General features: G+C 44.4%; 3 protein-coding genes across 4 annotated transcripts; 1 reads left to right on the plus strand and 2 right to left on the minus strand.

Moving 5' to 3' along the window:
- Positions 1-2,456: 2,456 nt before the first annotated feature.
- Positions 2,457-56,951, minus strand: RNF144A (ring finger protein 144A). 2 transcript variants are annotated; one of them, XM_081906551.1, is made up of 8 exons: positions 56,618-56,951; positions 17,515-17,660; positions 9,246-9,350; positions 8,987-9,047; positions 8,047-8,254; positions 6,490-6,637; positions 4,514-4,603; positions 2,457-3,066 (listed from the first exon to the last, which is right to left on the minus strand). In XM_081906551.1, the coding sequence occupies exons 2-8, from the start codon at positions 17,647-17,649 to the stop codon at positions 2,935-2,937; spliced, it is 879 nt and encodes a 292-aa protein (XP_081762677.1). In that variant the 5' UTR covers positions 17,650-17,660; positions 56,618-56,951; the 3' UTR covers positions 2,457-2,934. The 2 variants fall into 2 exon arrangements, with proteins under 2 accessions (XP_081762677.1, XP_081762676.1); XM_081906550.1 differs by lacking the exon at positions 56,618-56,951 and adding an exon at positions 20,327-20,344.
- A 3,031-nt stretch (positions 56,952-59,982) lies between these two features.
- RSAD2 (radical S-adenosyl methionine domain containing 2) lies at positions 59,983-72,310 on the minus strand. Its single transcript, XM_081906502.1, has 6 exons — positions 71,563-72,310; positions 70,110-70,271; positions 67,399-67,628; positions 65,268-65,417; positions 64,149-64,181; positions 59,983-61,845 (listed from the first exon to the last, which is right to left on the minus strand). The coding sequence occupies exons 1-6, from the start codon at positions 71,843-71,845 to the stop codon at positions 61,681-61,683; spliced, it is 1,023 nt and encodes a 340-aa protein (XP_081762628.1). The 5' UTR covers positions 71,846-72,310; the 3' UTR covers positions 59,983-61,680.
- Positions 72,311-72,717: 407 nt separating this feature from the next.
- On the plus strand, positions 72,718-81,685 carry CMPK2 (cytidine/uridine monophosphate kinase 2). The gene is made up of 5 exons (XM_081906404.1): positions 72,718-73,969; positions 75,524-75,638; positions 77,044-77,245; positions 78,344-78,577; positions 80,044-81,685. Exons 1-5 carry the CDS (start codon positions 73,322-73,324, stop codon positions 80,165-80,167), a joined length of 1,323 nt encoding a protein of 440 aa, XP_081762530.1. The 5' UTR covers positions 72,718-73,321; the 3' UTR covers positions 80,168-81,685.
- The last annotated feature ends 62,494 nt before the right edge of the window (positions 81,686-144,179 follow it).

The following is a 144,179-nucleotide window of genomic DNA, read 5'->3' on the forward strand; positions in this document are numbered from 1 at the left end:
AGCATTGTCCAAAAGAAAACACATGATGCCCATTAAAAAGGGATTTAAGGCAATGCACTAAAAGCAGCAACAGTACAGAAATAAAATACAAGTGATACCAGTAGATGAGGTCCACCCTTCATTAGAATGACAATAAAAATGCTAATATCTGATGTTCTTCTACAGAGGCTTGAAATTTAAAGTTTAAATAAGTTCATGTTATATCACGCGCCCCCCCCCCCATTTCAAAGAAATACTGATAGTCAAAATATGCGATTCCCAACAAATGGCAACTACGTGATTCAAAGCAAGGACCCAAACTTAAAATACAGTGTGATGTGTCTGATATGCAGGATGCAAAAGCGATTTCAGTGTCTGGTTTAATATTAAAGGAGGTTTTCCCCCCCCTCATTGAAGTATTCTTTGAGGACGTGATATGTTCGGAAGAGCATGGCTTCCAAAGATAAGACGGAGTCTGCAACCCAAAGGCAAGAAAAGAAGTGTGCCTCTAACGCCATTTTGCTTCTAGTGTGACGCAACTTTGGATTTTTTTGTCGTCTGACGGCGTCAGATGGACAGAACTCCTCTGGAGGTTCTGTACCACCCACAAGCAAGGACACACGAAACAAAGTCGCAGTCGGCAACCTGAGGTAACCAGACAGAACAAAAGCGAGTGCCCACCTTAGCGGGTCTCTTCCACTTTTCACCGATGCTCGCTGCCTCAGCTCCATCTTTATTTGAAAGGGTGAGAAATGGGAGAGCCAGGCAGTGAATTTGTTAACTTCGTAAGCGGAATAGCTGAAAACACAGCAGAGGACTAAGTATTTCCATATAAGACGGCCTGTGCAACTTGACAGGAGCAGGCAAACCATCCTCACTTTGATGTCTGAGGGGGTACCTCCACAGCAACATATGATGCTGTTGATTGGGCAAATGAGTATATAAAACAAGGTCCAAAGATAGACAGAACAGGTTCCTTTCCCTCCTGCAATCAATGGATCGATTATTTGGAATGTGGGGAACAGCATGAACCAGGTGTACATTAGATTCACAAGCTACCTGCCCAATCCCCACTGCTGTGTACTTAATGCCTGGAAATTTTTGGTTCTCACCTACCTGAGATGTAGGCCTAGCTCCTGTTCACTGTCACTGCACAGGCATCGAAAGATTTCCCATTGTCTTCATTCTTTGGGATCACGTTTCATTTTGATTATATACTACATTTTCAACTCATACTTTTTCCTACTATGGAAACCTACGTGCTTTTGAGAGAGTCTGTTTACAGTTCTCACCCAAAGCAGCATGAAAGACTCACATAGAGTAGCCTATCGATATAGTAAGTTGATGTCCACATCATTCTCCTTCAGGATAATGGCAGCACCTCAATTTAGGCAAGACCCGGGACAACAAACAGAGCAGCAAAATGATAAACAAAGAAAAACGAAGGTGAGGGGAGGGCTGCTTAAAAACAAACAGAACAAAATGTTTGTTGTCACAGTATCATACAGCACGAGATATAGCCATTTTAAAAATGGACTGAAAAACCTATTAATCTCAATGGACTCTTTATATTACAACAACTGTGGGTGCTTGCATTAATCAAAGAAAAGTGAAAACAAAGCAAACTCAAGAGAGCCTAAAAATCTGCATACTCTATAGGGTGGAGATGATTGTACAAATAAATTTACATCTCATGCACTGAGATGGATGTAAGGCTCAATACAACACTCTTTCCTTCTTCCTTCTATTCAGGAGAAGATCTATTTGGCTTAAAATGACATTTAGGTACATAAAAAGATACCTGACCAGAGGTAGCCCTATTTATGCAAAATGTAGCCACGTAATGGGTGAGAGAGATGTAGAAAAGAATGTCGGACAGACTTTCAAAGAAAAGGAATAGCAACATCTTTTTTTTTAAAAAAAGAGCCTTGATAATAATAGCAGGTCTGGGTTGTGTATCTCAGCCTCAATGGTTTGCAATTTCTTTTTCGGTTCCAAAGAACAAATGTGCATCCACACAAATAGTTCACGTTTCCCAAAATGTTAGGAGGCATCCTACTGAAAAGATATAGGCATAGGATGCCCTATGTCAGGGGTGGCTAACCTTTTTTAATAGATGCATTCACACTTTGCTAACCCTCCATGCCAGCGGCGGGTGCAACTCGCCCCCCCCCATACTCTCACATGCTCACAGACAACACACATACGCATGCAGATCAGCTGAGAAGCGGGGGCTACAGCCCAATCCTATCCAATTACCCACTATGGGGAAAAGGGCATCCCTAGCTGGTGCTGGGGTGGGCAGAAAGGTTTCAAACACCCCCCCCCCAGCTGTGTCTACTTTTTTAGTGATGAGGGATGCAGAAACATTTGCTTGGAGGGCTGCATCAGTCCCCACCCTCAAACATTCCTGGCCTATACGTACGTGGCCAGATTGTTCTTGTAATGTTGCATGGGAACAGCTTCAGGAATGTGTGGATGCTCAGTATTTTCCCAGGCCAAATATTAACAGATACTTCAGTTTCATTAGACAAGATATTTAAAGTCACACTTTAAAATGGGCTGATTTTTCTTTTTTCTTTTTTAATGGTAAGTGATTCTTAAAACACACATGTCTAACACCTCAATTTGATGCAAATAGATATGCTGAACGGGCTTTGTTTCGACACCATAGCGTCTCAGTTCCAAATCGGCCAACGTAGCCTTGCGTTACTGACACATGATGTTTCTGACGTCCCAGCTTGATTCACGCTGGCCCCCCTGAAACACACCAGGATATGCCTTGCACTCTGTACACCGACTTGTGGGCAAGGTCGCTGGGAATCGTGGCACCTCCTGTCTCCTGCAACGTCGGGAATCAGGGCGAGTAAGGCCAACGCAATGTCAAGTGCAAGAAGAGGGTGGGTGGGTAGGAAATGCACTGCGATGGTGAGCCAGTCCCACTTTCACTCCACCTTAAGTCGGGAGGGGGTCGTCGTCTCCTTTACTACACTTGCACTTGCAGCAAAGCACGAATGGGGTAGCAAGCAGAAGGAAAGGGGAGGCCACTAACAGTAACAGACCAAACCCTGCAAAGATCCCCACGACCTGGATAAAAAAGAAAAAGAAAGAAGATCACGTATGCCAGCGGTTGTTCTCAAATAATCTGCTTGAAGGGGGACTGGGGGAGAGTTCTCCCCACCCCCTTCCAAACTGTTCAGTGGCAAGGGGTTGCACACTGTTGCAACACACACACACACACAAACACTAAAGGGCTGGCAACTGCAATTTCAACTGTTTTGCATTCCTGTCACCTGTCTCATGAAAGGCCCTGAGCTTATCCATGGAATTACGCACTCCCCAGGGTAGCCAATGAGGAGGTATGGGATTCAGAAGGGTATTGTTCAATATGCATCTAAGGATTCAGTTTCATGGAGGATCAAAATCTCCAAATTGCTGACCTACTTGAAAAGTATGGTTCCAATGATTTATAAAATTGTCCAGCTAAAGGAAAGTACGACAGGTGCAGCCTGTGGACGTAATACATCCACTAACATAACTGTCTTAAAGTTAAACAGGGATGATTTGGGTGGAGGGTTTTTCTTATTTTTTTTAAAAAGCCACTTTATAATACTCTTTCTTTCTTTCCTTTTGCTTCAGATTCAGATTACTTAACTTTCTCTTTATTGGTCTTGAAAAAGTCAATTTGTTTTTGGCCAGCAGGTGGTACTGTTGAACAACATTCAAAATAAGGAATGGCATGCATTACTTACTGTATTATATAATAGTATATTTGGAGGTTTTCATTTCATTTCCCTTCCCACTCCCCCAATAATTCCTCAAATATTTATATTTTTGTGGAGCGGCGAATTTATTATTGTGCTTAACATGGACTTCCCCCGAATCCCCTGAAAAATATGTCTGCTTCCCTCTCTGCAATCTCCTGCTATACATCATCTCTGAAATGTAATTTTGGCATGAGCAACACATTGCCTGCTGTAGTAATAAAAGCTCAGTTGCTCTTTTAATATTATTCTTCCAAAGTTCTTCTATGTCAAAATAAACATGGTAGGTTTTAACGGCTATCAATCTGTCTTGTGGGCCACCTCGATCAAATTATGTCATCTTCATCTTGGGTTTGTGGACTAATGTCTGTGAATCCTGCAACACCTCTCAGGGGTGTTTTGTTTCTGCCCAGCAGAAATCTAGCAGCTACAGACCCACAGAAACTACAGAGAATAACTGGCTGAGACCCCAATTTTACCTTACTCTCCACCTCATTGCAAGTTGGGTAACTGCCTCTATTTTCCTGGAATGTGACTCTGTAGTCTCTCCACCTTGAAGAGGAACTATTGTTTCTGCGCCTCAGATCAGCTTTCATCAGCAATACTTGTATGCGAGGCAAGCCAGCTAACATTGTTTTTTAAAAACTTCCCATTTTCCTCATGCCATTTTCCCTCTAACTCACAATTCCCCACATTCACTTTTTTCATGAATAAGGCGAAAATTGGGGGAGGGGGGACCAGCAGATATGCAAAGTCACATCGACACCTACCTGCGTTCTGTGCCAAATAACTGATGCCCTGGAATGACCGAGCTTATTTCGGCAAGGTCCCTTGTCATAATGTATAAGAAGGAAGTCATCCTGTAAAGTGTCAATAAAAGGAGAGGGGGAAATATGCATATATATTATTTCAGCCGTGGTTGAGAACTTGACTCTTGACAAGCAGTCAAAAGGTTACCAAACCTTTTGGTTACAAAACCTTTTCACTTAGCAGGTATGGTTGCAATTTCAGCTGAATTTTCGGAAACTACTTGAAGCACCCGTTGGGTTGAGCTATTTCAATTGCTTCTTGTTTTCAGCAAACAGCTGAAAGTCTGCAAATTTTGATAATAAACCTGATTTGCGATGAGGGCTGAATAATTTCGATTGGGAGTCCAATTGCGTACTCAGAAATAAGTCCTACTGGGTTTAGCAAGCAGAGCTTACTCCCAAGTAAATGTGCAGAGGACTGCAGTTCTAGGATCCTGCCACAGGCGAGAGAGAGAGAGAGAGAGAGAGAGAGAGAGAGAGAGAGAGAGAGAGAGGAGTGAATGGTACTTCTCCCTGTTTTTCCGCCTCACCCCCAAAGGTCAATTTTCATTTTTTCCCTATCTACTTTTGGCACATCAGTCACATTTCACAATGCAATGGCAACGTCACAAGCTATGGATTCCGCTGCTGTGCCAAGTGGAATGACATCACTGAGTTGGCTCCTTTGGAACAGAGAGCAGCTAACAGCCAGCATAAATGAGTCAGACCACTCACCTCTATGGCACGGAGCGCAAAGTCAATATTAACTGCAGAATGGGCCCCGTGGAACCCAATAACGCATATTTCACAGGTTTAGGCCGAAGTGGGCCACTGTGCAATCTACAAAATTGGCAGCAGCCCTTTCAGCGCTGCGAGTTAATGCCAGGAGGAGTGTAAAAGGCAAAAACAAAAAAACTTAAAGACAAAAGAAGGAAAAGGTAATACAGTGGTACCTCGAGCTACAAACACCTCAGGTTACAAATGCTCCAGGTTACAAACTCCGCTAACCTGGAAGAGTTACCTCGAGTTGAGAACTTTGACCCAGGATGAGAACGGAAATTGTGTGCTGGCAGCACAGCAGCAAGAGGCCCCATTAGCAAAAGCATGCCTCTAGTTAAGAACAGTTTCAGGTTGAAAATGGACCTCCGGAACGAATTAAGTTCGTAACTAGAGGTACCACTGTATGCCTGACCTGAGATAGTACTTATAAGACCCCTTCCCCAGTTCATCCCATTTCAGGGTTTGTTCTTGTGCTCTTTTTCTGCAGTTAAACCATGCCCAAGGTGCCATCATCGGTATAAGAGTAAAACAATATTATGTAACAAAAAATGTAACCCTAACTTTTCAAAACAGTTCATTGCTTAAAAACACAAAAACCATACCAACAAGTTTACAGCAGCAGAGAATCAACATTTAACAGGCCGATTCAAACACATCCCACATCGAAACATTCAGTACCAAAACTTAAAGATTAAACAGCCCATCACATTGAGAAGAATTCACAAAACCACCACCACCCAGAAACAGCTCTAAATTTAGCAACAAAAAATGTATCTATAAAACAAAGCTACATTTGCTTTCAACAACAGCTAAGCCAAAGCCTAAACCCTGATATGGCCAAAGTAACTCCAACCTAAATTTTCACTTCTGTCCCAGATGATGGCGCTTTTTATGCCATAAATATCTATGAACTCTAACTTTTTGTAACAATGTTAGTTCTTGTAATGATATCTTGCTAATTGTTTGCTGCAGTACAGCTAAATGTATGCCACAATCTGTATTTATGTCTACAGAGGCAACCTAATTTTCTGGGACTTTTAACATTTCAATGCTTCCCTTTACAGTTTTTGAATATTATATCAATGGACATTTTGAATGCCTTATTAAAAGGAATTTATTGCAGGGATAGCATCAAGGAATTTCATCTTCCAATCTTAAATTCAACTACGTATACTTACGTCAAGTGATTCCAAACAGTACCAGCAAAAGGCATGTTTACAGTTTTTGCACATCATTTGGGCACAGCCTTCATCCCGTTCAATGTAAACTTTGCATTTTGGGCAGCGTTTGATGGGTGCATCATCTTCTTCCATTTTATAAGCAGAGCTAGAAGAGATGTTTTGGAAATTTTATGGGAGAAATGTGTCGTGAGTCCAGGTTCCCGGCTTGGTAACACGGTAAGCGTTGTTAATTAAAAAGGAGGATTTATTGCAAAAACAAACAGATAGCTCTGGATGGCTCTAACAAAGCATCATCAATCAAGATGACGCTTCTGAAGACACCTTCCGGTTTATACAGAAGATATTGAACTTTCATACCTTGTCTCGTTTTGTTTCCTGTCTAGCAGCCCTCCCATTTGACGACTTTTAGGAGATATTGGATCAGCTCCAACCTCTTCCCGTTCTGACAGACTGTTTGCGGCTGTTTGAGCTTTCTGAGAGCTTTGACTGTGTTCCAGCCCATTCTGTTGTTCCCTTGGCAACCGACATTCCAATGTCCGGAAGAGTTACCCTTGTCTGCTGTGGTCTTTGCCCAGCCTAAGTACAATCAAAGCCAGTGGTGGCCAAACTCAGTCCCTCCAGCTGTTGGGCTACAACTCCCATCACCCCTTGCTAATAGGACCAGCGGTCAGGGATGATGGGAACTGTATCCCACAAACAGCTGGAGAGCCGTATTTGGCCACCACTGATCTAAGCCTCTCTGTTCCTGGCTGCTTTCTGCAGTTGGCTGCAAATCTTCGCTTGGAACTGGCTCATTCTTGACAAAATGCTCTTGGTTTTTAAAAGGTGCATTTCTTAAAACACTCTGACTCTTTCGCAGACTGAAGCTATTCCTATGTCTGCATGGATTTGTCACACAGCCACAAGATCAAAGGCGGGTTTTCATTTCCACTGAAACTACACATCCTTCATCTTTATCATTCAGTTTTAATAGCTTCTACAAACCTCAAATAAGTCAGGTTGACTAGCAATATGTCTGCCCGTCAATACCAGATCTGATTTGTATAAACCCAGGAATTAGGGGCGGGGAGCTAAGTTGTGCACAAAATTATGGGCTCCTTCCAATGTTACTTGCGATGGAGGACTGCTCCATGACTTTTTTTCATGCTGATCAGCAGCATTAGAATTCCATAGGGAAACTGAGTAACACAGGTGTGCCATGGTGTGGAATATTTCCATCAGAACATGGACTTCTTACCAAACAGCAGGGCAAAGAGCCGCAGTCCAAAAGGTAACCCACATTGACAAGGTGACTTCCTATAACTTCCAGAACCTTGAGGAATTCCTAGCATATACCTGGTTTCAGAAGTAGGGCAATCTATCTGCCAGAGTTGGCTTTTTCTGTTTTAGTCTTGTGATGGGAGGGAGAAACGGCTTCAAATAACAGGTGAATAAGGAGACACCTGAGGCTATCACAATGAAAATCAGTCTTTTAAAAAACAAAACAACTTCTGAGCGAAGCTGTTATGTGTTAAGAACTATGCCAACATCAATTGGTAATGTACAGTTCTATACCTTGTTTCCCCTGGAAGGTAGCTGATTGGCATATTTTCTTGACAGCCTTGTCCTGGATGCCAATTCGATTTGCACGCCGAGCAAAATTCTATGTCGCAAGATTTGCATTGTACCAGCTGGGGGTTCTGGGGGCCTGATTCCTGAAGCTGACAAACCGCTTGGCAGGAAGAGGATGGGCACCAAGTCCGACAAGGATCCAAAAGCACTTCTGTAGGGGAAACAAACTACAATTGGGAAAAGGCCACAGCTCAGTGAAGGAGCATGGGTTCAATTCCACAGCATCTCAAGGTAGGGTTGGAAAATCCCTGTCCTTGGAAGATAATGGTCTGACTCAAGCACAAGGCAAACGTTTTTAAGATGCAGAATTGATCTTGAATCAAGCCACACACAGTGGAATGCCAATTCCTGATCATATCCAATATCTTATTCTTTGGTATGGCTGTGGAATATCAACGGGAAGCAGGAAATTTAATAAATAAATAAATTTAAATACCATTTGTTTATAAAATGTTCCAAGTGATGTACAACTGTGTAACGAAGACATAAGAAAAATAAATAAGAACCTTGTTAAATAGTATCTGTAGCCTCATTAAAACAGAGTCTACAATAGGTGGTAATACATGTAATCAAAATCAATAAATGCCTGGATGAACAGGTAAGTTTTTAACATCTGCTGGATATACAATATTGACAGCACATTTCGAATGTCCGTGGGGAGACTATCCCACATGGTTAAAAAAAATAAAAATAAAGCACCTTTTCCTCATGGTTTGGAAATGTATTTTCCACACACGAGATTGAATCCAATGTTAGTCATGCTCAGAGATGACCCTTTGAAGTTAATGAACATGGGCACATTAATTTCAGTGGGTCTACTGTGAGTGGAATTTAGTTGGCTACAACCCCCAGTTTGGGGCCACCTGGGATGTCTGCTGTATACCTCTTTCAAACTGTAGCTTCTTATACTTCTGCATGATTTCTGATGCAACCATACACTCAATCTGTTTTAAAGAGAGAGAGGGAACGAGAGAGAGAGAGATACAAGCATCCGATTAATGATAGCGATAACTAAAGGGATAACAGGCAAAGATAGACAATGAGCTTGGAGCAGAAGTTACATAACGGCAACACGCACAAATATCTGCAATAACAACTGAGCTGAACTTTTACGTAAGACAAAATCGTGTCAGGAAACGTACTTCATTTTCTTGAAGATGACCTCGCTTCGGGCAGGAGGCATCAGGGCAGCTAATGGCTGTTTCTAAGCCTTCCTTGATCAAAATCTCCACATACTGTTTCAGGCACTGTAAGAAAGTCAGACCCAGTGGCTGTCAATATTATTCACCATTGAAATATATGCTTCAACAATAACAGTTGTTCTGTCATCCAAAAGGTGCAAATCCCGATGGGTCTACTCATGTGAGCAGTGTTATTTCAGATCTTCCTCGAGCATTTTCCACGCTATTAATCTTCCTTCTCCAATACCTGGCTGCTCACCAAAGAAGACCCCTGCCTCTGCTCCCCAGTTTGAATGTCTATTTGCACTCATCGGACGGCTCCTACAAAATCTGACCTGCCCATGGCCCAGTTGAGATGTTATGGCTGACCCACAGTTTTGATACCAAGCATGCAGTGGGGAAATCATGCGCCTTTCCTCTGCACATGTCCATTCCTTTTTTAACCAGGCTGGTAATATATTGGGTGTAAACAGTCATGTGGTTGGTTAGACTCCCAACTTCCTGGACACCAGCTGGGAAACTATGAATAGTTTATTTAGAGCTTGGTTTGCCATGTGAGGATTGGTGAACCCTTCATCTTAAAAGGAAAGCCAACCTTCATTTCGTGAACAAGTCACTCCCCTACTAGAGTAAGCATCATTCTGTCATAATGCCCTCCTGCACATCCTTGGTTCAGGGTAAACCACAGTTTGCTGTTACCTTCATGACAGACCAGTAACTGTGGTTGTAACTGGCTATAGTTGGCTTCCAAACCAGGATCAGAACCATGGTTTGAAGTGCTTTCCATTTCTGGTTTGGGGGAAAACAATGGTGATTGGTTACCCGATTCAGACCTCATGTCAAACTATATTCATTTATGAAGCAGAAAGTGCATGAGCGTCTTTCCTCCCCCACCCCCAGGATGCAAGTCTATACAACATGTTCCTGATGACCAAGCTTGACAGGAATGACTGAACCAGACTCAGACTTGACCAGACTCAAGAGAAGGTTGATGAGTTACAGAATCAGACACCAGGGATCCAAAGGGCTATTTTGGGATAGCCTAAGGGCTACAGCTCAGCTCGCCCAGTGGGATGTGTTGAACTCTTTCCCTTTCAACAGCAGCCTCTCACATGACCAGAAACAACTGTGGCATGGGGGCTGCTATGGACTAAGTTCATTCGTACAATCCTTGGAACTCTTTGTACACTTCTATGGTCCCTTCCCAGCACACAGGGCCTATTGACAGTTACATTTAAAACCAAGTTTGCGGCAGCTTCATTTTCTAAGACCGGTAACATGTTTTCAACCTTCATGGTGTGAACTGTGGATTCCCACAGCTCTATTCACAATGCTCTTAGCAACTACCAAGCTGTTCCCATCTTCAAGGATACAATACTAGAGCATTTTGCTATAATCGTTTTCTTTATATAGCTGTTTCCATAACATTTACATAAACGAACCCATGCTTTTTAAAACACACACACACATATATGCATGCTCAGGCAGCCTCCGTTCACACCAGCAGATACCCGCCCACCCCCCAGTTGCCATAGCTTTCTTTCATATGATGTTTAATAGGTTTTAGGTGAGAATCCAGGTTTTGGGAGATTAACGGTTGCAGAAAAAATGGAAAGCATATAGGTTTATGTTCTGCTCACACTCAGCTTCTCTTGATGGGAGGGAATGGGTGTGCTGAATGGGACTGTAGGCAAAACTTGTACACATGTGGCAAACTGGTGCTATGCTCTCTTTTTCCTTTTTATAGTACCTCTGAGGCCAACTTCCTTTTCTTTCTCCCATGTTCCCAATGGCTAAGAACTGCAGACTCTAAAAGGAATGGAGTGGTGGGAATAAGAGGCACAGCTAGGCAGGAGACGAACAGGTGGTCATTTCAATTTCACTTTGGCTTCAGGGGATGGAACTAAGGCAGTGTCTCCCAAACGTGCGCCTCTAGGTGTTTCTGGACTACAGTTCCCAACTTCCCTGACCACGGGTTCTGTTAGATAGGGATGATGGAAGTTGTAGATATCTTTCCTTCCCAAGACACTCTAAAGCAGAACGGGCCTATTTCATGGTCCGTTCAGGTGACTGGATCTGCTCTGAGGGGTTCTAGTCCTATTACAAATTACTCAAATGAGACTAGGCTCTCCCATCCGCTTTCACAGAAAGCGCTGTTCATTTGATGGTCTCTCTTCTTCCTCCAATGAGACAGTGACAAGGGAAAAGGTATTCCCAGGCACCTCAACTTCCCTCTTAAACCCAAACAATGCCAACACTTAAGTTGCTGCCATCAATTAAACACTTATTTATTTGCACAGCCCTGTGGGTTATTTATTGGCCTCTATACCTGCTGCTGTGTAATTTATTTATCTTGCTGCTATTTTATATTTTTAGAGTTTGTTGATGTGTTCCCTGCGGGTTGGGTTGTTGGGTTAGGTATTTTACTGGCAACCCACTGTGGGATCATCTTGCATGCTGAACAGCGGGATATAAATATTCGGAACGAACAAAGAAATATATATACACACAAATTGCCTTGTGTAAGCAGAGCAGCCTTCTGCAGCGAAAGTAATATGGTCAGGGGACCTTTGTGCACATCACAGCTCTGTGCGCTCACAGATCACAGAAAGAAGCACATCTTTCTCCAACAGGGGCATCATTAATGATCATCAGCCACATATCACACAGTACTGGGACCCGGCTGGGCAGGGACAGTGAGACTTCCGACAGTGCGCTGTGAGAGCGATCAAGAATGTTACCCCACTTGCACATAAGAAATGTGCATTAAAATGAGACTGCGTGCATATCTGATGACAACATTTAGCCCTCAGAGAGCCACATTTAGAGATGAGTATACTTTGTGAATGATTCATTTAAAACAAAAGGGCTTCTTCCCACCAAGGTTAGCTGGAATTTTATTTTCCCAACATCTTCCAAACAAGAGAGGATACAGAATATCCCCCTGCGATACATGGCAGGCAGTCCAGTTGTGTTAATACAGGTCTACCCATGCATAACCCTGAGATCTACACGTACAGGTAGGTATACAAATTTAACAAATAAATAACAACAACAGCTCAGGTTCATTCCCACTATTACCAGGTTGTTGTTTTTAGTGCAGAGGTAAACTGCTAGGTGGGCAAGGATGGCAGCTGTGTCACAACGCATAACACAATGAGCTGTTGCTACACATAAATAGCCAGAGGTAGCATGCTTGTACGCCGGCGTACAACATATCCATGCATCAAAGCTAGCAATATATAGTACAAGAAAGGCAAAACCCATGCTTTGCACTGATGAAACACACTGCTCATGAGCTCTCATAATCAGAATAATTACTTGATAACTCATTCGGGCTAAAGCATTTTTATATAAAGATGATAGATGTCGCTGAGGGCTGTTTTATCTCTGTCACAAATAACATCTCTTTTAGTGTTGTTGCACGGAATAATGCACAGCAGATGTTCACATTGCTTAGCACCCTTTTAACACTTTTTTTTGGAGGGGTGTGCACTTAGTGCCGATGTTTTTCCAATCCTCTCTGCTTGGGGCAGGGAAAGAGGGCACCCTTCTCTCTATTGCCAAAGTAACTAGGACATCATTTGAGCATGTAACTCCAATCCCAGTGCAACTGCTGATTAGTTTCCAGCCCCACTGGTGTTGACCTATAAAACCTCAATACCTTAAGGATCACCTCTCCCCATACAAACCCAGCCTGCTTGTCATCTGAGGCCCTTCTCTATGTCCCCCATCCCAGAGAGGTTCGGAGAGTGGCAACAAGAGAGCGGGCCTTCTCTGTGGTGGCTCCCCGATTGTGGAATGCTCTCTCCAGAGAGGCTCGCCTGGCTGGCCATCATTACATGTTTTTAGGTGCCAGGCAAAAACATTCCTCTTTACCCAGGCCTATGGCTATTAAATAATCTATGGCCTGTGAAAGTAGGGGGGTAAGGGGAGATGGCTGTTATTATGATGATTATTTTATTATTAGGCTATCTGTCAGTATGTTTTTTATTATGTTTTTATCACTGATGTTCTGTAATGTGTTTTTAATGTTGTACACTGCCAGGGATCTTTTGATAAAGGGTGGTGTATAAACTGCTGCAGCAGCAGCAACAACAACGATAATAATTCCCTTGCATGAGGATGTGTATACAATTGAGTACAGAGGAACAACATCCATACATGGGTGTCACTGCTCATTCCACTTCCAAATGCAAGGGAGCAGGGGACCAGTTCATTCAAGGAGCCAGTGTGGTGTAGTGGTTAAGAACGGTGGACTCGTAATCTGGTGAACCGGGTTCGCTTCCCCGCTCCTCCACATGCAGCTGCTGGGTGACCTTGGGCTAGTCACACTTCTCTGAAATCTCTCAGCCCCACTCACCTCACAGAATGTTTGTTGTGGGGGAGGAAGGGAAAGGAGATTGTGAGCCGCTTTGAGACTCCTTAGGGTAGTGATAAAGCGGGATATCAAATCCAAATCTCTTCTTCTTCTTCATGGGAAGCTGCCTTGTACTCCATATTGTCTACATTGACCGGCAGTGGTTCTCTAGCCCTTCTTGGAGATGCCAGGGATTGAATCTAGGGTCTTCTGTATGCAAAGCAGGTGTTCTACTGCTGAGCTACAGCCCTTCTGTGAACAGGAGCTCCTGCCCTCTTCTACCTGCCTCTTTGCAAACTCGTTTCAACTGCATTTCTTCTACAAGCAAGGCTGCTCAACTATGCCAGGGCCAGCACTATGTGTGTGGTTTTTTTCCTCTGCACCAGAAGATAACAGGCAGCTTGACAACCTTGGAAAGCTCTTCCCGCCCACACAGCAGTGAAACGTGGGCTGAGGAAACGGGTCCTTTTCTGCAACCTTCGTACCGCGCTAATCCTGCTCGGCTGGCAAGTAATTCCCCTGCAAAGCATCAGTGCATTTTTAATCACGGCTGTGGCTTATACAAGGCCTCAGATGGAGCTGAGAGGGATGCTTCCTTAAAAAAGGACACAGGGCTACATGTTTGCTGGAGAACATGTCAAAGGGCACTGGCAGCAGATGCTCTCGCAAAGCTGCCCCGAGAGAGAGCACAGCGCTGGCTACCCATTAAAAGAAGCTGGGATAAGCATGACTAGGGGAAGTGACTGGCTGCGGATGGTGAGATTAATAGCCGAGAAACTGGAATATATTCTGGGAAAGCAGTTTCAGAAATTGTTGCCGAAAGGATTAATTAGCAGTACTCTTAGGTGCTTCTCAACTCGTGAACTGTGTTTTAATTTAAAGATGGTTTGATTCCCCAACAGCTGCACACCCTCACATAATTAGCAATCAGGGAAAGGCATGGGTGCGGGACACAACAAGGAAACACAAACCCTGGTTAAGTACTGAAACACACACGCACACCGGGAATCTCTTGCTATTGCTTAGCGGCGATTGGGGTGGTTTGTAATAGAAACTGCTCCAAAACATAACATAGTGAATTAAGCTGACCAATCTATTTCCTCCCCCCACCACCAAAAAACGACAACATTATGCTAATGTGTCAAGGAGATTATCCTTTATGAGCTCCTTTCCAGCAACACTTCAGGGGTTGCCAATGTAGTGAGGGCTATTCAGTGATATAATGATCCTTTACTAGTGCAGACTAAAACGTTGGCGTAGGATGTGTACTTCGTTCCGACTCTGTAGTTCTGAAAGATCTCTGTGTGGCTCTTTTTCCATTCATTTTTCCACCCACAAAAATGAAAGAGATCTTCCAGCAGTTCCTACCAACCTACTGAACTGTAATAAATGGCAGTTCTCTTAACAGCTGCATTTAGTCCTCCCCAGTTTAAGGGAGCTGCAATTCTATAAAAAAAAGTTTGAAGTAAAGCCAAACCCAGTGATTTCAACAACAACAATAACAACAACAAAGAGTCTAGAACAGTCAGGTTTGTACCTAGGCTCACTCGCTCCTAGAAACCCTGCCTTAAAGGGCCCTTGCTATCATTCCTTTTATTTACAACATTCAGGCTTTCAGTACCATTGTTTATGTAGCCAAAATGCTCCCATGCACACACAAAAGGGAGATGTCAGCCAGTTTGGGGCAACCCAGAGGTTTATGGAAGTACAATGCAAGCTTCAGAGAAAGTGGGAGGGAAGAGAACCTCAAAAACAACCAAATGTGGAATGAGTGTAGCCGCAGAATTGTTGACTATCCGGATAGTTAAAAATCAGGCAATGGGAAACCTGAGCAGGGCAGTGCTCCAGGCCTCTCTGACTGGCTTTCAGAACTGTCCGCAGCCACCTCCAGGCCACACCACTCAACATCCCTGCTTCGCCTCCTCCTGGAGCTAGAATGTGTCCCGTGAACTGAGAATAGGCCTTGCTTGCTAAGGGAGCGCTGTCTGAGTCAATTAACAGTTGCTGCTCTGCTCTCGTTTGCTCCCTCCCCTGCCCCTTGGAAGGTTACTCAGAATGGAACATGGCACCAAAAAAGATCCCCCAACCTTGCTTTAGCAAAAGGACTGTGTGGACAGTGCTGTCTTTCTGCCTGAAAACCGAAGTGTGGGGCATGTCAGTCGTGGATTTGAAAAGCTTGGAACAGGTACCTTGAGCAGCCACAACCAAGTGGGTAAGGAGGGAAAGGCGCACCGCGGGGAGGTCCAGAAAATAGTTAAACTTTTCCAGTTACCTGCTCTATAAGGGATGATTGCTGCTTGTCACCAGCAATTTGTATGCGTGCACAAATTCCTGCTGCAACTAGCAGTAGAGAGCACAAAACTGCAAGCTAAGGATTTTGTTGCTGTTGTGAAACTGCATAATTGAGCTAAATGCTCTGGTGCTAAAATGTTGCTTTTTGGTGAATGAAATACTGGACAGTGGTACCTTGGATTACAGATGCTTCAGGTTACAGACTCTGCTAACCCAGAAATAGTACCTCGGGTTAAGAACTTTGCTTCAGGATGAGAACAGAAATCGCATGGCAGCAGCGGGAGGCCCCATTAGCTAAAGTGGTACTTCAGGTTAAGAACAGTTTCAGGTTAAGAATGGACCTCCAGAACAAATTGACTTCTTAACCTGAGGTACCACTGTATATGCAAGTGTGGGGGAACTACCTCACTGCCCAGGGAACATGGAGTTGCCCTTAAGCCTTCCTGTGCTGCAAAGTGCAGCGCCTGAGGAAATAGAGTCCGCATCACCTGGGCAAGAAGAATGAAGCTGCAGAAGAATGAAGCTGAAAGTCATTTAGGGTTGCATTTTTTGTTTAAGCCAAGGGAGGAGTTTTGCACCCTCTAACCACCCCCAGAATCTCCAAAGAATTTTCTGCTTGGCTGTTGCTTAGACTCAGTCCTATTAATTTCTTTTTTAAGGGGGGAAAAACCTGTAGAAGTGGGTGGTGTTCTTTGACTGAAACTAGTCTTGTTCCTTACTACCCTTCTAGACCCAACCCGGCCAAGTTCTCCTTGTGTAAATACATACTGAAGCTACTTTAGGCTTTTGTTTTTAACTGGAGATTGATGAAGCTCGACGCCCACTCGCTTCCCGCCCATGCCATTCTCAATACACTTATGACCTTAACCAGATGGCTCTTTCTTTTCTGTGGCACGCTGCTTTTCAAAACCCAGACGTCAAAAGCTCCACACAGCCGTTTAGGAGATTGCTCTTTGGCTTCTCTGTTTGAAATGTCGCTGATGTAGCACAAAGGCACCCTCCTCACACACACACATTCCGTTCCCCTCTTTCTTTCAGATGTGCTTTTTTATGAAGAAAGGCACACAACTTAATAAACACAACCTCACAATCCGGTAACGGATCATAACAATATGGGTCTGAATAAGCCCCAGGTGCCCGCTCATCCATAAATGGGCACATAATTATCATTATAATATTTTCATCCCTTTGCAAAAGCGGCACCTATAAGGATTACCTCCATTTTATCCTCTCACAGGCACTGCAAGTGAGATTAGGCCAAACGCCAGCGACTGAACCAGCAAGGTGCATCTTGGGAGCTTCTGTCCAATAAACCTCACCACTCCCATCTTCCCTGAAGCAGCCCAGAATTTCCCCACAGGTCTGTATGTGTGGTATTAAGTACCAGGGTAATACAATAGGAGGTGTAAAAGCACCACAACAACCCTGGGACTATGCCCGCAAGCCTGCATTAACTATGTACAACCCACAAATCCTCAAGCATAACTTTCGTTGGCTTTGCACAGATCTTGGCGGGTGTGGTGTGGACAACAGAACCGATTCCAGCCGAGGCGCATACATTGTTTGAAGCTTACTAACCAAAGTACAGAAGATGCACTGGCATTGTGCGATTGTTGTCATCTGCTCCACTGGAAATTCCCCAAGGCAGAGTTTGCACGACACAAGAGGATCGAGAACCAAGTCCCAAGTAGGTCTGTATCTTGCTGTAGTCATTGCAGAATAACCTGAAATGAGAGAGAAGAGATGCATAAGTGAAAGAAAGAAAGAAAGAAAGAAAGAAAGAAAGAAAGAAAGAAAGAAAGAAAGAAAGAAAGAGAACTTTATCAGACACCTGGTCCATCTTCTGCTGCCTGGCCTCGATGCAAAGCTGAGTGTCAGGGAACTGCCATCGGTTCAGGAGGGAGAGAGGAAAAGCCGAACTGATTATAGAGAGCCTCCAAGGATCGTGGGAAGCAGCTCCTCCTCCGCGGAGGAGAGTAACCATGCCTCCAGTGGAGAGGAACTGCAGGGCTCGGAGGAGGCGAGGCGGTGCCAGACACCTTGCCTGGGCAAAGCGGGGAGGAGAGAGGTCCTCCGTTACCCACGCCTTCCCTGCGCAGTAGGCTTCCATGCTGAGAGGGGAGGCGCAGATTGGACATCAAGAAAGTACTCTGCTGGGGAAGGTTTAAGGACCGCCCACTCACAGATTCTGCCGGTGAATGAGCCAGCCACGGGGGAGTGGCGCTCTGCACAGAGAAAGTTTATTTTGGCATCAAAAGCAAGGCTTCACAGCCGAGCAGGGACGCATTTGCCTACTTGCTCTCGAGCAACCCCTTGGTACCCTAACACTGAGCATAGCCTTATTTTCCCCTCCCAAATGGGAAATGTGCATAGAAAGGGGACAGGCATGGCCACCCTACTTGACTGGGTGTTCTGCCCACAGTGTTCGCGCCACAGGTCAGTTTATCACATCAGGCTATTCGTCAGTTCCATCACAGCGCTAATGGGCTCAATCACTATTCCCGTTTCATACTGCAGAGTGTAATGATGCATAGAGTGGACACTTAAGACGTAATCTTGTTGAGGAGAAATGGTTTTATGTTATCACATAACTCATATGCACAGGCCAAAGAGGATGTTTATATTCAGCAATGGCCAGCATTGCTGGCAAATATACTGTAAACTGAGTCCAAGCTTCGGACTGTGCCATGCTAGTGAATCCTGAGCCTTGGTGTGTTTTTAGTTCTGTTCTACTGAGGTGGGGAGCATGAGCTTTCTGCCACAGGCTACATAATCCATAACATACAGCTCCCCCATTCTTTTAAATGCCCAAACACACACCTGCACCTTAATACTAAAAGGGATAAAAGCCCATGCACTCCTACCAGTCTAACGAACAATGATTCATCCCTATATCGAGCTACAGTTTTATCTTTTTTCGTAATTCATACCTCAGCTCAAAAGGCTGTGTTTTCCTGTAACTATCGATTTGTGGACTTGAAGCCCTCCAACGGTTACGAAAAATCGCTTTACAGTTTGGCCTTCAGGTCTCCAAGGAAACAAACAAACAAAATATTTCAGTTCTTCGCCACAAAGCAGTACCACGCAAAGCTAACACTGAACTGGCAAGAATTGGATGAGAGAGAGAAAAGCAAGAAAAGATCAAGCAATCATATATTGGGGTGGGCGTCCCAGATCATTTCTTCTGAAAATCCACGGCATGAACTTTGCTCGCGGAGAAGGGATAGAAAAAGGTACTGAACCGGATATTAGCTCTAAATCATGTTGTTACAGAGATACAGTGGACCTCAGAACAAACTATTTTCCTTGTGTGAAGTTCTAAGGGTGTGCAAGAGTGTGTGAACCAGGCAGAAGGAGGAGGGTAGAGATATTTGTGTGTATATTAAACCACACTTTTTGTTGGTTTTGGTTTACTGGGGTTCACTCCCCTCCCCCCCCCCCACCAATCAACCCAGGGCTGGTTTTGATAAATGTTCATACAAATGTGTCTCTACAGATTTCCTGGAATATGTAGAAACCACTTTATTTTTAGATGGTTCCATTTTTTGCTTCCAAACTGAGAGACACTGAACTACCTGAGTTTATGCGGGAATGAAATTTGCTTACCAGTACATTTTTAAGCATTGCGATGCATTGGGTGTACCACTTACTGCTGCATTACAAAAACAAAAACAACACCGAAAATGGGAACATCAAGAGTTGCCATTTCATCTATGACTACTCAAGGCGCTGCTCTGTTTTGAATATGCCAGGGTGGCTCAACTGTACTATTTTCCTCTCAAGATACACACAAGTAGCAGAGAAGAGCCTTCCCCAGTTGCCAAGTCTGTGGATTTTAAAGGAGAAAGTGGTTGTTTATACATATGTGCACTCTCACAAGTGATGTGGAGGCAAGTGTGTTTTCTACTTGCTGTGCTCCTTATCCAATTACAAAACACAACACAACAAGCTGCCCTTAGAGAGGAAGTCTGTTGTCTGTGGGTGAGAAAAACGCAGGCACTTGGTTGGTGCGAAGCAGAGAACAAAGAGGCCTGTTTACTTGTCGGGAGCCAAGTGGGAGTAGAACACTTAATATTTTGAAATCCAGGGTTGTGTTATTTCCTGTTGGGAAGTGCTATAGGGCCAGGCTGTGTGCAGGCCACAGAAACGTTAAAGGCGCAGAGTCCGTCCAGGGAAGAAAAGGGTGTCCATCTCTTCTGTTATTGTCAGGGATGGTACACAGGAGAGACATCATCTCTGAGAGAAGCTTTCGAAGAGGCTGGGCCTCATGCAGAAGCAAGCAAGACAACATTGATTTGTACCATTAACTAATTGTATATATATATTTTTTAAAAAAATCCCATCAGTATAATATCCACCATCCCATAAAATCTCTTCTGTCTCTGCTGACCTCATCCCTCTTGCAGCCTCATCCTCCAACTCTGCCCTCGCTAACTGCTCTCTTGGTACACCGGAAGATCTACTCTGATGTCACCTGCGGCTGCAAAGCAGCATGACATCACAAACACTCTGGCTGCCATTAGCTCAGCTGCAAATAACTCACACGCTGAGCAAAACTACACATCATGAGTAATGCCAGTCCAGTAAATGTTTCTCCCTTGTAAAGGAACCCTCGTTAAATATGAGTCGGGAACCTGCAGGGCGGGGAGTGGGGAGGCAGCTTAGGACGGTGTCAAGAGAAAATAGTCCACTAATGAAAGACCCTAGCCTCTTCCCATTCTGCCCCCTTTTTTGCTACAAGCTTCCCCTTCCCAAATATGTTTCAAAAGGGGCAAGCAGCATAGCTCCACTGTAATGATTTTTTTAACTGGACCCGAGTGCCTTAGAACAGCCCTCAATCTGGTGCCCTCCAGATGTTTTGGACTATACAACTATAAAGTCTCACTGGATAGCTCAGTTAGCTTAATCTCAGGGTACGAGCCCCACGTGGGGCAAAAGATTCCTACATTGCAGGGGGTTGGACCAGATGACCCAAGTCCAACTAGGGTCCAGTTCTATTCTTCTAACTCCTATTGGCTATGCTGGCTAAGCCAATAGGAGTTGGAGTTCAAAACATCTGGAGGGGCACCGGATTGCCTTTGAGCGAGTGTGGGGAAGCGCTAGCCCTTCGGATGTGGTTGTAATAACACTCCCAACATCCCTGGCCACTGGCTACGTCTGCTGTGGCTGATGGGAGCTGTAGTTCAGTAACATCTGGAAGGCCAAAGGGTTCTTGGACCTGCCTTAAAGTGTCTTAGGTCCAAAAGCAATGGACTACCCTTACCCAGACATGATGCTGTTTGGCCGAGTAGTTTCAGAGCCTTATGCTGTTGAAGAGTCCCATCATATGCAGCTGCCGCTTGTAGTAATTAATCCCCAAGCCAGGTGATCAACAGAGGCCTGCATATATATTATTTGGGAGGATGAATGAGGAAACGTTGTTCCTAAGGGGAAAGATTATGAAGTGTGTGTGTATGTGTTGAATCAAGTCAACCTAGGCTGCTCCAATGAGGGTGCATGTGGGAGAGCTGGACAAACTTAACTGGGAGCGAGTCCCATTCAGCAAAGTGTTAACCTGTGTTAAGAACAGGAGCACCATCCCAGAGAAACAATGAAAATAATATCATGAGGCACAGCTTACAAAAGATGGAAGCAACATAAACATCCCACAGGCTTCCTGAGGGCTATTTCACTGTGGTAAATTATTGATCCCAGTATGCACAAGTCCACCTATAATAGCAATGAATCATGGTAGAGCCTTAGATGCTACATTTTACAGTGTGACAGACAATGTGAGGGAGCCACTGAAAAAAAATATATACCGTATTTTTCACTCTATAAGATGCACTTTTCCCCCTCCAAAAATTAAGGGGAAATGTGTGTGCGTCTTATGGAGCGAATGCAGGCTCCATGGCTTCAGCGATAGCAACACGAAGCCTCCGCAGCGCAGTGGGAGTGCTCCCGTCGCGCTCTGGAGGCTTCGCATTGCTTTCGCTAAGCCTGGAGAGCAAGAGGGGTTGGTGCGCACCGGCCCCTCTCGCTCTCCAGGCTTCAGGGATAGCTGAGTCAGGAGAGCACTCAGGAGGCTTCGACCCCTCTCGCTCTCCAGGCTTCAGGTTCCTTTCGCTGAAGCCAGGAGAGCAAGACACTCTCGGTTTCAGCGAAAGGAACCCGAAGCCTCCGGAGAGTGGCGGGAACTCCAACTGCGCTCCGGAGGCTTTGCGTTGCTTTCGCTGAAGCCTGGAGAGCGAGAGGGGTCGTGTGCACTGATCCCTCTTGCTCTCCTGGCTTTGCTTTGCTGGAGAAGCCCTGCGCAGCTTTCCCTCTCTGCTCAGCGCCCCTTCAGCTAAGCGGGAGGAGAAATGGAAGGGGCTCCATTTCTCCTGCCACTTCGCTGAAGGGGCGCTGCGCAGAGAGGGAGAGAATTTTTTTTTCTTGTTCTACCCTTCTAAAACAAGGTGTGTCCTATTGTCAGGTGTGTCCTATAGAGCGAAAAATACGGTGCTCCCAGCGTAAGAGTCTTCCTTCTTCAGGACAAAAGGCATATGCGTTGGACCTTCCTTCCAGGTGGAAGGTTGCTGATACCACAGGTGTGAATTGCAAGGCAAACCCTAATTCTGGTCAGGCAATTTCTGCCCCCCTTTGGCAATTACTTGAAAAATATGAAAATGCATCTGTTACTAATAAACCAATGAAAATCACAACGTACTTTGTAATTGAGGAAGCATTTTGTGAATTTTTTATGGTCCGCTTATTTAAAACTAAATGTTAAAAAATGGGGGCAGGGGTGAAGGAAGCATCTTAACTAGAAGATAGTTATTGTTGCCATGTCCGTCTCAAGCAGAAACCGAAAATTAACTTCTGAGTTAGTAAACTGATTAATTCCCTCCATGTTTCAGCTGCTTCTCTGAAAGTGGTTTAGCAATTCTAGCGAGCTAAGCAAATTAAGGAAGAGGAATGCCAGATTTAGAAATTAACTTTCCGTTTCAGTTGGAGCTAAAACAAATTTGTGTTCCCCTTACAGATGGTTCTGCGCTTCTTAAGTAAGCAACACCACTTAAAAGTTTCTCTGGTCACCATCCACCCACCTTCAGAGGGCAACAGGATACAGAACAGGGCCTCTGATGAGGATTGTACCGCCTGGGGACAAGTTCTCTAAGTACCAGGGTCCAAAGGCATTAAGAGTTTTCAAAGGTAATTAGTGGCCCTTGGACCAAGAGTGGGCGGACAGCAAGCAAGAAATACACAAAAAGACACCAAACATTTGTACTTTTACACAAATGAGATCCTCCAAGTGTCCCTATTTTCCAGAGACAGTCCCAGATTTACAGAAGCTGTCCTGATTTCTGATTTGATCCCAGAATGTCCCGCTTTTCCTATTTTCATCGCAGAAATGTTCGAGGGCGTGGTAGGATGTCCCTATATTCATCAGAGAAGTGTTGGCAGGTATGGAATAGGACACCCCTATTTTGATCAGAGAAATGTTGGGTGGTGTGCATAAACATGTACTATAACTCATAACCTTGATAGCTTGAACATAAAAACTGAATGAAGAATTGAATGTATCTCAAGATACTAGAGCCAGCAATACTTTCCACACTTCCCAACATAAGCCACTGCTCCCAATGAAATTGCACTAATTGAAGAGGGGTGATTTATGCGCAGCCTGCTTGTCTATGCAACCGTGTACCATATGGCCATTGCATAAACCAACTAAGTAGATACTACAATGCCACCTCAAGCTCTGCACGCAGGGATCCATAATGGTCTGGCTCTCCCAACTTGTCAAGTACCTGATGGCTGGCATGGACAGCAATGAGGCCACAAATAACTTGTGTAGCGGAACACAGCACAGAGAAGCAAAGAAGCTAAGTGGACTGCAGGGGTCAGGACAAGCTTCCTTCGTCCTATCAGATTTCAGAAAGAGAAATAATAATAATATACTTCTCTTATACCATGCTAAACATTCTTCTGAAAACACCAGTCCTATTGATTTCGAGGGAATTGATTTTCAAGTAAGCATGCTCAGAACTTCAAGTTTTATTTTTAACTTCCAGATTGCGACTAAGTTATAAGGTGCATTGGGGGGAGGGGATTGGGTTGTCTCCAACAGACATCCAACCATAGGAGGTTAAGGGGGAAGAGGGGGCACCTCTCCCTTGGTGGGGAAGAGTTAAACAAGTGGTGCTTATTGTTAGAGCCTATGGTCTAAACCACTGAGCCTCGATCAGAAGGTCGGCGGTTCGAATCCCTGCAACGGAGTGAGCTCCCGTTTCTCTGTCCCAGCTCCTGCCAACCTAGCAGTCTGAAAGCATACCAGTGCAAGTACGGTATATAAACAGGTGGCAGGAAGGTAAACGGTGTTTCCGTGCGCTTTGGTTTCTGTCACAGTGTTCTGTTGCGCCAGAAGCGGTTTAGTCATGCTGGCCACATGACCCAGAAAGCTGTTTGTGGACAAACACCGGCTCCCTCGTGAGTGAGATGAGCGCCGCAACCCCATAGTTGCCTTTGACTGGACTTAACCGTCCAGGTGTCCTTTACCTTTTACCTTACCTACAGGTGAATGGGCAGAAGCTATGAAAATGCTATTACAGACTTTCACTTTACCCAGAAATAATGTCTGCCATCTTTTTGCCCGCCGTGGAATCTTGTACAGCTTCCATTCACTACAATGGGGCTCTTGCTGGAAAACCTCCCAATGGATTGTGTGCCCGCTGGCATCTGTGACTGCATGCACCAGGCAGTAGACAACACATGCCATATTGTGCTGACCATACTCCACGAAGGAGTACGGGTTGTCCTGCCAGGAAACTATTCTGGGAGGAATTTTCCTTTTGGGCTATTTTACCTTTGCGAGCCTACCTATGTCGGTGTTAATAATATCCAGGGCTCCGTGAAGGGCTCAAACATAGAGACGTCTTGAATAAATCCTAGTGCTCATTACAAAGCATTTGCTTGTGCGTCTCAGAACTGCACATTCCAAGCAGTGAAGTGGTTTTGGTAGAACATCAAACAAAATCCTCCTTCAGCCATGTCCTGATGTGACACCCAACATGTCCCTGCTTGAGGAGAAGCTGCTGGCCGTGAGTGGTTATCAGAAGAGAGAAACTGCTTTATTCCTTTTACCTTGTGTGGATTCCATCATGCAAGAAAGAAACGGGGAATTAAGGGCTGAAAGAAACAAACACCACAGAAAGAAAACCTTTCGAAGCTGAGGATTTCAATACTTTTTCCTGCTCTGTAAAAAGCTTAGGGCCTACAAATTCCAGCCAATTCTGTCCACATTTACATAGCAGGGATGCAGGTGGCGCTGTGGGTTAAACCACAGAGCCTAGGACTTGCCAATCAGAAGGTCGGCGGTTTGAATCCCCGCGACCGGGTGAGCTCCTGTTGCTCGGTCCCTGCTCCTGCCAACCTAGCAGTTCAAATGCACGTCAAAGTGCAAGTAGATAAATAGGTACTGCTCTGGCAGGAAGGTGAACGGCGTTTCCGTGTGCTGCTCTGGTTCGCCAGAAGCGGCTTACTCATGCTGGCCACATGACCCGGAAGCTGTACACCGGGTCCCTCGGCCAATACCTTACCTTTTTAAGTCCCGTTCAGCTCAACAGGGGGGCTTATCCACACTTAGCTTTTCTCTGCTCTTTCCTGGGATGGTTTGTGATTTAAAGCTCTCATGTCTAAGTGCCTGGGGTTGTTGTTTTGCGTTTCCTGCAAAAACCTGCTCTTTAAAGCTCAATTGGAGCAAACGTCAATCCACGGAGAAACTCGAGCTGACATTTGCACCGATTCAGCTTTAAAGAGCAGGTTTTTGCGAGGAAAGCTAGGGGCAAAAAAAAGAGCGGGGCGGGGCAAAAAGTCAGTGTGGATAAGCTTTACCTGTGAGTAACCATGCATGGGACTCCTCCATAAGGCTGCAATCCTCCTAAACACACTTATCAAGGTGCAAGCTGCACTAAAGACTTATTTAAAGCTTTTTAAAAGAAATCTCAACCTTCAGCTAAAGAGGGTTCTGGAGCAGCTTACAAACGTAGTTCCTGCCCTTAGGCTTACAATCTAAAAGACACGACACAAAAAGGATTGTGGGGGAGGAGGTACAGTACTTCAGAGTCGACCTGCACAGAACCACACAATGCAACCGGGAAGGAAAGGCTTTAGCTTTAGCTTCCTCGCAGGATTAAGGGACCCATTCTAACAAATCCATTTGTGTTCAACACCTGCACTGTTCATTCTGCTTGGATTGGCTTTGCCTGCACGGAGAAGGGTTGTGTGAATATGTGCACACTGCAGCAAACCCTTTAGAAACTTCTGTTGTGGGAGGGTCCTAAAAGTCTAGCTGGGCAATTTCAGTGTGTGGCAGTTACGTGACCCTTCTGGTATAGAGCAGTGTGGATTGAAATTAGCTTGAATTGGCCAAAAGGAAGGAAGGAAGGAAGAAAGGAAATGACAACCACCAGCACATGCCATGTGCACAAAGGCTCATGTGATTTAGCTCTGAAACTGGCAAGGAAAGGAGAAGAAAGTAAGAGAAAGGCACATCATTGCTACTGAAGTACAGTGGTACCTCGGGTTACATACGCTTCAAGTTACATACGCTTCAGGTTACACACTCCACTAACCCAGAAATAGTGCTTCAGGTTAAGAACTTTGCTTCAGGATGAGAACAGAAATTGTGCTCCGGCAGCGCGGCAGCAGCAGGAGGCCCCATTAGCTGAAGTGGTGCTTCAGGTTAAGAACAGTTTCAGGTTAAGAACGGGCCTCCAGAACGAATTAAGTACTTAACCCGAGGTACCAATGTATACCCAAAGCAGGACTTGGGTAAAATTTGGGGGATTTGCCAATTCAGAATACTGCCCTGCAGAATACTAAATAAATCTAATGCATACTCATTTATCAATTGAAAAACTGCCTTGTGTACAGCGATGATGAAAAACGTATATTAATTTAAAATTAAATGAAAAGTGCAGACACCCCCTTTCCCTTGACACCCTTTTTATAAATAAGCATTTTGTATTCTTGCAATAATCTTTATCCTTGCAGTAATATGATCCATTTAACTATGGTGGTTACAAACAGCAAAAGGAATACTTGAATCGGGCTTTGCTCTGCAAACCGTTCTCTCAAAGAGTTCTTGGGATACGCTTAGAAGACCTGCTTTTTCCTCATGCCCAAAAAGTAAACGCTTCAAATAAATTCTTATAAAAAGCTTCGCTGGAAAAATCAAGTTATTATTAAAGAGACTGTGATTAAAGAGGAAGAAGCCTGTTCTAAAGTTTCCAAAAGAGAGTGTTTGCTGAATATTTTAGAAGGTAGGAATCTCAAAACTGAACTTCTGCTGACAGAGATCAAACCAGTCCAAAACCCACAGGGCCCTGCCCTCTGTTCAAGCTTCTGGGACGATCATAGATGAAGATCCCTCCACAGTAGCCCAGTTGAGTCATGTGGTAAAAGAAAATCAGCTCCTGGGACATACATGTCTATTTAAAGCAATACCACTGTTCCAACAGTGAATCTTTTTCTGGGTCAGTCTCTTTCATTATTGTCCTTTCCTATTTACTTTAATGACCGCTCTTTCCTTAAGGGCAGCCTTATAGTCCAGAATTACCATCTCAGATACAAAAATAGGATCTGGGTTCTAAGAGGGCACTACCTCGGGTTTTCCTATTTTAAAACTGTACACCCTAAATTACATCGGAATGCTTAAATTAGGACTTCCAAGCTGTTTTTGGACATTTCCAGTAACAGATTAAATCTTAATAAGTCATAAACTTTTTTCAGGGGAGGTTGTTTATGTTGTTGTTTCACATGCTACTGCAAATGCGTACCAAAGAGGTCTGCGCTGGAGCAGAATGTATATTTCCAGAGCTTGGATAGCTCAGTTGGTAAGAGATCGGTGCCGATAACACCAAGGTTGCAGGTTCAATCCCCTACATTGCAGGAGGTTGGACTGGTTAGATAATCCTCCCAACTCTACAGTCCTATGATTCTATGACAACACTTGTACTAACCAAACACAGTCCTCAGATGGTAAGAAAATGAAAGCAGAAAATACTTAAGAGGGCAATCCATGCCTTTGGTGGAGGTTGAGGTGGGGAGAATATAGTGGTACCCTGGGTTACATACGCTTCAGGTTACATATGCTTCAGGTTACAGACTCTGCTAACCCAGAAATATTACCTCGGGTTAAGAACTTTGCTTCAGGATGAGAACAGAAATCATGCTCCGGCAACGCAGCGGCAGCAGGAGCCCCATTAGCTAAAGTAGTGCTTCAGGTTAAGAACAGTTTCAGGTTAAGTACGGACCTCCGGAACGAATTAAGTACTTAACCCGAGGTACCACTGTAACTGCAAATAGTGAACTGAAATGTAGGCCTCCGAAGGAACAGCCCCACACCCTTGGTCTGTTATACCAGGGGTAGGCAACCTAAGGCCCGTGGGCCGGATGCGGCCCAATTGCCTTCTAAATCCGGCCCACAAATGGTCTGGGAATCAGCATGTTTTTTACATTAGTAGAATGTGTCCCTTTATTTAAAATGCCTCTCTGGGTTATTTGTGGGGCATAGGAATTCGTTCATTTTTTCTCTCTCTTCAAAATATAGTCTGGCCTACCACATGGTCTGAGGGACCGGCCCATGGCTGAAAAAGGTTGCTGACCCCTGTGTTATACTATCTAGCTGGGCTGGGCTGGTTGCTCGCTGGGATCAAACATTTTGGAATAGTACATCTCAGCCTTGAAGAGGAGCCTTGTGGAAAAATGCTCTTAAAAGTGGTTCTGGGTGGAATTCAACATTGCGCTTTTCCGACGGTTCTACTTGTGCAAGCATTCCAGCTTGTCAGATGTAAAAAAATAATAATAAATACCCCCTCCCCCTGCTGTTCTGGGGTTCTCCTGACAGCCCCTTGAGCCAATATGGGGGGAGTCCTTGCTATGCAAGCAGAAGTACTTGCACAGGGTTTCTTGAGGCAAAAACGTGAGTGTGAGTCACCAACACATCAAAAGTCATCAGTCATGACTAAGGCTGCAGTTCTAACCCTACTGACCTGGGAGTAAGTCCAAATGAATTCAATAGGACTTATGTCCGCTGTGCAAACATGGCTGGCAATGAGCTATAAAGTCTCACCAAAATCAATGGAACCAATCTCAGTTGCAAGTTGGCTTAAGTCCCATTGGTGAGATTCAGATGTCCTGGTTTGGGCAATCTGGAACAAGCCCTGCGGCTGCACATTCCCCCTCTGCTTTCAGCTTTGTATACCGTATTACGCATTGAAAGTATTTCTGTTACCATCCTTCAGTTGTATTCCCAGGACAGTTTACACAAAGAATAAAACAACGGAAAGGCCTTTACGTCTAAACCTGTGAGCCGTGACTTGACGAAACCTTCCAAATGAGGATCAAATCAGCAATGTGATCCATTCTTCTCAATGCAATGTTTAGGGTTTTACAGGTCAGGACTTTCAAAGCCATGAGTAGCAACGTCCCACGTTAGTATTTGCTTGACACCCAAACAGAATTAATTACTAGAAATTAAGTCCATACTACTCCTGCCTACCTAACAGTTCGAAAGCACGTCAAAGTGCAAGTAGATAAATAGGTACCGCTCCGACGGGAAGGTAAACGGTGTTTCTGTGCGCTGCTCTGGTTCGCCAGAAGCGGCTTAGTCATGCTGGCCACATGACCCGGAAGCTGTATGCCGGCTCCCTCGGCCAATAAAGCGAGATGAACTCCCCAACCCCAGAGTCGGTCACGACTGGACCTAATGGTCAGGGGTCCCTTTACCTTTACCTTTAAGTCCATACTATTTCAATACAACTTCCAGGAAGTGATTTTGGCTGCGCACCATGCCACCATGATTAGTCAAGCTTCCTAACAAAGAAAACCAAAGGACTGATGGTTCTCAAAAGACCTTGCATAATTGGAAATGAAGTTAGCTGTGCATTGTTCCGATACCACCCATCCAAGTCCCGGGGTTTTTTATCAGTGGGAGACCTGCTGCGTACAGTTCTAAATTTGCCCATTCCCGACCACAGAACACAATTAAAATGTACTTTAGCCTTCACCACATTCCTATGATAGAGCTCTTCCTTCCCTTTAGAGGCAGTTTAAAGAAAACAAACAACCACTTGACCTGTGTAGGCAAGGTTACGCTCACCCTCGTAGAAAACTATTGTTATAGCGGCCTTCTCTGTGTTAAAAGAAATGGCTCCGTCTAACTACCACCAAGTAGCAATAAGTGGCACATTCATCACAACTGCACCAGAAATGTGAGCAGAAAAGGGAGAGCACGTGAAACGGCCAGGATCCAAGAAGCTACTGTTCAGTTGTCAGACATACTTAGAGCAACCTCCGTCTGGGCTATATCATAAATTGCTTTTGATGCTTCGCTCATTTTAAAAAGCCATTTGGCACAGTCATGGGATGGCGGGGAAGGCTGCGGTTTTGGAAGCGCAAGTCCATTTGGGTGGAAGGAATGAGTTATGCGGTTGCTTCCGACACTGGCCAAATCTAACTATGAAGGAAAACTCAAAAGGGGAAACAAGAGGGAGTTGTGGCCAATTCATGTGACCCTAAGTGGGGTTGGTCACAAGTGTTTAGGTCAAGGGCATCTGAGTTTTGGCACCGGGCGATTTGATTAGGTCTCTACAGGCGTTACAGTCCGCTACACGAGTACCATCTTGAGAGGGAGAAAGTTCCCCTCTGCCACCACCCTGCTCCGCAAACTGGGTAGTGAACTTCTGAAGTTAGGAGCACCCTGTACTCACAGAGTCTCCTTTTGTGATTCAGAATCCAGGAAATTAGCTTTCTAAGCTGCTCTAAGGGATTGTAACACTTGGCTACTGATTTAGCACGTGCCCCTTAATAACTCAACCCGTGTTTATCTGTCCATGTTCAATGTACTTGCAGCCATTTTGTGTGGTGCAGTGCTTTTGAGAGTACTCTGCAATACCATCTTTTGAACTCAGTTGATCTACTGAACTTAACAGACAAATCTGCTCAGGGGACTCAATAGGGTCAGAAAAGGTAGGCAGCAATTGGGCACCTGTAATCTGGCCATGGGCAAATTCAGACAAGAACAGACCCTAGGCTTGATGTTAGAACCCTAGTCTACACAATATACAATATGATAATCTTTATGGTCATTGTCCCATACAGAACAACGAAACTGAAAAAAATCTACATCAGACATTCAAAAACCAACAAGCCTGCTATCCCAGCTATCCCAGCCTGGTTAACCCCCTAAAAACTCTGATACCCCATAATTAAATACCATATATTCCCATAGAAACTACCTTACACTGTGTTTAAAACCAGAACTGCATTTGGATAGAAACTGTTTCTCAGGCGGCTAGTCCTAGTCTTTATAACCCTGTACCTTCTTCCAGAAGGCAGAAGCTGAAAGAGATCATTTCCAGGGTGCGCACTATCCTGCACTATATCTGCAGCTTTCTTATGACACCCGGAAGCATAGATTTGATCCAAGGTGGGAAGAGTGCACCCAATTATTCTCTCCACAGTCTTTACAACCCTGGACAGCATTGTTTCTTCCCTTAACAGACCTAAAACATACTGTGGCTAAATATGAAGCTCCCAGAAAGGACATATACTTATCTCTGGCACAGCAGCACAACTAAGGTCTACTTTGTATGTAGAACGAAGGAGCATACTAGTTGACCCTACAGATTTATTCTCTTGCTCAAAGTATACAGTACAGTTGAACTGGAGTGCTGAAGGAGTTGAGTTTTAATCTGGAAGCGGTTTAAGACTCATCCCAAGTGGTGGCCGTACCGCCAGAAAAAAAATAGCAGTTCACAAAAGCCATGTTGCTCTAAGTCATAAACATACCAGCAGTGGTTCCCAACTGGTGGTCCACAGACCCCAGAGGCTCCAAGTAACCCACCCAGGGTGTCTGTGGCACCATTCAAATAACAAGAATTACCACAGAGACAGAAATTTTTCCAAAGTAGGAGGTCCATGCTTTGGTTTTTGAAAAACAGGGGGGTCTGCCTTCCTTAGCTAACCGGGAATCACTGCAATATAGGATTCTCTTTTAATGATATAATGCACAGAGCTTCTCCAGTATGAAAGGAAATTTGGCATTTTGCTTCACTAATTCATTATTTGGATAGCAGCCATTCTAGCTGTATTTAAAACTGAAAATGCATTTCTCATGCAACACTAAAATAATATATTAAACTGATAAAGTACATCAAGCTAAGTATTTTACACAGGGGAGGGGAGGGATTCCAGCTAAAATGACAAAAAGCCACCCAAAATCACTTTAAAAAGCAATTTACCCTGGTCCTGTTTAGCACACTGCCAAAAATCTTGTCAACTCTGTCCTTTCCTTTGCGCTGAAATTTGTTGCCAAGTTCAGTAATGAGCACTCATTTTATCATATATATCTTTCCGGTTCTTTTTTTAAAAAAGCAATTGAATTATTTTCATGGTTGGTATGGGAGGAATATATAAATAGAAAGTTGTACCGTATCTCAGATTCGTTCAAAGGAACTTGCCGTAATATTTTTTTATTTTTAAGCACAGTAAAACCCATGTTCTTCTTGGCACCGGACGGCAATAAAAGGATAAAAAGCGAAAACTGTGTGCAGAGGCCAACTGTTGTCAAGACAGCTAATGCAAAGTCCAGCACAACAATGTCTCTTTTGTCTGCACGGCCTATCCCACGAGAAGGGCAGCAGGGGGAACGTTAGAATACTGTGAGCCAAATATCTAACAGAAGAACTAGTTGGAGGACCAAACCTTATCTAGATTACTAAACTAAAACAGAGGCACAAAAAGCGCCGAGTCATGGAACCACCATTATTCGTGTCTGAAGGGTCACTCTTTTATACCTTGGGCTTTATGAGGCTGGTAACTGAAGAGCTAAATGAGCTGTCGCAGGTTTTCTGAATAGCGAGCTTCTTTTGAATGGGAAGAAAGGGCAACTGTCCGCTGCCACTGAATACATTAGGTGGAAATGGAACTAGGCTGTGCACGCTGCTTTCAGGAAAGACCCAAATTTAACTCTTAACACTTGAAACCTCAAGGCTCTGGATCTGTCCCCCTGGGCATAATCTGAACTTCAGAAGCAATCGCGGTTCTCTGCCCACCTCAGCCCTCAATTCATACCTTTGAGGATTGAGGAAATAGCTCAGCTGGTTAGAGTGTGGTACTCATAATGCAAAGATCACAGGTTTGATCCCTGTATGGGACAGCTGCATGTTCTTGCACTGAAGGGTTGGACTAAATCAGGGCTTCCAAAAATTGGTCCTCCAGCTGTTTTTGGACTACAACTCCCATCATCCCTAGCCAGCAAGACTAGTGATGGTTAAGGGTGATGGGAATTGAACCAGATGATCCTCAGGGTCTATGATTCAATGACTTGTTTCCTATTGCTGGTGATGGCAAACGGTGTAACATTTTTCCGTGTTGCTGGTTACGTACACCGTCTCTGTTGCCATAGGTCATAGGTAGGCAAACTAAGGCCTGGAGGCTGGATCCGGCCCAATCGCCTTCTAAATCCAGCCCGTGGACGGTCCGGGAATCAGCATGTTTTTACATGAGTAGAATGTGTCTTTTTATTGAACATGCATCTCTGGGTTATTTGTGGGGCCTGCCTGGTGTTTTTACATGAGTAGAATGTGTGTTTTTATTTAAAATGCATATCTGGGTTAGTTGTGGGGCATAGGAATTCATTCATTATTATTTTTTCAAAATATAGTCCGCCCCCCCCCCACAAGGTCTGAGGGACAGTGGACCGGCCCCCTGCTGAAAAGGCTTGCTGACCCACTGCTGTTCTTGGACGCATTTGCCTAAGAGCTTTCCATTGCACAGCTCAAGTAAAGGAGGGGGAAAACTGAGTCTGGGTAGATGAACTGCCACCTTCAGCGGTCTCTGCCTACGTAACACTTTTGCTTTTAAAAACCATATTCCCTCCACCCCTTTATATGCAGTTTGGGCAAATCCAGGCTTTAAAACATCTGGATATGCTGCAGCTACATCTCGGTTTGGTCCTAACTGGCGAATACAGTGCTGATGACAGGTCACGTGGGCAAAGAGCAAATTACATGGACGGCACATTCTCCACAGATAACAGAATCATAAGAGTTGGAAGGGACCACAAGGGTCATTTTGTCCAACCCCAGCAACGCAGGAATCTTTTGCCCAATGAACACACAACTCTGAGATGAAGAATCTCACGCTCTACCAACAGAGCTATCATAAGACTGCAGGTGGCGAGAGGGACCAGCAGCATGATTGAATCTTCCTGTATTTAAAGAAACTCTCTACTCCGCCTGGCCTTTGGCTTGGAGCCAATTTGATTCCCTCCCTCTCTTTCTTTTTTCTTTTCCTTCTCCTTCTGCGATAAGGCTACATTTTAATATTTTAATGTTTCAGTATTTTAATGTTGTATTTTTAAATTTTGTTTTTAAGTTGTAATCATTTAACTTGTTTTTATTATTGCTTGTAAGCCGTTCTGAGCCCAGCCTTGGCTGGGGAGGGCGGGGTATAAATAAAAATTATTATTATTATTATTATTACTCATAAAGAACTGGACGTTGAGGAACAGGGTTCCAGCCTAGCATTCACTCTGACACGCTATTTCACCCCCCACAAACATTCAAACATGCAAATCCTTTGCTGCTGGTCCAAATAACAGAGCCAGGAACAGCTTTTATCGCATGATCTGAGGCTTGTCGAAACCAGGCCGAAGTTATCAGATGCCCCTCTGGACAAAATGTGGCTTACTGTGTTGTTATCTCCATTTTCTTAACGTACCACCACTTTTTTCCCATTGGGAGAAGAGCTTCATTTCTTAAAGAGCTGAATTTTTACATCACTATGCAAGTACAGTGGAACCATGGGTAAAGTACTTAATTCGTTCCGGAGGTCAGTACTTAACCTGAAACTGTTCTTAACCTGAAGCACCACTTTAGCTAATGGGGCCTCCTGCTGCTGCCGCGCCGCTGGAGCCCGATTTCTGTTCTTATCCTGAAGCAAAGTTCTTAACCTGAAGCACTATTTCTGGGTTAGCGGAGTGTGTAACCTGAAGCGTATGTAACCTGAAGTACCACTGTATACTTAGAAAAAGAGACACACACACTTCCCTTCTCCCCATAACGGAACAATGTACCACCGTTTAACTATTAGTGAATATACTTTCAATATTTAAATTTAAAAAAAACAGAGGTATTTTGTATTACCGAAGAAATTCAAGAAACACATGCCTTCACCAGGAATGCTAGTAGTGTCCATTCAAGCTGATATGGTTGAACACATTGATGTCTTCTCCCACATACCTCCTGGATTTGCCAAAGCAGGTTATGCTGAGTTCTAGCATATAAACAAAGCATCTAGAAGCAATTTTGTAGGAATAGGCTCTTACCATAAGCAGTGCTGGATGCCCTCTGGTGCCATGCATTGAGAGAGAGAAAGATTACCTATCAAAAGTCACAGCCTGCCTGTCATTCAGCATTTTTTGCTTTCTGCAACTCTTTTTGTTTTTTAAAGGGGGTTTCTATTTATATGTCTGTCAAATCCTTGTGACTTTGATAAGGAACATGGGTTCTCTGCATGCATGGCTTGCCATCATTCCTCTGTGCCTTGAGAGAGATTACCCTGAAGCCCTTCCTTTTCGCATTTATGCCCCCTGCATATGTGATGCATTTTCAGAAAAGACAAACTCTGCTACATCACAAGTTCTGGCTGAGCTGACCTAAGCCTGGCAAAGGGGAGGAAAGCCTTTAAAATAGAGTTCGGCTTGGCCCATTACCACTAAATATGAGTCTATTTGGCAACATTCATGAATATTTGGTACAAATATAAACTGTGTACAGTGGTACCTCAAGTTACATGCACTTCAGGTTACACACGCTTCAGGTTACAGACTCCGCTAACCCAGAAATAGTGCTTCAGGTTAAGAACTTTGCTTCAGGATGAGAACAGAAATCATGCTCTGGCGGCGCGGCAGCAGCAGGAGGCCCCATTAGCTAAAATGGTGCTTCAGGTTAAGAATGAACCTCCGGAAGGAATTAAGTACTTAACCTGAGGTACCACTGTATTTCAATATGGAATATATTTTACGTCACTCATTCTTTTTAAAACTTTCTATGATTATTCATTTATTATCTTGTAATTGTATTCTTCCTTTGGAATTTGCTGGATCCAGAGGTTAGAAGGATCTCAAATACATCTTGCTTCCTCCCCACTCTCAAACTCATAACAATCCTTAGGGTTATCTCTCAGCAATAATAGGAGCTAAAACATATTGGAACACTTTGCGAAATCGAAGTGAATTGTTCAGCACAAACAGCCTTAGCAAAGAACAGGGCAGATGAATGCAAGGAAGAGCAGCCTGTGCTATTTCAAAAGAGCAACTGTCTGGTAGTTAGAGAGACAGGCAATTAAAAAACAGCAGCAACACCGGGTGAAAACTTTGCGTGACAATACAACCAGGGCTAATACATGATCAAAAGTAAGGAACAAGAGGGAAGTGTTAGGCTTTATGTACAACTGTGAACTGGAGCTGTTTGATGATTTAAATGAAATGTGAAATGGCTGGTGAAAATATTTTAGCACCAGCTGACAGTCTGAAAAGAGACATCCAAGTGCTTTGATTCTGCAAGTCTTTGAGGTATTTTGTCAAAGCCTCGTTTCAAGATAAACCTCTAACACAAACTGCAGTTAAAATTAATTTTCCTCTTCCCTGTGAAATCTGTCTTCCACATTGGGAGTTCTAAAATGGAGCTCCCATCTTGAAACAAAAGACGGAGGTTAAACGGGAAGAAACTGCGCCAAGCAGCCTGATTTTGCTGACAGACTTTGAGTACTAGTAAGTATTGCGCTGCCTCCCTTTTTTTCATAGAGGCAATGACAGATTTATGCACGTCCAACTGACGCCCCCACAGGCATTGTGGTGACTCGGAAGTGGCCTTCACACACGATGACCAGACTCGTGACCCCAACACAAATCAGGGGTTGCCTGTACACACAGATGAGGCAACGGAGACATAATTTGTGTGGAACTGCCAATTTATTTACTTATTTATTTACAAATAAGGCATTAAATGTGAGTGTGTATGTATAGGGAGGCGGGATGTTAAACATTTCTATATTAGAAGTGTTACAACACAGGTAGAGAAAACCCATAACAACATATAGGACAGGAATCCCCAACCTTTGGCCCTCCAGATGTTTCAGACTACAATTCCCACCATCCCTGACCACTGGTCCTCTTAGCTAGGGATCATGGGAGTTGTAGGCCAAAACATCTGGAGGACCACAGGTTAGGGGTGCCTGGTATAGGATATGGAGACAAGCAAACTGCAAGTGCTCCCACCAATCAATGCAACAAAGGCCCTGCTTGCAACCATGTTTTCTGAAAGCACTCCAATGCCTGCAGCCGCATGGTTGGCATGTGTGCAGGAAGCAAAACTTTCTGCTATCGCTGCTCCTCTAATCTGGAAAAGCTGCATTAGCTGAAACCTTGCTTGCCACGCATTTCTCAAGGCACCTGACACCTGCAAGGAAAGCAACAAATATGTTTTTTTGATATCTGACGAAAACAAAGAAAGAAATACAATAACTTGGAACTGTGTGTGAAAAAACTGTAGAAATAATAATACAATGAGTCTAATTGGAAGCCAAATGTGTTTCTTTTGCTTTGTTTTCTTTCCCCCCCCCTTCCCTTCACTCCTCCCCTCCTTCTTCTTTCTCTTCTCTTTTCCTTTTTGTGTCTCCTTTCTTAATCTTTCTCCTTTTGATATGTGAAGAAAAAGATAAAGAGATAAAAGTGTAATAGGAAAACCTCAGTATGTTAAAAGTGATCTCGTGTAATTGGTTAATTGTAATGATTTGATGTACCATATTTTTTGCGCCATAAGACGCACCAGACCATAAGGCGTACCTAGTTTTGGGAGGAGGAAAACAAGAAAAAATTATTCTGAATCCCAGAAGCCAGAACAGCAAGAGGGATCTGACTTCTGGGATACCGTGTGGCTGTTCTGGCTTCTGGGATAACCACGCCAAGCCTCTTCAGGGCAGTGGGATGAAGTCCAGAATCAAGCCTTGTCAGAGGAATGTGCCACTTTGCTAGGCTCCGGCTGATTTCCTTGTTGACCTCCCCGCTGCGACTCCCGGCAGGAAAACAGGCGAGGTCTCTTATCGGTGATCCTTCTCAGACGTGAGAAGAACACACCACTCCTTTCCCCCTCCTCCCTGCTATCCCCAGGGAGGGGAAAGAGACAGACAGAAATATATTTACATGCTTTTATTTCTGTCTTTTGCAGCAGTACAGAGAAACATGTCTGCACACTCTTTTACATCAACAGCAGAGCGAATGTGGCTCCTCCCATGTACTTCCAGTACAGGTCAGATGACACACTGAGCTAACATCCGGTGCTCAGTACAGTGAATGGACTGCCCCTTTATTCCCATGGTAACAGTCATAAACATCCTGTTTGGCTTTCCAGCCAGCTGCTCGCTGCTGCATTGCTCCTTTTTGGTAACAGAAACCAGGACAGGCGCATTGCTGAAGGGGCGCTGCGCAGTCCTCCCTCTCTGAGCGAGGACTCCTCTCCCTTCAGCGAAGTGGGAGGAGGAACAGAAGGAGTCTCTTCTGTTCCTCCTCCGGCTTCGCAGGACAGGCGCTGCGCAGAGAGGGAGAACTGCACAGCGCCCCTTCAGTGAAGCGGGAGGAGGAACAGAAGGGGCTCCATTTCTCCTCCCGCTTCGCTGAAGGGGCACTGCACAGCTCTACCTCTCAGCGCTGCGCCATTCGCTCCATAAGACGCACTCACATTTCCCCTTACTTTTTAGGAGGAAAAAAGTGTGTCTTATAGAGCGAAAAATATGGTAACAACTACTGTTTTCCCTTTGTTATTGTTGAATTCTAAATAAATTATTGTTCTGTTGTTGTTTCTTTAAAAAAGACACCTGCAAGGAAAAGAAGGCAATCCTAGGAATAAATCTATGGCATTTGTTTGGGCAGGAAAGAGGGAGGGAGCACCAAGTTCTACATGGGTGGCAGTGATCCTCTGCCTTTAAGGGAGAACTGCCTGATGTGCAGCATTTCCGCAGAGGAAACTTTTCTAGGCCTGGAGAAGAAGTCATGGGAAAAAGCTTCCCCTGCTAAATTTCTAAAAGCCAAAGAGCTATTTAAAGGCACGGAATGTCTGCCAGGAAAGGGCTGGCAACTCTAGCAGAGGAGTGTGTGTGTCTGTGTGTGGGTGTGTAAAAACAGCGAAGATTCCTTGGTTTTAAGGAACAATTAGCAGTGCATGAAAATAGCCAACAAAAATGACAAACGACCCTGTTTGTGCAACCTGGTGCATGTAGTTAAAAATTAGATCAAACAAGTTGAAGTAACATAAAGGCAAGAGAGCCCCATCCCAAGACTGCAAGTCAGTCTCTTCTCCTCTGTCCTTCCCTGCCCAACATCCATGTTCGAGATCCCTGGAATAATAATAATAATAATCTCTGCAAACCTCAGTATCCTGCTTCTCAATGGCAAAAAATAAATAAATAAAATCCTAACCCAGCAAAGGGCAGCAATTATGAGCCCGTTATAAACCTGGATAAATAAAAAAGCCTCAATTTTTATAAAGTGGCTGCAAATCATCACTTACAGTCACGAAACCCAGCTGTAGGGTTGCCAGATCCTGTCGTCTAAGGCTGCCAACTTTGCAACTCACACCTATAACGATGTCTTTAAAAAACAAAGCACCAACAGTGTGATCTATTGCAATTTGCATGTGATAATGTTCATCTCTGTACAGGAGAAATGTTTTGCTGGCTAATTCTTGCCTTTTGTGCAGCTATTAAAAGGCAGGGGCAGACTGAAAAACTGGCCCTCAATGACAGTCCCCTTTTGCTTGTTGAAGCAGGCAGGACTCTGGGTTTTACCCCATAGCAGCCAGGGTATGAGGGACCTGCTGGAGAAAAGTTGAAGGGGGCACAAAAATCTCTGCCTGAAATATAAGCTGCAAATGTATACCTACTGGCCTGAGTAAAGGGATCCCTGACCATTAGGTCCATTTGCGGATGACTCTGGGGTTGCGGCGCTCATCTCGCTTTACTGGCCAAGGGAGCCAGCGTACAGTTTGCGGGTTATGTGGCCAGCATGACTTAGCCACTTCTGGTGAACCAGAGCAGCGCACAGAAACGCCGTTTACCTTCCTGCTGGAGCGGTACCTATTTATCTACTTGCGCTTTGACGTGCTTTCGAACTTCTAGGTTGGCAGGAGCAGGGACCGAGCAACGGGAGCTCACCCCGTCGCAGGGATTCAAAACGCCAACCTTCCGATCGGCAAGCCCAAGGCTCAGTGGTTTAGACCACAGCGCCACCCTCGCCCCTGATTTCTGAGTAGGGACTGGCAATTTGGTCAAACTCAGTTTCCCATTTTTCTAATGTTTAGTTCAGTTCTCCACAATCCCACGTAAGTTTGTGATTATTATTTTTAAGTCCTCGTGGAAATTCATCAGCAAATTTACACTACTACTTAGGCTTTTTATGCAGTTTTGCATAATCTACACATTTTTGTAAAGCAATTTTCCCTAATTCAATGCCTTTCCAATGTTGCTTCCACTAATAAATATATTTGCATGAGCACTTGGACCTAGCCTATGTGTGTTAGTGAACACTGCTTGGCTAGAGAACTGCAAAGAAAAATCTGAAGTGTGAATTCAAACAATGCCTGAATTTCAGTTCGTGTAATGCTTTGTAGTTAGGTAGGCTTGCCCTTCAATGTGAATTAAATCTAATTTGTCCGCCATCCCTACCTCTGAGTTGACACAGTTTTAAAAATCTTTATCTGTTGTATTTTATCAGCTAGGCTGTTGTTTTATTGGACCTGAGATGATAACAACATCATCAATAAACAACAACAGCAACGTTATTATTTGTACCTATTTGTACTTGTATTATTTGTAACTCTATTCTCTCAACCCAGAAACACTTGTGTGTTGCAGGTGCAAGGTTAAAATAAATGACAAAAATACCAAGCTCTATCTTTGCATTACTGCTGAATGAACTTCTGCATATATAGCTCTTCTTTCCAAACTTGGCAAACAGCTGGCGTCAACTTGCCAGCTAGCACTTTTTAAGCTGTTAGCAATTTATTCATTTTTAGCCATTTATTTTTCTTAAAGCTATTTCAACTTCAAAAAAAAATACACATCAGAAGAATTTATATGAAATGAAGACTTTTGAGGCATGAGGTCCATCCACTAACAGCACAATCCCATGTCTACTCAGAAGTAAGTCACACTTGAGTTCAAGGTGAATTACAGGTAAAGGTGTGCAGGATTCAGCCTAAGCCTGTGAAGGAGTGTTGCTAGATCCTGTTCTGCAGCCCTTTTATAATACCTATGGTTGTCTGTAAAACTAAAACTAAGTGGGTTCCAGTACCTTTAACAGTTAAATTCTCATTAAAAATAACTTCAACGTAATGGGGAGTTTCTCTATCACTGTACCTTGGTTGTTGAACACCTTGGTACTTGGGACGTTTTGGTTCCTGAACACTGCAAACCCGGAAGTGAGTGTTCTGGTTTGAGAAATTTTTTTGGAAGCCAAATATCCAATGAGGCACCTGCAGCTTCCGGCTGAGTGCAGAAAGCTCCTGCAGCCAATTGGAAGCGGCACCTTGGTTTTCGAACCATTTCGGGAGTCGAACAGATTAAGTTCGACAACCAAGGTACGACTGTATGTGTGCCTGTTGGATTTCAGACTGTTACACCGAAATTAAAAGCACAAGAACCACGCTGGAACAAAACGTGGCAGTCCTAAGAGGACCCCCATTGTTACTAAGAATAAGGAAAACCTTTACAAAAATGTAGCTAGTTGCAATAAAGAATTGTATAAAGTTTATGGAATAAATTAACAAATAAATAACTTCAAAAACAACAAAAATGTAGCTAGTCTAACACGAACAAAGGGCAGGAAGCACAACGTTAACTTTCCAAGGGAGGAACTGCCTTCTGTTTCACCCTAGTCTAGTCAATATGTTTTGGCCATTGCTTCCCCTCTGCAATGGGGCACGGTTGGCACCATGGGTTAAACCACAGAGCCTAGGACTTGCTGATCAGAAGGTCGGTGGTTCGAATCCCTGCAACGGGGTGAACTCCCATTGCTCAGTCCCTGCTCCTGCCAACCTAGCAGTTCAGAAGAACGTCAAAGTGCAAGTAGATAAATAGGTACCGCTCCAGCAGGAAGGTAAACGGCATTTCTGTGCGCTGCTCTGGTTCGCCATGAACCAGACACATGACCCGGAAGCTGTCTGTGGTCAAACGCTGGCTCCCTCAGCCAATAAAGCAAGATGAGCACCGCAACCCCAGAGTTGGTCACGACTGGACCTAATGGTCAGGGCTCCCTTTACCTTTACCTTCCCCTCTGCAAGAAGGGCTTAATTTGCATTGGGGGGGGGGAGCAATAAGTGGGAGAAATATTTAACTCTTCTCCTGCTCACTGGTTTTCTTCCAAGGGGGCCCTCCACCATTTTTCCTTCCAAAATTAAAACTGCCCTGGGGAAGGGGCAGTTTGGAAGTTGGAAGTTGGGAAGGGCCATGAAGGCACATTCATGTCTTCCACACTCAGCTCCCATTCTCATCTGAAAGTAGGAGCGGGGTGTGGGGGAATTCAGAAGGTGTGATACGTCTTCCTAGAGGAGGTGGGCAGGCAAGCAAAGAGTTTAATCCTGCCGCAACCTGCCTTTGACACAGAAACATGGGCCTGTAATCTGGGCTGCAGAAGGAAGCAGCTGGGGGTGGGTAGGTGGGTTAAGCCCCCTTTGCCCACTTCTCCGCCACCTCAATAAATGTATCAACACCTTCTGGAACCCCCACCCCAACTTGCAGAGGAGAAACGGTAGCAGGGTGTTGAAGACATGAGGCTGAGGCAGAACGTGCCGTCCGTCCCCAAGATGGCAGTTTTAGTTTTGGCAAGAAAGATGTGGTGACTCAGGCAAGTAAACTATATCCCAAGATTATTTTTTTAAAAAAATGCAGAATCTCTTGCCAAAACCTATCTACAGAAGGCAGAAACCCTGCTGATGACTTAATATGGTGAGAAGTTAAAAATGTGAGAGAAAGGCTTTGAACACTGGTAGTTTCCTTATCCAATTGACAGCTACTTCAGGAAAATGTAATACATGCCAGAAAGAAAGATAGAAAGAACGAAAGTCTATTTTAGAGGCTAAGAGGGGAAATATACCTTCTGTGAAACTTTAAAGCAGATTAGAACTGAGCAGTTTGAAAATGTGTTGTTATTAGGTAGCCCACCAGACTGGATGTCAAGTGAGAAAACACAGATCTTAAGCCAAACAGATCACCACCTCGAGATACCACTGTCCTAAACTTGCCCTGGCTGGTTTTAGATTTGTCAACTTCTGAAATCAGAAACTATCTCACTTGATAGCCACTTGTTATCACAGTAATGGCAAAACAACAACTAAACAACCCCCTGCCAGGAAACAACATCTCCTGGACAAATGGACCCCATCATGGGGTGTCGAGGCTTTAAAATTCCTTGCCTCTTTTCTGCAATAGTAAAAGATAAAAGGACCCCTGACTGTTAGGTCCAGTTGCGGACGACTCTGGGGTTGCGACACTCATCTCACTTTACTGGCCGAGGGAGCCAGCATACAACTTCCGGGTCATGTGGCCAGCATGACTAAGCTGCTTCTGGAGAACCAGAGCAGTGCACGGAAACACCGTTTACCTTCCCGCCGGAGCGGTACCTATTGATCTACTTGCACTTTGATGAGCTTTCGAACTGCTAGGTTGGCAGGAGTCTGCAATAGTATTCCATATCAAAATCCACTTCTCTCTTCAGGCTTATTAAGAGCTACTATTCTGGTTGTATGTGATGAGTAAAAACAGTTTCCCCTCCCTTTCAAGTTATCAATGTGCCACAGGTAATTAGCTAACCTAAGTGGGCGAGGATCTGCTCACTGGGTGACCCTGGGCAAGTCACCATCTCTCAGCTTCATAGGGGCTGCTTTGAACTATGTACCTGACCTTAATCTCCTCAGAGGAAAAGTGAGGTATAACTCTGTTGTAGATGTCTTGTGGGCTAGTAAAAACATACCTGCAAGCCTGTCTCACCTTTAAATGCTGGGAAATTGTCAGGCTGAAGGGAGGGGACGTTACAAGATGGAAGGCCTAACACTCCAATGTTCAGCAGTGCTGCATGTTCATTGTTCCTCAGTCAACAAAGATACAATGACATTCCAGACTAGGTAGAAGACTCGGCCATTCTTCCTACTATCTCTACTGAAAACTAAGCAGATCCTATACCACCATACTATTCTGCTGCACAGCTTTTATTATAATCAATAAAAGGTTTGCTAGAAACCAAAGAGGGAAGCTGAGGTTCTGTTGTAGCAGGATTAATCTAAGGAAATGCCTTGTGCACTGTTGGTGGCGATGGAGGAATTGTGCCAAATTTAGCCAGTTGTTTTCCTTAGTAATAAAAAAATAAATAAATGATTCCGGGGAACAGCAGGACAGAGAAGATTAGCTGGCTGTAGCAAATGCCGATTTCCTTGAGCTGCTGAGGCAACAGTTGCATGTATATTAGTCTAACCTCAATTCAAGGCTTCAGATTCAAGATCTGATTTAAAACACTAGTGACGGATACAAGTCCTAAACAGCTTGGGACCCAAATCTCTGCAACATCAGACAACTAAATCTGCTTGCAGAAGCCAATGTATATACAGCTGTATACACACAGAAAACCCCCTTGCCATGTTTGCACTGAACACAAAATGTTTGGAAGACAGAGCTATTGGGCATGATCCGTCCTCCTCAAATGTATCCAGCATACATGGAAATGGGGAGAGAAATCAAATGACTGAATTGGGCTATGGATTTCAAACAGAACGAAACGAGAGAAAAACGAAATTATACTGGAATGGATAATTATATATAGAAGTCAGACGAAGAATCAAAAGTTCTTCAGCTTCTTTACTTCTCTCTCTGAAATCTTTTTCTATTCCTTTTTTTCTATCTCTTCCTCTTTCTTTCTTTTTTCCTTTACCCTCTTTCCTTTCTCTCCCCCCCCCCCTTTAGATTATTGTTTTAGTTTAGGGGGAAAGCTATTTGATAATAATCTTTGTATTTTTCTTTATAAATCCTAATTTTAAAAATATTTAAAGAAATCACCTTTAGATAACACAAAGATTCAGGGTGATCAATCTCCCCACAGAATAGAAAGGAATCTTCTTGAGCATCTTAGTGTGGGGAAAGATGAAAAAGTTCCAGTTTGGATGCACTGAGGAAGTGCAGGATCAGAAAGTGCAAGTCACTTTTGTAGCATTTCTCAGCATCTCCAAACATATCGAGTCCCTCTAAATAATAAACGATGCTTTCTTTTTCTAGGCTGATGTGTTTGTTTCCTTTGCCTCCTGCTCCCTCCCCTACCGAATCACTGGAGGAGACGGTGACTAGTTCACACCATCCCAACGGGATTGTTGTTTTGCTCTCAGCTTGAAGAACATTCAGTTGTCAGCAGCACTGGGAGTACCCAAAGTGGGCCCTAATGGCTAGGATTAGGTGCCCATGAACAAAGGTTTAGAGATCCAGGGGTAAGGATCACCCTGCCATCACATCTCATGGTGCCTCGAAGGGCACAGATGCAGTCTAGTAGAAGCTACCAGGAGCCACAGTTCTCTCCAGTTGGGAAGAAGCTTTTTGGTGGTACTTCACCTCTGCTTCAACCACAGAGCCTAGGACTTGCTGATCAGAAGGTTGGCAGTTCGAATCCCCGCGACAGAGTTAATTCCCGTTGCTCGGTCCCTGCTCCTGCCAACCTAGCAGTTCGGAAGCACGTCAAAGTGCAAGTAGATAAATAGGTACCGCTCCGGCGGGAAGGTAAACGACGTTTCCATGCGCTGCTCTGGTTCGCCAGAAGCGGCTTAGTCATGCTGGCCACATGACCCGGAAGCTGTAAGCCGGCTCCCTCAGCCAATAAAGCGAGATGAGCACCACAACCCCAGAGTTGTCCGCAACTGGACCTAATGGTCAGGGGTCCCTTTACCTTTACTAACTTCTGCTTCTTCCAAGGCAGCTACTTTGGCTTGGATGTACCTCTCACAAGTGCTTCTTGGGTGGGGAGTTCAATGGCTTCGCTGGGAGGCTGGCACCTCAAATGGGCTACAAATAACTTCCTGCCTGTCCAGCCCAGGGAAGAAGAAGTGTTTGGATTTGATATCCCACTTTATCACTACCCAAAGGAGTCTCAAAGCGGCTAACATTCTCCTTTCCCTTCCTCCCCCACAACAAACACTCTGTGAGGTGAGTGGGGCTGAGAGACTTCAGAGAAGTGTGACTAGCCCAAGGTCACCCAGCAGCTGCATGTGGAGGAGCGGAGATGCGAACCCGGTTCACCAGATTACGAGTCCACCGCTCTTAACCACTACACCACACTGGCTCTCCACACTGGAAAGCCTTTAATGGTAGGAAAAGCACATGCCAGGACACCTGCACATCACTTGCAAGCTGCTGTACACAGGTTGCCCAAGAGCCCCTTGCTATGTGTGGTACCCAATTCAATGTTCATCTGTGCTGCCAGCTTATCCAAGGTCAAGTAAGGCTCTGGAAATACAGTGGTACCTCAGGTTAAGTACTTAATATTTTCCGGAGGTCCGTTCTTAACCTGAAACTGCTCTTAACCTGAAGCACCACTTTAGCTAATGGGGCCTCCTGCTGCTGCCGTGCCGCCGGAGCCTGATTTCTGTTCTCATCCTGAAGCAAAGTTCTTAACCTAAAGCACTATTTCTGGGTTAACAGAGTCTGTAACCTGAAGCGTATGTAACCCGAGGTACAGAAGTACTCGGTTCTCAGTGTGTGTGTTAGGAACCACCACACTCTACCCAGCTCTGTATCAGAACTAAGCCACAACCAGCTGTCAGAGGGAAATCAGGAGATGGGAACCAAAGGTCAGTAGTTGGGTCATGGAGTGAGACAGTGGTCAGCTGGGGGGTGTTTTTTAGTGGGGCGAGGGAGACACCTAAGCCAGAAGTCAAAGCCAGGAGTCCAAACCTATGAGCAAACAAAAATGTACTAGAGCAGTACAACCACGGCTGTGGGAAGATACTCCAAGCCACGGTTCGAGTTGCTCCTGACACAGAGTCACTGTGCACAGAGAACCAGATTGAGTCTAACCCATAGATATATGTGACAGCCTGGAGCTAAGTAGCTGAGACGGAAGTATTTTCTAAAAGTTGGATATCTAGCTGGAGTCACACCTATCTCCAGGCTGATCCATCCATCCATACATACATACATGCTCTTCCCTACTTCATGACTGTCAGACTTCATAATGGACCATCACCACAGGCAGCAAAGAGTTGCCATCACAGAGGACTTTTAGTAGCTGACACATTTAACTGTCAATCAAATAAGAGCTGACAGAAAGATCAAGGGATGCATGTGACTCATGTGTGAAACACGCCTCAGATGAGAGTTTTGCACCTCAGGTTCAAAGAATTCCCACGTGAGCGGCAGAAAGCTATCTAGAAATTGGAGCAGAATTTAAAGGATATTATTTTGAGTGCTGTTTTCTGTTGAAAGCTCATACCTCCAAAAGCTACCCTTTCAAAATATTAGCTAAATGTCTACCAGGGCTGGAGTTCCTATTTCTCAAAAGTCTGGACCCAAAAAGACCTAGTGTTCTGCTTTAGTGTACTGGAGCTTAATGAGACATTATCTAGAGGCTTTCGAGGGAGCAACTGAGCCAATTATGGTTGCAATTGTTTTTTAAATGTCTGGAACATAATGCGCCGAAAGACCTAAATAGATAAAAAGAACTCTGACTGTGGCTTCCTTTTACCTCCCTATAAAAATCTAGGAATGATACTGTACTGTAAGTTCTAGTAAACAGATAGAATTTTCAAACCAATTAATTTTGGAAAATCCAAGAATAGTCCTATTTAATTGGTGGCACTTGAACATTTCCCCCCAAAGTACTGCAAAGCAGAAATGCCACATACCTTCAATAAAAAGCAGTTTACTTCAGCTCATGCAATAAAGCAGCATTTCTGAAACACTACTCAGGTATTCTCAGAGGTGTAGGTCAGTCTTTTTCCTGAACCAAACTATGCTGGAGAAGCTGGCCTCTGCATTTAACGGGCAGTCCAGAGGTACGAGCAGCCAAAACAAAGATGGATGGATGTTCTATATTACACAGGATGGCAATCTGCTCGTAAAATAACCTGAGGCGTGTCGGCGAGTGACGGCATCGAAGGACAACTCAGTTAGGCTGAAACAACTTTCCACCTTCCTTAAATTGAGGATGGGGGCACAGGCCATTGGTGCTGAGTGGAACTCTGAACAAACAGCCCTTTAAACGCACTGCCGAAACATTTCCACAAACTGTGCCTCAGAGCTATGCGGGGGGGGAAATGAATTGCACTGAGAGTTCAAGACATTCTGCAACACCAACAGACACCAACAGCAAGAAGTCATCATCTGCACCAACTGGGGAAAGGTGTCAGACGACGGTCCCCTAAAACATTTCCCTAAAATATTTGGAGGGATAGCCACACAACCGATATCATCGCTGACACCTCTGCTGTTGGAGTTACCCTGGACAGAAACATGTGGCCAAGCATTCTCAAAACATTTAACTTCCAGGTATTTTAAAGAATGGATAGATCCCTGAGGCCCAGATCTCCTGAGTTCAAAAGCTTACAAATTTAGTGCCAAGCAACCTAGAAAATCTAAGATTATTTAGTTTGCACTAGCTACTGTTGTTGTGAATCCCTCCCTTAACTTACTCTACATAATTAAATTGCCTTTCACTATCCATTCCGCTGCCATCTGACCCCCACTGTTTCTTCCACCCATGTATAAATGCGCCTCTTAAGATAACCCTTTCACCTATCTGATGACTGAAGAAGTGTGCATGCACACGAAAGCTCATACCAAGAACTATCTTAGTTGGTCTTTAAGGTGCTACTGGAAGAAAAAAAAATTTTTGTTTTGACCTATCTGATGAAATAGACTTCAGTCCATGAAAGCTAATGACACAGTAAAGTTGCTATTTGTTAAAATGTCACATAGATTCTTTGCTTTCTTTAATCGATTCCTGAACCACACGAGAATCCACCCTCCCACCCCCCCTCCCCGGCTGCTAAATTTACCCAAGAGCTAAAGAAGAGAAATGTTGAAACCTTTTTGGAAGTCCAATGTTTGACTTCCTCCATGTGTTCTGACAGTGTCAAAGAATTCTGAAAAATTGTTGAGGCAGGGATACCAGCAGCCTTTTCTATAAAGCCATGCCCATGCTGTGCTTTATGCTAGCTACTTATCTGCATGGCGGGTGGTGTTAGATAACGTAGTCCTTAAAACAGAACAAAGTAACTACTGCTCAACAGATGCACACTTGGGTGTTGGAGGGCCTTCCCAACCAGTGTTCAAAATCAGCCAGGTGCCAGGCGCTTTTTGCACCTGGCTATTGGCCACTTAAGGGACGCGGGTGGTGCTGTGGGTTAAACCATGGAGCCTAGGACTTGCCAATCAGAAGGTTGGCGGTTCGAATCCCCGCGATGAGGTGAGCTCCCGTTGCTCAGTCCCAGCTCCTGCCAACCTAGCAGTTCGAAAGCATGACAAAGTGTAAGTAGATAAATAGGTACCACTCTGGCGGGAGGGTAAACAGCGTTTCCATGTGCTGCTCTGGTTCACCAGAAGCAGCTTAGTCATGCTGGCCACATGACCCGGAAGCTGTACGCCTGCTCCCTCGGCCAATAAAGCGAGATGAGCACCGCAACCCCTGAGTCGGCCACAACTGGACCTAATGGTCAGGGGTCCCTTTACCTTTATTGGCCACTTGGGACCAAGTGAAGATTCCTGGGTGCCAAGATGGCGCCTGACATCTACACTATCTGGTGGTGCATGCCTGGGGATCATTGGATCTTGACTGTTTCCACACACTAATTTCACATCCTGCAGAATTCTATCAGTTATAGAATTCTACCTTCAGAATCAGAACGAATTTCAGGAACCAAACTTGGCTTTTTCTGTGCAGGGAACAACGTTATAGTTAATTGTTGTAGCTTGTCTCCACTTACCCTTCCCCACTGCCCTGCTCACAGTTGTGCAGAATATTCTTATGTTAGGAATGGTCCGTGTCACCATGAAGAAAAAGAGGCAGGAATAGGCCAATATCTATGTGGACCGTCCCTGGATCAAGTGACTTTTCTTCTCAAAGTTCGTAACCAAGCTCCAGGTTGTCTTCTGCACTAGCCACATGTTTAACTGATAATCAGAGTCAGTACATCATTTGAAAAATAAGACTTTAGAGCTGTCTTGCCCCAAAATGGCAAATGGACGTTCTGTTTTGGCGACTGCAACCCTGGTTTAAGGAGCCATTTGGCGCCTAGCTTATATATCCGAGTTTCTAACACTATTCCCAACCCCCTCAAAATAGCCAGTTTCTCCTTTGTGATTCAGACGTACAGCGTGAAGTTGAGGGCTGCTGATGAAATGGACACTATACCTAAGGCATGGGTAGGCAAACTAAGGCCCGGGGGCCAGATCCGGCCCAATCGCCTTCTCAATCCGGCCCAGGGACGGTCCGGGAATCAGCGTGATTTTACATGAGTAGAATGTGTGCTTTTATTTAAAATGCATCTCTGGGTTATTTGTGGGGCACAGGAATTCATTCCTCCCCCCCCCCCCCAAAAAAAATATAATCCGGCTCCCCACAAGGTCTGAGGGACATTGGACCTGCCCCCTGCTTAAAAAGTTTGCTGACCCCTGACCTAAGGGTACAATTAACCAAACACTGGTGCCCCATTAAAAGGATGAAAAAAAAAGACATTGAGATCATACCACCATAAGCGATTAGCGAGTCAGCAGCACAGTTAGTACTATTCCCACCCCCACCCCAGCTAAGGTTGCCAAATGTTTCCTGGCAGGACTCCTGGGTCTTTAACACCTACCTGGCGTGCAGAAATGTAGCAGGTGCAGCTTTAGCCATCCATTCGTCTTCATGGCAGGAAAAGCTTCATCTGCTATATTTCTGCCTGTCAGGCAGCTGTAAAAAAGGCAAAGGAACTTGCCATGGCAAAAGAAGAAGAAGAGAAAGTTGTTAGCCTTTATTTCTAATCAGCTTACACTGCAGGATGCTTTCTCTCTCATTATTTTTCCTCTCTATAAAAGAGCTGTTTCGACCCCTGTGCTGGAAGGTATAGCTATTCCACCGTTGTGCTGAGAAACTGCAGATAATTTTGCACAATGGGGCAAGAGCAAGCCTTTGTAAGGGTTCCTTCTTTTGCAGATTTAACTCCATGGTGCTGTAAATATTTACAGCAATGTTCCTTCCCACCCGCCTTCTGTTTCTGGGGAAACCCAGCCAGATAGGTGGGGGTATTATTATTATTATTAATAATAATAATAATAATTTCCCCTCTTATAGATAATAAGGAAACCCTCAGTAAATATTCATGTTTAAACTGACAAGCAAAAAAGGTAAGAGGATGGAGAGATCTCTTGAAGAGAAACCATATATCTCCCCATAAAGGCTTGGTGTGCTGCTACAGAGAAGAAATGGCCAGGGAGCAGAAGAGAACAAGAATTCTGAAGGATGTGAAGAGGTCAAAGGTCAGCGAGGGAGGCTCATATAATTAGACCGGAAGATCTGCTGGAATAAAATAAGATGCCTATGATGTAACTAGATTCGAAATAGCCTGGGGTGACTCATGACATTAATGAAATCTGCCCCAAAATATAAGCCAAGATGGGAAGGACGCAGAGAACTCCAATGAATTATGGAAAATGCGAAACAGCAACAACTGAGAAGTTTTCATGCTGTCAGTCTTTAGTTAGCAAAGGATGGAATCCCTCGTGATAAGCCACCCAGTTAATTCATCCGTTACGGTTACTCAAAAATTAAAATTCCAGATTTCATCCCCAACAGCAGATGGCTTCAACTTTGCAAATTTTAAAATCTACAGGCTTAAAAAAAAACACACACCAGTTTTTCAATTTAGGCCTTAATTTTAGGAGCTAAAATTAAATAGCTGTTTTGGAATGCATAGCTTTTTTAGCTTCTGGAATTCATGCTGCTGTTCCATTTATTTTTAACTGGTCTATATTTCGGGTAATTTTGTGCTGCTAGCATTTAAAACGGTCTAGTTTGGCTTTAAATGGTATTGTGTTTTTATGATAGGTAAGCCGCCTTGTAAGGACTTTGCCCATAAAGACAGCTTATAAATAAGTTTATAAGTAAATAAGTACAGCCCAGACACGATGCAACACATACACATATATTCCTAAATTTTGATTTACACAGGGATGAAACCTGCGTCACCTGAAAGCTTGCATACAGCAATTCTGAACGACGACTCGGCCAAACAATACTTATTGCCTTTCTTTCTACGTGTTCTATTTCTTACACTTCGATCTCACTCTGAGCCTCTTTATTGTGAAGCAAGGTTATGGATAAATGCCCAGCGACGCTGCGTTGACAGCATACTTGAGGGTACTATTCCCCCTCCCTGCCCCCATCTATCTCCTTTATGTTTCCCTGCAGCAAATGATGAGTATCCTGAGTCAATTTGTGTGGGTTTCCTGCCAGCGGCTTTAGCAAGGCTCGCTTTAAAAAACATACCAAGAATAGCACATGAGCCTCTCCAGGCAGCAGAGTTGGAAGGAGTGGAATATTCGCCAGCCAGCCTATAGATGAGATGACCGGAGCTCCTTTAGAAAACATGTAAGGAGGCCTCTGTGCAGTTCTGCGGTCTCGAAGTGGCGGAATGCAACATATAGTTCCTCCTACACTTGGTATTTTTAAGATTAAGATTGCCGGAAGAAATATCAACAACCTCAGATATGCAGATGACACAACATTGATGGCAGAAAGTGAGGAGGAATTAAAGAACCTTTTAATGAGGGTGAAAGAGGAGAGCGCAAAATATGGTCAGAAGCTCAACATCAAAAAAACAAAGATCATGGCCACTGGTTCCGTCACCTCCTGGCAAATAGAAGGGGAAGAAATGGAGGCAGTGAGAGATTTTACTTTCTTGGGCTCCATGATCACTGCAGATGGTGACAGCAGTCATGAAATTAAAAGACGCCTGCTTCTTCGGAAAGAAAAGCAATGACAAACCTAGACAGCATCTTAAAAAGCAGAGACATCACCTTGCCGACAAAGGTCCGTATAGTTAAAGCTATGGTTTGCCCAGTAGTGATGTATGGAAGTGAGAGCTGGACCATAAAGGCGGCTGATTGCCAAAGAATTGATGCTTTTGAATTATGGTGCTGGAGGAGATTCTTGAGAGTCCCATGGACTGCAAGAAGATCAAACCTCTCCATTCTTAAGGAAATCAGCCCTGAGTGCTCACTCCAATACTTTGGTCACCTCATGAGAAGAGAAGACTCCCTGGAAAGGACCCTCATGTTGGGAAAGATGGAGGGCACAAGGAGAAGGGGGCGACAGAAGACAAGATGGTTGGACAGTGTTCTCAAAGCTACCAGCATGAGTTTGACCAAACTGCGGGAGGCAGTGGAAGACAGGAGTGCCTGGCATGCTCTGGTCCATGGGGTCATGAAGAGTTGGACATGACTAAACAACTAAACAACAACAACACTTGTATTTGCACAATTCTGCTGCTTCTTCTGAGGCTAACTTTAGGAACTCACCATCTTTCAGCCATTTTAGCAGATCTGAACTTCCAAGAGCAAGGCATCAGCCAGTAGCAACACAAGAGAGAGAGACAGATTTGACATTCATGCAACTCTGGCTCCTCCAGCGGACAGAGGGAATGGGAGAAAGGCGCTTGCACTCTTAAGCCTCAACACTTCCACACTTGCATTTTGAAAAACCCACTTGTGAAGTGCCCAAAGAATGTGTTGCAAAAGAATTATTTTTATTATTATCATCAGGACGTTTGCTAAACATGTGAACAGGAGGTACAAAGCGTTCCCGGATTGTGAACCAGGTACTCCATAAACCAGATTGCCCCCTTATGTAGTCCATGAATTGGTCCAGGCAAGCTCCACCATCTGGTTCCTTATGATCACAAGGAACTGGTTCACACATGCGAGCCGGCCACTTTCTCTCCCCCACCCATCTCTCAAGCAACCTTGCCCAAGGCCTTCCTGGTTATAGGGTTGCACAGACAACCACAATGACTTCAGGTGGCAATAGCCAGCAGCAATGCCAGTGCTTTTCTAGCTGGAGTGATTGCAGTGATTTCACACAGAAGATCTCCATAACAAGAAGTGGCGAGCCCAATGGGTTCAGGAAAGCGGTGGAAGCACCTCACCAGTGTATGCAAACCAGTGCTTCCCAAACTTGGGTGTCTCCAGCTGCTTTTGGACTACCACTCCCATCATCCCTAGCTAGCAGGACCACTGGTCAGGTATAATGGGAAGTGTAGTCCAAAAGCAGGTGGAGAGCCAAGTGTGGGAAACCCTGCTCTAATGGAAGCCTCCACTGGATGAAATGGCTTTCCAGCAGGGGATGGACATGGCTGGATAGCACTCTTGCAACTCAAGGCAGAACCAATAAGCGTGAGATGGATGAAGTGACTACAGGTGCAGCTGCTCCCAACAATGTATCCTGAAGAGACAGCTCATCTGAAAATACCCACAGGTATAAGAATAAAGTCAATTACCCAACAGCAGGGATGGAGAACCTACCACCTTCCAGATGCTGTTGGAATTCAACTCCCATCAGCCCCAGGCAGAATGGCCAATGCTCTCGAATGATGGGAATTAGGAGTCCTAAAAAACCCATCTGGGGGACCCACAGGTTCCCCATCGCAGCCTTACAGCCTTGACCTTCCCGGGGGACATAATAGGTAAAGGAAAAGGGACCCCTGACCATTAGGTCCACTCGTGACCGACTTTGGGGTTGCGGCGCACAATCTTGCTTTATTGGCCGAGGGAGCCAGCATACAGCTTCTGGGTCATGTGGCCAGCATGACTAAGCCACTTCTGGCAAACCAGAGCAGCACATGCAAACGCCGGTTACCTTCCCACCGGAGCAGTGCCTATTTATCTACTTGCTCACTGATGTTCTTTCGAACTGCTAGCTTGGCAGGAGCAGGGACCGAGCAACAGCAGCTCACCCCGTCACGGGGATTCGAACCGCTGACCTTCTGATCGGCAAGTCCTAGGCTCTGTGGTTTAACCCACAGCGCCACCCGTGTCCCTTCGGGGGATATAATATGTCTCAACAAATCAGAGAACCAGCAAAGGGGAATCTGGGTGTTATAATCACATCCATCCATCCATACACACATAGCACCATCCCAGGCCTAAATCCTCTGAAAGCTTCTTAAATACTCTCCCAACGCTTTCCCCTCTGTTCTGGCAGCCCTCCCCACATACTCAGACCTTCAAGTGCGGCCAAAGGTTGTCAGATCTCACCCTTTTTCCCCCTGCAGAAAATCTGCCAGTGGAAAGGATTAAGTTGGGAGATTGCTCTCCCTGCTGCTGCTTCTCCAGGCGAAGGGATTCCAAGGCTGCCTGAGTATTAATGTCAGTGGAGACTGTGGATGCTGGCTGCATCTCTCTGCCTTTTTGTACTGTCTCTACAAACCTGCTTTTACCCTGGCTCGGGCAGGGTGGGGGAAACTAAACAAAAAAACCCAAAAAGTGTCCCATGGGCGCAGAGGGTTTTATAAATGGAGGGTGACGTCAGGATGGATGCCAAATGCAGCAGGAGGACAGCAGGAGAGAAGCCCATGATTATATTAAATTGTGTGCGTACAAAGAATCGTAGAGTTGGAAGGGACCCCAAGGGTCATCTAGTCCAACCCCTTGCAATCCTGCCCACAGCTGTGCCTTGGTGGGCTCAGACCACCAGGCTTTGGGGTCAACAGACAGATGCCACAAGATGCCCCATAGCTATGCAATAAAGTACTTCCACAGCCATCTGTACCTGCCACGGGTGGCAATCAAGAAGGTCTTTCCCCATACACCCTCATTTATTGGCCAGCATGCAGGCCAGCTAAGGGAAATAAATAACCGACGTGAAAACCAATTCCAAGAGAGATAAATAACCAACACAAAATCAATTTGCGCCTCTTGGCGAACAACGACTTGCGTGGATATATTTTTTTGTTTCAGGGAGATGCTACCTATATAGCACTTTATAAATCAAGAAGCGTTAAGAGGCGGCCCGATCCAACTTCCTACGCTCATTTGCCTGGTGGAGAAGAATGAGGAGAATAGACAAGGATGCCCACCACCCAAGAGGCACACCCACCGACCCAGCCAGAGGGACAGGCGAGAACCTGGAATCCGCATTCCCAGCCGCCCTGGGGGGCAAAGTGAACTTCTCCAAGGCGCCGCCTCAGCCTCTTGGGGAGGGAGGCTAAAATCTAACCCTGCACAGGGGTACCAACTTGAACAAAATATTGGGGATGGGGGACCAGGTAAGCTCCGCCCCGCGTAATCCATCACAAGACGTGGCGGTGCGCACAAGCCATTTGAACGGCAATGTCCATAAACTGTGAGGGGGGGGGAGTCCCCTCCAATATTTCATTTGGGGGAGGGGGGCGAAGGGAGACCTCGGCGCTAGGAAGGGGCTCCTATGCCCGCATCTTCGTCCCCGGGAAGGAAACCCAAAGGCGCGCGTCGGTGCGGACGCCTCGGAGAAGGAGCCGCCTCGCCAATCCCCGAGCGAGCGAGCGGCCTAGCGAGCGCGCCATCCCCGTCGGATGCAAGCAGACACAAAGCCGAGCGCGCCGCGCCGCCTTACCCTCCTGCCGCCGCCGCCGCGCGGGAAGAAGGGGGGACTGGGGCCGCTGCTCTGCTGCTGCGGCTGCTTCTCCTCCTCCTCCCGCTCGCCTGGACCGCCGCGCCTCAGTCTCCCGCGCTGCCTTGCCCGGGTGTTGCCTCTTGGCGCATTGTGTGCGGCTGCCTTCCCGGCGAAGTCTTGCCCGCGCGCCTGGGCGCTTCTGCCTCTCCCTCTCCCGCCGCTCCTTTTCTTCTCCTCCTCCTGCCCGCTGCCCGCCTCCCCGAAGGAAGGGGAGGAGGAGGAGGAGGAAGGAAGGAAGGAAAAGGGAGCAGCTAAGCTGAGCGCAAGGACGCCATTAAGCTCCGGCGGCTTTGCAGCCGCGGCGGCTGGGCTTTGAAGCGCGCCGCTCAAGTCGGGGCGCGGCGCGCGCGCGGGGAGGACGCGCCCCCTGCCGGACTCCCCAGTTCGCGCCTCGCTCAGACGGGGCGGAGGCTTGGCGTGGTGGGGGGTCTCCTTTCTCCGGCTTGGGAAGGAGAAGCGCCCCCGGGGAAGAGGGCTGGCTGGGGGGTAGCAGCCCCTCACAGCGCCCCGTGGTCGGGATAGGCCTCCGGGTGGCGCTCCAGGAGCTGGAGGGCGGCTTCTTCACCCGTTGCGAAAAAGCGCCTCTGGGTGGGTTGTGCGGCAGTGCGAATGCGAGGAGGGAATTGTGTCCTCCCTGGCCAATATAGGTAGGATGAGTGTGAGTAGAAACTAGCCTGCTGTAAGTACACAGGTGGGGTTGGACTACAACTCCCGTCATCTCTGAGTGCTGGTCCCTGCTGGCTAGGGATGGTTGGGGTTTGTAGTACAAGAACATCTGGAAACCTGAGATGGAGAAAAGTAATAGGCACATTCTTTGTTTCCCCTGGGCAGTGTGTATGGAGCACCTGGGCTGCCCGGATGACAAGCCTCGCTGATGTGGTCCGAAGGAAAGCAGAGCAATACGGTTTGGCACCAGTTTGGCTGCTGGAGTTGCCGGAAGGAGGTGCCATCCAACCGCCTTAGGGATTTGTGTAGACTTTTCTTCTCCTGAAGATATCCCACAAGGCAGTTCAGGTTTAGGGTCGTTTCTTCTAGATGGGCTACCTTCCCAAGTTGATGACCCATATGTGCTCCTCACTTCCCTCTACAGCAGGCATCCCCAACCTTTGGCCCTCCAGATGTTTTGTACTACAATTCCCATCACCCCAATCTTAGCTAGGAATCATGGGAGTTGTAGACCAAAACATCTGGAGGGCCGCAGGTTGGGGATGCCAGCTCTACAGCATGTGCAGAAACTGCCTTCTCAGCTGTCGGACCCACTATTGTTCTGTCTGCTCAATCCTCCAGAGCCTGCCTTCACTCATTAAGGTTTGGGTACCTATCGGCTGCCCTTGCTTGGTTTAGCCAGCCAATTGAAGCCATTCCCTGGGTATGGCTTCTGTCACATTCTGACAGCTTACAGGAGCCACAGGTGAGAGCTGAGTGCAAGGGGGGAGGAGGAGCAAACTACTCCAGGAGGACCACAACATGTCTCCCCCACCAGAGGTACTAACTCTCCCCTCACACTCCCATCAAGTACAATCAAGTGGGCAGCATTTTTGAACTGTCTGGTGATGATCTGAATGGGTTATCTGTTCATAAGAATGAATGCCAGTTGCAAATGGAAGCCTGGCAATTTCAAAGCTTATAGCATTTTTTTAAAAAAAAAATTTTACTAATTATGAGCAAGATCAACACACTAATTAGATCGTTCTCTGGGGCATCAGGAATAATCTCCGTGCAGAATTGCCCAGGAAAACTACATTGCTGGCTAACTGAACTAGGAGATTCGGTTCTACAGGCTGTAATACATTCAGCTGTGGTACCTCGGGTTACAGATGCTTCAGGTTACAGACTCCGCTAACACAGAAATGGTACCTCGGGTTAAGAACTTTGCTTCAGGATGAGAACAGAAATCGCATGGCAGCAGCAGGAGGCCCCATTAGCTAAAGTGGTGCTTCAGGTTAAGAACAGTTTCAGGTTAAGAACAGACCTCTGGAATGAATTAAGTTCTTAACCCGAGGTACCACTGTATTCTGGATGAACAGCAGGCAGCGGTTGTAATGGTAGAGTAGCACTGCTAGTAAGGCTGGAACAGACACCATCACGCTTCTTGCAACATGTGTGCTGGTGGCTTTGAGGTTTTAAGGCTCAATGCAATCCATAATGAAATATATGTGGTTTGGGTGTAGACTTGCAAACTTTATTTAGGCAAGATTCCATCTGAAGAGAGGGCAGATTTGGCTAAACTGCTGTGGAATCAAGCCCCATAATTTCTTCTTACATATTTTGAAGGCGGGGAGGGGGAAAACTAATGTCAAAGGCTTACATAAAAGAAATAATAAGGATGGGAGAATTTCTGGACATACTTTGTTGTATATGATTATGGTTATGGCAATAAAAATAGTGATTCAGAGAATTACCATTCAAGAAGTTCTTTTTTTACATATTTATTTTGTCCCGGCAGCAAACGATACATCTTTATATAGAGCCTGTGGCTTCGGTCTAAATTGGTGTCTTGCCGATGTAACGCGGGTCATCGTAACCAGCTTAAAATTCATCTTTCAAAATATGACTAGGCTGTGTGGTTAAAGGGACAAAATAAAATCCCTCTCAAATGGAAAGGATTGTAGCGTAATGGAGCATTACAGTACCTGCCCAGGTTCATTGTCGTTCGGAATATTCATTAAATTTTAAGTTGCTGTTATTTTTTACCTATGTCATTTTAAACTGCGATATTAATGCTGTATTCTTAGTTTTAGATTTTGATTTATGTGGAAATTGTTTTCCATTTGGTTGTGTATTTTTTTGATGTGGTTTATTTATTGTTTATGACTTTTTAAATTATGTAAATCTTGTCATGTTGTAAGCTGCCTTGAGCATTTTTTTAACTGTGGAAAAGTGGCATACAAATAAAAAATGATGATTTTTTTTTTGAGGATTTTAGACTTGTCTTTGAAATGCAGTTATTCTCAGGCCAGCTTACAAGTTGTTGACAGCACAAAAACAAGCTCAAAACTCACATGCAGGCCAACAGCCCTGTTGATGGTAAGAGCATGCTCCGTGCTTGGGGCCTGCAATCTCACGGTCTCTGGCAGTTGCTATCCATAGAATCATAGACTTGTAGAATGGGAAGGGACCTCTGAGGGTCATCTAGTCCAGCCCCCTGCAATGCAGGAATCTCAAGGAAGGAGAGTCCAGTGTTCTTTCTGGTGGTGGGAGAGGAGGGGAGCAAGCTCCCTACAGCGGCTCCTTCACTGACTAACACACAAGCGCATGTAATCCCCCATCTTATTAAAAAAACAAAACACTGTTTGTTTGTTTTTTATTTATTAAATTTTTATACTTCCCTATACCCACAGTTCTCAGGGTGGCTTCAACATAAAATCACAATATAAAAACACAAAAAATACATAATCACTAGAAACAAGCAACGGTTTTTCCAGTTTTATGACCGTTCACCTGTATTAGTTTACAAAAGTATTTATATGTCACATCAGAAACATCAGGGTGGTGTACGGCAATATATACAGAACGAAACAATACAAAACAATATTCAAGATGCTGCCTAATCTTAATAAAACTTAAACCAAATAGGCACGTCTTTTCCATAGCATTTATTCTTGTTATTTATTGAATCTATATACCGCCCTATACCCGGGGGTCTCAGGGCGGTACACAGAATAAAATCAAGATATAAAACCACAAAATACATAATAAAAATAAAAACAACAACCCAATAGCCCCCCCCCCCAAAAAAAAAACACATTTAGCATCGCTAAACACCTGACTTCTAGCCGAGGCCAGTTGGACCTCTGAAACACGGGGGACAAATCCTGCTCCTCCACATGATCTCATTGATGGAGCTGGGATATAAGGACTCAGGCAGCCTTTAAGGTATCCTGGGCACAAGTAATTCAAAGGCTTTGTATATTAATACAAGACACTTGAACCTAGGCAGCCAGTGCAGGTGATCTAGCAGAGTGGTCACACACTGCCAGCCCTCTCTGCCCCCATCAGTAGTCTAGCTGCTGCACTCTCAACAGCTGAAGCAACTGGATCAGGTGCAACACAGCACAGTATCTAGAAGTCACCAGATAGCTCAGTAGGGCGGTGATAACACCAACACGGCAGGTTCAATCCCTGCATGGGACAGCTGCCTATTCCTGCAGTTGCAGAGTGTTGAACTAGACAATCCTCAAGGTCCTTTCCAACTCTGCAATTCTATGAATTATAGTTTCCTTTTACAAAATAATAATGCTACGTGTGTCCAGCCAGAGTTAACGGATCATTGCTGGTGTATGGAATAAATGGCGATCACACCTATATATATTTTCTTAAAAGCTTGTGCCATTTTATTTCTTCTGTTGTGTTCCAATGCCACATTAGCCACTGCTGGGCCATTAGTCTGTTTGAGAGTTCCCCTGGTTTTTTGGCGGTAGCATATTTAGTTTTCTATGTATTGCCAAAGTCTTTGCCAAAGACACTCTTGGTAATTTAGTAATGCTCCAGTGATGTCTGTGTCTGCTTGATGCCCGGCTATATCTTCGACTTAACAGCATTTATCTGAAAGTGTTGATGACAGCTGCCTCCGTGCATACAAATAAGTATCTGAGAGCTTGTGTCCTTGACACCGTGGGCCTTCCTCTTTATACATTTAAGCCTCACTGGCGTTAGGTATTGCTGGTTAATATGTAGTCGTCCTCTACAAACCCAAAGACGACTTGGTGTGGCAGTTCAAATCTTCTTCTGTGTTTGAGTCTTTGGGGAGATGTTTTATCCAAGCCGATGTATAAACCGTGCTGCTTTTGTTGCTGGTGCAAACCATTATTTAAATATACAGTGACTGAAAGCTAATTCCCACGTGGGGAAATGTACAACTATTTTGCTTGCAACAGTCCACAGTCATGAAAATCCTACCGCACACCCAAAGAAGCTAAAATACATATCGTTCTCTCTCCAGGGTGGAAGAAATGGATACTGTTCATGGTTTCAGTGCGCATGTGATAAACAGACAAGTTTGGTCACCATTCTAGTGCCATATCTGCTTTGCTCCAGACGTATTTTCCTCCTCGCTTGAAAAACATATTTTCATCAAATCCACTGAATTTTATTGCGTCTTCTACACCTACATCCAGGATAGATCGGGAAGGCTCTTTCCGGCCATTTGCACAATTTAGAAAACGCATCTGGGTGGAGGGGGGCGGACAGAGAGGAGAATTAAGAACATATATAGCAGATCCCACAAAACAAATACCCACATCCCAGTCACTTGAGATTAAAGTTGCTGGGACACCCCTGGTGCCTTACTCCAAATGTATGTAAAGTATGCAGTGAAGATCCACAGAGGAACTTTTTAAATAAATGCATTTCCTACCCTTAAACCACAGAGCCTAGGACTTGCAGATCAGAAGGTTGGCGGTTCGAATCCCCACAACGGGGTGAGCTCCCATTGCTCGGTCCCTGCTCCTGCCAACCTAGCAGTTTGAAAGCCCCTCAAAGTGCAAGTAGATAAATAGCTGCCACTCCAGTGGGAAGGTAAACGGCATTTCCGTGCGCTTCTCTGGTTTGCCAGAAGCGGCTTAGTCATGCTGGCCACATGACCCGGATACTGTACGCCGGCTCCCTCGGCCAATAAAGCGAGATGAGTGGGTCCCTTTACCCTTTACCTTTACCCTGCCACACTGAATTTTTACACAACCCTTTGAGACCGCCTTGCACTACTTGTGTATGCAGGTGAAATAGAACAGGCAATAGAAATGTACATTCCAGCCAATAACAGAATTTGCTGTCACATTACAACCATGCACTTTTAATGAGATGTGCAAGTGTCCCCCCCCCCAAAAAAAAACACTTTCAGAAAGCATTTATGGTTGAGCAGTTTGGGCTGTAGGTTTCTTAGGTAGGTATATGATGATGATGATGATGATGATGATGATGAATTGATACATTGGTGTGGTCAGGAATTAAAACCTCAGGATGCTGACAGCACAAATCTTAACCACTAGACTAAGGTTACCAGATGTCCCCGTTTTCTGGGGACATTCCCCCGGATTTACAAATCAGTCCCCATACAAAATCCTTTGAAGTTGAAAAGTGTCCCTGGATTCATTGAAAAAAAATCTGGCAACCTTACACTAGACACACACCGGGAAATGTTCAGGGACAGGGGCTCTACCCATCCTCTCAGGTATAGGTGTTGTATTCCATCAAAATACAGGAAGGCTCAAGCTGAATCAATTTATATTCCAGAGCTGCACAGCCAAGCACAGTCATCTATTCACGAGCCCCATCTAAAAGCTGGTGGTGCAATGGTTAGAATATTGGACTAGGAGCTGGGAGACTCCAGGGTTTGATTCCCAACCATGAAGCTCGCTGGGTGACCTTGGGCCAGTCACTCCCTCTAAACCTAACCTACCTCACAGGGTTCTTGTGGGGATTAAATGAGGAGTGGAGGAACTATATAAGCCATCTTGAACTCCACAGAGAAAAAGGTGGGATATAAATTCAATAAATGAATAAAGACTTCCGGTATCCAAGTGTGAAAAAAAAACATGGAAGGTATCTGTGCAGTATCCCAATATTGTTTTGTTTGTTCTGTGTATCTGAAGAAGTGTGCATGCACACGAAAGCTCATACCAAGAACTAACTTAGTTGGTCTTTAAGGTGCTACTGGATGGAATTTGTTTTGTTTTGTTTTGTTTTGTTGCACTGGGGCGCAGCACTTCCTTGGGTTTCTCCACAGGGTGTACCATTCCCTCTTTTTACTTAAATTTTATCATAATGAAATATAAACTAGAATTGTAAATATTGCATCGTGCCATTCACACATTACAGGGATAAGCTTCAGTAGATCTCCACCAGCACAGTCACAAGAAGATCAAAAACTATCACTTCTGTTTTGGATTAACCACAGTTTACTGTGGCTTACCAGATTTTTTTCAATGAATCCGGGGACATACCCTTTTATTATTATTATTATTATTTTTGAAGCTGAGTTGGGAGTAGGGAGTCAGTAGTTGGGATGCTGAGGCAAAAGACCCTAGATCCAAGCATACATGTATATTGTATAAAGGTGCAAAGCCCTTCTTTCGCACCCTGTGAAACATAAATGCACTGAGTTTTTTAAAAAAACTGGGCAACAGCCACCTGCCCACGACTCCCGAGCTTCCCCTGATCAGTCAAAACAAAGGGGGAAGGGGGCAGGAGATTGCACAAGACACATCACATGGGGACTTCCGGTGAGGAAAAATGGCGAGCGAGAAGCTCCTGAAGCCAGCCAGAGCCAACTGTGCTACCAGGCTGGCTCTGGGCTGCTGAGGCTGCCGTTTCCCCAGATCAAGTCTACCGCTCTTAACCACTACACCACACTGGTTTAAGTAAGACTTGTCCAACCAAGTAAGTGTAGGGCAAAGGCTGATATTTTGCCCCATAGATGGAATGAACACTTCAAGTTGGGGTTGTGTGGGGCGGGGTAAATAAAACAACTTACATATTCATCCAGAATTAGGTATGAATCTCTCATCTGTTAAATAAAAAGGGGGATGGATTAAAAAAATAATAATATTAAAATATATCTGTAGGTTTGAAGATTGGTGAACAGTAATAATGACAGATTTTACCTAAGTTTTAGGATTGTTGTTTTTCTAATAACTTAAACCTGTATATAAATTACATGGAACCGATCCATGCTTTAAGACAAAAACAACTTCATTGGGTATAAGAGGACAGCTCTCTGTATTAAAGTGCTTTCAATCAAAAATTCAACAGAAAGGAAACATAAAGGGGATGGCTTATCTCCAAACATTAAGTGAGGGGTGAACCCCCTAAGATTTTCAGAATGCTGAATTCTATACCCAATCCCAGTTACTTCTCTTACACCTCACAGTTATAAAATAATACATGGCCCTGGTGAAAGCATTCATCAGCAACAGCTCTATTACTACCGCAATTTTGTCTTCTTAACTATTTTGAACAAAATGAGCTAACATTTAGGAAGTGAGTAAACCAACAAAGTTATCCTCTCTGCCAACCCAGCGCAAGCACACCAGCGCAAGTAGAAAAATAGGTACCGCTGCAGCAGGAAGTTAAATGGTGTTTCTGTGTGCTCTGGCACTCGTCACAGGGCTCCGTGCGCCAGAAGCAGTTTAGTCATGCTGGCCATATGACCTGGAAAAGCTGTCTGTGGACAAATGCCGGCTCCCTGAAAGCCAAGATGAGCACCGCACCCCATCGTCGAATTCAACTGGATTTAACCGTCCAGGGTTCCTTTACCTTTTACCCTCCCTGATGAAACAGACTGCATCAGAAGCTGCTTTAACACTGCTGCAATGCCCACATATTGTTAAGGCTTAATGTTTTCCACTGATAGACCTATCCGTCCAAGCCCTACCCATCTGGAGTGCTTATCATACAGCGCTGCAAGCTTACAAGAATTCTAGCCGACGTGGCCCCCATTTCTAACCGGGGAAAGCAAGAAACTTTGTGCCTGTGTTTTTCTGCTAGCAAGCTCCTTTCAAAATACAAAACCAAACCATTAGCATTTCTAGTTTTCAAGATAAAAAGGTCTTTTCTCAGAGATGATGAATAGTCTGCATTAGAAGAACTTTACCTTTTGATTAGATTCAGGCACCAAGCACGAGACATCTTTATGGCGATGCAGGAATCGTTCAAAATCTTCGTCACTGATAACAAATCTCTCTGCTTCTCTCAGAGCCTCTTCCCCTGTATTTTCTCCTTCGATGAGCAGGCACTGAAATACCTGAGAGACAGCCGAGTGTATGATTAAGAGAGGATGTTTGTCGGTCACACAACCACCGCGGCAAAACAATGATCTGATGGAGAGACTCTCGATAGTCTCTTTTTACACAGTAATAGACTACGGTAGACTATATGATAAGGGACGCGGGTGGTGCTGTGGGTTAAACCACGGAGCCTAGGGCTTGCTGATCAGAAGGTCAGCGGTTCAACCCCCCCCCCCGACGGGGTGGGCTCCCGATGCTCGGTCCCTGCTCCTGCCAACCTAGCAGTTCGAAAGCACATCAAAATGCAAGTAGATAAATAGGTACCGCTCCGGCGGGAAGCTAAACGGCGTTTCCATGCGCTGCTCTGGTTTGCCAGAAGCGGCTTAGTCATGCTGGCCACATGACCCGGAAGCTGTACGATGGCTCCCTCGGCCAGTAATGCGAGATGAGCGCCGCAACCCCAGAGTCGGTCACAACTGGACCTAATGGTCAGGGGTCCCTTTACCTTTACCTTTAAACTATACGATAGTGACTGGAGGCTCACTTACTGTCACCTATGAGAAAACACACCCACAGCATTTTGCCACCCACCCCAGCCAGTAGGTCCATGATCCTCCTAGAGCAGCAAGAGAATCACTAGTCTCTTCAGGGGTTACGCATGTGAAGAGGATGAATGTGGCGAAAGGGGCTGTGCAGCTGTATGTCTAGCCTCATCCTCACCACTGTGTCGGGTGTAAATTCTGAAGCAACGAGTTTGCTTTATCAATGGAAACTCCTGGCCCAATTGAGAACTGGGAGGAGCCACACAACCAGTGCTCTTTTTCTAGGGCCAAACCTTCATTTAGTCCAAAACTCTGTTCTCAGTCGTCAACCAGATGCTCATAGGAAGCTTGTAAGCAGAACCTGAGTGCAATCCTCTGTCAGTTTTATTGGTGAAGAATCTTCCTGGATTCACGAGAACATTATTGTACTTTCTAGTCAAACATGCGCAAAATATGGTCTGAAGCTCAACATCAAAAAAACGAAGATCATGGCCACTGGGCACATCACCTCCTGGCAAATAGAAGGGGAAGAAACGGAGGCAGTGAGAGATTTTACTTTCTTGGGCTCCATTATCACTGCAGATGGTGACAGCAGTCACGAAATTAAAAGACACCTGCTCCTTGGGAGAAAGGCGATGGCAAACCTAGACAGCATCTTAAAAAGCAGAGACATCACCTTGCCAACAAAGGTCCGCATAGTGAAAGCCATGGTTTTCCCAGTAGTTATGTATGGAAGTGAGAGCTGGACCATAAAGAAGGTTAATCGCTGAAGAATTGATGCTTTTGAATTATGGTGCTGGAGGAGACTCTTGAGAGTCCCATGGACTGCAAGAAGATCAAACACATCCATTCTTAAGGAAATTAGCCCTGAGTGCTCACTGGAAGGACAGATCATGAAGCTGAGGCTCCAATACTTTGGCCACCTCATGAGTAGAGAAGACTCCCTGGAAAAGACCCTGATGTTGGGAAAGATGGAGGGCACAAGGAGAAGGGGACGACAGAGGACGAGATGGTTGGACAGTGTTCTCGAAGCTACCAGCATGAGTCTGACCAAACTGCGGGAGGCAGTGGAAGACAGAAGTGCCTGGCGTGCTCTGGTCCATGGGGTCATGAAGAGTTGGACACGACTAAACGACTAAACAACAACAAGTCAAACATGACTGCAGCTGGTGTTTTTCTCCTATGAGCCATGTGAAAACTCAAGGGACAGGGAGATATAAACCTGCCGCTGAGCACATTATCCTTTCTTCTTACTTTACTTTTGGTCTGTATATACCATGTATTTTTTGCTTCTGCTGGATTCACAGCAGCTGGTATTTAGGGATATGCTGCCCCAGACAGTGGAGGCAGAACACAGCCGTTATGTTCTAATGTGCCCTGGGACGTCATGGTGAAGGGCAAGTAAGAAATCTTATAGTGAAATGAAAGTATTTTGCTGAAAAGAAGATGTTCTTACCTTCCAACGGACAGGATTTAGAGCTTTAATGTGCTCGTTCATATCCTCTTCCATGTTGAATCTGTTAATCACGGAGTTTATTTTGAAAGCGACGCCGTAATCTTGACACCACTTCTTCAGTTTTTGTAGATTCTCAACATGGCTTTTCCTCCCTTGCCCACGGCCAATCAAAACATTGACTTCCTCGCAGAAGCTGTCACACGACACTGCAAGTATGTCTAGGTATTTCCCTGAAAGAGACAACTTTCACCCATGAACACCATGAGGCAAGGTGAGGCAAGAGCCCAGGTAGCAAGAGCCCCAGGGGCAGCAGGTCCCAATGCAGATCTTTCTTCAGGGCCAGCCCACCCATGAGGCAAGGTGAGGTGACTGCCTCAGGCAGCAGGATCCACCAGGGCAGAAGTTATTGATATTGATCTATCTTCCCTCCTTGTTCATGACATAGATCTTTCCCTCACCCCTTGTTTTCTGGGGCTACTTTGGAGTCCGCCTCAGGTGGCAAAATGTCTTGGGGCAGCCCTGATCCACACTATGGGTCAATGACTCACATCCTATTCAATCCCAAGTATGGGGTTATTTTCACAGGCCAGACCAGAAAATAACACACAATGTGCTTCTGGATTGTAATTAACTGTTCTTCCATTTACCTATAAATTCCTTACCAAAGCGTCAATCGAGCTCAACATTATCGTGCAACCATGAATTAATTCATTCAACATTACTGCCCCCTCTTGCTGGTTGCCCTGGAACAGGCAAAATGATGGGAGTTTTACTAAAATACTAATAAACTCAGATGTTTTTAATTAATTAATTGAACAGGTATCCAATTGTCCAAACAGAGCAACTTATAGCTGAGGCCAAAAACAAGCAGAAATAAATTAGGGATCATCCATACTGCTGGGTAATGCAGACAACAAGCTTTGGTGCCTCCATTAATTCTCCACTGTTCACACATCCTCCTCATACTTCCTTGTTCCTCAATCCAGATTTTCTCATGCCTTCCCCTTTTCAGAGTATCCCCGGTATGAGAAAACCTGGGAAATCTCACCGGAGCAGAAAAACACCCCCCAAATCAACAATGTGATTTTTTTTTTTTGCCCCCCAGCCAGTAGATGAACGTTAAGCAGGATAAAGGACTAATAACACATTTTCAAACAGATGAAAAAGAATGGGCCTTGAAACAAAACGTCATGTATCTCTGCTCCCTAGAGAAAGATTCCTGTTCAAGGTTTCAGAATGTCTGGAGCAGCAGCCTTGAGCTGTTCACACCTCTTGAGGAATGGCTGTCCTGATCCACCAGCTCATTGGAGTGGTTTGGTGCAGGGATACCAAAGGTGGATGTCAAAAACACCAGTGTGGTCAATTCTAGTGCTCTATTATAGGAAAGAGTGAACTTACAGCCCAACCTTTGGAGCTCTACTGCCTTTGGAGAAACGGGACAAACACCACAAATGTGGGAGGTCACCATGACTTGTCCGTACCCAAGCAAACTTTTACACATTCCTTATACACAAAGCAGCATGCCAGACCCTCCCACCCATTCACCTGCCTAGTGAGGCCATAGGTGGCAACTATCCAGAGCTTACAGATAAGTTTCTCTCTCTGGGCCAAGAGCCCAGCAACCCAAGGTCCGCAGATAAGCACAGCATCAAAGCAAGTGAATAAACGGGCTCATTCTTCCAGCAACTACCAATTAATGTCTTGACTACCAAAATGCACACAAAAAAACCAAAACGCACATGAAAAGGCTGCACTAAAAATTCAATTTATGTGAGTAGTCGTGCATTCAGCATCAAATGCTATTGAGCAAAAGCAAACAAGAGTAAAAGGTAAAGGGACCCCTGACCATTAGGTCCAGTCGTGCCCGACTCTGGGGTTGCGGCGCTCATCTTGCTTTATTGGCCAAGGGAGCCGGCGTACAGCTTCCAGGTCATGTGGCCAGCATGACTAAGCCGCTTCTGGCAAACCAGAGCAGTGCACGGAAATGCCGTTTACCTTCCCGCTGGAGCGGTACCTATTTATCTACTTGCTCTTTGACGTGCTTTTGAACTGCTAGGTTGGCAGGAACAGGGACCGAGCAACGGGAGCTCACCCCGTCGTAGGGATTCGAACCACCAACCTTCTGATCAGCAAGTCCTAGGCTCTGTGGTTAAACCCACAGCACCACCCGCGTCCCAAAGCTGTTGTAGGGATATAGTCATTGTCCTGTTGTGCATGGATAGACTGCCTCCGTTGGCTCCATTTACATTCAGAGAACAGGGTCCCTATTAGTACAGTGGTACCTCGGGTTAAGAACTTAATTTGTTCCAGAGGTCCATTATTAACCTGAAACTGTTCTTAACCCGAGGTACCACCTTAGCTAATGGGGCCTCCTGCTGCCACCGTGCGATTTCTGTTCTCATCCTGAGGCAAAGTTCTTAACCCGAGGTACCATTTCTGGGTTAGCGGAGTCTGTAACCTGAAGCGTCTGTAACCTGAGGTACCACTGTATTAGTGTTTATCATTTTGTGGTAAATGGGAGATTATTTCTTTTACTTGTAAAGTAAAGCACCTATGCCCAGATAGCTCAGGTACAGCACAAGACTCTTGATCTCAGGGTCGTGGGTTTGAGCCCTACATTAGGAGGAAGACTCCTGCCCAGCAGGGAGGGTTGGTCTAGATGACCCTCACAGCCCCTTCCAACTCTATGATTCTCCTGCGCTCTCTCTTACCATAGCATCTGAACCATCTTTCCTTGATCATACTTCCGTTGCTCACGATGCTAACGCTCGGCAGCTGAAGGTCTTCCTTGCAGAACTGGACCAGCTTCCCAACAAATTCTCCTCTCTCGTGCAGAAACGGCTCCCCTCCTGAAAAGTTTATTTTCTCCATGCCTAGGATGCAGAAGTAGGTGGGGGGGGGGAGAGAGAGTAAGTCGAAAGCATATTCTGACAATTGCACATGCAGCATGTATGTGCTTGTGTGTATTGTCACGAGGGCTGACAGGAAAGTGCTGGGCCCCTGCAGGTCAAGAAGAGGCCAGAGTCGTGCTTATGCCACAACTCACAGACTTAACATATAGAATAAGAGAACAAGAAGAACATATGTTTAAAGTTTATTGAATATATGGAAAATAATTGTGTACAGCTGAACATGCCAGCAGCATTAAGACAAATTCATCAGGATAAAATGGTTTTGATGGATGCAATAATGGAAGACTGTACTCAATGGTACAGGGGTGTGTTTTTTTGGTAAAATATGCAGGGATTTATGATATGTAAAATGAACCACGGAAAGAGAAGAATGGAAGTCAGTGATATCTTAAGGATGTAAAATGAGTATTGTAAACAGTAAGCTTAATAAAATTATATACTGTACAAAAGAAGAGTTTGGAGTCTTGGAATGCAATTGTTTTGTCTTGATTATTGAAAACGAAAGGCCGTGTGCAATTAATCTAGGCTGCAATCTTATACATATTCACACCAGGATAAATCCACTTGAACTTGCGAGGGAGACAAACATCAAGAGGTCCCATCACCGCTGCCCCTTTGCACGGTTGAACTACTGTGTGCCTAAACAACAAACAGCAGGACTCCCTCCTGGAGGAAAAGCACCAGCTATCTAGCTAGTACAGGAGCCAACTCCTAGGGGCCGAGGTCCCTTCCAGTCCCCCATAAAATATTTGAGATGTTGGCTCACCCACCCACCCTGCCCAAAGTTGATGGGCATTACTATTCAAATAGCATCTTGTGATCGATTACTTGGGTGCCCCCAATGCTTTATGCAGGTGGGCAGCCCTGCTAGCTAGCCAGACACAGTGGCATAGCATGGCGGGTGCAGGGGGGGCCGGCCACACCGGGCGCAACATCTGGGGGGGGCATGCTCGCACTCGAGTGCTAAAATCCACGGGTTAGGGGGCGCAAATTACTTGCCTTGCCCCGGGTGCTGACAACCCACCAGTGGCGTAGCGTGGGGGGGTGCAGGGGGGCCGGCCGCACCGGGCGCAACATCTGGGGGGCGCGCTCGCACTCGCAGCTCTCTGCCCCTACTAAAATCCATGGGTTAGGGGGCGCAAATTACTAGCCTTGTCCCGGGTGCTGACAACTCACTCTACGCCACTGCAACCCACGCTACGCCACTGGCCAGACAGCCCCTGGTCACCCACCCACCCACCCACTCACTCACCCGCCTGCTTGAGCAAGCTGAGCCCTCTCTTGGCTTCCTGCAGGGGCAACACGAAGGAGGTCTTGGCTGTGTGGAAGCAGAAGCCGCACTTGTAGTTGCACTGCCGGGTGAAGTGGTAGTTGACGCTGAGCGGCACCGGCGTCCCGGAGGGGCTCCCTTTCTCCGGGGCGGGCAGGCGGCGCCCGGGAGCCCCCCAGAGCCAGAGGGGCGCCAGGCTGCTCCAGAGCGCGGCCAGAGCGCGGAGCAGGAGGCCGAGCAGGTGGCGGGGAGGCGAGAGCATCATCCTCGTTACGCACACAGGCGCTCCTCTCCGAGGCTTCAGTGCGCGGCGGGGAGCGAGCCGGCGGCTTTTTAGCTAGCAGATAACGGGACGGCGGGGCTGCGAGGAGGAGGAGGAGAGTTTCGGTTTCCATTTCCCGAGAAACTAAAATTGGCTCGGGGTTGCCAAGGGCGCGAGGACTCGCTCGGCTGCCTATGCAAAGGCGCACCCACTAGCAGCCCCCACGCGCACACAACACACACAGAGAACACACCGAGCAGGAGTCTTTCCTTTTTAGTTAGTATACAGCCGTGATTCATTCATGACTCTACTTCTGTGCAAAAGGGAGCCTAACTTTTCATGCGGAATCTTACCTGTCCCGACTGCGCAAGTGAAGCTGGTGCTTAATATGATTTGGAAGTCTAGAAATGGAGCACATTCCACCCTCAAATAATTTGTGCCCCTGCTGATACTGTCTGTCATTTGAATGCTCAATCTCTCTCCCCCCCCCCCATTTTTAAAACTGCGCATTACAGTATCCTCTTTCCATGCGCACATTCCCCCACACCAAGTCCATGTTTTGTCACCAACTGCACGCTTAAAAAAAAACACAAAAAAACTTGGATCAAGTCATGATATTAGGAAGTTGGTAAAGAAGTGATTACAGAAATGTGATAAATATGTTAAAATAGTAGGAAAGTCAGAAAGAGTGACGGAAGGAAGTCGTTACTCGTTTGGAGTAGTGATGTAAGCTCGAGATATGTATGATAAAATGAAATGAAATATGGAAAACTCAATAAAAATCATGATTAAAACTAAAATAAACATCATTAACCAACGCAGGGAACGGCCGCTCCGTTCATAGTGTGCACGTTTGAGCTCTGTATTAGAAACGTCCCAGGCTTCTCTCCTAGCTTTTGGGGGTCTTTGTGGGGTCCTCGTTTCCGTTTCCCTATACCCGCGAATGTGAGCTGATGAAAGCTTATTCCAAAACATATCTGCGAAAGCGCCGTGGTTTTCGTTACGAGACCAATGCGGCTGTCCCATCATCATCATCATCATCATCATTAGCCCTCTGGCTGCGTTGCCCCAGCAATCGAGAATGCCCAGGGGAAGGGTCGGCTTCACTTTCCCTTCGCGTCAGTTTCCATTTCGTTTTCTGGATCCGATTCTTGCTCTGCTTGGCAAAGAAGCGCCTGCACACACCCCCGCCCCCTTTCCTCAGCTCCCGCCTAATCAGGACATGCAAAACGCTCCCTGCCAAAGTTCAGGTTCGTTTCTCCCTCTGCAGGAGCGGCTGGTGATGAAGCGAACCTGCTTTTAAAAAGAAGCCCAATGAAAAGTTGCAGAAAGCAACTCGTCCCCCCGGAGCCAAGGCACTATGGAGAGAGCGCGCATGCGCCGCCTGGCGGAAACCGCCCCCACTCCTCCTCGATCACTTTCGCGTCCATGCCTGTTGCGCGCCCCGCTCGGTAAGTTTCGATTCTCTGCGGCGAAGCGATGCTGCGACGGGGCGCCCTCGCTCTGCTGGTGCCGCTCAGACGCCGCTCCGCCATGGCGACGCCTCCCGATCGCCGCTTCGTGGTGGAACTCGCGAGCTCGGAGCTGGTCCATTTCTACCTAAGCAACGACGACGACAACAACCACCGTGCGCCTCCCCGGTGCTTCCTGCCCCGTCCGGGGAGATGCTACTCCTTCTGCCTCCCGGCGGCGGGGAGCCCCCGGGAGCGAGTCCGGGCTGCCCGGCTGCACCGGCTTCTGCAGCGGAGGCTGAGCCAGGAGCAGCCCTTCGGGGCCGGGAGCGCAGCGCTGGCGCTCCTCTCCTACAGCCCCAGCCGCGAGGCTGCGCTGGAAAGAGGGTTCCTGGTGCAGGATGAGCGGCGGGCGCCCGAGACCGAGCGCTCCCTCGAAGAGCTGCTTCGCCACCTGCTGCCGGCGCCCGTCCACCTCGCGGTATACGAGGTGTTGGAAGGCGGCGAGGTGCGCTGCGCACTGTGGCGCCTTGACGGGGCAGCGCAGGGCAGGCAGCTGGTGCGCAGGGCGCGCGTGGTCGCCGAGGAGGAGCCGGCGCTGCATCCTGCCTGCGCGCACCTCCTGGACAACGCCGTGTTCCGCTCTCGGGGAGCTGCCCGGCGGGTCCTGGAGGAGGTGAGTGTTGCTTCTCATGTGCATCTCTTGTTGTTGTTGTTTAGGCGTGTCCGACTCTTCGTGACCCCATGGACCAGAACACGCCAGGCACACCTGTCTTCCACTGCCTCCCGCAGTTTGGTCAAACTCATGCTGGTAGCTAAGAGAACACTGAACAACCATCTCGTCCTCTGTCGTCCCCTTCTCCTTGTGCCCTCCATCTTCCCCAACATCAGGGTCTTCTCTTCTCATGAGGTGGCCAAAGTATTGGAGCCTCAGCATCAGGTTCTGTCCTTCCAGTGTCCACTCAGGGCTGATTTCCTTAAGAATGGGTAGGTTTGCTCTTCTTGCAGTCCATGAGACTCTCAAGAGTCTCCTCCAGCACCATAATTCAAAAGCATCAATTCTTTGGTGATCAGCCTTCCAGTGGCGTAGCGTGGGGGGTGCAAGGGGGGGCCAGCCACACCGGGCGCAACATCTGGGGGTTAGGGTTAGGGGGTGCAAATCCACGGGTTAGGGGGCGCAAATCCATGGGTTAGGGGGCGCAAATTACTTGCCTTGCCCCTGGTGCTGACAACCCACGCTACGCCACTGCAGCCTTCTTTATGGTCTCTTGCTTAGGTAAATGAAATAACTCCCAGGATTGGCAGAATGGGCAGCCTTCAGGTGCCGGTACTCGCCATCAAGCTGTTACAATAAATGCCACAATTTTGAACAACAAAAAAGAGGTTCCTGTTATTTCCCCCCATGAAAGGGGTACAAGGCAGCTTACAGCTAAAAACAGCTCAAAAGCGAAAAAGAAACCAATCATTTTTTTAAAAAAATGATTTAATAAAATTGAACCCCCCTCTCTTTCTCTATTGAAAACGTACAATCACAACAAAAGCAGCATGGCACCACCTCCCTTGTTAAAAGCAGTCAGTTCCAAAATGCCTGTTGGAACATGGTCTTCTTCAACTGCTGGAAAAGTATAGAATCAAAGAGGTACCCCAAGGGTCATCTAGTCCAACCCCCTGCAATGGAGGAATACTTTTGCCCAACGTGAGGCTCAAACCCACAACCCTGAGATTATTAAGAGTCTCATGCTTTACTGAGGGAGCTATCCAGCAGCTGCTATAGTAGCATTTTTTCTTCCCTCTCTGTTTCCTTTAATGACCAAATGAATCTTTCTCTGCAGTGTCCCTGTTTCAGGGAATTCAAACATATCTTGGCCTCCCAGCAAGGGGACTGGGCAGGCTGTCATTGGGGCATTTCAAAGAACCCCAGGAAACAAAGGCTACTTCTCAGAGTTCTTCAAGGCTTTTGTGACAACCCTTTAAATGTTCCCCCATAGGCATGGCTGAGGCTTCAGTCCCTGCAGTGGCGTAGCGTGGGTTGTCAGCACCCGGGGCAATGCAAGTAATTTGCGCCCCCTAACCCATGGATTTGCGCCCCCTAACCCGTGGATTTGCGCCCCCTAACCCTAACCCCCAGATGTTGCGGCTGGCCGCCCCTGCACCCCCCACGCTACGCCACTGAGTCCCTGAGTTATTGATAAGCAACTGCTTCTTTAGTAAATACATGCTTTCCTTACAGTGCACTTCTCTCATTCCTGAGGCCAAAGCAGTCCTTGATCTGGTGGATCAGTGCCCTCAGCATCCAAAGAAGGGCGATTTCCCGGTGATAGTTATCGAGGGTCTGGATGCAACAGGTAAGAGTTTAAGGCAAAACTCAAAAGGTGTGAATAAACCTGTGAGCTCTGCAACAGAATGTTGCAGTGAGAAGGGATTCAGGGCTTCAGCTGCTTCACCCAGGTCTCTGTCCATCCCCAACAGTCAACTTTCAGTGGCCACTGAGCACATTTGGTCTTCATTGGATGGTTCTTGAGGCTGCCCCTTGATAGGGCTGCTCCAAGAAGGTTGGGTCTCTCTGGTGATGATGCTAAAACCTGCAGTCCTATTCACACACTCAAGATGACCCTAGCTCGTCAGGCGTGGGAGAAGAGCAGCAAGAGCACTGGCCACAAAACATGTCTTGAGGGTGAAGGAATGAATCAGAGTAGGGTGGAAGACAACTGGTGTCTCCATATCATCAAAAGAACCATCAGTGTCAGGAAGGAGGGAAAAACAGGCTGTTAAATTCACTCAGGCACATTTACATTTACATTGTGTGCCTCCTGCATGAGAAGTTCTGGAGGGTGGCAACACAAGAATGGGCCTTTTCTGCAGTGGTTCCACATCTGTAGAGGTAAAAAGGTCAAGGGTCTTGGACAGTTAAGTCCAGTCAAAGGTGAGTGTGGGGTTGCGGCACTCATCTCGCTTTCAGGCTGAGAGAGCCGGTGTTTGTCCACAGATAGCTTTCTGGGTCATGTGGCCAGCATGACTAAACTGCTTCTGGCACAGCAGAACATTGTGACAAGTGCCAGAGTACATGGAAACACAGTTTACTTTCCCGCTGCAGTGGTACCTATTTATCTACTTGAACTGGCATGCTTTCAAACTGCTAGGTTGACAGGAGCTGGGACAGAGCAACGGGAGCTCACTCCGTCGCAGGGATTCGAACCGCCAACCTTTTGATTGGCAAGCCCAAGAGGCTCAGTGGTTTAGTCCACAGCACCACCCACGTCCCTTTGCCATCTGTGGAATGGCAAAACCCAGGGAAGCTCACCTGGCATCTTCTTTACATAGTCTTACGCACCACGCAAAAACGTTTCTCTCCAACCAGGCATTCTGTGGGTTTTTAAATGTGTCTGTGGGAGGGGACTTATCGGTTGGTTTTGTTTTATTATGTATTTTGTGTCCCCATTTTGTATTTTTCTGTTGTGAACCACCCTGGAATCTTTGGATAAAGGGTGGTATACAAATTTAATCAATCAATCAACCAACCAACCAATCAAACAAACAAACAAACAAACAAATAAATAAATAAATAAATAAATAAAACATTACATCCTGCAATTTCTGGCTTAACAGTATGCATTTTTAAAAAGTACTTATGCAGATGCTACAACATTCAAGAGGCTTTCAGAGGATGCTTTTGTCTCTGTTGAACTTCTTAGATCAACTCTTGCACTGTGCCGTGAATAAAGGACATGCTCTTCCTTGTGTCATATATAGGCAAAACAACATTGACGCAAGCTGTGAAGGATTCGCTGAATGCTGTTCTCTTGAGATCTCCTCTGCCTAGCGTCAGCCAGTGGAGAAAGATATTTGATGATGAACCAACGCTCATACGGAGGGCATTTTATGCTCTGACCAACTACATCCTTGCTTCCGAAATAGCGAAAGCATCGTCTAAGTCACCCGTGATCGTAGACAGGTTGGTAAAAACATTGCACATTATCAAAAAGAACTTGGGAGCCCTTTTCCTGTCTGTATATACTGTATTTTTCACTCTGTAAGATGGACCAGACATCTTATGGAGTGAAAAATACAGTAATTACATTACCTGTTTCCTGTATGGTGCCACTATTGGCATTACTTTTGCCCTACTTGCCATTGTTCTGCTTTAGAGTCTTAGAAACCAAAAGCATGTATAATATAACCAGCCAATCACCCCTTGTTTTGATTGGCTGGATCTTACTCTTACCTGAAGTTAACAGGCCTGAATCCAGAGAACTTGTTGCTTGTACTCAAGGAAGATTGAACGTGTGTTTGTCCAACAGCAGCTACCCTTTCCAGGATTCTCTGGAGGAAGCCATGACTGTCAAAGTGGTACAGGCGTATTTTAAATGCACATAGCATAGATGTGACCAGTGTCACCATCCCTTAAACCAGGGGTGGCCAACTTCTGAGAGACTGCAATCTACTTTCCAAATTAAAATCTGAACAATGATCTACCCCTGCTTTTTGGGGTTCAGGGCAAAGTTGTTGACCTTTTTTTAAGGGAGGATGAAAGCCCCATTTCTTAGGACGGAAGTTCCATTTGGGGGGGGGGGTTAAAGGCAAGGGTCTAAGGAAAAAAGCCGCTCACAGTAATATCGCTTTTAATGAAAACAGCCACAGGGAGAAAGCTCCGTCTTCCCTTCCACTGATCAGACAACAATGGAGGGCAGGGCGAGGAAGCGGGGCAGGAGTCAGTTTCAACGCCTTTGAGGAAAGGGAGCCACAGATCGACCCACAATCTACCAAAACCTCGCAGGGATCTACCAGTAGATTGCGATTGACTTGTTGGACATCCCTGCAGGCTTAAACTAACCTACCTCACACATGGTTCTTGTGAGGCTAGCCCTTCATATAAACTGCTTTAAATGCCTCTTGAGAAGAGATGGGGTCCAAAATGAGAATGAAGGCCACATAACGGATTTTAGTTAGATGCAGAGTTGCCTATTTGCACAGCTCATTTTATGCACCTAGTGTTGAATTTTCTTGAAACCTTCAAATGCCTCAAGTTTCACTCACACCCGTGATTTGATAGGTATTGGCACAGCACTGCCGCGTATGCAGTTGCCACCAAAATAAGCGGGAAAGTGCAGAATCTCCCTCCTCTGCATCACGAAGTATACCACTGGCCCGAAGACCTCCTAAAACCAGATGTTGTTCTACTGCTAACTGTTAGTCCTGAGGAAAGAATCCGGAGACTGAAGGGACGAGGGATGGAGAAAACAGAGGAGGAGACTGAGCTAGAAGCTAATATTTGTTTCCGTCAAAAGTATGTATTAAACCCATAATGTTGTAAGCTTGGCCAGAGAATTGGAGCGGATGAACTCAAGGGCCCCTTTCAACTCTTGATTCTATGATTGTAAGGTACTGCTAAAATGGACAGACCAGTCAGTCAGCGCTATCCCGGCATATTGCTTTGTTAGGTCAACAACCTGATGATGTGTTGCCTGGGAACCAAGATGGCTGAAAAAGGTTTAGGTGTTGGTTATGGAGAAATGTCTGTATAGAGAAAGCAGAGCTGTCAGAGGGGAGCCACACCCTGTACAGAGAAGGCAAAAGAGAAGAATTGAGCTGGACATTTTTTTAAAGAGTTGTTTTAATTGTGGCTCTCCAGAAGTTGTTGGGCTGCAATTCCCTTCAGCCCCAGCCAGTGCGGCAAATATTCAGGGATGATGAGAGTTGTAGTCCAACAACATCTGGAGGTCATAGGGTCCCACTTCATGGCTTACACCAGAGGTCAGCAAGCTTTTTCAGTAGGGGGCCAGTCCACTGTCCCTCAGACCTTGTGGGGGGGCAGACTATATTGGGGGGGAAATGAATGAATTCCTGTGCCCCACAAATAACCCAGAGATGCATTCTAAATAAAAGGACACATTCTACTCATATAAAAACACGCTGATTCCCAGACCATCTGCGGGCCAGATTTAGAAGGGAATTGGGCCGGATCTGGCACCCAGGCCTTAGTTTGCCTACCCATGGCTTACACCATGTGGCATTTTTAAAGACTTGGATAAGGCCACCTGCTCCAGGTGAGATAGCCTGGAAAAGGAGGCAGGCAGGCAAAGATCCTGCTACCCACTTGCTCCTGAACCAGATCACTTGACCCCTTCGCCAACACAGCAGTGACACCCCCTGCCCATTTTCTGAGCTGTTTTTCATCCTGCTCCCCTCTTCTCTCCACCCTGCCACGCTGTCCCTTAGTTCTCCTTAGGAATCCATTTCTTTCAATGTTTTAATTATGGCTGTACTTCAGATGTGTCGTGAAGTCTTTTGACTCCAGTTGGAAAGTGGGATATGCATCTAAAACAGCTCAATTAAGGCTACAATCCTAAACAAATTTTCTAGTGTGAAAGGCCTGTTCAGCTTGGTGTGATTCATGTTGGGTAAACACAAGTGGGGTGGTTCCATGGAGCCACCCATTTGATATCAACACTGTTGCTGGGATGGTGTGAGAGTGGCACGGTGAGGTTGGAGCTGAAGAAGCACAGCGGCAGAGCCAATCAGGCATTTCTGCTGGTGCACTTACATGGTTCCGACAGTGCCACCACCCTGGGAGGATAGTACTATAAACAAATCAGTGGATAGCTGAAATCTGTTACAGGAGCAAATCCTAAATACATCGTCTTGGGAGTAAGTTCCTAAGGAGTGAACTGAGTAGCATTGCAATGGAAACATTGTGACTGACTTCTATGTGTGGGTTAAATTTGTACTCTTCCTTGTACTCTTTTCTGACAGAGTTGAAGAATCTTACAGAAGGATGGAGAATCCGACGTGTCAACCAGTTGACGCCAGTCCCTCTAGAGAAGAGGTTCTCAAAGCTGTTCTGCACCTGGTTAAAAACCAGTGTCATTTACCATAATTGGTTGAGAATTTAGTAGTGCCAGGCTGCTTTGGCATAAAAGGGGTTGCCCCCAAACTTCCCAGCGGATAAGTGTTGAGTAGGAGTGTTAACAACTTCGTTTTCTCAAAGGGTGAGAAGCATATTGGATTATATGGGACGGATACCACATTGTTGTGGGTTAGCCAAAAATCCTGTCAATTATAGTTTTCTGATGAGCACCAAGGATTTGTAGCAGAAATCTCAGTAGAACCAGAGGCAAATCAGGGGTATCTGTTTTTTGGGGAGGGATTTGTTGCCCTCCCTCTAGTTTTCACCTGTATTATAAATTGGTTTCTTTTATTTTCTTTCCCCCTATTATGTTTTTACTGTGATATTATTGGTGTTAGCCACCCTGAGTCCGGCTCTGGCTGGGGAGGGCAGGATATAAATAATAATAATAATAATAATAATAATAATAATAATAATAATAATAATAATAATTTCCCCAGTTTTTCAGGGGACTACAAGGTAAGAGTGAGGGCTCTGCTTCCTGCTCTTGTGCTGACTTGGCTTTGTGACAATATCACATGGCCAAACCTGATGGGTTACTTAATTTAGCGAACTCATTATGCTGCCTACATGATTCCTCTTTCACTAGCCCATTTAATAAAAAAATATGGAGCTGGAACTGTGAGTTAGGGAAGACAGCAGTTCTGAAAAGTTGCAAAGTGGTACACCAAAAAGATAAAAAGGTGGTGATCATGAATTCCACACACACACACCCTTCCGCTTGGAAAATGTTCACAGGCAGCAATTTGGCACGATCCTAATTCCCAACTCTCACCAAACTTCAGTGACAATTCTTTGCAGGGAGGCTATGACAATTAAGCCATTATAACACTAATGCGCTTTTGTAGAGTCAATCTGCCCAGTGAGTCATAGTCCATAACAATGTAAAATGATGTCCTGAGAGCTGATTACTCTGATAATTAGAGATATAATTCTGCACTGGGGGGCAGCACGGAATGGTGGGTGTGCAAGTCCTTTCGTGCCACACTGCTGCTTTTCTGTGGCTTACAAAGTAACTCACACCGCTCAACTTCATTTTTCCTTCCTTCCCTTTTTTTTGGCACACTCAAGTGGCAGCAAAGAGAGGTGCAGTTCACTGTTTTAAAAAAAGAAATTGGGGAAACAGGAGTTTTTATGCGTAGCCCGCTGGGCTGGATTTTGGCTTCAGCAAAAGATCGTAAGGGATATTGTTTAGATCTAAACTTTTAGTTTTGGCCTATATTACCAGTGATCCTTGGGAGTGGCTGATATCTGAGCTATTGCAGAAGAAGAAGATTCATGTCTCTTCAAGCAAGCTCTGTGTAGGAAAGTAATCCAAAACTTTGACTTGTGGTGGGTAGAGCTGACGGGTCTCTAGTTTTCACTTAAATGAACCAGTTTACTCTCCCACTTCTCATGTTTTAATCAGCTGAATTTGTCACTGTCCTGCATTTTAACAGGAGAAGTAATGTATCTTGCACGGATTAAAAATGTCATTTCTCTTGCAAACCTTTGGCTGTGCACCTGTTGTCTGTGTGGTTATGCGTGTGCATATAAAATAAACCAGACTACTCATTCAGGGCAACAACATGATAACCTAAAAAGAACTCTGTAGTTGCCATCATGACTTTTAGTAGTCATTAATAGATGCTTGAAGATGCATTTCCACGAAGAGGGATGTTCATATTTCTAATTGCTTGGTGCTATAAATTGAAAGATAGTCTCAAAATGTTAAACAGCGGATTTTTGTGATTTTAATGCATATTTCAATTCACTAAAATTGAAGAGAAAAAAATAAGATTAATACTCTAAGGAGGTTTTTTCCCACTTATCACTTCCCTCTGTGGCTGCCTATCCTTGTGCTGTGGCCCCCCATTTATGCATTTTCACCTGTGGCCCCTTGGAATATCCTGGGGCCCACTTTTGGCTAAAGCATCACTACCTTGTGCATCTAGAGCAGGGGTCAGCAAGCCTTTTTAGCAGAGGGCCGGTTCACTGTCCCTCAGACCTTGCGGGGGACCAGACTATATTTTGGAAAAAAAAAATTGAACGAATTCCTATGCCCCACAAACAACCCAGAGATGCATTTTAATTAAAAGCACACATTGTACTCATGTAAGAACACGCTGATTCCCCATCCACCGGCTGGATTTAGAAGATGATTGGGCCGGATCCGGCCCCCAGGCCTTAGTTTGCCTACCCATGATCTAGAGCTAACATGATATTTTACTTGACCAAAATCCCATTAACATAGTTCTGTGTCGCCTTCTCAACCAATATTTACAATGGGTCTTTTTAATCTAAAGGACTTGGTTGTGGTCTATGGAAATTACAGTGATACCTTGGGTTACATACTCTTCAGGTTACAGACTCCGCTAACCCAGAAATAGTACCTTGGGTTAAGAATTTTGCTTCAGGATGAGAACAGAAATTGCAGAGCGGCGGCAGCGGGAGGCCCCATTAGCTAAAGTGGTTAAGAACAGTTTTAGTGCTCCAGAACGAATTAAGTTCTTAACCTGAGGTACCACTGTAGTTTCTTTGCTGTGTACCGTACTTGCCTTTTAAAATTGGCAAACGGTTTTGTTAGGGAGGGAATTTCATTTTGTTGTTGTTTTTAACTAGACGAGCAGATATTGCCACTAGAGGGCAGAAAAGAGCTAGGCACAGCATGTCTCAAAAGTCAGGCAACAACAAATACCTTCTGTCAAGGCAATCATTTCCAGCTTTGCAGGGATAGCGAGCAGAGATAAAGAGTGCTGAAACAGCAGAACGCATTACACTCAGTCTAGAGCTTCGGGCCATGCTGGAGCTCTCTGGTGGAGCTGCTGTTGATAGATCGTGGTCTGGCAGGATTTTGTGAGTAAGGGTGGGGGGGCTTCCCTGGGCGAAATGCTGTGAGGCAGCCTTCGGCAACCTGGTGCCCTCCGGATTTTGCTAGCACCCATCGTTCGTGGCTGATGGGTGCTGGAATGACTTCATCTGAATGGCACCAGGATGATGAGAAAGGCTGTTTTGGCTTAAAAACACTTTGGCATTCCCGTTGAAAAGGTGCCTGCTGCAAGTGATTATTATCCCCAACATGGAAACCTTTCTTTAGCATCTCAGTTTTGCTGTGGTTTCCATGTTCTGAAATGAAAACGTTTCACATGTGTTTCCAAAGCTGGCAAAAAAAAAAAAATTGTTAATTTGTGTGAAAACTAGAAAGTAGCGCTTTTGGAAGGCCAACATATCTCTTGACCCCCTGCTAGGAGCTCATCTCTTTTGCTCTTGTTCAAAGGCATTTTGCTAATTAGGAGTTGCTGAAATGGACGACCCATCCAAGAAAACCGGTATCGGCAACATAAAACACAGACTATTGTTGTAAACAAAATCTCCCCTTCTTCCCTTATGGGGTATCCAAGAGCCTGTATAGAGTCCTTAAGTGGGTTCCCTATCGGTAGAATATTGAGAATCAAAGCAGCTAGTAAGCCTCATCTTTATTAAAGCTGTTGCAACAGGGTGCTCCCCTCACACGGAGGAGGACCCAGAAAAAAGGTGTGCCTGCCCATATATAGACATTTTAAATTCCCTGCCCTGGAGCTCAAGACCACCCCTCCATACATCAAACATACATCACAGAAGGGGTGTAACCCAAGACCACCCCCCACAAACATCATACCTACTTCACAGAAAAGGCGGTCTACAACAGAAATTTGAATGTTGTTGTTTTTCCTGTCTGCCAGGTTTATCTGATAATGCCTTATCTGATTGCCTTTCCTGGTAGTCTGCCCATTCCTTTGAGATGTTGATTACCCAGTGCCCATAGCTGTCAACTTTCCCCCTTTTTAAAGGGAAATTCCCTTATTCCAAATAGGATTCCTCACAAGAAAAGGGAAAAGTTGACAGCTAGGCCAATTCCTGAGACAATGGGAAGGTTCCCTCGCCCCCTCCCTCCTTGCAGAGAAAACATTTGGTCAGTTTGAGAGTCAAAATGGCTTCAGGGAGGTCTTCCTGTGCTGCTCCAGACATGTGGTCCACATATCTATGTACGTGCTTGGTTGGTACATTTATGAACATATATACATATAAAAGACCTTATTTTTTTATTGCACTATAAAAGAAGGCAGCAAAACTGTTGTCTACTGATATTGACCTTAATGGAGGTGACTTTAACAGGACTAAGGTAAAGGTACCCCTGCCCGTACGGGCCAGTCTTGACAGACTCTGGGGTTGTGCGCCCATCTCACTTAAGAGGCCAGGGGCCAGCGCTGTCCGGAGACACTTCCGGGTCACGTGGCCAGCGTGACATCGCTGCTCTGGCGAGCCAGAGCCGCACATGGAAACGCCGTTTACCTTCCCGCTGGTAAGCAGTCCCTATTTATCTACTTGCACTTAGGGGTGCTTTCGAACTGCTAGGTTGGCAGGCGCTGGGACTGAGCAGCGGGAGCGCACCCCGCCGCAGGGATTCGAACCGCCGACCTTTCAATCGGCAAGTCCTAGGCGCTGAGGCTTTAACCCACAGCGCCACCTGCGTCTACAGGACTACTCTAAAGTAAATGGGATAAAGAGTACAAGCAGTGAGGTGGTGGTAGTAAGTACAGTATTCAGGGTTGCTCACATGGGCATAGTTGGGATTTATTTTAGCGGTGCAGGCTTTATGTTAGGGGAGGCAGAACCGAGTTGTCTGCGATGCAATTGGTCAGTTAGTTAAGTATTTTTATTTATTTACTTGATGGGGGGGGGGGAGACAGCTGGCTACACCCATGGTTGCATTTTCTTCGGCACTTTGATTGAACAGCAGTTCTTCCCATTTTACCAGACTTGTGTGTTTGCATATATCAGGGGTGTACATTGGCTGTGAATGGGATGTCAAGGAACAAAGCAAATAGAGGTGCTTTGAGGGTACCCTTCCCCTAAGTTGAAGGGAGACATCAGTAGCTCCTCTCTCCTGAGTTAGATTTTTTAAGAGTTGTTTTTTAAGAAGAAGAAGAGTTTGGATTTGATATCCCGCCTTTCAACCCCCTTCAGGAGTCTCAAAGCGGCTAACATTCTCCTTTCCCTTCCTCCCCCACAACAAACACTCTGTGAGGTGAGTGGGGCTGAGAGACTTCAAAGAAGTGTGACTGGCCCAAGGTCACCCAGCAGCTGCAGGTGGAGGAGCAGGGAATCGAACTCGGTTCCCCAGATTACAAGACTACCGCTCTTAACCACTACACCACACTGGCTCTCTTAAATCCTGTGTTGATCTGCTTTACCACACATGCATATGCGTGTGCGCGCACACACACACACACACACCACAGCTTTTCAGAACTCTGCAGGCTGTGATCTGATCGAGAAAGCCTCACATAATAAGACTTATTAGAGATCCCTGCCATAAGGGATGCGGAAGAAAGTGAATCCATTTTACTTCCCTCACACTGGCTGGCTGTATCTCTCTGGTTGTCAGGCTTCGGGGAATCCGATCCCTCCCACGGTGGCAGCCGAGAAGCAGAGAAACAAGAAGAATTCTTACCAAGTCTTTTATTCAGTATTCACAGAGAGAGAACGTAAAAATGCCATCCATCTTAGATAATGGCATTGCTCCCAGTAAAGTCCCACCCCCTCCATCTCTCCTATTATATGTCATCCCTGTATTAGCTGATCTGTGCTTTCTGCCTCTGAGCTTTCTGTTCTACTACTCTCAATGCACGCCAGGTCCTGGGAGGGGTGGGGTCAGGAATGCTTTCTACACAGAGCATCTTGGGAGCTGATTACAGAGCAAAGCAGAGAGTGCACAGAACACCTCGGAAACAGGCTGGGATGTTTTTAAAGCGCCAAAATGCAAAGTGAAACTTGAACCCTGCACATACCCCTGGTATGTACGTATAGCCTTTAAATTGCTGCGGAACGTGATGATGCACTGATCATTATAGAGTTGCCCATCTCATTAGCTCCTATGAGCAAAACCTCCATTTTCAGCTGCATTGCTCTTTAATTTTCAGAGTCTTCCTTAGCGGACCTGCTCTGCAACGTTGCCATTCTCAACCAGCTCTATTTCCGTTATTATTGCATCATTCAGCCTGGGGAAAATGTTGGTTCCTGGAACTCCGAAACCATGTACCAATTGCATTGATCTGACACCACATTGTAGAGAGCCCTTCTGCACCTCTGATGTATTATATTTTAATAGGTTCGCTCATGCTGTTATAATTAAGGGTGTGTCAGACTTTCCATAATAGGGATCTGATTTTTTCAGGGGGTCTATAAAATTTCACTCTTGGCTGCATCTTGGGATATATACAAGAGGTCCCGCTGCTTTTAAAGCTTTTCTGGATGCCTTAAAACATTCTTTTTTACCAAATTGGCTCATTAAGAAAAGGAAAGGGGAGTGGACACAATAATACATTAGCTCCTGAAGTCTCCCTTCCCCTCCAACTGGGTTACGCAGCCCCCACCTCTGATTTTGTTCTGGTGCAAAGAAATATAGCTGTAATGTGAATTTGCTATTAAAAGAAATCACAAAAAAAAAATTACGAAAGGGTGCGCTGAAACACCATCTTGCAGTTGGCAGTTATGGGAATGTGGTTCAAGTGGGGAGTTTTATGTGTGTTTTGTGCTCTCTTAATCAGTCCAACCCTTGACATGAACAAGTTGCAGTCCACAAGCTTAGCGATCCCTTTATGTCAGGCAAACACAATAGTTTAGCTAGCTAAATTCACTAAATTAAGTAAAGAACTATTAACAAAGAGCTTAGTTAATTAATCTTCGGATCACATTGTTTTATAATACGGCTTTAATTTAAGTCTTCTCAGGTCTTAGATAAAGGAGATCTTTGATGAGGATGTCTCAAGCCTTTTGGGGAGATCCAGACTAAAGGAAGCGAGTGCGATTTACGCAAGGGTAAATTATGCTGGTGTAACTTGCTTATTCACAGTTCCTCTTGTCTCACAGCTTTCCACCAGGGCTCAATCAGAACAAATGGCAATTTGGATTTCCCCTTGGATTGCCACTTGCTCCAATCTATGGCTAAAGAGCTTGGCAAGGAGCATGGCAAGAGGAAAACAGCTTGGACTCCTTGGATTCCTGCATTGCAGGGAGTTTGACAAGATGACCTTGGTGTCCTTTACAACTCTACAGTTCTATGATTCTATGGTCTTGTGCCTTCTAGGGCTCGACACAAGCAGAAATGTGGGCAAGCCCCTTTTCCAAACGCTGTTCAGGAGCCTGCCGGAGTCTGGCAGAGGGGAAACAAGCCTTTAAAAGAGAGGTTGACTTACACCACTGAGTTGCTAGGTCACATGACTGAGGAGAACATGTCTGTTTGCATTTCTTAGTGCAGAAAGTATTGATCTGATGTGTAGAGATCTTTCCTTTTCTAATTAATTCAAGAGGGTTCTGGAAAGCTTCTCTGTGTGAAAGAAAGAAGCAGGAGGTTCATGATGTTTGGGTTATTCCTTCAGAGAAGCTGAGTACAGCTGGCTTAAGCTGGTTTTCTCATCTCTTCTGACAAGGTCATGCTGACTATAAAAATAGGGCCAGAGGGAGCCTGGGTTTCACTTTCTCTTTCTATCTCTTTTACTTCTGGTCCTGTACATAGTATGCTTAGTGTTAAGGTTAGTGACTTATTTTATAAGTTACAGTAAATTTAAGTCTGCTGCAACTGGATTTCTTATGGACAATGCCAATCCTGGGTGTATAGGATTTGTGACCCGTATGCTCATTTGCCTTCAGTAGCAGTAAGGCTCTGCTGGTTGAAATATTAATTGCCTCTACTCTCTTTTTGGGAATCCTGCAATGTGTCTTAGGTTTTTGCTCTGCTAACTATACATTAGGGATGCGGGTGGCGCTGTGGGTAAAACCTCAGCGCCTAGGACTTGCCGATCATATGGTTGGCGGTTTGAATCCCTGTGGCCGGGTGCGCTCCCGTCGTTCGGTCCACACGCCTGCCAACCTAGCAGTTCGAAAGCACCCCCGGGTGCAAGTAGATAAATAGGGACCGCTTACCAGCGGGAAGGTAAACGGCATTCCGTGTGCTGCGCTGGCTCACCAGATGCAGCTTGTCACACTGGCCACGTGACCTGGAAGTGTCTACGGACAGCGCTGGCTCCCGGCCTATAGAGTGAGATGAGCGCACAACCCTAGAGTCTGGCAAGACTGGCCCGTATGGGCAGGGGTACCTTTACCTTTACCTTAACTATACATTGGGATTCTACTCTGGATCAATACTGAGTAGAATTCCATGACAGAACAGAGTTTGGAATAAGGGTATGTCACCCACTTGCCCTGTTCTGCCCCCGCCACACCCCTTCCACCCTCCCAGGGTGCCCCCTTTCCAGGACTTTCTCCAGCCTCGGCTCAGCGAGCTTCCACCCAGCACCAGGTGAACTTGGAAGACTGGGGGGGGAGTAGTAGTAGTAATAATAATAATAATAATAATAATAATAATAATAATAATAATAATAATTTATTTATACCCCACCCATCTGGCTGGGTTTCCCCAGCCACTCTGGATGGCTTCCAACAGAATATTAAAATACAATAATCTATTAAACATTAAAAGCTTTCCTAAACAGGGCTGCCTTCATATGTCTTCTAAAAGTCTGGTACAGTGGTACCTCGGGTTACATATGCTTCAGGTTACATACGCTTCAGGTTTCAGACTCCGCTAACCCAGAAATAGTTTCGGGTTAAGAAATTTGCTTCAGGATGAGAACAGAAATCGTACTCCGGCGGTGCTGCGGAAGCAGGAGGCCCCGTTAGCTAAAGTGGTGCTTCAGGTTAAGAACAGTTTCAGTTTAAGAACGGACCTCCAGAACAAATTAAGTACTTAACCCGAGGTACCACTGTAGTTGTTTTTCTCTTTGACATCTGGTGGGAGGGCGTTCCACAGGGCAGGTGCCAGATGGGGAAGGAAAGGAAATGACATCACACATAGCCCTCTCTATCAATTGTATTTCTATGGTCTGAGTGTCTTGCCTATCAGCAATACAGCTCTGCGGGCTCGGCCCCTTTTCATGCTAACTAGCAAGAATATACACTTGCTAGGTTTGGTTGCTTCCACATGGGAAACATTTAAGTGGCTATCCTCTCTGGTTCTCCAGTTATCTGTTTCCATCAAGAGATGCGGCAGGTTATATGTTTAAAAAGAAAGCAGAAGAAAGAATTGGACCGCATTCCTTTCTCCCAAAGTGTCGACGACTCATGGTTTAATTTAAAAGCTGCATTAATGAAGTGACAAATTAAATCTAAGTTTAAAACTTACTTTAAATAAGAGTACAAATCAGTCCCAGCGTTATTCAAACAGGAAACACATAATTTACAGCACATTTAATTTCAATCAGTGCTTTCAAATGGTTCACAGAGAGTTCAGTCGCTCTATAGTACAAGAGCGCAAGGCTGACTGTGGAAGGGAGTGTGAAAATGTAGCCAGTTATGCACACGCAGTGGTTTGGGTGGTGTGTTATTCTTCAGCTGTCTTGCTCTTGGCAGAGGCTGTATTTTTATTCTGCAGAGGAAATTTGCTCTAAAAGAGTGTCTTTCATTCAAGGCAAATCTGACAAAAGCCCTTTTGGGGGAATATATCTTATATTTGGCTTACTGACCATTAGTCAGGGCTCAGATGGGGGCATTATCTAAAGTGCAATCAAATACCATGCTACGGAGGGAAGCACTAAAACCTTTTTAATTAAAAATGTCATAAAGGCTTAAATAAAATAATAACCTCCAGTTAACAGCAATTGCTTAAAGGCTGTGTGTGTGCGTGTGTGCGTGTGTGTGTGTGCGCGCACACACACACACACACACACACACGTGTGTTTGCAGCAAGAACAAGAGCATGGTCACCTGGTAATCAAGTATATTGTCTACCAGCAGAATAACCCGAAAAGCAGATTTCAGCATGCTGATTCCACATTATGGTCACTTTTCAGTATCCTTCCAACCACTAAAGCACAAAATACACAGGAAAGCAAATGCAGAGTCTGAGCGCTCAAATCTTGTTAAAACGCATTTGCTGTCACAAGAGTGGAAAGAAGTGGTAAACCAGGATTTGCTGGTAGGTTGCTGTAGATGGCAATTTTTATTTTTACTTCCAACTGTTTAGCAATAGCAAGAAGGAGTATCCATGCTCTGTAGTAGTTTAGATGAATATATATATATACACGCACACAAACATATACATATATATACATATACATACACACACACACACATACACAGCCCATCTGGCTGAGCTACACCCAGATATGTCCATGCCCATTCAGGCTGTCTCATAAGGTTTAGTAGATAATTGGCTCCACCTGCTGAGCCACCATTTTCTATCTGGCTATACCGCTTCTCACCACTATTGCATATGACTCCTGTTGGGGGTGGGGGTGGGGGTGGGTCCTAGTTAAAAAAGAGAGAGAGACCACAATAGTTTCCACTAGCCTGAAGTCTTTCCACAACGTCTTTCTCCTGACGGCTTTCCAGCTGTGATTTGGGGCGTCAAAGGTTTCTCAACGAACAGATTAGTAATGGTAGACATTCCTTGAAGGGTCTTCTCTGAAGAACAGCTTTTCTACAGTTACAACTCTCTTCCCCTAAAATGGGGAAGCTGTGACCCTCCAGACATTGCTGAATCCAAGTTCTTGTCAGCTTCAGCTGGTATCACAGAAAATGGGAATTGTAGTCTAGAAATATCTGTGGGAGCCACAGAGAGTGCACTGCCAAATCATGTGAGGTAATGTTGAAGCCTAACAGGCGTCTCTGAGGGAACTGAGACAGTGTGTCTACCCTTTTCAGCCTGAGGCCTGCATCCCAGTGGTGGGTGAGGCCAGAGGCCAAAGTGGGCCAAAGTACAAGTGTAAATTTCACCTTCGTACAGTAGTCTAGCGCACACGAGCACACACACACACACACACACACACACACACACACAGAGACATTCCTCTCTATCCTTCATCTCTATCCTATACCAGCACTCAAGCACACATTCCAGACAGGCAAGAACACTCAAAGAGGAAGGTGAAGGGTGCTGGTTGGAGAGAGGGTGTGTGACCTAGAGGGAATCCTAGGAGCTAGATACAGCGAAACCAAAGGCCACTTTTGGCCTATAGATTTGTTGTTGTTGTTGTTTAGTCGTTTAGTCGTGTCCGACTCTTCATGACCCCATGGACCAGAGCACACCAGGCACTTCTGTCTTCCACTGCCTCCGGCAGTTTGGTCAAACTCATGCTGGTAGCTTTGAGAACACTATCCAACCATCTCGTCCTCTGTCGTCCCCTTCTCCTTGTGCCCTCCATCTTTCCCAGCATCAGGGTCTTTTCCAGGGAGTCTTCTCTTCTCATGAGGTGGCCAAAGTATTGGAGCCTCAGCTTCAGGATCTGTCCTTCCAGTGAGCACTCAGGGCTGATTTCCTTCAGAATTGATAGGTTTGATCTTCTTGCAGTCCATGGGACTCTCAAGAGTCTCCTCCAGCACCATAATTCAAAAGCATCAATTCTTCGGCGATCAGCCTTCTTTATGGTCCAGCTCTCACTTCCATACATCACTACTGGGAAAACCATAGCTTTTACAATACGGACCTTTGTTGGCAAGGTGATGTCTCTAATTTTTAAGATGCCTATAGGTTTAAGGTTTCCCAATTCTGCCCCCAAAAAGGTGCCCCACAATCTTCTGCAGACAACCAGAGTTTTATGGAAGAGATATACCCAGGAGCTCCTCAGAAGACGAATAAATGATGTTGTGGCATCAGCAGGAGGATTTGAAACCGCTGCTTTATCATGTGGATTTCATTTTAAAACGTTCATCTCAGCACGCAGGAGTCACCACACTGGTTAATTCTTTAAGCCACAATGTTTTATTTCCAAGACCTTGAATCGATTTGACTCCGTCAACAGTAACTGTTGATGGGGTAAAGAGGCTTTCTCTCTCTTTTTTTAATAGGCCTGTTCATGATAAGAACCCATTGAACCATGTTGGCTCCATTGCAACTAAATGTTCCCTGAAAGTATTCAAACCAAGCCAGTTTTTCTTTCCAGGATTAATATGCAAGTACTTTTTTTTTTGCTAAGTGCCCTAGCTAGCCTCCATCTGCTTGCTTTAAAGAGATTCCTCGCGATCACCCATTACTCTCTGGGCTGTGTGCACCCAGTACAAATCATCTACCCAAGCAATGGAAATCTGAAAAAAAAAAAATCCTGCTCTGCATACATTTACCCTCCATAATTCATTTTGGATTTTGCAAATCATGAGGTGGAGTGATGACCTGACCAGGGCACTGAAGCTACTCTTCTCCTCCCAGTTGTCTGGATATCTTACTCAGCAAGCCTTCTGACTTCTTAGATTTCAGCAGACATTGCAACGTGGAAGCATATATTCACAGAAAGGCTAGAAACCTGCTACCTTAAAAAAATAATAATAAGGTGGAGCCTGTCGAGAACCTGCATCCAGTATACAGTGGTACCTCGGGTTAAGTACTTAATTCATTCCGGTGGTCCTTTCTTAACCTGAAGCACCACTTTAGCTAATGGGGCCTCCTGCTGCTGCCACGCCACTGGAGCACGATTTCTGTTCTCATCCTGAAGCAAAGTTCTTAACCCAAGGTACTATTTCTGGGTTAGCGGAGTGTGTAACCTGAAGTGTATGTAACCCGAGGTACCACTGTAATAACATCCTACGCTTTTTCCTGCAAGCTTGCAAAATTGTGGCTTACACATGGGCCTGATTATTCTGCCCTGTGGATAATCCTCGACTTTGAGAGGAGCCCTCAACATCGTGTGTGTGTGTGTGTGTGTGTGTGTGTGTGTGTGTGCCTGTGCATGCATCATCATAATTAATAACATCTTCTGAGCATCCCAGTTGGCACGCTCTGCACTGGAAGGGAATTAACTCATGTACTAATATCTCTGGGGGGGTCACTCCACCGGCTGTTCCTTCAGCAGGCCTGGGGCAGCAGGGAAGCACACACCTGCTCTAAATTAGATATGGCTTCAGAATCTGACCCGCTTCCAAAAACCTTTTGGCCTGGGAATCCTGCGTAGGGCGGCCTACTCCAACCAGTCACTCCGTGCTACATCGGCTAGTGAGGTGTGCATTTAAAAGTTACTTCTCGCTGTAGATCGGGCTCTGTGTCTCTCTGCCACATAGCCGGTGGCAGCCCCAGAATTGGCAGGGGTTGGTGGTGGTGGAGCACTGTCAAAAGACCTCTTTAAGCTGAAAGTTAGTGCTTGGCTACACAGGTTGAAAAATCCCCCATGCATTGTCTTCAGTCTTCTTGAATGCTCCCTGCAAGGAGAGTAGGTCCATCTCAGATAAGGCCTTGGCAAATGCCCAGCTGTGCTGCTCTCTGAAGATGTCCGTGTTGTTCAGCTGCCTCAGCACAGCCAAATAAATACCGTTCTATTTCGCCACTGCAGTTCGGAACGGCAACGGTGCAGATGCGACAGAGGAGATGTTTCACGGGTGAGGACAGGTTGGTGCATAACAGCGATCCATTATCTCTCTGCTGCAGCTTTAGAAGTGTGGCAACAGAAGCGCTGAGCAGATGGCACCTTGGCAAACAGGGCTGCCTGCATTTGGCATTCCTTCCTGTTTCAGGGCTTCAGCAGCTATTTTGAACATGTGTGACAATATTGGCTGCTTCTGTTCCACAGGAAGGTAAAGGTAGACCAGCTCTTTCTCCTTATGAAACTATCAATCACATTTATACTCCACTCTTCCACCAAAGATCTCAGAGTAAACACACACACACACACACACACACACACACACACACACACACACTTTCTCTTTCTCTTCTTGTGTGTGCTTCCCATCCTGGTAATTTAAATGGCCAGACCCACTTAAGTCTCCTTCAGATGACCTCTTTTTATTTTTATTCTTTAGTATCCTGATTTGCTTGCACAAAGCTTACGTGGAGGCCAGATTGGATCCAGGTCTTATTAAGTATCCACTGTGATTTATTTGTTGGGAGGTTATGTAACAATGATTGTCCTGCATTTATCTCGGTTTGCTTGTGGGGTCTTTGCACATTGTCTTGTTAATCGTTGATTCGTTCCAAACTGTTCAATACATTTCCTTGTCACTTACAAAACTGCAAAAGTTCTTCTTTTAAGGATTTGCTTTCCTTTTTTTATTATTTTCTTTGCATAATCTTTTGTATATAAGGATTTGCTTTCCAAGGTGACATGGCCTTTAACTCATGTTAGTTGCAGAAACCTAAATCGACCTTACATTCTCAAATCCCTCCTGTGAAATACCAACAGTCTCCGGAGGCACCCTTAGTTTCAGCAATGCATGTGCGCCGTGCTCCTTCGCAACATTTGCTGGGCTCTGACTGGTCACATGTGTTAAAAATGGGTGTCGGAGAACAGAGCTTGCTTAGAGCAGAAATCAGAATATTCTCTCACATGCTTAACACACTAAGCTGTGTTGTAGCCTGGAATGTGATCACGAGGGGTGGGCAACCCAAAAAACGGCAAATATAATGAGGCTGGGTTGTTGATAGGTCAGTTGGAGGCAACGTTATTTGGGAGGGCTTTTTCTCTCTAACCTTAAGAGAACCCAGGACAGAGAGTGGCCTTGCAAGGGCATGTTTATGAGTTCAAAATCCAGCTGCTGCTGTTGTTATTATTACTATTATTATTTATTAGATTTATATACCACCCTGCATCATAAGATCTTAGGGCAGTTCACAGAATAAAATACAGGAGAGTTGTTGTTGTCAACAACAACAACAACATTTATTTATTTCTTCTTCTTCTTTGGCGATCACTCATAGCCGAGTAAGATTGTCTTCCATAAACATGGTCTTAACAGTGAGTCCATAAGTGACCAATTCTGGATCCACACGTCCTTCCACAGTGGGGACATAGGTTTCTGGGTGGGAGTTGATCATGGTGAGGGTTTGCTAAGGGTGCCTTCCTCTTAGCATGTTTCTCCCTTTCATCCTGAGTTTAAGCAAACACTTGTCCAGGTCTGGAGCCAGCCCTGGACTCTTCTTCTTCTTTGGCCATCACTCATAGCCAAGTAAAATTGTCTTCCATAAACACGGTTTTAACAATGAGTCCGTAAGTGACTATGGAGGCCAATTCTGGATCCACACGTCCTTCCACAGTGGGGACATTGGTTCCTGGCTGGGAGTTGATCACGGTGTGGATTTGCCAAGCGTGCCTTCCTCTTAGCACGTTTCTCCTTTGTGTTCTGAGTTTGAGTGTCTTCAAAGTCCATGACACCTTCGGTAAAGGCTGTTCTCCAGTTGGAGCAATTGCAGGCCAATGTTTCCCAGTTGTCGGTGTTTATACTACATTTTTAAAGATTTGCCTTGAGAGAGTCGTTGACCATCAGCATTAGGCTTTTCATTTTTTAGTTCATAATAGAGTAGTTGCTTTGGAAGACAATCATCAGGAATCCGCACCACATGACCAGTCCAACAAAGTTGATGTTGAGGAATCATTGCCTTGGCACTGGTGATCTTCGCTTCTTCCAGAACACAACAGCATTTATATTCCACCTTTCTTCCAAGAAGCTCAAGGTAGGGTCACACATGGTTCCCTTCCCTATTTTATCCTCACAACAACCCTGTGAGGTAGGTGAGAGACTGTGACTGGCCCAAGGTCACTCTGGGAGATTCATGGGGATTTGAACCCTAGTCTCCCAGGTCCTAGTCTTTCACTCTAACCTCTGCACCACACCAGCTCTCACCATGGGGTGATGATGATGATGATTCCTGTCCCCATGAGCTTAATACTTATGCACAGTGGTATTTTTCTAGAAAAAGAGGTGCCAGAACTCACCATGAATGCCTCCCTTGTTCTCTTATAATGGCTATAGCACCCACCTGAGAGGTGCTGGAACTGAGTTCCAGCCACAAGAATACACACTCACACCCCATTCACACACAATTCTCATTACAAGTCACCCAAAACAACCAACCACCCCCTAAGCCACCCCCCAACCTCTCTCTCCACCAAGGAAATACAGTGGTACCTCGGGTTACAGACGCTTCAGGTTACAGATGCTTCAGGTTACAGACTCTGCTAACCCAGAAATATTACCTCGGGTTAAGAACTTTGCTTCAGGATGAGAACAGAAATTGCGCAGCGGCGTTGCAGCGACAGCGGGAGGCCCCATTAGCTAAAGTGGTGCTTCAGGGTAAGAACAGTTTCAGGTTAAGAACGGACCTCCAGAATGAATTAAGTTCTTAACCCGAGGTATCACTGTACAACAAGTGAATAGTAAGAGAACCCATACCAGTAACACAGACACAACCCGCCCCCCCCCGCCCCAAGTAGAAAAATAGAAGCATAACCACCTGGCCCCACCCTAGTCACCATTCCTCCAATTCATGAACTAAGCACTTATACATTGATCACTAATAATGAAACATATGTTGTAGATATTTTCCCACATTTATTGTGCTATTTTTGTGATATACAAATGACACGAGAAAACTTTGTGTACTTATTTGTATAACATTATTCTGGTTTATAAAACCCAAAAAGAAAGAAGGAAGGAAGGAAGGAAGGAAGGAAGGAAGGAAGGAAGAAAGGAAGAAAGAAAGAAAGAAAGAAAGAAAGAAAGAAAGAAAGAAAGAAAGAAAGAAAGAAAGAAAGAAAGAAATCCCTGCTTGTGCATGCCACTTTCAAGTTGTGATCACCACTCGCTTGAGATAATACAACCCATCTTTTTGAAAATCAAGTTGGTGGTTTGGAGACCAGCAGTAGAATGTTGCTCTCATGCTTCTTACAGCTGCAAACATATATAAAGGGGCTGTGTAAGATACAGCCAAACACTGCATTTACGTTGCAGTTGAAAAGAGGCGACGAGGAAGGCTGCCTGCACTGCGAAATGGAAATCTGGCATTTAAAGGGTGGCGCGGAGCCGGTTCCTGCTGTAATGCAGACTGCTCCATATAAATAGCGAAGCAAAAGACCCCTGTGGCGGATTGTAAGGCAGTAAACCAGGAAACAAATTACTGCTGCTGTAAAAAAAAAAAAGCACAAATGAAAGAATACAAACACAGGAGAATGGCAAGGCCCTCCTAAGATAATGTGGATGGCAGCAGGAGTGGCACAATGCAAAATCCATGTAAATAAGGTTGCCAGTTGGCCTGGATTTCAGCCTCTTGGCTAGGAGCCAAGACAGGAGTGTGTACAGTGGGGAGAGGAGAGTCAACTGTGTGTTTTTTTGCATGAGAGAGGTTCCTTTTAAGCAGGTTTTTATTTCTTTTCTGTACAGTGCGATTTTTGGAACTAAAAAAAGCAGTACTTTGCACACACCCAAAAGCACTTCCCCTCCCCTTTATAAGGTGGAAATCACTCTGAATGTGTTGAGGGGAGTGCTGTGCCCTTAAATGCAACCCAAGGAATGGTTCCCAGCTGTGACAGAAGGAAAGGGACTCTGCTCCTGTCCGGAGGCATTCAGACCAGGGTGCCAGAATTGTTTTAGAGCACCAGACTCCCCTCTGAAACACTTGCCGCACCCCAGATCCCAGGGACAAAGTGGGCACCAGCGAAAGGGCAGTGGGCTCAGCGTTGTGCTCCGTGTTGAGGCCATTGGGAAAGAAAAGGGGGCGAACTTCCCTGGAAGTAACAGGGCCCTCCGTAAGAAGGCAGGAGGTCTCTTGCGTCACCACCCCCCCTTACTGGAGAGGCTCCTCTTGTCACCAGTCAGATGCAACCAGCAAACATAAGGTTCCAAATATGATTTCCATTTTGAATGTATGTATGCGCCTCTGGTTAAAAGGATTAGCTGGTGGTAATTTAGTTCTGGAGGACATTATCTTAACAAAAAAAGAGGAGGGGGTAAACCATTTTTTAAAAAGAAAACTCTTCAGCTGGACATATTTTTGGCTCCAGTTCATTAGGCGGGTTGCTATTTGTGCGTGCGCAAGTGTGCAAATAGGGAGAAGCTAACCTCTTCCATCCATCTCTCCCCCCTCGGGAGGCCGCCACATAACTGTCAAAAAATAAGCTTTTATTGTCAGCATCTTCTTAGGCTTCCCCGACTGACAAAAGGCAGGGGCAAGTTGTTGCAAGATTCCGTGGGCTGCGAAGGAATTAAAGACTGTCCAATTATAGCGTTCCAAGGCCCCATAAAACCCTCCCCTTCTTGCCCAGAGCTACTCCTAATTGGGTTTAATTATGAGCCAGTGGTTTCCCTAGAATTAATTGTACAATGTTTGTAGTCTGATCCTAATAACGAAGCCAGGTTCATACAGACGCAGCTCTTGATTTATGTTTACAAGCGTGTAAAACACAGAACAGAGGGAGCCCCAGTTTGGGACTTCAAACATTAAATCAGGCCCTTTTTTATGCAGAATTCCTACAGGAAGTTCCTAAACTGGTTTTAAATGCTAGGCCCTCAGCCCTGGGACACATGGATGAATAACAAACAAATACACCTGAGCATGTGCAGAATGTCTTTCTGTCATTCTTAAGTGAACACAGTGAGCAATCCCCTCCCTGATCCAGACCAATACATAGAAGATAAGGCTATCAATAGCCTTTTAGGAATGTTAGCTAACATCCTCGTTCAGACTAGAGATGGATGGCTCTCTCCATTTTGAGTTCATTCAGTGTATCATTTCCCCAAACTTAAATCCAGTTTTCCACATTTTTGCAGCAATTTGCATTTTTTAATTTTTTTTTTAAAGTCTGAAAATTGTTCATGCAAATAAACACATTTGGTTACACAGTTTTGACAGATATATGCTTTGCACGCAATTAGTCATAATATAATGCATTTTTGTATGGCTTATTCATTAATACACACATTTTTATGCATACCATATCCTAATATATACTTTCTTGTATGCATTGCTAGGCTGCAGAACTGCACTGCAAAATTCAAAGAAGTGCAGTTTTCAAAGAATGGCTTCGTTTTTCCCCACATACCGTTTCAGAAAGTGTGTGTTTGCTAAGTTTGCCTTTAAATGCAAACAATATAGAATTTTCCACTCACCCCCAATCGTAGGAAAGGATCCCCCTGCTTCTTCCTCTTTCTCCTCCTGGATTTATGCTTAAAAGATGGACCAGGTTTAATTAGTAGAATGACATAATCCTCTGTCAGCCCGTAAGCTCTGGGAAAGGAATGGCACTAGGGATTTAGCAGGCTTAGGTGAAGGAGCCAAACCACCGTGCGTCTCTTGCTTGTCTCAAATGCACAGCACAGAAGCTTCAAAAGAATGGCCCTCAGAGGTCCTTTAAAACTCCTAGGAAAATTTACTGCCTTGGCATTGGGCTGGCCCCAGTGTTTACTGTTTGCTTTGCAATCCCCCTCTTCAGAAGAATGCAAGAGGTTGTGTTATAATGGCAAAGAGGGGAATGAGTTACGGGACTGGGGAACTCCTTGGTTTGATTGCTCAGACCCTCATCTCTGTAATATGAGGGCAGTCAGGATCAGTTCAGTAGTTGCCATCCTATGTGGAGGCCAATTCCACGTCACATCTCCATGGTATGTTTGCCCTGGACCAAGAATGAAGAAGCCTGGCTTTGTGGAATTGCTGATCTGAAGCAACTGCTACGCACCTCCACACCTAGCTTTGGCACACAGTGTCTTTGTGAGTCAGCGGAAAACAGAGTTATCACTTTGCTTCAAGGTAGACCTGCCAAGGATAGGTGAGCAGAGGGCTGCTCACTCCTAGAATTAACCTCAAATGCATGGGGAGGGTTTTGGAGTATTCAGAGTGTCCTGCTCAGAGGCTCTGATTGCCTGTCTGTGTCACAGACTGCCTGGATAAGGAAGAGTGGCAGGTGCTGCCTGCCCTACAGACCCTCCAGAAGACATAGAAGATGTCTTAGACCCTAGATCATGGTGATGGGACACCATGGGGAGCTTTCTGGGGAAGGAATGAGCTGGGAGGTACTAGTAGCAAGAGGTTTGAGAGATTAAGGTGGGTCAGAAGCAGTGCCAGATTTATGTATAGGTTAAGTAGGCTGAAGCCTAGGGCCTCTAAATCTAGGGGGCCTCGCCAGCCAGTCCGCTCCCCAACAGGCAGTCACCCCTCTCCCAAAATTGCAAACCCAAGACTTCCTGCAAGGGCAGGGCAACTTGGGCCCAGCAACTATGAGACTCAGGGCTAGCCAGTGGGGCCCAATTTGAAGCATTGGGACCCAACTTTATTTTTTTCTATTCACAGTTGCATAAGCACTACACTACAGCATGGCCATAAACCTGTACGAATACACCCAATAGGGACCAATGGAGATTTATGTTACTGCTTTATGAATGAACACTGTGTTTTATGAATGGACTCTGTATTTTGTGAATTACCTAAGACCCACCAATAGGGAGCTCTGGAATCTGACAGCTAACCAACCGGGTACTACCAAACAGCGACACCTATTGCTGAAAGCAGGTAACCAGCAGGGAATGTTTCAGCTCAGCCTTTGCACTGTTGACTGAACACCCCCTGCTGTGCAGATAATGGAGAAAGCTCATAAATTGTATAAAATATTATGAAAATGATGTAAAGTGGTATTTAAAACCAACAAAATTGGCCAAAATGTATAAATTAAAAAAAAAGGAATGTTGGAAATGTAATGAAAAGGAAGGGAATTTTTATCATATGTGGTGGACTTGTGGTATCTTGGGTTACATACGCTTGGGTTACATACGCTTCAGGTTACATACGCTTCAGGTTACATACGCTTCCGGTTACATACGCTTCAGGTTACAGACTCCGCTAACCCAGAAAATGATATATAATGAGTTAAAGAAAATGTACAAAGGTACACTTGTTAAAAAACCAGAAGCATAGGTGAATAAATTCCAAAAAAAGATCAAAGATTGTTCAGATATGCAACAACTGCAGCAAGAATTTTATTAGCTCAAAAATGGAAGCAACAGGATATACCAACGATACGAGAATGGCAGACGAAGATGATTAAATACACAGAACTGGCAAAGTTGACAGGGAAATTCCGAAACCAGTGTGATCAAAAATTCCAAAAAGACTGGAGTAAATTCATACAATGCATGAAGGCAAGCAATTAACAACACTGGCAGGACTTAATTAAGAAGACTTGTAATGTTGGCTATATATACCTTTATACATATTGGTTAAAATTTTTGATAAATGAAGAGACATCAGGGAAAGAGGAAGAAGTATAAATGCTATGATATAAAAAAGAATTAAGGTAACCATGAGATGGGAGGGAGGTCAACAGTTTATTTGAACAAACAATGTGGAAAATATGAATGTATTTCAGAAGTCAACTTAGGAACAAAGAAGTCAAATTCTGAAGCGCTTTGGGAGCCACAAAAACACACATACGCTAGTGGGCCAAAAACTAGACTGTTTACGTGCCATACGTCCAGAACTTCTCATACAAAGCTCAACAACTTTTGTGTCTGGATTTTCACTTTTTGAAATATAACCCTCGCCCATGAACCCTAGCCTGTCCTTTTCTCTCTCTGATCTTAAGCAGCAGAAGTTCATGCACTGAAACAGAAGGGACCTTCCACTTCTGCTTTGCTGCTACAGCCATATTAATGCTGGCCATTTGAAAGCGCTACCCTAGATAGCTGCCCAGAAGCACCATGGAACAATGTTAGTCCTGGCTCTTTCCGCCTTCCACACTGAAACAAAATCTCTCTTTCTGTGTGTCTCTCTCTCTCCCTCCTTTATTTTCCAGAGCCTCTGAAGAGAGTCGCTAGGCTTGTGCTTCAGAAGTGCTCAAATAAACAGACATATGGGCTGCACCTGGCCAGTGCATGCCAGGACCCTTGGAGTCCTGCATGCTCTTGCTGGGGCTCGCAAAAGCCCGGGGAACCCAAGCTCTGTTTATATATTCCCAAAGGCTGTATAAACAGTGAGCTCTCCTCCTTTCCAGCATTTCGAGGCTGAATATCTACACAGGCAGGTACGTGGGCCTTTCCTCCCATTATTTTGGAGGAGCGTTAGATTGTCATGGCTGCTGCCACCTCCTTCACTACTTTTCAAACCGCCAGTCCGATTGGCAAGAGATCTTCTCATACGTGCTTTGGATCAGGGCAGCTTTCTCAAACTTGGCTCCCCAGATGTTGTTGGACTACAACTCCCATCATCCCTGACTGCTGGTCCTGCTAGCTAGGGATGATGGGAATTGTAGTCCAATGACATCTGGGGACTGAAGTTTGGGGAAAGGCTGGGTTAGGAGAATATGTCAATATTGGTTTCTCTCAGGGCGTACACACATGGACCTTTCCAGGCACAGATCTGAGCTTAAAAGCTGTGTATCCTTGAGATTTCATTTCATTTCACATTTATTTTGTATACTGCCTTTCTTTATTGCTATGCTCAAGGCGGCTTACAGCAACAGAACATAAGACGAAGAACACACATCTTAAATTAATCTAATCCCATACCAAAAGTCACAATAAAACGTAACTTTGAAATGGGTAGGCTTATAGCAAATAAAGTAACAACCAGTAATGTATTAGAATATAACAGCACCCCATAAAATTAACTCTCACAACATCAGCAAATAATAATCAGAAATTCATCCTTAACAATCACAATAAATAATTACTAAACTGTGATCAATAAAAATAACTGCAAGTCACAATGCGTAAAATACCACAATACATACCAAACCATGAAAGAGGATCAAGCTGAGAAACATAAGGCACACAACTTATAAAATTATTATTTTTTAAAATCCCCGAACTGCATGAAAACCCACTCTTTAGTGCTCAATCAGAACAAACATCCATTCAGGTCTTCTGTGGATTGTCGTTTGCTCCAACTGAGCATTAGAAAGTGGGTTTTCATGGGGGAAATTCCAGGGCACGAAAAGGATGATTGGACATGGAGCTTTAAAGCACAGACTATACCTGGAAAGAGCAAAGGAAAGGTAAGTGTGGATAAGCCTTTAGTTTCTCTTTTTTCCCATCTTAAGATTGGTTCTCTACATTTCCAGACGTTTGCTTTTTTTTTTTTTTTGTGGGGGAAAGTCCCAATGAAAATTCATTAGTATTTTGGTGCAAATTTCTCCGAATATATACATTTTCGAAAAGCAATTTCCCCTAATATAATGCCTTTCTGTATGCTACTGTCACTAATAAATCTGTTCATTTGCACATTTCACCACAGTATATGCATTTTTTTACCCATTGCTTTGCTGGGAAAGTGCATTGCAAAATTCAAAGAATTGTGGCTTTCAAAGGATGGCTTTGTTGAAGTTCATGTATTGTTTAGGAAAATGGGAATTCAGTAAGTTGATCCGGTTCACATTTAAAGGTGAACTTACTGAATTCCCATTTTCCTAAACAATACATGAACTTCAACAAAGCCATCCTTTGAAAGCCACAATTCTTTGAATTTTGCAATGCACTTTCCACCAAGTTTCTCCACCATCCTGTGTTTTCCTACTGTTGTCCTTGTATGCTTAGAGCTATGCTTCTAATCTCTCAACTAAAAACACAGATTGAGTGTAGTTTAGTGGTAAACGTGTCAGACCTGAACCTGCGCATCCAAGCTTCAAATCCCCATTTGGTCACGGGGTGACCTTGGGCCAGTCACTGACTCTCAGTCTAACCCACTGCACAGGGTTCTTGTGAGGATAATGTTATGAAAACAAATTTGTGCTAGCAATTAAGATAATATCCTTCTGTATTAGCTGGTACAGTGGTACCTCGGGTTAAGAACTTAATTCGTTCTGGAGGTCTGTTCTTAACCTGAAACTGTTCTTAACCTGAGGTACCACTTTAGCTAATGGGGCCTCGTGCTGCCGCCGCACGATTTCTGTTCTCACCCTGAAGCAAAGTTCTTAACCTGAGGTAATATTGCTGTTTTAGCAGAGTCTGTAACCTGAAGCGTCTGTAACCTGGAGTGTCTATAATCTGAGGTACCACTGTACAATTGTTGTAAACCACTCTGATTTTTAAAAAAATTAAAAGTGGCATATAAATATTTCTATAAACGAATAAAGAAAGTGGAGATGGGCAGAGTACACCAATGTACGCCAAACTTGAGCAGAGCTGTAAGTGCAATAAGGAGTAAAAGGATCATAAGTCTTCAGTACAAACCGCAACTCTGATGAGAATGATGAACAGATGGCTTTATCTTGCATCGTCGTTTTCCTTTCAGCCAAGTTCAAGCTGGAAAACCTTCCTAAGGATCCCATCCTTTTTATCTGCAATTGCTTAATAGGATGGTTTTATGAACTCTGCTGGAGAAAGGCCAATCTAGTCTAGGGAGATGTTCGTGACCTCTTTGACGGAGCCTTCGCTTCTCAGAGGATGTTATGTTTCCAGCGGCCATTTTGCTCCATTTGTCTCAATGTTCTGCTGCTCATGCTGTGAGCTCTTCAGGAAAAAAACAACAACAACCAGGTCTTTGTGTCTCCTCTACCTGTATCCTTTGCCTGTGAGCAGCTTTGCAAAAAAGAGCAAAGGTGAGGGAAGGCAGTTCACAGACTCTCCTATACATTTGCAATACAAAAATCTATCTCATTTTATTAAGGTTAATTTGACCCTTGCAATTGACACAAGATTCCTACCAATGAAGGAGACACATTTCTGGAGATCATTCTTTTCAGATGCATGCAGAAATCCTATTGCACCGGTGAAGTCCTGTGGTGCTTTTGAGAAACACAATACACGTACGCAGGTGGGCTTCTGACATTTTCCGTGGTTTTGCACAGTATGTACCAATAGGTGGCAGTCTTTTCCCTACTGTTTAAAGCCTTGCTTTTTGGAGAGAAACTTTCTAGCATACTTGCAGCAGATGCTGCTGTGTGACCATTGAAGGCCCTGTTTGACCCTTTGACATTTTTGGTCACCGTGACTCATAAAGCTGTGATCCATAAAGCTTTGCTTCAGGTGTTACACTGAAGAAGCAAACACACGGTCAATTCCACCTTTGACTGCTGCAGGTACTGCTTGTAATATTCACTGGCAAAACTTGTGCAAAAACCAGAATGGAAGGTTTTTCACTATTATATTTTTCTGTGGGAAATCTTCCAGTTTTGGAAATGCGTTGTATCATAAAACCCCTCAGCAGCACAAGGAATGAACACAACACAAATCGGATCGGACAACTGGAACAGATAGAAAGCTAGTCAAATCTAAAATATTTTAGTATCTTTAGTATGTTAATAGTTTTCTGCCTTTTCTTCTTGAAATCAAAATAACGTAATGGAAGTATATGCTACTGAGACTTAAAATATTTGCTCGTATTGTAATGAAAATAGTCCAGCTCCAAATTTAAATGTAATATTTAAAGTGCACTTTATTGAATTCCTCTCTCCCCACTCAAAGATTTTAGATCGTTACTTTTGGCTGTTAGAAAACCAAAATGTTTCAGATGATCTTGAGATAATTTTAAAAAGTGTTTGTTTTTTTTAATGTAAGAGAAGCAAACATACCCAATCAGATCCACATTAACAATGTTGTCCTATTATTGCACATGATCCTCCTTGTGCAGGTAGCACATAATCCAAGGCCACTCAGTTTTATAGCTGAGTTATGGAGGAATGTGACAAAATACACACAGACCTTGATGGTGAAATGTGTGCATGTTGTATCAGGGTATGCATGCAAAAACCTAAGTGAGGGGAAAAAGGCACCTGAGATGTATCCTTACACTTGGAATCACTCATAAATAGGTAAGGTAAAGGTAAAGGTAAAGGTAAAGGTAAAGGTAAAGGTAAAGGTAAAGGTAAAGGAACCCTGGCTGGTTAAGTCCAGTCAAATGCAACTATGGGCTTGTGGTGCTCATCTCGCTTTCAGGCCGAGAGTGCTGGCATTTGTCCACAGACAGCTTTCTGGGTCATGTAGCCAGCATGACTAAACCGCTTCTGGTGCAACGGGACACTGTGACGGAAGCCAGAGTGCATGGAAACGCTGTTTACCTTCCCACCACAGCAGTGCCTATTTATCTACTCGCACTGGTGTGCTTTCGAACTGCTAGGTTGGCAGGAGCTGGGGCAGAAGAACGGGAGCTCACCCTGTCACAGGGATTCGAACCGCTGACCTGATTGGCAAGCCCAAGAGGCTCAGTGGTTTAGACCACAGCACCACCCACGTCCCCACTCATAAATAAGCATGCACTAAACAACTTCATGTTTAGTTCCACAGCAAATGAAACATAGCCTCATTTTGCAATTCTTGCATGTGAACTGTTCCTGCAAGAATGTCATGCCAGCTGATTTTCAAGCCTCAAGAACCACAGCCACACAGGAGGCCTGTCTTTCAACATCTTCATGGAGCTTTTGGGAAGTGTGCGGCTATTTGGATCACCACTGGATGACACTGTTGCTCTGTAGAGCAGGACTAAGGGGCTTGCTTTGCTAATGAAACTTGGGGAAAGAACAGCAAAAAACAAAAAGGGGAAGAAGATGTGAGAGGTTTTTCTTCCAAATGCTTAGTAGATTGTCTGTCTTGCGCTCTCCAGTTATTCTTTCCAGTTGCATCTGAAGGCATCTTTGCTAGTTAAAAGCTGTTTTCTTTTTGCATGGCCCTTGGGTCTGCCTTCAGATATGGCTGGGATTCTAGTGACCGGGTTTTCCAGAACAAGAGTAATGAAGGAGGAGGGGAGAAGGGGAAAAAAAAAAAGCCCAACCATATATAGTAACTTCATATGTCGCACAGGGCGGCTTTCCTTACAACATCACTTAGAAGATTAAAAATAAATTGAAGCATATGTCACTTCAAAGAGGGCAGAAAAAGGACATCTGCATGATTTGGGTGCATTAATAAGAAAGATCTGCTGTGCCTTGATTTGAACTGCATGGGCAAAGATGAGATTGGTGAGTTTGTGAACGGAGTGTTTTTTAAAAGATTTCTTTCTTTCTTTTTAACAAAAAGGAGTCTCAGGCTGGGTTGGATGAAGCAGGAGGGAGGGGAGAGCTGACTTGGACTTCTGACATATTGTTGGTAAATTGAGCTTTCACCCTTTTAACTTGAAGAGTTTACAATGGGGGAAAAAAATAAAAGCAATTGAGCTCCAAATATCTAAGGCTGCATTTCACTGGTGTAAGCAAGAACAGCTCCTCAGCCTCAGGCAAGCTTTATCAACCATGACCATCTGGGCTGCTACCTTTGGCTCAGCGTGATTATGGAGGTAGCGGCCTATAGACTCTGAAATGAAATGAACAACCATCTATTTGTCTTTCTTTCTTTCTTTCTTTCTTTCTTTCTTTCTTTCTTTCTTTCTTTCTTTCTTTCTTTCTTTCTTTCTTTCTTTCTTTCTTTCTTTCCTCCCTTCCTTCTCCTCAGGCTTTGCCTCAAAAACCACCCCTTTCCTTTTCATCTCACATCAAACACAATGGCATCTCCATCATCATATCAAAATGTACCCTTAAGACAAAAAATAAAAAAGGGGGCAGGATTTTGAAAGAACACATTTACAAATATTCCACTGACACTGTACAACTTTGCAGTAGTCCGGCCTCACTTGCTATCTCTGGCTGAGAGCCAAAGAAGTACTTTAGGGGCACCCAGGAGAGCGGGGCATTCCCAGTGACTCCCCTGCCTGCCCTCACTTCACTTTGAATGGTAGGACTTCATGCTATTACATAAAATTTAAAAGCTTCATTTTAAAAATCCCCTCAGTTTCAAAAGTGATTTTCTCTGATGGACGAGGGGGCTGTTGTTTTTTGAACATCAAGCTCAGGAGTCGCATTGTGCATGTGGTTCATTAGAGCCTGACCCGTATCTATGCACACAAACACACACACACAAATTATATACCAAAAGTCAGTGCTTTTTCTGGGGGTACGCATACCCCTAAACAATCTAATGGGAGAAGAAACTTTTTTTAAAAAAAATAGTTTCTTTTCTAGCACGGTGAATCGTCACTTCCATTGCTACCCCCGATGGAGGCCTCATTTCCTCTCACGCTGTTTCCTGAGTCTCAGACAGAAGCGAGCGTTTAATGTGTGAAGTAGGAGATTGAATCTAGCGCGGTGATTGGTCAGTTTCGTTGTTATTTACTGTATTTATTTTTCATGATTTGAACTATAAAATGGTGATTTTCTCGAGTCAAAATGAGAGTACCCCTAAACATTTTTTTAAGGAAAAAAAGCACCACCAGAAGTACAGACAGACATTATTGTTAATATTTATTTATATATATGTTTTAGGCAAAATGCATATACAATGTACATTTTAGCAGGAAATGGGTACATAAATGTTTCTTTAAGGGGGAAAGGATACATTTGAAATTGATTTTTTGTTTGCTGATTTCTTGATTTCTTGCAGCTTCATGATTGAACACTCATGAAACTGGCATGGACTTAGGATTGAAAGATGGGTGGGGTATAAATAATATATTATTATTATTATTATTATTATTATTATTATTATTCACATGCAAAACGGATATTGACCAGAAATAGGTTGACCTGTCTATTTCTGAAAAAGGGCTTTTTGTGTTGCTATTCAGCTGATAGGCCCAAAATGAACATTCAGCCTTTGATCTTTCAAGATAGTGATTTACCTTGCAAGGTTGCTAGATGGTGCTAAAGACTGCTGAATATTTTACTTGTTTGCTTATTTATTTGGAAGGACACTATGCTTGGCTGTGATTAGAATGAGCTGACGTTATTTACACCTTTATTTCAGTTACTAATTTATTAAATTTCTAAACTGCTCTTCAAGGATGACAATTACAATAGAAAAACACAAAAATACACAACTAGGCAACAAACAAAAACAATGCTACCCACAGTTTAAGGTTGTTCAATTAGCCAAAGGCCTGGGAGAAAAGAAAAGTTTTTGCCTGGCACCTAAAGATATGCAATGAAGGTGCCAGGCGAGCCTTCCTGGGGAGAGCATTCCACAAACAAGGAGCTACTGCAGAAAAGGCCTGTTCTTGAGTTGCCACCCTCTGGATCTCTTGTGGAAGAGGCACACAGAGAAGGGCCTCAGATGATGATCACAGGATCCAGGTAAGTTCATATGTGGAGAGGCAGTGTTTGAGTTATTGTGCTCCTGAGCTCTTCAAGGCTTTATAGGTCAAAACCAGCACTTTGGATTGGGCCCAGAAACTAGTTGGCAGCCAGTGTGGTCGGGTCAGAATTGGCATTATATGCTCAAAACCTGGCTGCTGAATTCTGTGCCAGGTGAAGTTTCTGAACCATCTTCAGAGGCAGCCCCATGTATCACACATTGCAGTAATCTAACCTACATGGTGTTGTTCAGAACTCTTGATATTACAAAATTTACAAGGTTGCATCATGGATCATGGAACTACATTGCTGAATGGCTTTAGGAATGGAGAGTCAGGGAAGATTTGCAGCTCACAGCTTCCTTGGGTTTGGTTAAGAGGAGAGCTGTACCTGGTTTCAACAACATATTCTTCTGAGAGTGCCCTTAAGAGGAACATCTCTGCTAGTGTTAGTAGATGGATAGCATTAAAAATGTCCCTGCTAATTTACCTTGCTTCAAACCAATTACTGGGTGGGATCCAGACTAAGTCAACAGGTCTTTGCTGACATTGAAATCAATGGAACTTAGTACTAATGAATTTATTTCAGGGCTTTGCCCCTATATGTCCCTTATTCCAGCTCAAGGAATCTCAGCTAGGAGAACCTAAATCAGTGTAACCTACGCTGGTATAACACCCCCCAAAGAGGCATTCTGTGGGTGAGGGCGCCGGACAGGTCAAGGAGAGACTCAAACCCTCTTTCAGCTTGGTCATATGAGCTGGCAACCCAGTGGAACTTATCCAGCAAAAAGAATGGTTTAAGTCAAATCCAGGCTTCCTCTACCTCAAACCTCCAGATGTTTTGAGACTACAATTCCCATCATCCCTGACCCCTGGTCCTGCTAGCTAGGGATCATGGGAGTTGTAGACCAAAAACATCTGGAGGGCTGAGGTTGAGGAAGCCTGGTCAAATAACCTCCTTAACAGAGTTTGGAATAGGGGTAACTATAGTTGGGATTGCTCTGTTGGTCTAGATCCAACTCAACAATCGATTCTTGCCCAATACAACTCGCAGTTCTGAATGACAAATAGAAAAGCCAATGATATGACCCATCATACAGAGTCACCCATACTATGAGCCAGTATTAACATTCCCATAATCCACGTGGGCTCCTCTACCAATGTACCATATAGGAATAAGATGGCTCAACAGATAGGTAGATGATGCTTGTATCATATGGGATATTGCCAAATATTTTTCAACATAGACAATTGCTAGCTGCTTTCAGCTGCTGCCTCTGGGTCTCTTTGGCATTCCTCCAGCATACACAATTGCCAGAGTATATGGCTTTGTTGCAGTGTGCAAGCTTCATTGCTGCTAATGCTACTCGTGATGGTTGGCTTTCAGTGGTGAAGCTAATTGCTTAGAAAGTGACAGCGCTGATTTGTTTTTCTTTTGCTGGACAGTTCGTTGCTGACAGGAGCTCACTGTGATGCGCTGTCATCTCAGCTATGACAGTCCTATCATGTTAACTGCTAGTCACTCTTGTGAAATTAAACCTTTAGCGAAGGAATCAAAAGGGGGGGATATACTCCTCAGAGCATCCATTGACAGAATCTTAAATTTATGCACAGTAAATGGGGAGTTGTGCTCGAAGATTTATCAAGGGAATTGAATGGCAAAATTGGCATAATTGCGAGCAATTCAAAAATATCACAAGGCAAAATCCACACATATGTACCGTATTTTTTGCCCCATAGGGCGCACCGGCCCATAAGGCGCACCTAGTTTTTTGGGGGGGAAATAAAGAAAAAAAATTATTTTCCCCCCAAGGCGCGAGGCTGGGGTGGGGGAAGCCCGAGCTTCCCCCGACCCCAGCCCCCAGAACAGGCTGCTCTCCGCAAGCCGGGGGAGCTCTCCCGCGGCTTGCGCAGAGCTACCCAAAGCCCTGGCGCGACTGCTCAGCGCGCTGGGACTTTGGGATAAGAGGCAGCGCTGCGCAAGCCAGGGGAGCCCGGGGGGAACTCCTGCGGGCTCCCACAGCTTGCGGATAGCTTCCTGAAGCCTGGAGAGGGAGAAGGGTCTCCAGGCTTCAGCGAAAGCCTGCATTCGCCCCATAGGACGCACACACATTTCCCCTTCATTTTTGGAGGGGAAAAAGTGTGTCCTATAGGGTGAAAAATACGGTATTATACTTCATGCTACCAATGCTTTGCACTTGGATTCAGTGTAGAGACACAATGGACTCTCTTTGCTGACGTTGGTTTCCTGGTTTATATATTACTGAACCACGTAATACCCTAATCCATTAAAAGATGAGGTGGTGGCACCTGCGAAGAAGAAGAAGAGGAGGAGGAGGAGTTTGGATTTGATATCCCACTTTACCACTACCCTAAGATGTCTCAAAGCAGCTAACATTCTCCTTTCCCTTCCTCCCCCACAACAAACACTCTGTGAGGTGAGTGAGGCTGAGAGACTTCAGAGAAGTGTGACTAGCCTAAGGTCACCCAGCAGCTGCATGCGGGGGAAGTGAACACAATTCACCAGATTACGAGTCCACCACTCTTTTTTAAAATATACATTTCAATTAGTTTTTACATATATTTTCCAAACATCTCATCTTATGCAACATTTTGGCTATTTTAGCCTGAGACTTCCAACAACCATGTCTAATGATTTTCAGACCTCATCTCTTAATCTTACATTTGTTATCCTAACTATTACTTTTAGTAATCCACAACTTAAAAACCATTCTCATAATTCTTTTCTGCAATATTTCATATAGTTCTCCTTACAAAACTTCTTGTAGTCCTACAAGCATAGTCAATTGGTTACAACTGTCTTTCAGATAACTCGTATATTTACTCCAATCTTTCAAGAATTTCTGGTCCCGCTGGTTTCAAATTCTCCCTGTCGCCTTATCCAATTCTGCGTAGCCCATCAATTTCATCTGCTATTCCTCTTTAGTTGGTAGTTCTTCCCGCTTCCATTTCTGTGCCCATAACACTCTTGCTGCAGTTGTCGCATATGAAAACAGTTTTTTATCTTGTCTTTTAATATCCGTGCCTACAATACCAAGTAAAAATGCTTCTGAGTTGTTGTTTTTTATAAATGTATATTTCAACATCTTTTTCATCTCATTATAAATCATTTCCCAGAAGCCTTTCACTTTCTTACATTCACGAGTCCACCACTCTTAACCACTACACCATGCTGGGAGAAGGAGGTGCTTCAATCATGGTCTTCAAAGAACACTTGAGTTAGGTGTCCAACATTGGCACTCAGTTGCTAGGAGGCCCTGGCTGTTCATATGCTTTTACCTCCCACGATAATAAGGCCCTCGTGTGAGCAGGCATCAGAGCACAGTGAAGATCATCTCTTCTTCAAGGTTTGTGGAGGAAGAGACTGGAAGCTGTCGTCTCCTCCACCACACAAGGCCAACTGGAGGGGCTAGGACTGTGTGAAGCAGGGATGGGGAATCAATGTCCCTCCCAGACCACTGGCCTGTTGGTTCAAGCTGATGAGAGTTGGGAGTCTAGTCACATCATGTTCTCAATCCCTGGTGTAATGTTAAGTCAAAGGTTAGTGTTAGTAATACTATGCTTGAAGTAAGTCAATATTCCCTGCCTAGCTCCAACTCCACAAGAGCCACTTATGCATTAATCTTAACTTTGCTCCATCCATCCTTCTGTCGCTTGCCTTTCTCTTTCTTTCTCAGTCTTTTTATCCCTAAATAGTCTGTCTGAAAGACTGAGCTCACTGCAGCTCAGGGTGCAATCTACCAGCTGAAAACCAGTGTCGTAACGGGCTACTTACTACAGACCAATGTTTTTCCACTGTGTTTGATTCATGTTTAGACCAGAGAAGCGGAAGGGGACTGAGATTTTCAAAGCATTTATATCATTTCCTAGCATTCCTCGCCGATTAGATTAAAGAGCAGAGAGGCTTTAGACCAAAATGTATTGTTTGTCCTTAAGTAACAGATGCTAAGGACATCTGCAGCAGGTTTTCCTACTGTGTCCTGCTAATGACCTCAGCCCTGACCTTGAATTCAGCCAATGAATGGAAGAGGCATTTAACCCAAGTCTATTCTTGGTCACATTCCACATGCCAGTTACTGAAAGTATTAGAGTCTAAACTCCTGGGAACTGAGACATCCTTACATTCTTCATATTTGACACCTTGGATAAAAAACAACAACCCTGAAATATAAAGGTCAACATCTAATCCTTGTATTGCCTGCCTGCCTGCTTTATTTTGTCTGAATAATAACAAAGGGGAAATGCAGCCTGCATTAGCTGGAAAGAAATGCGCAGTCACTAATGTACAGCATTCCATTTCCTTCACTGTTGCATTCTGCTTACTGGCACCTAAAGGATATTTTCGTGAAATTATGAGGCTGCATTTCACAGACACGAAAGCAGGTCAGTTTCAACTGCACCAAGACTTAATCTCCAGCTGGAATTATTCTCACATTGAGAGAGGGGGGCAGGTTTCCTTATCTATAATGTGTCTACAGCAGGGGTTCTCAGCTGTTTTGGGTCCTGGGATTGGGAACACAAAAGCAGGTCACACAACAGCCAGGACACCTTAATGGCAAAGAGGTCTACATAGTTCCTAAACGAGGCTCCTGCCTGGAAGCGTAAACCAAAAGCCGCAGCTTAGTTTTTAGATATAAAATTGTGATTTCCGTACGGCAGAAAGATTCGTTCTTGCAATGTGGACATTTCACAACCTCAGGGCACAGGAGCCTCCCGAAAGATGATCGCTCTCTGCGCTTCACACAAAGCCTCACATGCTCCCTCTTATCGCAGCATCTGTTTCATGTTTGGGAGGGGAGTGGGGGGGACCTAGCAGGAAGCCTGCAAAGTGAAACAGCAAACACTTGCTGATTCACTGGGCAGTAAAGGGATGGAAGGTGGAGGAAAGGCTTGTTCATTTCATTTCCTCATGCAGGGAGCATTGATTCTGCAAATTTGGGTTTTGATGGCTCATGCCGATGGATTGAAAACAAGAAAAGTCACTAAGGTTCAATGGCTGATGCCTCAAGTTGCATTTTTTTTAAATATAATGTTTTATTAAGTTTTAATAACAACATACAGAAAAAAGAAAAAACACAAGAAAAACACAAAAAATACACAAAAACAAAAAACAAAAATCCCTCTTTTTAAATTCTCATCTTTGATTCACTTATTTTCCTGACTTCCTCACGCCTCCCTTTTTTGTATCCCTTTTACAAAATTGTTCAGCAAATTCATCTCCAATTAATTTATCTGTTATCAATCCAATCTTATTTTTTACCTTGTTGCTAGAACCCCTTCAGTTCATTTCAATGTCATCAACATTCAAAAATTTTACAATGTTTCTGTAAAGAAATTTTAAATTTCCTCCAATCTTCTTCCACCAACTCTTCTCCCTGGTCTCGGATTCTGCCAGTCATTTCCGCCATTTCCATATAGTCGATTACTTGCATCTGCCATTCTTCCAGAGTGGATAGGTCTTGTGTCTTCCAATGCTTTGCGATGAGTATTCTTGCTGCTGCTGTAGCGTACATAAAGAAAGTTCTGTCCTTCTTTGACACCAGTTGGCCGACTATGCCCAAGTTGCATTTTTATTCAGGAAAGTTGAGAGGAGGAACAGCAGTTCAGAAGAGTGAAAACTATGATGATGATGAAGATGACAAAGATGATGATGATAATGGTTTTTAATGGCTTACATAAAAAAGACCTAAAATAATAGCTTCTACTCCTTTCAGAATGGCACTTAAAAATTTCCAGGTGGATCATGGCCTTTGCATATAGGACCCCACAGGTAGTGGCTCCGCTCAAACTTATTTGAAAGCAATGCCTATGAGGGCTATGGGAAGGGTAGTTTGTTAAGGATGCTGGGAACTAGCTCAGTGAAGGGCTGCCAGCTCTAAGCATCGTTAATGGACTACATTTCCCAATATATCTGTTAAAGTGGCATCATAGAGTGCTTTCAATGATAGAGGCTGTGGATGTAACCTGGAAGAAATTGGAGTCTACAGAGCTGAATGACACCATGTTTGGTGAAGACTGCCTAGAAACATAGGGCTTGGATTGCTGGCTAACTTGATTGTGCCAGGAAAACGATAAAAGAGGGGACAGGCAGCACCAGAAAGTGAAAATGCAAAGTGGGGCAGTGGAAACCCTCACATCCTCCCCAAATGGAATTTTTTTCAACAGAACAGCAGGATCACCCACATCCTTTGTATTTCATTTTGTGAGGGATCCCCCCACCCCCATTCAAGGACAGGATATATCTCTGGTTCAGAGATATATCTCTGATATATCTCTGAACCAGAGATATATCCTGTTTGTGCATGTCAGGGGTAGCAAACCTCATGCCCTTCAGATGTTATAAACTTCAACTCCCATCATCCTTGGCCATTGGCCATGCTTGCTGGGGCTGATGGGAATTGTAGTCCAAAACATTTGGAGGGCACCCCTTGGCTAGCCCTGGTCTATGCCATCTTGCTTAGCTTGCTTGAGTCAGAGCCTGTCGCTGTTGTTAATATTTTTGTTTATGAATGGCTCCCTGTGCTCTCAGCTCTTCGTGGCTATTTGATTCAATGACTCTTACCCAGGGCCTAGAAATTCTGCCATTTTAAATTCCTCCTCTATGAAACATGCAGAAATCAAGACTCTAGAACTCTCCACATGCTCATCACTTCAGACTCCCTTGCCTGAGAGGCCCCTTGAGATTAATGCTAATAATCATAGTTCCATTCAGCAGGGATAGTATAAATCACATCACCCATTGCAGATGTGTTGTACATGCATTGCCCTTGTCATTTTTATCACTTACAATCTGACAAAAAGAGATAAATTTTTGGAGGCATACATTTCTTTCTTCAAAGGTATAAATTCCAATTTTGGACAAGCATACACCCCAGGGGAGATTAATTTACTCCTGCCATAGACCTCACAGGTCGTCTGCCTAGGGAGCAACCCTGAAGAATTATAATGCAGCCCCTCTCTCACTGAAACTGCCGTCTCCACTTACCTTTCCAAACCTCCTTATATATCACATCCTCTTCCTCCACGAACAAGCCAATGGGAAGTTCCAGAGAAAACACTGCAGCCTTCTTGTCCAGTGAAAGCAGATAGTTCCAAATTTCCCCAGACATCACCCATAAAAAAAGATTCCATGGGTAGGAAAACAGCTGTGTCTGTGCATTTGATTGTGGGGTGCAGTTGGACCCAGAGATGCCTTAGAAAAAGGGTTTGGGTTGTTAGATGGGCCTGTCAACAACCTTTAGCTGCAGGCCAAGCTCAATACATTTTGCTACCTGAGGCAAAGGGCATAATGGCACACGATCATAATCCTTGTATAGAAGCTGACCAGCACTGTCAATTGAATCTTAGTTCAAGGCTGGCAATGGGACAACGTCCTCCGCACAGGCTAGGTTTTAAAGCATTTAAACTAGGCACAAGGTGGAGCACACACAGTTCTGTCCTCCATCCCATCATGGCTGCTCCCTGCCCTCCTCCGTCTAATGGTAGAGCCGGCCCTAATTAGCTATGAGAGCTGAATGGAACCTCTTTGCCCAGACCCAAAGGCATCTCAAGGGAAAAGCCAATGTCGGTTTCTGAACATTGCAAAACAGAATGCTAGAGTAGATTGACAGTCCCACTCGGTCACTGTTTTGGATTTGAAATTGTTTTTATCCATGCAGTTGTGTTAACTGGCGTGTGTGTGTGCACACGCATTGTGAAATTGCATTGTGAAATTGTTTTGAGATGTTTTATAGAGCTTGACCTATGAGATAGGCACAGCTAAGGAAGGGAACAAATTGGTTTCAAATGGGCCTTGAAGACTCATCTTTTGGTCATAGTTTTTTTTCTTTTTCTTATTTATTTATGATTTTCAATTTTATACATTTCAATAATTTTATAATCATTTTAACATTTCAAAATTCGACTTCCTTCCCCCCTTTCTGTGGCTCCTTAAATTTATTTTTAATATTTTCTGCATATTCAAATTAACTTAATTTACTCATTTATTCAGCTACTTTAAACATATACTTTTATAAAACTGCAGGTTGTTACAATAATCCTGCCATTGTTCTTATCTGTTTACAATTTATTTGTAAATATTCAATAAAGCATTTTGATTCTTTTATAAAAAGTTTGTTACCTTGATTTCTTACTTTTTCCGGTAAGTTTCACCATTTCGGCATATTCCATAAATTTTTGTATCCGTTCTTCTTTTGCTGGGACTTATTCTCCTTTCCATTTTTGGGAAAGTAGCATTCTTGCTGCTGTAAATAAATAAATTTCTATACAGTCTGGGTAGTGTTGTCCCTATAATTCCCAAAAGGAAAGTTTCTGGGGTTTTTTGGGGTGTGTGTGTGTTTACAAACGTTATTTTAAACACCTTTTTCAATTCATTATATATCATCTCCCGGTAAGCTTTAACCTTACTACAAGACCAACACATATGATAAAAAGAACCTTCCTTCTCCTTTTGGTCATAGTTTTCAGTGGTGGACAGAGCTATCCAATCCCCTCTTTGCTACCTCTGGCATGATGGAGCCATCACCACCTCCAAAATCTAGCCATTCACAGTGGCGGAAAGAGTGGGGAAGCAAGCAGATGAGGTCCAATTTCTGCACTAGGTTGGCACAGCAGCCAGGCGCAGATGAGGCCCAGCATTGTCTAGTCCTGGCTGTGAGAGTGCTTAGGGATCTAGTGGGTCCTGAGTTAGCTTGGCCCCACCCCTACCCTCATAATTATAATAACTTATAACCATGGAGAGACTTGGTCTGAATAGAGACATTGGATTCTCATCTCATTATACATGATAAAGCTATTTTTGGCCATCTCACCCCTTGCTTTTTCCTGTAAGACCAATTGCAGTCATTAACAGTCGTCAACAAGTTTATCACACCTATCAGCCAATCACGCATTCCCACCACCCTTCTGAGTAATACCCTTCCACACCCTCTCACTATATACAGTGGTACCTCGGGTTAAGTACTTAATTTGTTCTGGAGGTCCGTTCTTAACCTGAATCACCACTTTAGCTAATGGGGCCTCCTGCTGCCGCCGTGCTGCAGGAGCACAATTTCTGTTCTCATCCTGAAGCAAAGTTCTTAACCCAAGGTACTATTTCTGGGTTAGCGTAGTCTGTAACCTGAAGTGCATGTAACCTGAAGCATATGTAACCTGAGGTACCACTGTATAAATGCCTGGTGACTTCTGTTTCAGTGTATCTGAAGAAGTGTGCATGCACATAAAAGCTCATACCAAGAACAAACTTAGTTGGTCTCTAAGGTGCTACTGGACAATTTTATTTTATTTATTTTTATATATTTCTACTGCGTCAGACCAACAGGGCTACCTACCTGAACTCATAACTTCAGGCCTTTTTGCCAGGGTTCAATGCTGGGGCTAGAACTGGCAGGCCTTCAGCAGGTTCAAGGGGGAGATCTGTGCTGATGGAGTGACATTTGCCTCACATTGTTGGTGGCAGCTAACAGGAGGCTAGCTAAGTTGGCAGAAGTAAGTGGAGGGATGCCTCTGTTCCAGGCATAGGCAAACTGGGCCCTCCAGATATTTTGGGACTACAACTCCCATCATCTCTAGCTAACAGGACCAGTGGTCAGGGACGATGGGAATTGTAGTCTCAAAACATCTGGAGGGTTGAGTTTGCCTATGCCTGCTCTATTCAGTCCAATCCCTCTTACCAAGCCCTTTGTGAAAGGAATTTGGAGTGCAGCCTAATTCAAACCAATAGAAATTGTGTTGCGGGCTGGGTTGGTTATGTTATGCTGGATTACTCATTATTTCAGTGCTGGCTTTTAAAGCAGTGCTTTGCAGATGTTTTCATTTGTTTTTACGGTGCGGTGGTGACAGCACTGTTTGCCGACTGTTTTGTATTCTGAGGAGAAATGAAGACTAATGATGTGATGTGTCTTTACTCTGCTGCATCTCCTTTGTTTGGCATACATGCCATTTTCTGCCAGGTATTGATGACCAAGATAGCCGCATGGAAGCCATTCACAATTGATAACATGCCCATGATCCACTCAGGCACAATATCTCCTTTCAATAGAACGTCCCAGGAATCTAAGTTCACTATTTCTAAACTGATCGATTCTTCCTTTTCGGGTTGTTTATAAGATCACAAATTATTACAAAGCTGTGCCAGTGAACTGCAAAGAAAGCAATATGAAGAGGTGGGAGTTAACGTTGCCTAAAAGAGCACACGGGAAGATTCTCTATTCTTGATATCGATGCAAACTGCTGGGGCCGCATGCAACATCTACTTCCTCTTTGAAAGGCAGTACATTCAGTGCAATATTTTCGAGGATTTCAATGAAGAAGCAGGAGATAGATCAAGATGAAAGGACTGCTGGATAAAGGCACCCTGCCATTTTTATTGCAATCCTTTTTCTCTTGGTAAACTTTTTCCCCCCTGCCACAGGCTGTTATGTGAATGTATTTACAGTCTGCTTGCATTTAGCTCCCTTCATTTGTGCCCATTTGTGACAGATTTATATAGTTCTGGTTTCTCCTTGTCTACTTTATCATTTACACTTCTGTACATGAATGCTGTGATTAGAGAACAGCTTCTGACAGTGGGCTGCGATATGCTATGCTATTATGTGCCGGCATTTTACTTATTTGAAAAGGTTTCTTCTTCTTCTTCTTCTTCTTCTTCTTCTTCTTCTTCTTCTTCTTCTTCTTCTTCTTCTTCTTCTTCCTTAAGAGGCTTTGTTTTTTGTGGTGGCTAAAATAATTTTGTTGTTGTCCTGCGCTAAAACAGAAAGGGTGCAAAATGGAGAAACACACCAAATTAAAAACAAATGTGAAAAACCCAGTCTCACAGCATGTGCCTTTGTTTTCAGAAGAATAATTTAACACTGATCACTGCCAAAGAATCAGTGGAACACACAACTGCTGCTGGTAAATCATTTTTCATTTCCGAAACAGGCAATTAGCTTCTGAAATACTAAGGATTACGTTTTTTAAAAGTAATTCTCAGCTTTACCTTAATAATGGAACGCTGTTTTCTATTAGGCATTTTTAGCGAGTGGTTTATAGTAGATGCTAAGCTTAGGTGTATTATATTGTCTGTATTCTTAAAGCTGTACAGGGGTACCTTGGTTCTCGAACTTAATCCATTCCGGAAGTCCATTCGACTTCTGAAACGTTCGCAAACTAAGGTGCAGCTTCCGATTGGCACAGGTGCCCCGGAAACAATAGCCGACAGCCGCACTGGGTATTTGGCTTCCGAAAAATGTTCAAAAACTGGAACACTTCCTTCCAGGTTTTTGGTGTTTGGGAGCCGGAATGTTTGAGTACCAAGGTGTTTGAGAACCAAGGTACCACTGCATATAAGTCAGGTAGACACTTCAGTGTGAGGAAACGTAACTTTGCCCCCTTTCTGGCTGCTGTAAAATGTCTATGTGTGCTAAGAGAAGATGTTTCCAGCACTAGATTAAGCACATATTTTTTATGGTTCTGCATTTCAGTGTATGGTGGAGAGGACTCCTTTTGCCTTTCCTACTAAGAAGGAAACACCTGCACCATGCATTTAGAGAAGTATCACACCACTTTAAACAGCCATGACTTTCCCCAAAGAATTATGGGAGCTGTACTTTGTTAAGCATGCTCTGAGGAGAGCCATGTCCCCCCGCCTCACGGAGCTATAGTTCCTAGGGGCAAGAAAGATTGGCTGTTAAACCACTCTGAGAATCGTAGCTCTATGAGGAGGAATAAGGAACTTCTGCTAACAAGTTTGAGGAAGTCGAGATACCAAGAAGTGTTTCCACAATCAAATCCTTTTCCTGATCTGAGAGAGTGTCTGTGCCTGGGGCTTTTTCCTCTGAGGAGGGTGGATCCCAGTTCTACCTTTAATTTGGAATGTTTGATTTTGTATTTATAATTCATATATTTTATAGACATATTAATTTACCTGGCTTTGTGATCAATGCCATGGTTCACCAGCAACAGAACAATTAAGACAACTTGATATGTCAAAATGTTCCGAATGATGACAACGATGTAAAGGGCGACAACAACAAGAGAGGAAAGCACAGCAAAAGAAAACATTTGCAGATATATGAAAGATGTTCGAAAAACAGAATTGATCCCATCATCCTTCTGAAAGGCTTTCTAACAGTTTAAACTTCCTTGTCAGTCTGAAACAAAAACCTATAATATTAAACTCAAATGTAAAGTGCCAAAAATATTTGACTTGTCAATGTACAAAAATGAATATTTTAACATTTCCAACAAAAACCCAGATATTTTGACATATGGAAATGAAATGTTCACTTTGGGATTGTTGATGAAATGAAACATTTCATTTCAACATGTTGATTCAAATGTCAATTCAACACTCAGTGTCTGAATTAGCATATTAATGGCGATTGTTGAGTCATATGCCACTTGAATGTTATTTTGTTTTGTGACTCAACATTTGAACCAACGCTTGGAAATGGAAGCACTCCGCGCAAATAAACATGTCTTGTCTGATATATAAATGCAACACAATCACTGTCTGGCAGTTCCTCCTCCTCACCCAAAGTACTCAGCAATAAATAAAGTATTAAAACAACAGTATCCTCCATGGGAGTCATAAGAATCTGCGGAAGGAGGCATCAGGGTTATCAGGTGCGCTATATGCAACTATACACATACACCCAAGAAACACACAACTGGGATCACTAACCCAGACTCTGACTCATGGTGCACCATGGCAAAAACTGGGTTGCAGGGGGAGGATATTAGCAGCAGGCCAACAAGCCAGAGTTCAGAGTAATCAGATACACGGTTCATAATGAAACCAAACAGATTAATTCGTTAATTCTAAAAATCGATATTTTATCAAAAGGACACAAGTGTCACTGTGGATTAAACCACAGAGCCTAGGACTTGCCGATCAGAAGGTCGGCGGTTCGAATCCCCGCAACAGGGTGAGCTCCCGTTGCTTGGTCCCTGCTCCTGCCCACCTAGCAGTTCGAAAGCACGTCAAAGTGCAAGTAGATAAGTAGGTACCGCTCTGGCAGGAAGGTAAAGGGCATTTCCGTGTGCTGCTCTGGCTCACCAGAAGCGTCTTAGTCATGCTGGCCACATGACCCAGAAGCTGTACGCCAGCTCCCGCGGCCAATAAAGTGAGATGAGTGCCGCAACCCCAGAGTCAGCCACAACTGGACCTAATGGTCAGGGGTCCCTTTACCTTTTATATTTCATCAAGGATGAAAAACATTGCTTAAATTGTAGAAGGACTCCTGCCTTGCAGGAGGGACTTCCAGCAGAATTTCAGAGCCCTTCAATGGCATCTTTGGCCTGGACAAGCTGGTGGCAAACCTGTACCTGAGTGGTACCAGTAACAGTTCAGATGAGGACTTACCTAGGACCTTACCACACCAAGAAAGACCACTGGTCCATCTAGCTCAGTATTGTCAACACTGACTGGTAGGAGCACTCCAGGATGTTAGACAAGGTCCCTTTCCAGTTCTAGCCAGAGATTCTGCGGATTGACCCACTGATCTGCAGCCCTTGCCCAGTGCTGATCCATACAAAAAATGCCCTGCTGATACAAGAATTAGCACATCAATGGAAAGGTCTAGCTTGCATGGTAGAGCTTTTCAATAGGTAGATCTCTCTCTGTGGACGAGCCCCGCGGTGCTGTCTGAAGTGGTGCAAAGGTGGAACACAACTTAGGCATGTGTTACCACCTCTGTGCTCTTCACATTGGGAGATAAGAGGGGAAGGAGCATGCATGAGCCCAAGGTAAACACAGCCAGTGTGCGCACGCATGTGTGCTTAAGAAAGAAGAAGGCAGGAAAAGAGTAGAACTGGTTGAAGACATTTTGTTACCTGAGGTGAAGAGCAATATGGTGCCTCCTCCTAGTCCATGTACAAAAGCCAACCAGTGGGCAGATCAATCTTACTTTGATGGATCAGCAGTAGCTGTGTTTGTGGTGGGGCTGAGCTGCCTTTCCAACGCAGGTGTTACTGCTGCTGATCAGGCCTATGAGGGGTCTCCCGCTGACCCCATTCAGGTAAGTAAGCAGTGGGGCTGGGTAGTGGGGCTGCTCAATTTCACTTCACCCCTTGTGCTACTGTTTTGACACAGTGTCCTTAGTGAACCTGAGGGTACAGGCTAGGTTAGGGGGCACAGGGCCATCTACACTTAGCTCTGTCCACTCCCCTATCATCAGGATCTGCCACCTGAGGCAGGCAGTTCCTTCTGCCTAATGGCTGTGCTGACCCTGTGCGAGAAGTAGATTGTGCCTTGAGACGACAAATTGGAGCTGAGCTTGAGTTTGTAGGATTTTCCTCAGGATTCGTAAAACAGTATGAACATCTACCCAAGAAAACCATGCTGTAATAAAGGTATGATTTTTCACTGAACGGAACACATCTCTGTGCAAATGTCTAAATTTTCTTTAACGTTGTGCTATGGTAAAGTGCTGACCTTCACATCTCTTCCTTGCCACCAAGAGGTTATTAGGCAATAAAAATGTTTTATTGGACTAGTTATACAAATCATCCTGAGATCCTGAACCAGCTAGACCAGAACTGAGTTAAACTCTCTTTAAGCCCCAGTGATCACATTCATCTGAATGGGAGTACAACAAAATTTTGCCTAGATTTTGTTCGCTTAAGGAAGATGTACACTCAAATGTGTCTTCAGAGTAAAACTCAGAACAGACTTATGAAAGAGAGTTCACCTCAGACCTTCTCTAACCTTTTAACAAAGATCGGGAAGCAAATATCTAATTGAACTCTGCCTATTCCATTTTAATCCCCTTTTGGATGTTAGCCAAGACTACAGGAATGAGTGCTAATGTACCATCACAGGTACTGCTTGTCTCATGTTGTGTCACTGGTCCTGAAGTTATGTAATCTGCTCAATCTCCTAATTCATATATGGTAGGCTCCCAAAGTTATGCCATACACTGATAGATTCTTCCTAAAATGGGCAGTGGGTTGTATATTTCTTTTCCAGAGTTCCCAACTTTCATTGAAATGGACCAAAAACAGATTTGTTTTGTTCCCGCTTATTGCTCTCTGTTCCTGAACAGTTAGCCAGTGATTTGACAGTAACTTCTGTCATTCTTTAATGACATTAAAAATGTATTTTGAGCAAATGTTTGTCTCATTTAAATACACATAAACACGTGAGTCATTCTTGAAATTATTTTAGCAACATTTTATAGAGTTGTAAAAGCTCTTAAAATAATTGCACCAGCATTCATGCTGCTAAAATAATTTAGCCTTGGTAGAATTTCTTTCACATGTGTTTCTGTGAAATCAGAACCATTCAAGATGTTATAAATCTAATGCTTACTTGTGTTGCGATTTGCCTATTAAAACACAAAAATGCTCTAATGGTTAAGACATCATGCAAAAAATAATAATTAAAAATGTATTTATTTTAAGTGAAACAAAATGGCCAGGATTCAAAGAGTCCCATGGATTATTACAAATGTTTCTTGCGGGGGCTTGACCAATTTTGTGTTCCAACTGCACTTCTTTAGGATTGCATTATTGTGGTTGCTTCAAAGGCTTCCAGCACATAAGAGTTGTTTGGTGTTCTTTTTAAGAAGCATGGGGGGGCGGGTACCGCATAAAGGAGGAGGCATCTCTGCATTTGCTGAAGCCCCGAACATGACACTTTGGGCCTTGGCACATGGCCAATGTCAAGATAACCATGGTTCAAACACAATCTTGTACAGTGACCTTCACACATGGGAATGCACTATATAATCTGACACAAGAAATATCACGTTTTGATACCAAATCTCTCCTCCGCCTGTTCTCCCAATATAATAATGATCTGGAGTTGCATTTTATTGTATTGACACCCTGCAGTTCTTCCGAGGGGTTCAGCGCAGTTTACACTGAACGCGGGTGGCGCTGTAGTCTAAACCACTGAGCCTCTTGGGCAGAGGTCAGCAACCTTTTTCAGCCGTGGGCCGGTCCACCATCCCTCAGACCTTGTGGGGGGCCGGACTATATTTTTTTGGGGGAAATGAGCGAATTCCTATGCCCCACAAATAGCCCAGAGATGCATTTTAAATAAAAGGACACATTCTACTCATATAAAAACACGCTGATTCCCAGACTGTCCATGGGCCGGATTTAGAAGGTGATTGGGCCACATCTGGCCCCTGGGCCTTAGATTGCCTACCCTTGCTCTTGGGCTTGCCAATCAGAAGGTTGGTGGTTTGAAACGGGTGACCTCCCGTTGCTCTGTCCCAGCTCCTGCCTATCCAGCAATTTGAAAGCATGCCAGTGCAAGTAGATAAATAGGTACTGCTGTGGTGGGAAGATAAACGGTGTTTCCATGCACTCTAGTTTCTGTCATGGTGTCCTGTTGTGCCAAAAACGGTTTAGTCATGCTGACCACATGACCCAGAAAGCTGTTTGTGGACAAACGCCAGCTCCCTCAGCCTGAAAGCGAGATGAGCACCACAACCACATAGTCGCCTTTGACTGGACTTAACTGTCCAGGGGTCCTTTACCTTTACCTTTACATGTTATAAGAAGACTCTCCCATTCATTGCCTGCTCTGGGCCAGACTCCTTTGCTTCAGCAGTCTAATCTTATCTGCCTTTGGACTAATTGGCAATTGGTTTGGAGTCAATTGGACAAGGTTGTATTTTCGGGGCATTAACCTATGACGCTGCTTTGCTTTGTCAATTACTCGCTTTGGGGGCAGCACAAAATGCAGGATTTGCAGCACAAAATGGCATGAAACTATAGCACAAAACTTTGGCCTCAGTTGGGGGGGATCCAGAATGTTGGGGTCACACGTTAATGAAGTTCCTTGTTCCACTGGTTCATGGAGTGATTTAGTAACCACTCCATCTTCATCCAGCCAGTGCAACCCAAGCATAGGTTCATACGGTAAATGATTTTTTTGTTTCCTCCCTCGTTGGGTCTTCCTCATATCCCTAAACAGGTGTTCTATTCAGATACATATTGCTTCCAATATACAACTCACCACTTGATCTCATTACTGTATAAACAGGACCAGGGGCGGCTCATGTTGGCTGCCAGCTATTTGAATAACTGGATAAAATGGATGGTTTCCTTACGTTTTGATTAGATTTTGTGTCAGTCCTTACAGTGACAGATTTTGAAAAAAAAAGTAATAAAAAGACAATGTAATTTAAAAATCAATAATATGTACCAGGGGCAGGGAGGGAGAAGCGTAGATGGCAGTTTTGCATAGCTGGTAACATTGCATTGTAACACTTACTGCTCCTGTGTCAGCCCTCGCCTCAATTTATTAACGTTTAAATAGATTTCTTGGGAATTTTTAAAAACCTCATATAATGACTACAACCTTTTCTGTCGAGCCCATTTCCATTACACAATGTTCTTCCAACTCTTACGGGAACAGCTGAAATGCACCTTCATTAAATATAGCCGGGGACAGGAGTTCTGTTAAGAGAAAAGCATCCCTCCAAAACAAGCAATTTTTATTTGTATCATTCTGCCACTGCCACCCTTCTATCCATTTATTGCTTTAACTCTCTTTCAGTAAAGAGGTTGGGTAGGCCTCAAGCACAATAGCCAATTAAATCTATTCTAATCCAACTAATACCACAGTTCAAGGGCAGAGAAGGTAATATCATATTGTTACAGGCCGAGCCGAAGCTTGACCCTCAACCAGGGTCCTTCGGAGAACTGAAGATGCAACAGAGGCTGTTGTAGCGTTAATAAATATGATCTATTGATATTATTTGCACATGTGACTGAAGCCTGCAGTACTGAGGTGGACAGCATGTTCCTGTCAGTTCTGTAGCCTGTAAGGATATGTGAAGGAGGATCCAGCCCTGCATTAGAGCATCTCCTTGGAGATAAACTTTATGGTGGTTTTAATCTGGAATAGCTCCCCCTTTTTCTGCTTCATGGCAGTCCAGGCTGAGTCTTTGGAGCACTGTCCTTTGGCTTTGCTCTTGAACAAAGGTTGCTTTCACAAATCCATAGTCGCCTCCACACTGCTTCTCTGTGGTGTAATGGAGATTGTGTGATTGAGCAGGGACAATCCTGTGAGTGGTTTTGTTCCCATGTTGAAAGTGCATGTGTGAAGGGGAGCAGAGCTAAGTGACTGGTCCTAAAGATGCAAATCTACCTCCTATAGCTGGGTTTCCAAATGTGGGTCTCCAGCTGGTTTTGGACTACAACTCCCATCATCCCTAGCTAGCAGGACCAGTGATCAGGGATGTTGGGAACTGTAGTCCGAAAACAGCTAGAGAGACCAAAGTTTGGGAAACTCTGACCTAGAGCAGCCATCTCCAATCTTGAGTCTCCAGGTGTTTTCGATCTACAATTCCCACCATCCCTGGGTGTGGATGATGGGGGCTGTAGTCCAAGAACATTCTGAGTGATATTAGACAGGAACTTTTATATATATATATATATATATATATATATATATATATATATATATATATATTCTAGCTCGAGCACGATATGTATTTTCAAAAAGTCTAGAAGATGTGCAATGCATTTATAATGTATGTATTATATCCAGTGCTCCAGATTAATTGGGGTTCTAATCAGAAAAGGCCAGGAGAGTCTTTATTTTGGGGAAAAAACCTGGTACATTTCACAATGTAGGTTTATAGTGTCAGTTCTATTTCCTGAAACTCACATGTAAGAAACAGTACTCTGCCATTATATTATTTCCCCAATTTGGCATCTGAGAACAATTATAGTTTGGCTTTGCTAGCTGTAAGCTTTTAAGTATGTATGTTGTCGTTCTCTTGCTTCCCTTAGTATAAGAATGCAATATTTTAGATATAAATTATACATGCTCCAAAGTAAATAACTGCAGCAAAGAAGAAATGAATTACCATAAATAAGCAATACAGAAAACTTCCCTGAGGGCTCCAATGTACAGCACTTTCCCCCCAGTTTGATTTGGCCATATTCATCAGAATGGGGCAGTAACTGCAGACATCATGCATGAAAGAGACAGCAATCTATGTGTAGCTTGGCTTATTTCAGAAGAACCAGCAAGCAATCCTATAATTACCAAGAGATATAAGACATATATGTGTCTCTTTATATCTCTATATAGAGATATAGATATAGATCTATATTGGGCCGGGGAATCTGTGAGCTCACCTTGCAGAAAAATGGAAATGTACACAACCCCATCACTACCCTGTATTGGTACTGAAAAATGTGGGACACAGTATTTGTTCATTCATTCATTCATTCATTCATTCATTCATTCAGCCTTTATTGGCATAATTCAGAAAATAGAAATCTTAAAAGAGGAAAAAAAACTATCCATAATACATTGGTAATCCAGACATATTAAACACATAAACATATAAAAGACCCGGTAGCCACCATTAAGTAAAATTAAATAGTTTTTGATTTGACTTTTAAAATCTCAACTAAATATCCCAAAACAATATCAGTGGCTTCGAGAATACCATCCCTCAGCAAATATTGGATTACAGATTCTTTGCAAATAGATACTTAAAGCTTCAGAGGAGGTCACCTGTAGGTCTCTCCGAAGAATGTTGAAGAGAGGGCAGTTGTATTGTTAATTAAATGGACTGAGAGTGCAATCCATCGAAACAACCCCACAGATGGAGCTTTACATAGTGGCAGAGCAGTCACGCCCAGAGTGGGTCTGCTGCCAACCAGAGATGGCAAGGAGACAAGCTCAGGGGTCAGCTGACCCTAGGCCAACTCAGCTCTGCCCCTTTCTTGCCTTTGGAACACCCCATTTTGGGGTTCCTGCTGGGCTTCACCTGTGGAGATCCCACCCACCTTGACCTTCAGGAGGAGGCCATGTCAGTGAGTGGAACTGAGAGGAGGAATGCCTCAGCTCAGTCAAAATCCAAGTGTAAGAGAAGGTTTGGATTGGTTTTAGTTTGTGGCTAAATGTTGCCAATGTGGGTGCAACAAAATTTGGTGCCACCACTGAGAAAGCCATGCCCAATGGGACCACAAGCAATGCCTCCCCCATTTATCTTAAAGCACGAGTCAGCAGGTATTGGGGAAGGCATTTGGGCTTCAAATTGTCTAGAGCTTTATATACGGAGACAACAGAGGACGAGATGGTTGGGCAGTGTTCTTGAAGCTACCAACATGAGTTTGACCAAACTGCGGGAGGCAGTGGAAGACAGGAGTGCCTGGTGTGCTCTGGTCCATGGGGTCACGAAGAGTCAGACACGACTAAACAACAACAACTATCCCCTTGAATTGGGCTTGGTGGCTAATAGGCAGCTGGTGTAGAGATTTAAAGAATAGTCTAATGTGATCCCATCTTGCTGCCTCACATAACAGCCTGACAGTGTCATTCTGCACTAGCTCCAGCCTCTGGTCCATTTTCAAGGTTAACACCACAAAAATCACGCTGCAGTAGTTCAAATGCATTACTTTTTAATGAGGACACAGATACACACTCGTGAGACACAACTGTAACGGCAGGTAGAGAGATTTGTAAACGCAAGAACAAGGGCATGGATCTCTGAGAGAATTCCAGGGTAAAATCTTATTTTTGATATATTTGATGGGGCTCACTGGTGTGTTGTTTTTAAAAAACAACAACAACAACAAAAAGTCATTAAGTTTGTTTGAACAAAATGTACAAAGGTGCTCAAATTAACGTTTCCCACAACATCAGCCTGGAAATCCATCCTATACCCAAGCATCCATAAAGAATGAATGCTTTTCTTGCCATGTAGTCTCATCAAAGTGAGATGAAAATGAAGTGGAAGTGAGAGCTGGACCATAAAGAAAGCTGATCACCGAAGAATTGTTGCTTTTGAATTATGGTGCTGGAGGAGACTCTTGAGAGTCCCATGGACTGCAAGAAGATCAAACCTATCCATTCTTAAAGAAATCAGCCCTGAGTGCTCACTGGAAGGACAGATCCTGAAGCTGAGGCTCCAATACTTTGGCCACCTCATGAGAAGAGAAGACTCCCTGGAAAAGACCCTGATGCTGGGAAAGATGGAGGGCACAAGGAGAAGCGGACGACAGAGGACGAGATGGTTGGACAGTGTTCCCGAAGCTACCAGCATGAGTTTGACTAAACTGCGGGAGGCAGTGGAAGACAGAAGTGCCTGGCGTGCTCTGGTCCATGGGGTCATGAAGAGTTGGACACCACTAAATGACTAAACAACAACAACAACAGTCTCATCAAATCTGCTGTTGCTGTTGTTTAGTCGTTTAGTCGTGTCCGACTCTTCGTGACCCCATGGACCAGAGAACACCAGGCACCTCTGTCCTCCACTGCCTCCCGCAGTTTGGTCAAACTCATGCTGGTAACCTCGAAAACACTATCCAACCATCTCGTCCTCTGCCGTCCCCTTCTCCTTGTGCCCTCCATCTTTCCCAACATCAGGGTCTTCATCAAATCTGCTACTTCTTACCAAATTTGCTACTTTTTACCAAATTTCTTCATCCCACCACCAGTAAGTGGGGCCTCGCCAGAGGCTTTTGCCTTCAATTTATCCAGTTTCTTCTGCTCCTTCGGTTATTGCTTGAAAGCTTTCTCATTCATTTCCTTTACTTGCTTCTTTGGCTGTTTCAAAGGTTTCTTCTTTTTCTTCTTCTTCTTCTTTAAAAAATAAATAAATTTTATTAGTATTTTCCACACAACAACAACACGGAAAATATCGAAAAGTAACAATACGCAACACACAAAAACCAACATTCGAAAAACTAAAAAAGCAACAACAACTAAAAAACAACAACCCAAATCCATATCTTACAAGTTAATAATATAAACACTATAAAAACAACAACAAAACATTGACTTCCACCAATCCCACAGCACCTTCTTTATCTCTCATTGTGTCTTCCTGTTTTCCTGTTTTCCTTATCATCTCTATCCTAACATCTAGATATAAATCCCTCTTTCTTATCCTTTCACTTCACAAGGTTATTCCAGACTTATTTTAGATTTCTGTCCTCAAACCATGACTTTTGAGGCATTCATTTAGGCACTCCCATTCTTTTTTTAACTTCACTTTTTGGTTTTTGACTTATTATGTCTGTCAATTTGGCTAATTCTAAGTATTCTGAAAGCTTACATAACCACTCTCCCCTAGTGGGTAACTGATTCCCTTTCCAATACTTAGCCACCAGGATTCTTGCTGCAGACGTTGCGTATAAGAAAAATTTAGTTTTGTCTTTTGGAATATCATCGTTTAAAATTCCTAAAAGGAATGCCTCTGGCCTTTTACTATATGGTATTCTTCGTGGATCAAAGGTTTCTTCTTACTACCATCCCGTCCCGACATGATGCTCTTGCCTGCTTGCTTCTCCCCATCCCACCCTGAGCTCATTGATTATATCTCAGTGCCAGACGCTTGCTCTTGATTCACAGATTCCATTTTCAGAATTCTTCCGACATGGAGAGCGCACCCATATAGTTAGTGTCTCACGAGAGGTGAGAGCTTTCTGTGATGCATGTGCAGGAATTTGGAGACCTCGTCATCCTCAGTGTACTTGCAGGGAGGGAATTGCAATCCAAGCATGTAATGTGCCATTCATAAACCTGTTATATGGGTTCCCAGCGCCAACTCAGCTTACTACATAAGATCACTATTGCGCTCTTTTGCAGCATTATAAACAAGTTGTTTTCAAGAAGAAGGCACAAGGACACAGTAATGGAGGTGAGCTGGAGCCATGAATTTTATGAAAACTTTGATGGACACCCCATTAAAGGGCAACATCAGCTCACAAATCAGCTCTGTAATGTTCTTTGCTCCAGCATGGTGTGGAGCATGATTCATGGTGAATTTACTTCTTCATGGCCACCATTTCATGCAGCATCATTCATCAGTTTATCAGGCACTTGAGCCAGAAAGCAAACTGTGTCATTATTTTAAATGGTATTAAGTAGCACTTTCCTCAGGTGTCTATACTCAACACACGTACCTACTTTAATAGGCAACCTGCTCAACTCCTATTGAGAGGATCATCTGCTCTAGGTTATGTTATCTGTGATATCTCTGTTCATGGCATCGTCATGTCAACCAAATTATTAAAAGCATCCCACCCAGTGCAATGAAAATAAACCGCAATCTGGAACTCCAGTGCCACAGACAAATAATAATAATAATAATGAAGAGATGCGTAACTGCAGAATATGTTGTATGTCCCAAATACACTGTATCCATACTATTAAGGATTCTAGGTTTTGGCTGAAGTCTTACATAGATAAGTTAATAATAATGATAATTTATTATTTATACCCCACCCACCTGGCTGGGTTTCCCCAGCCACTCTGGCTGGCTCCCAACAGAATTAAAAGCAAAAGTTAAGTGGCCAAACATGCAGTTTTTATTCTCATAGATGTGAGGGGTACATTAATGGTTCAGCCAACTTTGACCAGCTTTGTAATAATAATAAAAAAAATCCTCTGCCAAATCTTTTTATTTTTATTTTTTAGTTTTCCTACCAAAAAAAAAGGGAAGTGTTACAAAAGACTCCTACTCTATTTCCTCTGTGCAGGGTCTTACACCGTGGAATTCCCAATAATTAAATGACAAAAGGGCCAAATGTCTAAGTAGAAAATCAATTTCACATCATGCCATAGCAAACCTATTGGGCTTGTACATCCAGCCGGGATCTGTGGCCAACCCAAGTCTCCTTCTGGCGTGTGCATCTGCTTAACACACGTTTGTAAGCATGTTTCTGTCACATTGACTTTACTTTTCCAGGCATGCGCTTAACATATCTCAGATTAGCATTGATAAAACGTAACGTGTGAATAGGTCAATCAACAAGGCACAGGGTGTGGATTTAAGGACCGGTTAAGGAAGCGTTTTCTCTCATAGATGGGATTTAGATCAGGCTAATGTAACATATGAAAGCAAACCCCCCCCCCAACCCTATAGCAGTGTAAGAACAAATCACAGAAGAGGGCACTGCAGGCTAAGCTGAGCACATACACATGTTTTCTTCATTCTCAGTGGTCACTGGAAGCAGAAAGCCACAGACAGATCCTTTACTTCCTCATATCTGAAGAAAAGCTTCCAGCCATATCCTGGGACTAGCCTTGCTCTCTGCACTTGATCTATTGGGTGCTTGCTCGGTTGTGTCAGCAACACTGAAACTTTAATAAGTGCACAGCGGAAGAGTTGCCATCTCTTAGACTAACCAGGATGCTTAATAATGCCGGGAAGGAGTTAGCTGTGCACTTCTTTAGATGAATTCCATATGATCCTGCTTATGGAATGCTCTAATTAGTTTCTGAACGCCTCATCCTTCGTGACCTGAGAAACTACCGAAAGTAATTTTAGCTAGGTGAGTGCTATAAGATAAAAGGCCCATACGTTTATTTCCCCAGTGCCTCCTGCATCAATCAATCCCATCAGAATACGTGCTGCTGATGGACCAGAAATTGAGGGACCATAAATACCTTCATAGGAGACATTTTGCTCACCTAGCCCAGTATAGCCTCTGCTATCAGTGGTTATGAGTCACTATGGGGGAAATTCAACAACACACTAACACAATAATCCCGTCAGGGTAAGCATGTCAGCTTACCAGGTGAAGCAATCACCCCCAAAACTATTCTTGGGGTTCTTCTGGCCACCTCTCCGAGTCAATTTTCAGCGGCAGATTTAGGGGAGCACAACTGGTTTGGTCACACTGGGCACAGAGCCTTGGGGGCACCAGTGAGCATGTAACAATGAAGATTTACAATGGAGTGTGTAAATCTTGGAGGTGTGCCGAATGTTGGCGTCACACAGGGTGCCCTTGAAATTTAAGACCCCAAGATCTGCCGCAGATCTTGAGCAGAGAGAGAAAATCGCTTCAGGATTAGCTGAGGCCTGCTAAGGCTGCTGGTGTACTTCAGGAAGCCGGGCCATGCTTCCAGAAGTGCACTCGCAGTGGCAGCTGTGGCATCATTGTGGCAGCTACGGATGAGGCGAAGGCCTCGCGGTGGAGGGAGGCCTCACAGCAATGGAGGTGGTAGAGAGAGAGCCTGGCTGTCAAAGATGGTGTTGGCAGGCTGAGGCAGCCTGACAGGGCAGCAGCATAGTGTAGGAGGGTTTCCTGTATTTTCAATAGAAAAAGTGGGGTGTGGAGTAAACCCCACTGAACTCAGCAGGATGTAATTCAGGCCAGACATGCGTAGGACTGCATTGTATGTGAAATGTACCTTTACTTCAAGAAACAATGAAGGTGCAGCAATAGAAGGGATTGGTGGAGGAGAGAGATTGTTTTTTTTTTTTTTTACATATATCAGAGTTGAATAACGAAATAAGGGCTGTCCCCAGCAAAGAGGCCAGTTCGGGTCTTTGACCTTTGTAGATTTCCACCATACCCAAGTGCTTTTTCTTTCCCTGTCTCTTTTTCTAGAAAAAACAACACTGTGTTACATTAAAGTGTGTAGAAGATGCACACTTTATGGGGAAATGCAATGGAAAATACGTACTTTACATAAATTGTAGATAATTTGTTTCACATTTTGCACAAAAAAATGTGTACAAAATGCGCAGTTTAAATGCAGACTTTCCATCCTTTTTGTCAGTAAAGCCACACAAAATGTGGGTGTGAGCTCATTTTAAATGGGACAAAATTAGGTGAATTAGTCCAGCCTTCTTCAGAATGAACTGCCAGGGTTTTCTTTCTTCAAGGTAAGCAAGTTATTCTGGAGCATCCTCCTGGCAACTGGAGACCCTTTTTTCCTTTCTTTATTGATAGCCCCTTCTGCTCTAGCATGCAGCACTGTATTCATTGCTCTGTGTGGAGAAATGCATAGCGATGTTACAGTGTCAGCTGCAGCATGAAAGCATCAGTCTTAATTATATTCATGCCACCATCTTCAACGTTAAAGCTAATATGCAACGGCACTCATTTTCCTATACCGGTATCTTGCATAACCAGCACTTAGGTGCCAAAGTGGTTCTCCATCAACTTCTGCTGCACTGTGTTTCAGCTTGAGAGTGTGACTTGACAAGTATGAAAATGTTGGCTTGCCCTGTGACTTACAAGGAGAGGCACTTAGCAAAGTCTGACATTTGTCAAATGAAACTGTTGTTATCAACGTCGAGCTATTTTTAGGAACCTTCTTGACACGGCAGGAGAAGCACCTGAAAATTAATGATCTATCTCCCATTTCAGCAGAGAATGTTTAGGAAGTGATTTCTTTGGGGTGGAGGACGCAAGGACCCAGCCAGTGCTTTGTGGTAAGGTAAAAGCAATAATGCTTCACAAGGAGCCATTGTGATGCTGTTGACAATATCTTGCCTATTTGCTAAGGGCTCATCTGAATCATAGATTGTGTTTCCAATCCCCCATACAATCACCTCCAATCAGCCACTCTTTCCTCTCCATCCTCTCTTGATGCCATTGACTTAGATTTGGGGAATCTGATGCCCTCCAGATATTGCATACCTTCCAATATGTCCCAGTGGAAAATTGGGACCCGCGTGAGTCACGTGACCTGTCCAGGAGCACAGCAAAAAATGGGATGTCCCAATTTTATCTGGGCACTTGAGGGGTATGATATTGTTGGACTCCAACTCCCACCAGCCATAGCCGGCATGGCCAATGGTCAGTGATGATGGCAGTTGTGGTTCAACACGAGCCTTTTAAGCTTCTAAAACAGGATATCTGGCTGCCGACAGCCTCATCGACTAAGGTGAAGGGCTCCTTGCCGCCCCACACTTCCAATGCACATTCATCAAGTGCCACAGGACTTGAGTGTCACTGAGTATCCTTTTCTTCCTCCCATATAAACAAATAGCAGGAGGCAACACTGTTGCCGTGGGAGAAAAATGGCACCCCCCCTCATGCTGCATCTCGTGTCCTTCAATAACAAAGCAGCCCTTTCAATGTACAGGTCCTGCCATTACCACCACCATCCATTGTAGTAGGAACATAGGCTGCATCTACACAGCTATTAAAAAAACGCTTTGAAAATGCTCTGGAAAAAAACATTCTAAAACTCACAATGGAAAATTTCAGGGTTCTGATTTCAGTTCTACAGCGCAGATGTATAACGGATATTATAATGTGTGTATAACATTTATTTATTTATTTATTGCTAATGCAGCTGAGTCCACAGGGTAAGGATATGAATAGATGCAAGGAAAGGATATATTTATTCAGAGCTTTTTTTCCTTTAAAAAATATTCCCCCCCTACTCATTTTCCTACTCATATTGAAATACTGCCCCTCAATGAGGCCAAACTTAGATTCACAAAATATTTAGGGGTAAATATTTAGGGGTAGGCATACCCCTGCGTCCTCCCAGAAAAAAGCGCTGCATTTATTAGATATTATCCTTCCTCCCTCGCGTTTGTGAGTTCCACAGAGTGTCATCCCTTTGCAGATTAGACTGGCTAGTTTTAGCCTTTTATAGTTTAAGTAATCCAGGCTGCTTTAAGACAGGCTGATTTTCCCCGGTATTCCCCCCGTTCTCTCCCTTAGAACAATAATTGCACAGCCTTGTAAAAAGTAAAAAATAACATTTGCTCACCCAGAATACTTGTTGAAGAGTAACAGATACAGCAGCTTTGTTCAGGCTGTCTTAAAATGGTAATCCAGTTACAAAGACACACTTTAGTCTAGTTTAAAATGGTGTCTGAGCTGTAGCTTAGATATAACAGATGTTCTACACTGCTGGCTTGGTGATGAGATGAAAAGTAAGAGAAGAAAGAGGGTGTGTCCAGGCAGGTAGGACAATATATTTAGCTATGCTCTCCCCTTGTTGGGACACAGTGGGAGTGTTTCTCAACAGAGTTCCCTCTAACAAACTTACAGGAAAACTCTGTGAGCAGCTCCAGCTGCTATCATGTGCCTATCTAGCAATACACGAAGCGTTGGCTTTGACTGCACTTGAAATATCCCACACATTGGAATCTATCTTACCCATACAAACCCTATCTTATACCAAGTTAGGCCACTTGCCTGTATAGCTTAGCCTTGTCTGCACTGAATTTCAGACGCTCTCTAGGATTTCAGAAGGGGGTCTTTTCAACCCAACCTGGAGGTGCCAGAAAATGAATCTGGGACTATCTGACACAGGGTCTGCTGCTGAGTTTGGGCTGGTCCCCATCTTAACAATGGGCATCACACACACACACACACACACACACACACACACACAAATGAATGCCTCACATTGAAGTTTGTGTATTAATCTATTCTTGCCACGATTCTTGCATTGTTTACTATTCTATAAGGTAGGAAACTTTCCCCAGCATGTCTCCTGGGATATAACTTTGGATCAAAGATTTTTATACCAGGATCCTTGGTTCTTATTCTTAAAAAAAATATTGGAACTGCTCCAACATCCCCTTGCCTTCCCCCCTCTTTCCAAACATAGGTGCTAAGTAATTTGCTATTTCTCTGTTGTGCCAAGTTCCTGGGGGAGAGCTGCATTGTATATCAAAAGGTTTGCGCTCTTCTAACTCTGAGTCTTCTGTGTAACTTTATGTTTTGAAAAACAATGTTTTTCAACTCATACTGACTTATGAGTGCAACCCACGGCTGTTCATGTTGCTTATTATAGGGAAGAAAAATGTAACGTTTGCCATACTGTGCATGTCTAGACAGAGGTAAGCCACACTGAGCTTGTTGTTGTTGTTGTTTAGTCGTTTAGTCATGTCCGACTCTTCGTGACCATATGGACCAGAGCACGCCAGGCACTCCTGTCTTCCACTGCCTCCCGCAGTTTGGTCAAACTCATGTTTGTAGCTTCAAGAACACTATCCAACCATCTCGTCCTCTGTCATCCCCTTCTCCTTGTGCCCTCAATCTTTCCCAACATCTGAGTCTTTTCCAGGGAGTCTTCTCTTCTCATGAGGTGGCCAAAGTATTGGAGCCTCAGCTTCAGGATCTGTCCTTCCAGTGAGCACTCAGGGCTGATTTCCTTCAGAATGGATAGGTTTGATCTTCTTGCAGTCCATGGGACTCTCAAGAGTCTCCTCCAGCACCATAATTCAAAAGCAACACTGAGCTTATTCAAGGTTATTCCCAATAGAAGTAACATACAGAACTGCAGCCCTAAACTATATTTATAGAAAAGTCCTTATGTCATTTAATGGCCAATCTGGACTGTGAGTAATGCAGAGGTCGGGTAGGTCATGCTGCTTGGGAAGGGAACACGACCCCTTTCTCTCCATTCACTTGCTATTTTTTCTAAAAATAAAAACACACATTAACAGGTCGTCATCCTCACAAATTACAGGTCATATACAGAAACCACCAAACTGAAAGATGGGTCAGCCATCAGTCCTGCCCCTTTTCCCAAGAACCAGGTGGGCTACCTACCTTTTTAAACAAGGTGGCATATTTACTTTATTTATTCATTTACATATTTACCTTCTTTTCCCAAAAAAAAGAAAACATTTTTTTTTAAGAATTGTAAAACTGCTGCAAGGGCTGCAGGGAAGGGAGGACTGTTGTTACATTAATTAATTTATTATTATGCCAAAATAGGCTTCTGGGCCATTTATAAAATATAAAAACCAGTCACACTAACATTAAATTATAAACATCGGTAATCAAAATACACAAGAAAGCAAACACATTAAAACCACATAGCAATAAAAAAAGTCTGGTGGTGAACACACAGGTGCTAGCCAGTACCCTCCCGAGCCGGCTTTTTGCTGCAGATATGTCATTTTCTTTCACTGTTTGTCCCAGAAGAAGTGAAATAGTATGTTTGCATCGTGGTAACAGGGGTTTCCAAACCAGCTCCTCTGTCCTAAACATTTTATGTTTGCCTTCACCTTAAAGGTTAAGTTAAAGGGACGCCTGACCATTAGGTCCAGTTGTGGCTGACTCTGGGGTTGCGGTGCTCATCTTGCTTTACTGGCCGAGGGAGCTGGCGTTTGTCCACAGACAGCTTCCAGGTCATGTGGCCAGCATGACCAAGCTGCTTCTGGTGAACCAGAGCAGCGCATGGAAATGCCATTTACCTTCCCGCCGGAGTGGTACCTATTTATCTACTTGCACTTTGACGTGCTTTCGAACTGCTAGGTTGGCAGCAGCAGGGACCGAGCAACGGGAGCTCACCCCGTCACGGAGATTCGAACCACGACCTTCTGATCGGCAAGTCCTAGGCTCTGTGGTTTAACCCACAGCGCCACCCACGTCCCTTTTTTGCCTTCACCTTAGTTGACTCGAAAAACAATCTTTATTGGGTGCATTTTTTTCTTTCCCCCTCTCTTGCTCCCTAGTCTCGGTCTCGCTCCCTTTGTCTCTCTTTTGCTGTGATACCTCTGCAAGTATAAAAAGCTAACGCTGCCAAAAAGATTGACAAAGCTGCTTATTAAACAGACAGGGAGGAGGTATGAATATAGCAAGAGGACTAATGGCAGACATCAAGAGAGGAGCTGGGTGGGAAAGGCAGTCTGAAGCCAAGTTCTCAGCTTGGGTAAATCAGCACAGATCAGTTGAAGTTACATAGAGGGATAGCATTTTATGCCTCACTGGAATCTGGCCCAGAAGCGTCATGATTAATATCACAAATAAAGTCATTTATCTAACAGTCGCATACGCATCATTATTTACACCAGCGATAATGATAATGCTTCGCCACCATTCAACATTTACTTGGCCTTATGTCTTAAATCTTCTGCCATTTAACTTCACTGACACTAACACTCTAATCCTAAGTACACTGAGCAGAAAGAATACAGCAAATTTAGTTGCAACTGGCAAGGCAATCCTAAGTGTGTTTGCTCAGAAGACTGGGTGCAATTCAATGCAGCAAAGCTTAGGGGGTGGTCACAGTTTGATGGTCGGGTTATAAGGCTGCACACTGATGTGCAAAGTTTCAAGTACAGCGGTACCTTAGTTCTCAAACTTAATCCACTCCAGAAGTCTGTTGCAAAACCAAAGCGTTCTAAAACCAAGGTGTGCTTTCCCATAGAAAGTAATGCAAAATGGATTAATATGTTCCAGACTTTTAAAAACAACCGTACTGTACTATAAAATAAATAAGACAGTATTGTAGATGATAAAAATTAAAATTAACTTTTTTTCTTATGTGTACTGATGATAGCCATTGTTTGGATGGGGGGGGGGCTTTTATCCATTTCTGCAGTCTCACAATCAATCAATCAATCAATCAATCAGCAGCTGAACTGGGTTCCACACAGTCAGAAAAACAAGTCAAAAAAAGGGGGGAAAGATGTTGAGAACTGGGGTTATTGACAGGGGTGGGTGATGGGCTCATGTTTCTACATGCCAAAACTCCTACTTTGTGACATATTTGTGATGTATCAAAGGTGCTGTTGAAAAATGTATTATGGGAAATGGGGAGAGGTCTTAAAAGTTCACGCAACCCCATGCTCGGGGTTCCTACTCTTTGTGTGTTTGAACCTTGTTGCAACAAACAAAGGTCAGGTCTACTGACCATTGTTTTGCTTCTTTAATGGATGGAGAGTCCTTCTTTTGCTGATGGGAGAGATCCACTGGGAGGGGCACCCTGACAAGCTGGGCACCGGAGCAAATCTGCATGCCAGGATTTTTCCTTGTCAACTTATTGGGTAATTCTTTGCAATCCCTCATCCCCTGTGCTCCCCCAAATCTCCCCCCTCAATTTTTTAAAATTCATTTTATAACACAACTGAACAACGTAAACAGAAAAAACAAACAATACAAATAAATTCTTATCTTATTCTAATTTTTTCTAAACATTGTTAGGTGGGCTTCCTTCCCCAAGTCCCCCCTATCTGATTTTCATTTTACCTCATCTTTAGCAGTTTACATATATCATAATTTTTAACCATTTTTTTTATCACACTTACTTTTACCATAAAAATCTTCACATTTTATCACTTACAAATAATACTATTTTAAAATACACTATCTTCTACTTCCGGGACACAGGTGGCGCTGTGGGTTAAAGCCTCAGCACCTAGGACTTGCTGATCGAAAGGTCGGCGGTTCGAATCCCTGCTGCGGGGTGCGCTCCCGCTGCTCGGTCCCAGCGCCTGCCAACCTAGCAGTTCGAAAGCACCTCCGGGTGCAAGTAGATAAATAGGGACCGCTTACCAGCGGGAAGGTAAACGGCGTTTCCGTGTGCAGCTCTGGCTCACCAGAGCAGCGATGTCACACTGGCCATGTGACCCGGAAGTGTCTCCGGACAGCGCTGGCCCCTGGCCTCTTAAGTGAGATGGGCGCACAACCCCAGAGTCTGTCAAGACTAGCCCGTACGGGCAGGGGTACCTTTACCTTTTTATCTTCTACTTCCAGCCCTACAGCCTATCTCCACATCCAAAGCTATTCTAAGATTTAAATATTAACATATTTTTTCAGATATTCTTTAAACTTTTTCCAGTCTTCTTCCACCATCTCTTCTCTCTGGTCTTGGAGTCTCCCAGTCAGTTCGGCAAGTTCCATATATTCCATCATCTTCATCTGCCATTCTTCGATAGTTGGTAAATCTTGTTTCTTCCCATTTGTGCTCCCCCAAATCTGCTCTGGACTGTCCTCCAACCTCCTGGAACAGATTTAGAGGGGGAAAGGGGGGTCATCAATAACTGCCCCCCACAATTCATTAATAGGTTTCCTTCCATCAGTGGAAAGTCAGCAGTGGATATCACCCTATGTTTTTTTTTCTTTAAAAGAGTTTATAATGGAGAGGGAAAAATGCATGCATTCAAAGAAACAAACATACATTTTTCAGGTAGCAGTTAAGCCTTAAAAAAGCAATGTTCAACTCTCAGTCTCCCCTAATGTTCTCTATGCAAACACTTCAGACAGAGGAAAACCAGGGTAGCAAGCATCCGTTTTAGAAGGTATTGCAAGTCTGTTTAGATCCCACTCTGATAATTCCTTGTCTTGCTCTCCTGATCTATATACGTGCAATAAAATGTCATTACAGCTGCCTTTTGCTTTAAACAGGCTGTTATCATCATTGTCAAAGTATTGTTAAAAGCTTCATTGGTTCCACCATATGAGATCTGGGTCACCCCGCAACCAATCTCTCTGCCGTCTATCGTTAATGAAATCTCGACAATTTTTCCCCTTTTAAAATAGGAGTGTATCTTATTGAAATAGGTAGACCATTTCCTCAAAGCTGTGAGGCATACATGCTGGAGTTCTTCATTCTCCCTCCTGGGAATGCAATGAAAAGGAGAAGCGGGGAGGGAGGGGGGAGGTCTGATGCACAACAATGGAGACAGAGGATGCTTCCCAGGGAAGGAGAAGGGGATTGTTGGCCTTAGTATGCACAGAAGGAGAAGAAAAGACTATATGGATTTTAGTAACCTGCTGGGTTAGGATGCAGCTGAGTGAGACTTGCCATTCTTTTTGGATAGAAGTGACTAGCTCCGAAACAATGCATTCAGTGATTGCATGTACTTTACTCAGTCAGGCTGGCTAGTTAACCTCACGCATCAGCAACTGGGCCTATTCAGAGCTGAGAGCTGACAGTGTACCTGACAATTTCAATTACCCACAGATGTTATGCTAAAGTTCAAACCTGAGCTTTGTTTTCCTCCTACAGTTTCTGAAATGTTTCACATTCCTAGTTTCTCGGTCTCCCAATACACAGCACACAGCCTTTATGACAGATCTGCTCCGCAATATAATGGCCTGCATATATATATATATATATATATATATATATATATATATATATATATATATAATATGCCCCACCCATCCAGCTGGGTTGCCCCAGCCACTCTGGGCAGCTTCCAACACATTTAAAGCCAAAATAAAACATCAAACATTAATAGTAACAATCTAATCTAATATAAAAAGTCACAATAACTGTAAAACAAATAACTTTTATCTAACAAAGCTTAAATGTTGGAGAGAAATAACAACATTTTATTGACTTGTTAATTTTAAAGCAATTGTCTAGCTTTCCTATTAAATATCTCCTCAAAGCTCAGTTGAGTAAATGCAGTTATTAGGATCAACCAAAAAGCGGCAAAATGGTAGCAAGCTAACAATGTCTTCAGAAGAACCAGTGCTATTTTTCTAGAAAAGGAGGTGCCTGAGCTCAACACAAACTACTCCCTTGTTTTCTTTGAATGACAATGACGCCCACCTGAGAGATGCTGTTGCTAAGCTTCTGTGAGCAACAGCTGGAAAAAAATGCCCCGAGAAGGACTCTCCATTACGCAAGATGTGGCACAAAGCAGGGGGGTGGTTGAGGAAAAATAAAAACCAAAAAAGTATGAAAATTAGACTGGCTATAGGTATGAAGTCCGCTAGTAGACTTATTTCCAAGATGGAGAACTGCAGACTGCAGACTGAATAAGTCCCTCCCAGGTTACACACTATGAATTCTAGAATAACGAAGCAATGGTAATTTCTGAAAAAGACCATTGTGTCAGTCAGTTTAATTGATTTCAAATCTACCAGACTAGTAAGAATTACAGCTTCAGTTTAAAAGAAAGTTTCAGGAAGTTACAGCAGCTTGCTCAAAATATAAGCGGTTTAGTGGGTATTCATCTAATGTGGACAGGGTTTTCAATGGCAGTAACTGGTGTTAGACCCCAGAATAGGGTGCTGTGGAAGCAGGACAGAGGCAGGATTGGGATTGGGTCTGTTTCATCCCTCTGAGAAGCCCCAGCTTGGAGACCTGGCACACTTAATTTCCCCCTCATGGGTTCCAACTGTTGAATGGGCCTCCACTCTGGGCAGTACCCAACAGAAGATTAAAAATATGATAAAACTTCAAAAATTAAAAGCTTCCCTAAACAGGGCTTCCTTCAGATGTCTTATGAAAGTCAGATATTGGTTTATTTCCTTGACATCTGATGGGAGTGCATTCCACAGGGCGGGCACCACCACCAAGAAGGCCCTCTGCCTGGTTCCCTGTAACCTCACTTCTTGAAGTGAGGGAACTGCCAGAAGGCCCTCAGAGCTGGACCTCAGTGTCTGGGCAGAACAATGGGGGTGGAGACGCTCCTTCAGATATACTGGGCCGAGGCCATTTAGGGATGGGGGAAGGAGAGAGAAAGAGATCTGCTAGGGGGAAAAAGTAGAAAAATATTATGCACATATAAACATCCATCTCCCCCTCCCCACTTTGTAAGTATATAAGTATGCAAGTATATAAGCAGCAGTATAATTACATAATGACTGACTGTAGACTGAGATCTGAAATTCCTACAAACCTTGAGAATTTTTGTTAAAAAGTTTTGTGTGATGCATCATGAATTTTATTTACATTTATATTTACCTGGAACCTGAGGTGGTTCTCAGGTAGTCTCCCATTTCAACACGGACCAGACTGAGTCT

This window comes from Podarcis melisellensis (assembly GCF_964234715.1).
Source record: "Podarcis melisellensis genome assembly, chromosome: 3".
NCBI lineage: Eukaryota > Metazoa > Chordata > Lepidosauria > Squamata > Lacertidae > Podarcis > Podarcis melisellensis.

Excerpts from the sequence above, each read along its gene's own strand:
- RSAD2 (XM_081906502.1), bottom strand. The coding sequence starts at position 71,845 with ATGATGCTCTCGCCTCCCCGCCACCTGCTCGGCCTCCTGCTCCGCGCT. Across the intron at positions 70,272-71,562 it reads CAGCTTGCTCAAGCAGGCGG|GCATGGAGAAAATAAACTTT; the intron begins GTGAGTGAGTGG and ends TCTGCATCCTAG. Across the intron at positions 64,182-65,267 it reads TGCCTGAATCTAATCAAAAG|ATGAGAGATTCATACCTAAT; the intron begins GTAAAGTTCTTC and ends TTTATTTAACAG.
- CMPK2 (XM_081906404.1), top strand. The coding sequence starts at position 73,322 with ATGCTGCGACGGGGCGCCCTCGCTCTGCTGGTGCCGCTCAGACGCCGC. Across the intron at positions 77,246-78,343 it reads TCACCCGTGATCGTAGACAG|GTATTGGCACAGCACTGCCG; the intron begins GTTGGTAAAAAC and ends GTGATTTGATAG. Across the intron at positions 78,578-80,043 it reads AATATTTGTTTCCGTCAAAA|AGTTGAAGAATCTTACAGAA; the intron begins GTATGTATTAAA and ends CTTTTCTGACAG.
- RNF144A (XM_081906551.1), bottom strand. The coding sequence starts at position 17,649 with ATGACTACAGCAAGATACAGACCTACTTGGGACTTGGTTCTCGATCCT. Across the intron at positions 6,638-8,046 it reads TACCTTCCAGGGGAAACAAG|CTCTGCTTATAAAATGGAAG; the intron begins GTATAGAACTGT and ends CATCTCTTCTAG. Across the intron at positions 4,604-6,489 it reads ACTGTTTGGAATCACTTGAC|GATGACTTCCTTCTTATACA; the intron begins GTAAGTATACGT and ends GACACTTTACAG.